The sequence below is a fragment of the Limanda limanda genome, chromosome 16 (genome assembly GCF_963576545.1).
Source record: "Limanda limanda chromosome 16, fLimLim1.1, whole genome shotgun sequence".
In the NCBI taxonomy this organism is placed as follows: Eukaryota; Metazoa; Chordata; class Actinopteri; order Pleuronectiformes; family Pleuronectidae; genus Limanda; species Limanda limanda.
In genome coordinates, this window is record NC_083651.1 from 14,454,222 (window position 1) to 14,598,400 (window position 144,179).

Consider the following 144,179-nt stretch of genomic DNA (forward strand, 5'->3'; position numbering starts at 1 on the left):
CTGTCGTCTTGGAGTTTTAATTTTACCACTTTTACCAACCACATTATTAAATGTCACCCTCTGCCCATCCACTGCAGCCACACAAGCAGTGATAAAGATAAAAAGAGAGAGTGGGGCTACGTATTCTCCACACAGGCTTGAGTGGAGAATACGTAATTTACCCTCGACAGCCGACATTTAACGGAGCAAACAGCGGAGAACTTCTTCAACATGGATGGCATTAAATTAATAATTGAAGTGGAGAAGTGCAGTGAAAAAAAAGATTAATGATGGGACAATGTTGGTTAATGTTGGAGCAAGCGCTGCACGGCGCTTCAGCGTGGCTTCCGCGTCCGGAAAGCGACGTCATGACGTAGTCAGCGTCACTGCGCACTCGTGTTTTGAGACGCCAGCCCAGCGCTCTCAGGTAGAGTGGGCTTGTCTGGACATGTTGGGGTGTAGTTGATCAGATGCACGTCCTTCTATCGCAAGTTCCGCCGCCTGATATCGCCCGACGGCAAGTTTTGTCGACTGATGTCCTCCGACCGCATGTCCTACGGCTGCGTGTCCTCCTCACTTTCTTCCAGCACTAACTAGGTAAGACTCCCGCCGCTATTTTACTGGTTATTCTGCGACCCGTTGTCTTTCGAATGCAATGATTCACAACGTTTACAAAACTACATGTGTAAGCTATCCATAAAATCTACCTGTTAGCTACCCGTGAAAGCCACGTGTTTGCTAACTTTCAGCTACATGTGAAAGCCACGTGTTTGCTTACTTTAAGTTATCTGTAGACCAACCCCACCCAAACCACCGTGCTACGTTTATAAACTACCAACGTGTTAAGTTGAGTTATCAATAAAATAATGGTACATTTTGATGATCTTCTCCTTGTGTATACTGGGGTATGTGTCGTCTGTTGGTGTCTTTTCTGTTTGAATCTTAGCATAACGGTGAATTTAACAATTAAGCTTTCATACAGAGCTCGTTCACGTGTTATTTATTTCAAAATAACTACTTATTACATACATTTCCCACAAATATGGGGAAATGTAACTCAAATAGCCCTACATAGTTCTGTGTTTAATTTATTTCAAAGTACACCTACACTTGCCTCTGTATTTTTCTTCTCTTCATAAGAGTTTGGTGTTTTTTCCTTTGTAACAGGTAAAAATAGCTATAAAAGTCAACAGTTCTTTATTGTTCTATAATTTCATAAATGCAACTTTATAAGCTTTCTTATCAAATATGTTTCTCAGCTCCAGACAAATTTTATTTGGGCGAAGAGTGGGCAAAATGGTTCTTTTGATGTAAAGGTTGCCTACCTCTGCCTCAGCCAAATTGAGTTTGTTCATTTGGGTGGTGTTAAACTCATAAACTAAATGTGTTTTCCTTGTTTCACAGGATTTGGATGCAGTGTAAGGAGTGCAAGTTCTCGCACCCTAATCAGGATATTCTCCTCAAGCATTACCGACTTTGCCACTACCGGGGACGCTTCTGGCCACTGCCGTGCCTGTACACTGACTGCTGCTGCACTTTCAAAACAAGCGGTGGGTTAAAATGCCACCTTTCAAGAGTACACACAAAGCAGAAAAACTGAAGTAGAAGTCACCTTTTTTTGTCAATTGTGTGACTTTAAAGACATCTGTGCCCCAAAGAAATACATAGCCCATCTAAGGACTCATTTGAGGCAGCATGTGACTGTTTATTGTTTACTGTTTACTGTTGGTAAGATTTTTTTTTTATATAATGTGTAATGTCCTAAATGCTCTACCAATTCCACCATTCTGCTCAGCTTCCGGATGTAGCAAACCTTTTTAGTTTATAACTGTACAATGTGGGCACCTTCTGTAATTGGAGTCTGTATTAACACTAATACTGTTATTTCTCCTCTCTTAGATATATGCTGAGTTTTTTTGAATCACTCAAGTGGATCTAAAGAAGACATTCTTCACATCTTTGGATGCACACGCCTCAAACCTGATAAAGCTTTACAGAACACGTAGCGGGACACTAGGAAAGGACTTAAAGGCCCTATTTGACAACCTTGATGAACAGGTAATGCAAGTAGGAGATAAATCAAGGTTTTCTGAGAGTGCATTTTCACATTGCAAACAGACATTAACATAAATTGTGAATAGGTGTGGTGTGATTTTATTTTCAGGCCATGGTATATTTTTTTTAACTTTATTTGTGTCTTTCAGACAACCAATGTGCTTGCACAAAGGAAGGCCACAGCTCTCCGAGGTCTACCTCTCTATTTGAGGGAGAATCCAGGCAACGTCCTGAAGACATGTCTGGTAAGAATACTTCGGTTTATACCATTGAAGTTTTTTTCTTCCATTTTTTTAATAGCTGGGCCAATATAAATATACAAGGGGCCAGTACATCTCTGATTAGGGAGCAAACGCATTCATTTGATAGGAATATGCAATAAAACCACTTATTTATATTCCCTTTAATGTAATAGAAGTAGTTATCCCTAATTAAGGCTGAAATCTTTAACAATAAAAGTAAAAACACATTATCAAGAGGTAATCTATGAGGGTTGACCTAAAAAAAACCTTAAATCAGTAAATTTTGCTGCAAGTTTTAGTGTTTGGATTGTGGCCGATTTTATATGCACTGTCAGGGTGAGATATTGTCCATCCTTTTTGGATTGTTAACACTTATGGAATCAAAGGATTATCCCACACCTTTTAAACTGCACACCAGCTGAATTTTAAGAGCACCTTTAGAAAAAAAATGCCAGATTTCGCACAAATTATCCCTTCACATGGATTAATTGATGACATCTGGGTGGTCAAAATTTATCTGGTGGCCTTACAAATTGTATTTTTTAATGCATCTTAAATTTGTCGTTAGGAAATTTCTTCATATTTTGAACAGTGGTCACTTGCACTCAAAGTTTAACTCATAAAGGTGCATGTCACTTTACTCATGGGCAGGGGTATATAATTTATTTATAAATGTGGTGATGAAAACATTAAAAATTTAAGTAATGTCTGTTTGTTTTCTCTATGATACAGACTCGGAGGAAACGTCCGTTGCAGGTGTTCAACTTGGCATAGTCACCATTGTTGAAGATGATGTTGGGAGAGCTCACTCAATGCCCAGAACAATCAACATTGCCCTTGTCATCGAGGAAAAGGTTGTTGTGGAGGACATCTCTGACATCAGTACAGCCATTGTACTTCTCTTTGGATGCACCTACAACCTCAACCTGGACTACCCCAAAGGGTTGAGGTACACTTTTGAGGCCCTTCAAAAGATTTTTATGAACCTTGGCACAGAGTGTTCTTCCCGTGTTCAGGCTCTGAAAAACAACTTGTTAAAGTAGCCCGATACCATGACACATAGACATGTGTTCAATGCACATATTTGCACACATTGACATGTCACTTTATTCCTCAAAATATGTTTTTAAGTTCAGTAGTAGCTACACAAATCCCATGTTCCCATTTGAAGTTAGTGTTTACTAACTGCTGGATTTGTTTGTCTCTGAAACTAAACACGTTTGTGTCTTGTTACACGTTTTTATGGATGCACTTTCTATAGACATGTCACTTTATTCCTCAAAATATGTTTTCAAGTTCAGTAGTAGCTACACAAGTTTGTGTAGTGTTGCTACGAATCCCATGTTCCCATTGGAAGTTAGTGTTTACTAAGTGCTGGATTTGGTTATCTCTGCAACTGAACACGTTTGTGTCTTGTTACATGTTTTTTATGGATGCACTTTCTTCACTGCTGGGTTTGGCCAGTGGTTTCCTCAAGTATCTGACTAACACATGTTTTGTGATTCATAGTGTCAATCATACTGTTTTCTATATTATAGCTAAAGTATTGAGAGCTGGTTCTGCACTTTGTTATGTGTTTACATATTCTATCTTTGAAAATAATTGTATAATGTTACCAAGTTCACTTAAGCATCCCTGCTGCTGCAATTTCAATGTTGCCTTTTTTGTAGTTATTGGATGTATATAATGTTAACCCCTGTGTTCTTAATAAACAGATTCTTTATAGAATTTTGGTGTTATTATTGAATTTCCACAACAGTATGAATAGAGTAAACTTGAGTTAGCTCAACTGATGGGCAGCAAAGTTGAGTTAACTAAGCATTTCAAGTTTAAGTTTAAGTTCTCTCGACTGAAACTATCCAGTTCTGTTGATGTATGTTTTCAAATCATTAGCATGCATATAATCTAGTATTCCTAACTTGTAGATTTGAGGAGCTCTGAATGGAGATGTTAAGTTAGTCTAACAGAACATCACCATTCAGAGCTACTCTATATAACATTTTGAGTGAACTTAATTATTTAAGTTGACACAACTCACAAGCCCTTAAGTTAGGTCAACTCAAAAAAGCGTTGCAGCTGGTTGCTTTACTTTTTTAAGTTGAGTCAACTTTTCTTTTTTTACAGTGTATTCACTTTGTAAGAGCCCTTTAAACTTTCATCTATGTTTCATTTAAATGCATTATTGATTTAACCCACAACCTCAAAGTTCTTGTAAAACCTTCCAACAACCTCAGACATTTGGTCAGACATGCACTCCTGAGCCGTATTTCTTTCGTCTTTTTATGTTGGACTTCATAATTCAGCGAGTGAACTGTTTTAACAACTTGAGCTAGTTGTGAAAAGACACTTGACTTGATTTGTTAGAGCCTGTGTGTTTACTCTAGGAGTTGGACTATGCAGCGAGTGAGGATCAAACCCAACACTTGGTGGTCCTCTAATTCCCTGAGCAATTTAAAAGAGCACACCTGAGCTTCGTTTCTTGGAGACTTTGACTCTTATCTCTGGTCACAAAAAGTTCAGTGAGCGTCACAGTGATTGACCCTTTGACCTCAAAACGTCCAAACGGCCCCTGACCCAATTCTTTTGTGTATGGCCTTTGGAAGTCAAAGATTATAATTGAATAAGTTACCAGAGATTCCGATTTCGGATTTTCAAAAATAGAAACAACACTATGAGCCATTGGGTCATTGTCAAGTGTCAACCATACGTGACATCACTCATTGGTTTGTGAGCTGCCGCTTTGAATTCTTTATTGTCTCTTTAACTCTAGGTGGGACCATAATTTATACCATAAAACACATAGGGAAAATGTTTACTGACATTATAGATCAAGTGAGAATTTGGCTCATTTTCTCATAGGCTTCTATAGAAACTGACATTTTTGCAGCCAGTGGAGTCACCCTCTTCCGGAGTAGAGAATATTAAGGAGGTTTCTGGCTTGACTTCCCAGGATCCATTTCCATTTTTATTTACAGTCTTTCATCTTCCTTTTATGAGCTAGAGCATTTGAGTCTTCACTTCGGTTGTTGGACTTCATAGTTAATCGAGGCACATAAATATAAAATCTCACAAGTTACAAGATTTCCCCTGATATAATAATCTATTTGAGCAAGGACTGGTGCACTCTCTCCTTAGAACTTTTGACTATTTCCTTTAGGTGATGATGTCCAAAAGGGGGGGAAATGGGACCACCTTTGTGACTGAGTGGGAAGGCTATTTGTTATGGTTTGAAGTCTAAGATTCAAAGTCTATGATTTAAACAAAATAGTGAGCATAACCAGTGAGATCAGAGAGCAAGATGGCTGGTCTACAGCTACCGGTTGGGGGTTTGATCTTTGTGTGAAGCATTCCATTTTGAAGAGTCCAACATCAACAGGGAATGAATCAAAATCTCAAACAAAAATGGTGCTTGAATGTCTTCGTTCAAACAGTTGAGGAGGTAAAAGGACTACTCTTGAATTCTAAGCTCTTGGGGTTCATCATCACACTCTGCAGTGAATTTTAAAGTCCAGCACCAAAAGGCAAACATTCAAAGGCTCTAGAAAAAAGGCTCTGTTGTCTGACCCCGAGTCAATTGAGGACTGCTTGGAAGGTTTGAGGTTATGAATTCAGTCCTTGTGAAGGTCAGTATATTACGAAGTCCAAGAATGCTTAGAAGCTCCTAGTGTGAAGAGGACTTTGTGTCTTGGTGAGTTTGTATGTGACCTTTATTTGCAGGTGGGGCAGTGTCTGGTTTGAATCCTGCCCATTGTTGGAAAAACTCATCCCACTGCAGATGGTGAAAAAACATGTGTGGCTAAAATCTTGCCACAATCAGGTTCAAGTTACTTTATTTTTTCCCCTTGATTTGGTTTGCAGTTTGAGAAAAGAAACATCCGTTAGACAGACATGTTACAGACAGCACAGACAGGAGATGATCAAATGTAATAAAACATACAAATTAGCATTATACATTTCAAAATGAAATGAGAGTGAATCTGCTCCTGGATCTTATGAGGACTTAAAATACAAAAATAAATAGCAAAAAACACTGGACGTAACAGCCAGCAGTAGACTAAATATGGCATGAGAAAGCTCTATTTGTTTGTCTGTGTGATTGCTGCTGGAACAAAACAACCCTCTCCTTCACCTCCGGACTGTAAACAGCCATCCAGAGGGAAGGTTTTTAAAGAGGAGAGTTTGTGTGTTTAGTAATAATTTGGTATAATTTTATTTAATGTGGCAATGTGTCACTGCACACTTTTACCGATGCGGGTTTGGGCCTGCGTGGGCCCTGTAGTGTGTCTGCACTGCACACTGATGAGTGTGTGACGACTGGGAGATCCAATGTTGGAAAGTACACAAGCACACGCACACACAGAGACAGGTTTGATTATAATTGCAGGAGCCTGTCCAAAGTAAACAAAGTACTTAATAGCGAGAGGCTTTGAATCTAATGGTGTTGTACAGTTTTGGGCCGACACGAGTGCCAAGAGCAGTGTGGAGAAACATCATGTATCTGTGAAAAATAAAGATGCTCTTTCAGATTCCAGATTTGGTGTGGTTGAACTTTACCTCACCTCCAGAGGCGCGGCAGGGACACGGCAGAAAAAACACAGCGAGGGCCATGCAGGGGAAATTCCTGCCAGGGATCCATGAATGTCTTAATTCAAAAGGAATGCACAAGTCAAATTTACACGACTGTCCTGACAGCTACAGATACGGAGCGGGATAAACCAAAGTCACCAAGAGCACCATTGTGGTTGTTACTGCTTGTTCTCGTCTTCATCACATTGTTACATAATAGCTTACATTTGTAAAGGTATTTTGTTTGTTTATAGCGTCCAGGTCTTCTAGAAAACATTGCAGAGTGTGTGTGGTCTCCTAACAAGACTTTCATTATGTTAATAATTGTGGAAGCAGAAAAACAAAATGAAAATAATAAAACTGTTAACATTAGAATTCCTTTTAAGAGAAAAAATACGTTTTTTTGTGTTTTTTCAACAAAAGGGGTATTTTTTTAGATGACATAATGAATTTCATGAGGAATGTTTCAGTATTTCAAGTTTATAGAAGGTTAAATGTGATTTACTACTGCATTATGTATTGCAATTTTAGCACTTTACTATTTTTGTCTTATAAATGATCAAATTAAAACATAGACATTTGGGACATGATGCATGTTCATTTTTTCAGTGTTAGATGATTTCAAACTTGTTATACCACGCTCATATTGTATGGTGTAAGGGAAAATTCAACTGACCAGGTGTCTCACTGCTGTGGCCTTGGCAAACAGGAAGTTTGCCACAGCGGACGGACACAGCAGATAGACACAGAGGAGGATTTCATATCTTTTTTCATATTACGTTTTATGAAGCACCTCTTTGTATTAGTTCTGGCATGTATTCTTTTTTTTCATATTGTCTTGTGAAACGCCTCTTTTTATAAGTCCTTGCTTTTTTTAACTTGCGGCCAGTTGTTTAATTTTGAGCACCCGTGTTTGTTGTATAAATTGTGCAGAGCTTTTTATTATAAAGACTCAAAAGCAACTCCAGTCTGAGAATTTCATTATTTCAAATCTCAAGATGAATTTCCATCACAATGGTTATTATGGATGCGATAGCAGGATCTAGCAGCCGGTTAGCTTAGCGTTGTACAAAGTCTGGGAAACATTTAGCATGGGTCAAAACCAGCCAAAAATTTTAAATAAAAATGTTTATGATATGGGAAATTAGGGTTGGGCAATAAGGCCAAAAATTAGAAAATGAGAAAAAAAGTTAATAAAATATGTGTCACATTAAAGACTCTGAGGTATTTTACCGATGTGTTATATCTCCTACTTTTACCTACTTGCACAATGCATAAACAAATCGATCAGAATTGGAGTTTTTTTTAAAGTGCTATTGACGAAAATTAAACTGTGATAATTTATTTGTTAATTATTGAAATAATCAATTATTGATATTGTTATTGACATTTATTTCATCTCCCACTCCTAAAATAAGATTTAAATAATCCAAGTTAGAAGAAAGATAGAAAGTACTCAAGCTGTTGTTTCCTCCACATTATATTAAAAGTTAAGCTTCAAGTTTCAAGGTTATTCATGTAATTGAATAAGTTATAAACACAGGACGGTTGTTTTACTCGTTGGGAAAGCCACCCTAATGAAGCTCTAACAGCTTCTACTCGCCCATGCCCGACCTTACATAACCCAATCAGGGAACACCCTGTCAAAGCCTGAAAAACAACATTGATTTGTTACTTTGCTAAGCTTCATGGCTGGGTGGATCCTCGCCAAACCTGCCAGCATCTCTTGGATAGTTTCTGCATTAGTAAGAAAAAAGATATGTCAAGGCTTGCGTGGATATTTTATTTTTTTTAATAGTAGAACTCCCTAATCGTGCCTCCATTCCTGTTGATGGAGAGCAGCTCGTGAAATCTGCTGGCCGAGCGCCCGGTGATCCTTGCACCTCAGCTACGGGCCATGCATTTCTCTTTCTCTCGCTCTCTCCCTCTTTCTCAATGCCAGTTGACGACTCCTGTGGAAGACGATGTTACACATGAACATCCCTCTGTGGAGTTCACTTCACTCAGACTTCAGGAAACCAAAATTTTTGCTCCATTAATCGCTGAAATCTCTTAAACTCCTTTACTTGCATTTCATGGACAGCCGTGACTTAAACGCAGTTATTGTATTATGGCTAAATGCATGTGCGCTAACCCAAAGCATAGTGGCTTGTGTAGGAGATTTCACCCCCCCGATGAGCAGACCAGTATAGCTGAGTCCATTATTCTCTGCTGTACTGTACATGCTGGCTATCTGCCCGACCCCTCTGGTAAGCCACTCGAAGAGGCCAGCGCCAGCCAAAGCCTGGAGCATTCCCATACCAAACAAAAACACATCAGTAAAGTCAATATTATCCTTCTATGCTGCCAACCAGCAGCAGGAAAGGCTGAATAAAAGAAGAGCAAATACCTCTAAGGATATCTAAAGGCTAAACGATATCACTCCGATGGTCGAGACGTTAATGAGGTGCTCTCAAAGGTCTCCGTCTCGAGGGGGCCGTAACCCATCACACTCCTGCACTCACTTCCGGCCATTCTCTGTGTGAGGTTAATTGGACAGAGGGACAACACTATGTCAGGATGTGTATGGAAGTCTATGGAATAGCTCACACGGGTCTCTTTTATAACGGAATGAGCAATTTCCCCTGGCAACCACACACACGTTTCAGTGCCAAGAATGAAGAGGGTGTAGAGTTGAACAGGAATCCATGGTGTGATGTTCTTACAGAGACGGCCTCCATAAATTTTCTGTTTATTGCATTTCAGAGGTGCTATTATTTCATGTCCCTTTGTCTTTTTTTAAGATAAAAAGCAAGGTGTTGCACAATAGCTCAGTATGTCATGTCACATGGCTGTGAATTATTACTATTATTATATAAATATTAATTTCACCCTGTGGTTATTAAAGTATGTCAGTGAGAGCTCCTGAAACCACAAAGGTTACTTTGATAAACAACGGGGAACCAGGAGAGAAAGCCACAACTCTCTTATTTTGAAAACCTGACATTTATTATTGATGGATGGTTGCATCTGAAATAGCCTGAAACATTATCTGAGTCATGACATTATCTGAGTCATGTGCTCGACTAATAAAAATACTAAAACAAACAAACAAATTTCAAAAGAGGAACTTAAAGTTTCAGCTGAAGAGCTAATTATTTTTTGGGTTCACCTTTAAATGGGGGAAGTAATACTCTTTGCGTACGTAAAAGTACAAATAAATAGTCAAAAATGTATTAAAGTTAAAGTATCACATTAACCTTTCACCTTGAGTAAAAGTAAGGACTTGCTTTTCAATATGCTCAAAGTATTAAAAAGTTAAAATTTTATGAAGAAGTTAAAAAGTACCTCCCGAGTGTAGTCTATTCCCACAATGCAACAGTCTACATCATCATTATGGCTGTGTTTCTTCACCAATGATTGTTTTACTGCAGGAGGCGGAGTCTAATGTCACCTGCCCGCTCTGATTGGCTCAGTGGATCAATTCCCTCTTGTTATTGATTAGTTTTACAAATATATTAAAAAAACATTGTGAACATGTAACTATGCTTCGTAAACATGTAGTGTATAGATAGATATTTGCTGACAAATGTAGTGGCGTACAAGTGAAAAGTATCAAACTAAATGTAACTGAGTGAAAAACAGTTAAAGTTGAGTAACAAAGTAAATTTACTTCTATCCTAAGTATTTTCTAACAAACTTTCTAAAGTTTCATGGCTTGTGGGTCAAGTCCACTGACAGCTTTAAGATTCTGAGCAACATGCCAACTCTCTAACAATTTATTTTATCTCCCGAGGATTGAAAACTTATTTTAAAAATACTCTTCAACTTTAGCAGAATTGTTTCCTCTGCCAGTTAAACGGATTTTAAGTTTGAGCTGATAACGTCTCACAGTGTCAATGTTGGACTTTGTAGTTCATGTGACTCCATCTGTGTTACTTTTCTTGCAGTGTTGAAATCCCCGAATGACTTTTAATGTGAGGACGAGGATTTTGAGAAAATATTATTGATGCTGCTCGGCTCTTTAGCGCTCTCCGCAGTGGGTCCAACAGCTGTTGGAGACACCAGATGGGGTAAAGGTTCATGCTCCTACTGGGATCATGTGATACAGCAGTTTTGTTCTCACTCTTTTCTTGCAACTGGTTTATTTTCTCAAAAAAGAGAGATGGACTCTCTGTGCCAAAGAGCTTGTCCACATGTGTGTGTCTTCATTGCAGAGAAATTCTCTGTAAAGTTCAATCTGCACATAAGAAAAATAACCTCTTACTTTTAGATTTGTTGCCAGATAAGATAAAACAGGCATCAAATGCATGTTTTTAAAAGTTGTCAGGGCAACCTTTTTATCCTTTGCTCTCTTTTAAGTAAAGGATAAAAAGTTACAGGATATAGTGGAATAATTGTTTGACATCATTATTTCATTATTTATTTGAACATAACATGGAGTTCAGCACAAAGGAATTGATGCCAAATAGAGGATTATACCAGCTTGAATAAGAATGAATAAATATAATACATAATATATAAATAAATCTCAGACTGTCTTAGCTCAAAAGGCTGTTTTATTAGAAATGGATTTCCTGTTATCATAAAAATAACTCTGCTTTCTGCGAGCACACGTTGTGAGAACATATTAAACCCGGTTTCTTTCAGCATCCACAATCTTCACATATTAAAGATTAAATCCGTCGGGAGGTAAGCTTGCCTCAGGTAAACTGACTCAGTGGGCTACACGTCTGAAATAAATAAAAATTCTGAATAAATCTGTGTGGCTTTTTTAATCACTTCATCCGGTCATTTAGAAATGGAAGCAGCACCCCTGTGGTCCAATTTGTGGTCTTTTGAAGTGACACTTTGTCCATCGTAAACCACTAATTTATGTCTTTTGGAAGGGTCCACTTCTCCCCAGAGGGCACAGGCTATTACTGTTAAATGCCAGCCACTATAGTGCTCTGAAGTGTGTTGTGGTCAGAGCAGTTAGGTTGAGGTCAAGTCAAAGAATACGAGCCACAGGACAAATCGATTTAACGCTGTTTAAATAACGGACGTAAAGCTGATGGCACTTGCAGATTTGTCAGCGGGAATATGTCGACTGATTTCCGTCAGTATTTCTATGTGCTTTTAATGATCTGACACAAGATATCCAAATACACACTCAAATAAATCTGCAGCTGCAGCCACACGTGAAGCAGCACAAACAAAGACTTCAGCTTTAGTTTTCCAGGGTCCAAAGTTTCAGTTTTACGTGGTTAATCATTGAAGGCGATGGGTCTTGGAAACCTTACAATAAATAAACACAAATAATTAAAGTAAAACCAAGTGTTAGAATAGGATTAGGAGACACAAACACCAATCAATACAATCTATAAAATCAAGGATATAAACATGGTTAAGAGGCATAGAAAGCTGATATTTCAACAAATGTGAACACAAGAGACTAGAAGGAAAAACAAATGTTAAATCCGATCAGTGAGGGATGAACACGATGTTATGTGGTAGCGTGATACAAACAGATGTGTTTGGAGTTGTGATGTGAACAGTTTAATAAGGTCCAGCTGCATATTGACAAGCATAACAGTTACAGACAGAAAGCTCAGAAAACCGGCCTTTCAAGCTAAAAGTTTATTCTGAACTGATCTAATGTTTGAATTTCTATCATTTTTCTCCTTGTCTCACTTTCTCTACCTCCCTCTGCTCCATCCACCTATAACATCACAGTTTACAGGATGTAAAGGATGTAAAGATCTGCCGTACTTGTTTAATCCTCCATCTATACACACATCCCACCGTCAGATACTCACCTGTTTCCCCGTCGAGCATCTTAAAGGTACACAAACATTCTTTTCTTGACCCAGCCAAAACAGAAAAGGTAGCATGCGTCCCACCCTTTCCTCCCCACGTATGGACCCCGACCACGGTGACATAAAGCCCAGGAAGGGAGAGGCTGCAAGGACACGTTCCGGACTCTCCTTCCGACCATCAAAGCACGCCTGGTTTATCGCTATCTATTTGCTCAGGAGGCCGGAGTCAGCTGCAGCCAGGAAGCAGGCGGAAGGTTTCAATCAAGATAATACATGAAAAGTTTGGAGTCGAACCAAATTCTTAATAATCAACAACTGCACAGGAAGAAAGAAAAAAAAGGGAAAAGAGCAGCAGCACGTCTTCTCAGTTCCTGTTTTCTGTTGCAGAGGTTAAAGGTCAGATGAGCCCAACCTACCCAAGGTTACAGCTCATATACTTCTGAATACAAATGCACACATCTTGAAGATCACTTAGCACACACAGGAATTCCTTCTCATGTAATCAACACAGCATTTCCTCTGCAGATTAGCAATTCTAAAATGGAATGTAGTTGTTTTTTTGGTACGTATACGTTCTTAATTGAAGCAGACCTTGGAATGTTTTTTACTAGATAATTATGTAATACTTGGCGAATGATACACTTCAAAAAACTGTTAGACAAGTTCAAATATGTTGAAAACTCACTGCTGTGTAGCAGTTCATTATGAAATGTTTAAATCTAAACCTCCAGGGACACGAGTGAAAGCGTTGGTGAAGTCACTGCCAACTCAGTGAAAACAAAAAGGCCTGAATGCCTGTGGCAACACCGAGGTGAGGAAACAAATATTAGTTTAATGCAGAGCTATGAAACTTCGACTGAGCAACAGCCAGTAAGTGGTTTTCGTGCAGAGAAAAAAAAAAAACAAAGGTTCAAGCTGTTGACTCGAGCGCTAAATGTGTCGTCCCACTCACTGAACTGAAACACACGTGAACGATTGATGCTGCCCATGATCCCCTGAACAAGAAGAGCTGTGCTGTCACAAATACACCAAACTGTATAGTTAGAATATTTGTAAAATGTCCTTGTGAATTTTGGAGATAAGTACAGTTTTAAAGGGACTCCTCATTTTACTTTTTTTAAGTTTGCTATAGCTCAGCATTACTCTTAAACTTGTGGTAATTTAAGCTGTGGGTATAAGTCAGTTAAACCCTTCTCACAGGAGATCATATCCATAGACTGTATATGAAGATGGGCGTCACGACAACTCACCAAAAGTGAAGCATCTCGATTGCCCCCTGGTGGCTGGCTGCAGTTTAAAATACATTGCTCAGCTGTCAATCTATTTGACAGCTGAGACTGAGTGGAGTGTGTGTTATGATGAGACCTCCATTTCCCGATCCCTATTGTGAAGACTCCAAATGCACAAGATGGCGGTGTTTAATCGTATCTGATCAAAGAGCAAAAGGAGGTATTCAAGGTGAGGAGTGGGAATGAAAGCAGCACTTTAAACTTAAGGTTTAAATAAAACTTACATGGTGTTGCTTTAAAAGAAGAACACTCACACAAGGACATCAAACAACTTTAGCAGTTCAGCAACTTGAAACTCCAAACATATGTAGTCATACCCTGTATGTGTATGAAAAATGAACACACTGATTCAGTCGACTGGGAATGGAATTGATTAAGCTTCAGCATCAGCTCCCGAGCGTCCCGAAGAGCAGATGAAAAGACGCTTTTTAATTGTCTCCACAGATGAATGAGATGCAGGAACGCATGCAACAAGAAATCTTTTATCCACAAGCTCGTTAGGATCACACTGCAAACACTGTATTTCACAAGCCGTGAAGAAGTAGACACACATACGCACGCGACACACACTTGTCTTTCTATAGTTGTGAGGACACTCATTTATATAATGCACTCCCTAGCCCCTTACCCTAACTTAAACAACCTTGACCATCCCAGCTACACCTAACAATGTAGTATCATGAAACACTTAACCCTCAAACAACCATTCAAAATTGTGAGGACCAGTCAAAATGTCATCACAAACACACACAAACTATGGAAAGACAAGCACACACACCCACACACTTTTGTATCTTGATCAACCAAATAATTTCTTTAACTTCTGCCATTAAATCCATGAAGGGTTTTCACCCTGTGCCATTCAAATTAAAAGTGTTGAGACTTAAAATTAAATTAATGCACAGGATCTATAAAGAACAGATGCATACAACTCAGAATAATGGAGAATTTGACAGTGCGTGAGAACTGTGTTATATGTATTTAAAGAATATTTAAGTTCTTGTTTACATTTCATATTATAGTGCTTTCGGAAAACCCCTCTCATTCTGTTTCTATACGAGTCAGTGTCATCAGGAAACTATGTGATTATATTTGACAGCCCAGCTCTGCTATAGGCCTATTCTGGAGTGTGTTTAAATTGAGAATATGCCAACAATGAGCTATAGAGAGCAGCTTGATAGCATCTTAAAAATGATTGCAAGTCACATTCCGAAGTCGGTCCCCCTTCACCGTATCCCAAAAAAGGTGTCTTTAATGGGGACCTCCAGTAAACAGGAGCCTGGGCTCGACTGAAATAATGGGAGCAGCACTTAAGTTGTTTACAGTAAAGGTGACGAATGCGTCCTGTTGGCGTCTGCAGGAAAAAGAATGAGGCCTATTAAAGACTAAACACAAACACGTCAATCAGGTCGGGCAGTGCATCGGTCCAGTGGACGTGGACTCTCGGCCCACATGTAAATTTCTAAATATAGTCCCAGTAAGTGACTCATTATTGAACGAGCTGCAGGGATCTTCTTATCAACCCACAGGAATCAGAGAGACGCTTTGTACAGAGAGGGAGCCTGCGGAGCTTGTACAGTACGGACGGATGAATCAAACTCGGTCCCTCGCAGCTATGGCTCCGCTCCACAAAACCACTGTCAAAGCCTGAAGCCTGATTTTTTACTACCTTCCCCAGAGACTCATGAGGCCCCACTTCTCTGCAACGCCAACTTACTTTGCTTCAACCCCACTCGAAGATTGCATACATCATATCTGCTTGTGCACCGTGCCACCAGCGTTTACATCATTGCCTCAGTAATGGAGGACGTGGGCAAAAACTCATAAATGACAGATTCTGTTTAGCCACTCTGGAGATATGAGTGAGGGTCTTTGTGGGAGCCGGGGTTCAGCAGACCGGGCGCTGCAGACAGGCGGTTTAAAAACCTCGGCCTTCAGCTCCTGATAAATCACTGAAACTTACTCACACACTTGTATAAAACAACAACATCTCAGTGGACTTGCCAAGGTGCTGACGAACAAATCAGAGGAGGGAGAATTGCAAACATGTCGTAAAGGCAACTGAAACATTATCTCTCTGAGGAGTAATGATGACACCAAACTGTGGGAGCTAAAATATCGTAACGAATAAATCCTGCAGACATACAGAGACATCTGGGACTGATTAAAACTTAAGCATATTTCATTTTGTCTATCCACACAATCTTGATTCAATTAACAGTAAAAATTAAATCATAAATCACAGTCATATACGATTTAAAAACACATGTTTGTTAATAACTATTTTACGTTTTGTTTGGTCTGTTTTGACATTGGTTTGTTGTTAGGTTGCTGTCAGGTAACACATGGTAAGTGTGCAACAAATTATTTTTTCCACATTTCTGTTTCTTTCTTTAGAGGAATATATGAATCATAGGTCTCTGGCGAACAGTAATAACCCTGCGGCCTGACCTGCTCTCCATCCAGATCCAGCAAACGGCTGTTATCAATAAACCCTTTTTTATCTAAACTTCTAATTATAACAGTCTGCATGTGTCCTCGCACACCATCTGTGAAAAAAACATTTTTCTAGGAGGCCATTGAACTATCAAACATCTATTTTCAAATAAATACGTCAAAGAACGAAAGCGACAGATGGAGAGAAGGGACGGATGAGAATGGGTCTGTGAAACTCAATCAATGCGCAAAACACAGTGAAGATAATGTCTTCTCCATAGTGACCTACATCACTAGAGGTTTGTCCTGCTAAACACAATATGCTAATTACAAAACTACGTCCTATGTAATCCAACAAACGGTCATATTAATACTAGATCTAACCCAGGTGACATTTTAAGGGCTGTGATCACAGATTTATAATTTCACAGAAAATGTCTTAGCCTACAGTTCTGCAGAGAAATATTATTATTCAAAAGAGGTGACAGCATTATTCACAGTTTTTACCCCACATGCTTTCAAAGGACCTTATTGCTCAATCTACTATACTAAACAGACTGTATGACCTATGTGCGCCATCTGGTGTTGAAATGTAAGAATTGTCTCAGTTTGAAGAAGGAAGCGTGTGAAACTGTGAAGTTACCCACTGATACCTGGTGCTTTTTAAAAATGACCCTCAAAGTAAAACTTCTTGAGCCTACAGGAAAAATGATGTTGAAGAGTGTGACAACAGAACATTAAGACAAAGAAAGTGTAAATTGTATATTTGAACATTTTGTAATTCATATTAGCAATGTTATTATTACAAATATTAAATTAGATAACTTTTTGGACATAAATGGTGGGAGATTAAATGGTCAAAGTAAAACAGGAATAAATGGCATGATCATTTAATTGTTTCATCATACAATTGCATACTTGCAATATAAATGCATTGAAATATAAAAAAAAATCACAAGTAGAATAAAATATTATATAAACAAAGTAAACAGAACATGTAAACATTAATACTTATTATTAATGCACATTAACAATTCTATCCCATAAACTGTAGATGAACTGTCACAGCCTTTTTCAAACATTTATCGATATATTTCAGCTTCAAATTTAGCTCACATGAAACAATCCTTCTCTGGGTAGAGTAGGAGAACATTTGTATTTTGAACGACTTTTCTTTTAGATGACGCTATGTGGCTACCTGTGGGTTTTACTTTGAAGGTCACCAGCGGAAGTGGTGCTTCGTGACATGGCTAACTGTAGCTAGCCTCTTCGCTCACACACACACACACACACACAGACAGACAGACAGCATGGCGTACAGTGCGAAGATCGGTCCGTCCATCCTGAGCAGCGACCTGTCCTGTCTGGGCAGCGAGTGCGTGCGGATGATGGAGTGCGGAGCGGACTACCTGCACCTGGACGTCATGGACGGGTCAGTGCTACAGGAGCTAGCATGCTAACGACTAGCGGGCTAAGTTCAGCACTCCAGGGAGAGAGAGAGAGCTAAAGTTGGCTAAACTAAGCTAGCATGTGAGAGGTTAATCTGGGGGAGCTCGTGTTTATAAGCAGATGTCTGTGGTTGAAGTGTTTGCCAGTGAGTCTTTACAAACATGTCAAACACGAGAGGCTCACTGAGCTCTTCCTCCTGCCGCCAGGCTCCCTCCTCTTCCTCACTCCTCTTCCTCGGCACGAAGTCCACGCGTCACGTGTGGAAGCCCACCACTTTGTCATTAAAGATCAAACACGATGAGTCACTGTAATGAGAAGGTTTCTCAAAATAATGACTCAGTTATTTAAATAACTTGGCATTTCAGAATAATGACTCAGTGACGAAATACAACTTGATAGTTCAAAGTAACAACTCAGTTACTCAAAATAATGACTTACTAACTAAATAAATAATGATTGACTAACTCAAATAACTTAGGCTACTATCTCAAAATAATAACTTAGTGTCTCAAAATGATGATTTAATATGTTAGAATAATGACTTACTAACTCAGTCTCAAAATAATGAATAGCTTCAAATAACTAGTATCTCACTTTGATATCATAAAATCATGATTTAGTAATAATTTAGTATCTCCAAATACTAAGATACAAATGTTTGACTTAGTGTCATAAAATGAAAAGTAACCAACTCAAAATACTGGCTACATTTCTGAAAACAGTGACTAAATATCTCAAAATAACTGAATATCTCGAAATAATGAAGTAATGACTTAGTGTCTAAAAATACTGACGTAGCATCTAAAAAAAATACTAAATCAACTCAAAGTAATGACTTACGATCTCATATTTTTGATTAACTCTCTCATAACTATGAGTTGCTCTCTCATAACAACTTTCTGTCTTGACTTTTTAATTTAAAAATTCAGACTTAGCCTTCGTCTTCTCTCTCTTTCACTGGCAGAGATGAGCTTCCGTCACTTTGCAACTGTTGAGCAAGTTGTGCAAATGTCCCAACACCTGCGTTGTGTTAAATTTCTGGTTCTGTTTCCCTTTCAAGGCATTTTGTCCCTAATATCACATTTGGTCATCCCATGGTGGAGAGCCTGAGGAAGTCAAGCGTTCAGGAAGCCTTCTTTGGTGAGAGCAAGAAACCAAACACCCTCACGTATAATTCACTTTACAATGTAACCCAGTTATCCCGTTTGGATGGAATGATGAATGCCTCTGCTGTGTGTTGGCAACGTGCAGTAACTGTGACCGTGTTGATGTTGCAGACATGCACATGATGGTGTCCCGGCCGGAGCAGTGGGTGAAGCCCATGGCTGCAGCAGGAGCCAACCAGTACACTTTCCACTTAGAGGCCACGAGCAACGCTGGAAACCTCATCAAGGAGATAAGAGAGAGCGGCATGAAGGTGAGAAGCGATTCTGCTCCCCCGACAGCTGAGTGTGTCATGTTAAAGGTCACTCAGTAAGAGAGTTGAGAATGGTTTAATCCGGGACAGTAAAAGTTTTCATATCGGCAAACATAAACACTGATACCAATCTGTCTGTGAAAGGCTCACATCAGCAAATCGATCTTTCTGCCTCAAATTGTTATCAGGACGACTCTTATTGATGTGTGATTGTTATTCCAGGTGGGTGTGGCCATAAAACCTGGTACAGCGGTGGAAGAACTGGCTCCCTGGGCAAACCAAATCGACATGGCTCTGGTCATGACTGTTGAACCTGGCTTTGGAGGACAGAAGTTCATGGAGGACATGATGCCCAAGGTAATGACACAAGCTAAACTTCAAATCGAACAAAACAGTAAATCAGCTCCCCTTGGATAACAGCATTATCAAACATTGAACCAGCTGCTCATTTGCATCATTTAAATCATCTATATGGTCAATATTTAGCTTTTCACAGAAGAATACCATAACATTACATGTGTCAGCTAAAGGATGTATCCCATATGCTGTCCATTGCTAAAAAAAGACCACAGTTTGCACAGTTACCTGGCAACAAATGAAGCAAAAGATAAGCAAGTTGAACTTTAGGACAAAAATCAAATTATAGATCTTCTCTTCAGTGCATTGAAAACCGGTTCTGTTAGAGGACGATAAAGAGTTAAGACCTGGTCTGTGATATATAATCAAGATTATAAAAAAGTGCTAAGCAGAGTCAAAATAACCATGGAACAGATCAGACAAGTTGCATAAACAATCATATATCTGCATCAGAAGTATTATTATGTGTCTGTTTCTTACACGTCTACTAAAACTCTAAAGTTAAAGACTGAAGTTTCGAAAGAGTCGTGTAAAGTGTCACAATGATGTGAGACTCGATGTCCACAAACATTTCTTCTAAACCACACATAAACAGTTATTTTACGTAAGAACCACATAAATATTGCGTATCCTAACTGTAACTGTCCACATCAGATCACGGGACTTTGTCTGACTAGTGTTCCCGTCTGGGTGGAGGAGGATGTTTGAACTTTAACCTGCAGCCCTGTGTCTCTCTGCAATCCTTCTCATATCTGAAATAGTGTAGTAGAAATGATACTCAGCAGATTTTAATCTCTTAATGTCTTGTGACCAGGTGAGCTGGCTGCGGAGTCAGTTCCCTTCGTTGGACATTGAAGTCGATGGAGGAGTCGGCCCTGACACCATTCACAAGTGTGCAGAGGTAATGAATACAACCAGTACAGCCTGTTAATTCAACCACCCAAAACCAACTCTCAATAAACTTCTCCTTTACCGAGTGTATTCTCATGTTTTCTCCAGGCAGGGGCCAACATGATTGTGTCGGGCAGCGCTGTGATTGGCAACGATGACCCGCGCTCTGTCATCGCTCTCCTTCGCACGGTGGTGGCCGAGGCGATTCAGAAACGCTCGTTGGACCGCTGAGACGTGTCCCTGTGTCCTCTGGAGACCCCCATGGTGACACTCCACCCAATCCAAGCCACTCACCACAACCAGCCAGAGGAACAGACTCATTACGGACATTTCTGGGGGGGCAGAGGTCAGGGTAGGGGGGGGGGTTCACAGTCAGGGCAAAGGGGATTCTCTGTGGAGGCGTGAGCTGATGGTGAAACCTAAATCACTGTGGTGGGAGTGAAGCTGCTTCGTGCCTCCACAAAACTAAATCCTGTCCTGACACGGCCTCTGAGCGGTTTAGTCAAAGTGTCTCTCGTCTTTGCCAGACTGGAGCTGAGGTTACGCTGATTTCACTTCTGTCAACATTCCTGAATATAAGTCTTAAGTGTAAATTATGGAAATAACATAACCCAAGGACATTATCTTCTGTTTTACATCTGAAATCATGTTTCATATAACTGCTGTGCTCTTTTGCTGTCTCGTTGAAATGGACCAGTCTCTGCTGTGCTACTGAGCAAAGATATTCTACTCTACTGAAATCCATGAGATTTGGTTTTGCAGATTAAAAAGACTCAAGTCATGTGTGGATTATTTGCAGTTTGAATAAATATGAGTGAATTACACCCAGACATCTTTTCCCTTGAGGTTGCTTAATGGCAGCGCGTCAGTGGTACAAGCTGCTGCCGGTTCCGACTGGATGAGAAAAGACGATTATCCACTGATATTTATTAATCTTGATAATATAATCCAGGGTAAAGATGCGTGTTTGAAAAGAAGGTGGACGCTATTTAATAAGTGACAAAAATCTAATTTCTTTCTCACATTTACCCGGCCATTAAATTTGTCGTGTAACTACAAGGAGGAAAGATTAAAAAATCAAAACCTTAAAGATGATTAATATGTTATCTGCACGTACGCTCCCAAAACAGCTTTGTCCATTCTTGTTGGCAGGCGTTCAACAAGCTGCTGGAAACATTTGAAATCGGCTCCATGTTGACATGATTGCGTCACGTCATTTCTGCAGATTTGTCAAAATGCACACTCATGCTGTGAATCTCCTGTTCCACCATGTGCCAATGTCTTTTCTTTGGCGGCTGGGGAGGCTTCTGAAATTGACTGTACTCACTCTCATGAGCATGAAATCCGCCTGAGACGACCACTGCTTCGTGACACGGAGCATTATCGTGAGGAAGCAGCCATTAGAAGATGGTAAACTGAGTCCTGTGAAGGGAATAACATGGTCAGCGGCTATACTCAGAGAGGCTTTCAAACCATGATTGATGGGTAGTGAGGAGCCCAAAGTAAACACTCTGCACTATTACACCATCAGCAGCAGGCTGGACTGTTGACATGAGGCAAGTTGGGTCCATGGGTTCATGCTCTCAACTCTCCAGTTTCATCAGACCAGGCTTTTTTTTTTTCATCAAATGTCAGAGTCCCTCTGAAGCCTCGGATTTCTGAGACGAGTGGAAGCTGACGTGGTTTTCTGTTGTTGCAGCTAACCCGTTTAGTAACTAGAATAGAAATCAGCGAGTAGTGTCCTTATGAGACCAAATTTACATTCACTAGATCCTGATTTATATTTGTATCTGAACCTCATTGCCCAAACACATAGCATCCTTGGCGAAGGTTGTTCTATTGTTACCAGTTACTTTGCAGATTAAGGTTTTATTAAGAGAGCATATGATCTTTTAATATGTGACGCATAGTTGTAGATTAAACTACAGCTGAAAATAAGTTTAAATTGCATCCATCTCAATTCAATATAAACAATTCAGTATGTGACTACGATTTTGAATGTTGTGCTCTTACTATCGACTGAATATTTTTCTACATTTTGATCTGGCTGCTTCCTGCTTCTCGTTTCCCTCTTCTGTACACTAGATGGCGAATTTGTTCAAAAACCCCCGCAGTAGGAGGATTCCTTGAGTAAGAAGTCATGTAATGCAATTGTAAGCATATATAATTAATCTGTAAGCATGAACAAATATTCTACACAGCTCTGGAATTGAGAAACACAGTGGTTTAATGTATAATGCATTTAGCCTCCACGGCATGAACAGTTCCACTAACAGTGCAACAGAGAGTTGGCTGCAGGACGAGTGGGACTGGAGAGTATCGTTCTCTGCTGATAAAAAACGATTTTGCTGAAGTAATGCAAACTTAAGTGACCTGCTAGTATATGTGCATGATTACACCACTTTTGTTTCCCCTTTTTCTCTAGAGCTTTTTCCACCCAGACAATTTTTTATCAAAACTTACAGTGTATAAAGTTGTGTTGATATTAGGTAAGTAGATCAGTAGCTGCGGTGGTGCCACTGAGGATTTTGGAACAGAGAGAAGTGCAGGTTAAGTGCATTTTGAGGAATCTGTGCTTAATCCTGCACTGGCTGAGGCATTCTGGGATGTGGAGCCCTCTTCCCGAGGAGGACACCCAGATAGACTAAAAGACACGACTACAGTGTCTCTCATCTCTTTGTCTGCTGACAGATCCCCCTCGTGTCAATGCGAATCACCCATGACATACTTCAAACTGCAAGCAGCTCGCTCTCAATAATGCAGCACATGTCTTGGAGGCAAATTCACAGAGCGTTGCAATATTGATGACAAAAAATCTGTATTTTCATTTCCATGTGACATATAATGGCAGATAATGCCATCATTTGCTGCTCTTTCGGATCATTCGAAGTGCGATAGAGTGTGTGCATGGGGCAACAAAGTTTGTGTGTGTGTGATACGTTGTATTTGTGCATCACAGGGAAATCTCCTGTGACCGATCTGGGCTCTAATAGAGGATGACAGGCATTTTGTCTGCCCGTGTGAGTGGCGCCGAGCACAGACAGGGGACACAAGGCAGCGACTCCACATGCACCGAGCTCCTTAAAGTCATGTTGCAGTCGCAGTATCAGGTAATCGACAGCTGCGTGGCTCTCCGGATCATCTCACACGGTTTACACTCCATTTGTTGCATGTAGAGACTGATGGGAGCCGCAGTATTCGTGACAATGAAACAATTGGAGAACGGATGGTGCTTATTTATACACACACACACACATACGTACATACCTCATATGCTGGCTCCTAACTTATACATCAAAGGCACTCATGAGAGACTTTGATGCCATGACAACCACATCTGCTGGTACTGTCATCTGTGGTTAAAAGCAGAAATAGATGGGGGTGGGGGGGTGGCAGTGACGAATGGTCAGAGATCCATCAGCAATCATGTGTTTGAATCACCGGCATCTTTCACAACCTGTCTCCCGGTGTGTACACAGAAAACAACACACACACACACACACACACACACACACACACACACACACACACACACACACACACACATAGCGAGAGAGAGAGAGAGGATATTGAAAGTCCAGAAAATATTTGACACCAAAATTGAGTCCGACAGCCATCGTGTTGAGCTTTAAAGCGATGCCTTGAGGGAATGTCTGGGTGCCTGGCAGAGGTGAGTGCAGACATGAGCAGAGTATACCACAGAGCACGGATCACCAGACAGCCGGGTCCTCCAGAGGCTGTCTTCCCAGGCCGCAGAAACACACACCACCAGCACTGGGAGCAACTACACCCAGTTTGAATAGGTGTTAAAGAAAAAAGAAAAAAAACACATACAAATTTTACACCAGGGTCTCAGAAAGGAATATGATACCAGTACCCACAACCATATTCATGATCATGAGAGATGAATCACTGGATAAGGAACCGTGCCGTCAAATATTCATTGGGCTCATCCAACGACACTGTTTGAAGTAGTTGTCTCAGGGGTACCTGGTTTTTTACATTTTCGTTTTTTTTTTTTCTTCTTCTTCTCTCTCTCTCTCTCTCCTCCTCTTGCACTTTCTGTTGCCATTTAGTTTGTTCCATCTATTCCCTGCTGCATTGTCTTTTGCTTTCATGATTCACCCTTCCCCATCTCTGGAATCATTATATAGTGGAATTATATCTTTCCGCCTCTCTCCCCTCATCTTCGGCACTAAAAGCACATTAGTGAACTCGCTTTGCCGGCTCCTGCTCATTCATAATTACCCGGCATCCCACAGGAGGACAACATGCACATCGCTGATTAGCTCGCTGTTGTTGCCACTTTTACTTATGCATAGAGGCCTCGTCTGATTGAGTCTGTATAGTCTTATTAACAATTAAAAAACAACTTGTTTGGAATAATATTACAAAAGATCTCCTTGCTCTTCCCTGCAGCAAGTTGGTTGATTGCGCGGTGTATAGATTGTATGTGAATTCTGCATATGCATCCACAAGGCCCAGAGAGGATGAATCATTAACGACTTCAACGTTGCCTCATTAAAAGGCCAACGTTCATGGCTTTAAATTAAACTATTGGATTAAAATAGCAAGTTTCAGTGGTTGAGTAACAATTGTACTATCCTTGGTAAACATCAGCAAATTAAAGCAACACTATGTCAATTTTACTAAGCAATAGCGCCCTCTCCATGTCAGAGCAATCAAAGCTGGGGTAAGCGATTGTTGATATTTGAAGTCAAGTCCAACCTCCCCATCACTGGAACTTCAGAAGCTCCACCCCCCACATGCATGCTCTTCATCAAGAAGTTGGAATTAGTCACAACAAACATTAGCAAATGGGGAAACACGATACTGAGTGAATGTGAGCTAAAGAAAATAAACGTTAATCCACCTGTTAAGTAGAAACAGAGCAACCTCTTTAACCTCTTTCAACTCTCAGAGAGAAGGCTATGTATCTAAATCATAATTATTTCCAATGCACATAAAGAACGTACAGCTCGCAGGCCATGAGGAGATATAAGCAGAATTTGACAAAAAGTATATTGGATTAAAATCGTTTAATCTTTAAGTTGTTTTCAAGAAGGGGAAAAAAACAAAGCCTATCAATGTGTTGAGTGGAGCTGAGACTGTATAGTCACTTTACCAAAACACAAATGATCAGGGGATATTACCCATGATCCTTGGCTTCCTGAGCCAGAAGAGCTGCCACTGTTACAAATACACCTAAATCAGTTTTTTAAAGCCGATCCACAGCTTGGCATTACTCTTGATTTACTGAAGGCCAGTCAGTTGCGTAGCACTCACAGGAGGTGGCACTCAAAAATGTTCATAGACCTTCAGGGTGAGGAGTTGGCATTGCAGCAGCACCAAAGACAGTGAACCATGAAACTTATATAGAAGCTGCTATTTTAAAGTGTTGCCTTAACATCATAATCCTGAGCATGATATCTCACTGGCTTTAGCTCAAAAACCCAAATGTGTCTGAAAAACCTTACAAAGCTGCTAATATGCCTGCAGACTACTCTTGTTAGAAAATGCCTCAGGACTCGTATTTTCCCTCCCGTTCACGCTTGTCCACAGAAAAAAAATCTTAAACCTTCACAGCCTTGGATTGTGAAAAGTCCTGCATGCTTTGACACATCTGGAGATAAGCTGCGGTAGGAGAGTTCAAGCAAAATGCCCTCGGCTGAAATTTCCTGAAGACTGAACCATGCAAGGTCGATCCACCTATCAGGTATTAAATGTTTATAAAACAAACAATACCACAAAAGCCTGGAACGAGCAATTAGCTTCTCATCTGAATCTGCCGGGACCCCTGGAGACCGGAGAGACTAAATGCAGAAGTCCCAGTGGGGGGGGCGTTGCCGTAGTAGCAACCTTAGAACTAGTTTACTCTGCCTGAGACGGAGCCGGTGGAAGTACACAAACGATTTTAGTGCCGATCAATTATGGATGAGAAGAGAATATTTTCCAATGTGTGTTTGTAAAGTTGTGCATGTTTTCAATCCATAATGAATGCTGTGGGACCATCAGTGTTTTGGTTGTTTGGATTTCCGTATGTGTCTTGTGTGTATTTTGAGCTGCATGTGATTCGTGTGAGTTTTTCTGTGGCTGCAGTGATAATCATCCACAAACTCATTTTATTTCCAGAAAACAGCTCAAACTATCAGGCCCTTAAAACGACTATCGATTCTTCTTTTTTTCCCTCCTGCAGAATTCACCGCGTCGTCCTGGAGCTGCTGATACATCAACAGCAATTTGTAGAGCAATTTTCCGCTGTACAGGTGGAACATCTGTTCTCCTCCCACCTTTTATCGCTCACCCCTGCGTTTGAACCTTTGAGAGGGGAGAAAGCAGCGCAGCCCTTACAAATGCCAACGTTACAATTTGTGAATGACAGGATTATTTCTTTGTCACTGACTCACTAAGTGGTGTAAGTGTGAGCGTAAAGGTGAGTGCAGCGAGCGGCACACGAGCCTCAGCAGTCCACTCGCACCTCAAGCTGTTCAATCGTCTCCTCCCTCGTGTCGACACCTCGAAGAACAGAACATGTGCAGTGTATTTTTAGTGTTTTCCTGAGCCTTGTGTGTTAACATGATTTTTTTCTATGCAAGCCAATAATCCTTTTTGCAATTTGCACTTGTGTGCTATTGATCCGTATCGATCGTGATTTTTCTCTCTCCGTCCTTGTAACGATTCATCTGAGCTCACCCCAGTGAAATGAAATTAAAATAGACGCATGTTTATCTTTTCCTCCTCTTCCCTGCTCCCTTTCTCACTGGTATTAACTCACAATCTTATTTGCCCGACACGTCACTGTGCAAGTGCCGCCTGCCCATGTGTGTCCCTCCGGTGTCTGCACCCTCAGCGAGGACTATATGGATTTGTGAGTATTACTTAGTTTTATGCAAAACAGATCTTTCCTCACAGGATGTGCACTTGACAAAATGGCAACAGAATGAAAATCAGCCAGAAAGTAGGACAGGGAGACAGTGCTCAAAGCAGGAGGATTTGGTGTTTCTGCATCCTGCTAAGTTGAGATGGAGCCGCTGACAATAACATCAGCAGCATCAGTGTTGCCTTTACTATCAGTGCCAGCAGCATCAATAGATGTCTGACCAAAATCTTGTGCATCACAGAATCCTGAAAAAATTCAAGTTAACACGCCGAGCAAAAGTCAAACTATGATTTTCTCTTACAGCGAGTGCAGTTTTCCATTCACATCACAGTTGATTCATGGAACCGGCGCCAACGTTTGTTCTTGGCTTCGTCGGGTCTTGTGTGAATCAATACGAGTTAATATGGATTCATGGGAGAAGGAGTTGGGGAGAAGTTTATGAATGACACGGACTTGTGAAGGATTTCAGCTTCTAATGGGAGGTATGTGTGGGAGAGCGAGCGAGTCCGTCTGCATTGGTTATGAGTTATGAATGGTGAGGTGTGATTTGCTGAGGCTGTCGAAAGAAAAAGTGCCTCGTTAACTTCGAAGCACCATTTATCCTCTTATCGTGCTGACACATTCCTTCTCTCTCCTCCACTCGAGTAAAGACACATACACACGCGGCGAGTGAAAGGAACACGCAGAGTAAATAAAGCCTCGCGTTGTCGAGGGGCTCAGAGGTTAAAATCCCACGCCGACTCGACAAGACCCTGCTGGCTGCAGGGCGTTAACCTTGAGTTTACGATGAAAGCAGAGCCAGATGATTGGGAAGGGAGCTGGTGGTGTGTTAGTGCATCTGTTGTGAGAAAAACTGGATCAATATGTTGTTTTGACAACTCATCTACAAACACTGCACAGTGCATATACGATTGAAACGAAAAACAGGAAGATGCACCGAATGTATTTTATTGCAATAAACTGACAATAGCAAAGTGCCTTTTTAATGTTCACGATGGCAACTATTAAGAAAAAAAGAAAAGAAACAAACCATGGTCATATAAAAATACATCACTGAAAATAAAGCATCACTGGCCGAACTGAAAACATCACCACAAACTATTTTACACCTAAATCTGGAGCCAGCACACAGCCGAAACATGCAGCCCTCGAAATGCAGCTACAACACTGTCAGAATGTCGGGGGGAATCTTGGGAGGCAGCGATGGATGCTTTTATTAATATTATTATCATTATAACAACAAAAAATACACTATTCAGAGCTCGTGTGCAGCTCTGGCGATGGCGGCAGCGCTGTGACAACAACCGTGCCCTATACTTCCTGGCTCAGGTCTACAGAGATGAAATGAATTGAATTTTAAAATGAATTCCGTCTGGGATTAATGTAATTTATACAGTGACTCAACCTCCAGGACTGTTCCATATTTATAAAAAAGAAACAATCCAGCAAACCAGCTCCTGATTTGCTTATAAAAAACTAAAACCGGCTTCATGTGACGCAAGTCTATCAGATATGCAACCGTTACGTCAAAGTTCCAACAGTTGCATCAATTCTTCCTGGTGAAGCCTGGGAATGCACAGAATGACTTTCCTGCGGTTCATTTATTATATATACATATGCATAAACATATACATATATATACTTCTGACTTGTAATAGCATTGCATCAAACAGCAACAGGAGGCCGTACCATTCACACTCTGAATATTGTGATTTAACGAGGTGACATTTGCAGTATATACACACAAACAGAAAATCAGGCTGATGATTAGATCACTTGATGCAGAAAACAAACTTGAATATTTACAGATGTAACTTTCTCATGCATAAACACGTCATTGTCCAGATTTCTACCAATGTGCATTTGAAATAGCACACACCCTCGATATGCTGTACAGTGGATCGTGTTGTTTTGCATCACCCGTCCTTTTCTTTCTTTCGTTTTACTTTTAAAGATGAAATGTCACCTCATCAACTACATGTTCGTTGTGGACTACTCATCTATTTTGCCTTTATAAGTTGATTTTGTCCTGACCCTAAAACCTAACTGACCAAATTCTTGGCTAAATTATTCGTGGCTAATGTCTCGTTCAAGCGAACAAAACTGAAAACACGTGTTTAATAATGAGTGGACAGGCAGTGACGGGCCTTTTTCTCTGACATTAATCAAATTGAGTTGCAGCTGCACAAACATGACATGTCTGACTCCCTTGACTCTACAGCACCAGCTCTTCTCCACTCAGCAGCGGCTTGAGATGCTAACAAGAAAAACAGCAAAGCAAGTTGATATCTTAGTATTCGTAAGCTTGTGTCAGTATCGGCTACTTTTTGGGAGGGGGATTATTAATGACATAAATCTGTTTAATGAAGTTCTGCCTAAAAGCAAATCGTTTAAAAGAAAGAAATATGAGCAGTAATATCAAACACAATCTCCAGATAGAGAACTTTATATGTTGGATGGGCATCGTTGGCAGTCGAATATAGTAAATAATGATATAATGATGAGAGGGCTGGGCTTTGTGATGGCTCAGGAAGTCGGGGTCGAGGAGGTGGGGGGGGGATTGGGCACTGCTCTGTCACACAAAACACAATGCTCAAAGAGTTCAAAGTTTACAAAACATCAAAATTCCTTCTGCAATACTCATGCAATATACATGTCGACACACTGGAGACAACGATGTCAAGTTTTTCGAGAGTTTTTTCAGTTCAGGTCCAGTCTGGCAGTGAGAGGGTTGTGGCCCGGGTCGGGCAGGAGGAGTTCTCGTGTCTCCCCCGGCTGTCAAGTTCCAGCTGAAAAAAGTGATTTTCAACCCTTCTGCCTTTTTGTCAGGGGGAACTGAAGAGATACACCCTCAGCCAGAATCCACAAGAAGAAGACCATGTCGCAGCAGTTCATTGTCGGCTTTGATCAGACATCCTACCAAGGTGTTACATCACATTTCACTAGATGAACGCAACGCGAGCGAAGAAGCATTAAGTGGATCAATTTCTGTGACTTGTCTGTTGGACTACTGTACATGTAAAAGACACAGTAAATTCCATTATAGATATAGATATACAGTGTTGTGACACTGACCAAACTTGACAATCTGGTGTGAAATGCTACAGACTGCAATGCGCAGGACGCATCTAGCATTTCTACATCTACCACGTTGCCAACACACAGGCTATTGACACAATCTGCTTTGGTGCAGTTGCCTGGCAACGCAAGCAGCACAGGTTTTAGAGAATTTCAAAGCACAAAAAACAAAAAGGAAAAAATCTTACAAAGCTATGCAAAGTAGTATAAAACAATAAATAGAAAAATCTTTAAAATAAACACAAAACTAGGTTTGCTTGTAATGTGCAGAATACATTTTAGAGTGTTTGACTACACATCTACACATTAGTAATCTGATGGGTGGTTCGTAAAAGACCAAGTCTAGTTGTTTAACTTAATATGCATTATTTGAGCTTGTGGTATCTTTTAAAGACAGGACAACAGAGTGGTCATATTGGGCAACTTAAAGAAATGTGCAAGAATTCAATTTTAGTCATCGACCCCCGCTGTGCAATTTAAGAAGGACAATTCAACTGATTTAACACGGGTGTAGAAATTGCCCTTTTGCCCACGAGGCCCCATAAACCCACAGCGGGAGGTAAGCAGTCATGTTCACGATCTGCCTCGGAACCAATCAGCTTCCTCCCGTCTCTTTAAAACTTCAAATACTGGCTGCAGAGGACAGCATTGGAAATAAGGAGGACTTGGCACTGAACAAAACAAAATCCCATGTGTCGAAGTACATAGATCCTCAGCAGGAGAGAGCTGTTCATTTATTCTCCATCCTATCTGACCTCCCTAGCGTTCCCTCGCTGTCTCTTTTGGGAGAGGAGGAGGAGGAGGATGGAGGAGAAGAGCGGAGCAGTCTCTCGCTAAGGCCAGCGTGTCTGGCAGTGTTTAAGTGGCGCACCAGGACCTGTGTCTGTCTGCCAAGGCAAATTCATTGTGGAGGCAGGTGGGCCCACACACATACACACATCCTCACTTAGGACACAGACTTGTGTGTCCTTGCCTTTGTCTCTATGCAGGCTGGAAACCAAGTCATCGGCTACGTAGTCAGTGGGCGCAGAGCATCACTATGGCAACCAACATAGTGGGCCAGGCTGTGGCTGCTCTTGGATCAGTGTGTAGATGTTTTTCTTTTTTTTTTTTGGCATCCGCTCAGAGCCAGAGTCCATTATAGAGTTCCCTCTCTTAAATCGTCTTCCTGGACTGGCCAGTGATCTCATGTGCGCAGTTTTTCTTCTCTTCTTGAAAAATAGACACATATTCAGAATAATAAAAAACTCAAAATGCAGCTATGAGATTAGGTTTCGCAGAAAACAAAACAACAGAGAGAGAGAGGCTTGTGAATTTCCCTCATCCTTCAGTTTGCACTCACACACTTAATTGTGCTAACATGGCACACGCATTCTCGTCCATACACACACACACACACACACACACGCACACACACAAACACACACACACACGGTTGTTAACATAAAACAGGCAGCAATCAGGGTAAGAATCTTAAAACTGATCAACTGACTAATTCAACACAGCAGTGAACGACAGTAAGTTCTGAAAGTGGAGTCCAAATCTGCTCCCTGGCATCGTGTTGTCTGGATCCGCAACGAGAGCGGAACAGGAAGGGGGGGGCGGGGACCCTCGCTTAGTCAACCGAGCCGGGGTGCAGGCTGAGCGCAGGCGGGTCCAAACAGGTGGGCGAGTAACTCAGGTGAGGTTCTTTAATCCACAGGAGGGGGGCGCCGTTTTTGCCCTCCTGGCTCTTGCTGCTGCCTCGGCCCTTGTAGCGCACCAGCAGCAGGGCGATGAGGAGGATTCCGAAGATTGGGAAGGGGTAGAAGAAGACGAAGTAGAAGAGGGACTCGTTTGCGCACACCACCGAGTGCATGGTGGACACTGTTGAGAAAGAACAACAAATCAAAGTTTTTATTGATGCACCAAAAAAACAACAACCAGACAATGGACACACAATCACGACAGAATTAAGCAACAACAGATGTTGGTAACAAAACACGCAGAGTTTCTTTTTGTGGTCAAGCTAGCCGTCGCTTAAAATGTAAAGTTTGTCTTTTTGACGTGTGCTTGGAGAAGCCAAATAAAGGAAAGTACAGGACTGCCCCTGTACGACCACACCTCAAATAGACCACCACCACAAACGACAGCTCACTGGATTGCATCCGTTCTCACTCACTTCCGGTGCGGTTGTGCTTTCGTTACGTTTGCAGTCGGGCTGTGGCATTTGCATTCATGTTTACATAAATGTGCCTGTGTGAGACGTCTCTGCCCCAGTTCAAGAAAACCTTCTTCGTCCTGAGAAAAATGGTCACTGAAAAATTAATTGGCTGAACTTACTCTGGATTTTATAACTCTTCAAGCTTGTATAATGCAATTTGTAACAGCTACGAATGATCTTCATCGAGCCGTTGACACTGGTGAATAAATCAATTGGAATTCCTCGGATCCCGGCGCTGCTTTTGACGCCATTAATTACTTTTCTTTAATGCTAAACCGTGGGTGGCCATCGCTGGCTTTGCTTTTAACTGCGCTTGTTCCTTTCTTCAAAATAAATGTTGTGACTGGGGAAGCCTGATCATCCGAAGCAGGGGTGACACACAGACTATCTGAGAGCTCTGTAATTGGACTATTAATATTCTCTTGTTACATGCACGGTAAAGAGGACATATTAGGACTGGGCAGTATGACAGAATACAGCGCTAGACTGAACAGCAGCGGAAAAATGAAACCCATCCTGCAATCGGAGGAACATCTAAAGTCTTTAATCACCAGAATAGTGTAAGAAGACAGGCATTGACTTAAGTATTGCATTAATCTACATTCAAAACAGTTGTTTAAATAATGCCTCACCTTGTTGCAGCACATTGACAATGGTGTACCCAGAGTTGTTGGTGGCCAGGCGGTACCAGGCGTTGCGGGGGTTGAGCAGCCACTCCTCCACGTGGCAGTAGTATCGCCCTGCGTCCGTCGGTCGTGCCCCTTGAATGGTCAGGCTGTACTGGTCGGACGCCATCCTCTCAAACTGCAGGCGGGAGGTAGGCCCCGCCTCCTCTCTGGGGCTGCAGTTTCCGTTTCCAAAAACGGCATCGTGGCCGATCGAGAACACGCACTCCCGGTCGCCTTCGTCCTCGCCCGGCTGGCCGTCCTCCTCCTCGTCCACGTCCACGTCCTGGGCGTGCTCCACGTACCAGGACACGGAGAAGCGGGAGTCTCGAGACGACTGGGAGGGAATGCTGCAGCCCAATCGGATGGAATCGGACTCTTCCACTGTCACGTTGGACTCCAGCTCCTCGACCTGCAGTCGAACTTCTGCAGATGTCCGTGAAGATAAAAGAGGAAAACGTAGCATTGAGACATACAGTATTAGTTAGAGCCTGGCAACAAAGTACAAAAAACGACAATCTTTTAAAGTGAGCCGATCGTGACAGACGATGATTCTACTAAAAGTACGACAAGAAACCCAAAATTATATCAGACAAAATAATTGAATTCATATGCCTTGATCTCCAGACTCATGTTCCACTTGAATCCACGCTCCACTCTGCCAGGGCGTTAATATTTCACGGGTGTGTCCCCGCCGAAGTTACACCAAGCAGTGCTTACACATGTCGACAGCTACATGGAGGGACAACATCAGAGCTTAAACTCTTAATGCAGCATCTGTAACGTGACCCAATTCTCCCTCAGGGATCAATAAAGTATTAATGATTCGGGATTCGATTTTCTGTAGAGAATCTGGGGTCAGTATTGGCCGACCCTGCTTCTAGTGATTCGTGATCAGGTTCAAGAAAAACCCTAATAGGAGCAGGTGTCAGCTTGTGAAATCGTGTCGGGTATTTAACTCAGACAAGGCATTTAGTTGAGAAAATAATCAAATATTAGCTGCAGCCTAAATGAATTTCAAATACCACCACACAAATCTGATCCGGATTATTCACAAAACTTTACAACAGACAAAAAAAAAGTGAATCCCACAATGCTGCCCAAAGCAATCACCAGAATTTGAGCTTTTCAGCAAGGTTCGATCCTACCCCAAGGCTACAGTGTCTGTCTGCAGGTATGCGACAGCCCTTCAGGGGTGACCCAGTTCCACTACAGTAACAAAAAAAAATGGCAGCAAAGACCTGGCTTGCTTGGCGTTCTCTTGCACACAGTTTGGAACAGTCGACTTTAAAGCAAAGAGAAGCGGCCGTGACAGCAGGAGAGCAGAAGAAAAGGCCGGAGCTGGCACACGTCTCCACTGATCTTTCCTCTCGACAGGCAGATTTCTGGACCACTTCCTCTGCGAAATGCATTTTTTTGCACCTTAATGAATATCCATGTAGTTTATACCGCTATTCTACTTTTCTTAAGGACATATCATTCACAAGTTCAAATCTATATGGTTGTGAATGATATACTGTAGCTCTCTGATTGCTGAATAGGAACGCAAGCTGCTGGTAAACTTCCACAAACAACCACAAGTTCCCTTTTTGAATCAAAGTTGAAACTAACCAATAGAACGACAGGAAAGTCTGTATTTATCTTTGTATTTCTGTATTTGTATGTGCACCATACCTTCACTATCTACATTAAATAAAGGCTTCTTTCTCGCTTTTCTGGCTCGGGACCAGACGTTTGGATCCTTGCGTTCTATTTGGCCAGACGCCACGACGAGGATTTCATTCTGCATTAATAAACAGGACACCTGGCAGAAGAACACTGCTCCGGAGATGTTTGAAAAAGGTCACCTTCAGATTGTGTGTGGAACAGAGCCATGCAAAAGAAAACAGGGGCTCGTCACGGTTGGAGTGGGTTGGATAATTATTTGTTTGTTGCAAATTCAGTGGCGGAGAGAAGAAGATATGAGGCTGAGTGTACTTGAGATGGCTGTCAGGGTCTGGATAGCAATAGGTACATGATGGCTTTGAGCACTTGGGAAGTTTTTGAGTACTGGACACGAGAATTAGGTCGTCGGTCTGAGCCAGGCTGCGCCCTCTGGCACGGCACATGACAGCTGGCTTTTTTTTTTTTATGCAACCTGAGCTCTGCCCAGGGCACGTGTAGGGTCATCAGAGCGAGACGGCCTCGAGACGGTGCTGGAGGCAAAAGGTTCGATGAAAACGAATAAACAAGTGAGCGTTTTGTTAAAAGAGAGTTTGACCATCACAGGAGTTACCTTTCCATTGGATCCTGAGCTATGTTTACTGGGAAAGTTCACAACTTTCAACGGGTCTTTAACGAAGCTCCAAATTAAATTTGCAGAAATTGCTTTATGTGTTGCCAGGAAATGTATAGCAATGACTTGGAAGTCTGATTCCCCGACTCTCATAGACAGATGGTCTGTGGAAATGAACAGTTGTATTCCTCTTGAAAAGATTACATATAGTCTCAGAAAGACATATAAGTTATTTTTGAAAATCTGCCAGCCTTATTTGGAGTACATGGATACACCACCAACGGTACCATAGAACTGTAACTATTTGGAGCTCTGAATTACATTATGTACTGTGTCATTGCTATTTTTCTCTGTGATGTGTCATCCTATGCACCAACTTTCTTTTTTTTTTTCTCATTGGGTGAATTATTTACTTTGTTTATTTAATGAGTTTTATTTCATCTATGTGTGTATTTTTTTTTATTTTGTTATGTGATTTTCTGTAAAGTTCAATGTAGAGTGCTCTGTATGCTCTGCAGGTTCTCTTGCATTGTGAAAATATTTGGAAAAATAAAATATTTAAAAAAAAAAAAAAGGACTTTGACCGCATGCTCACCTGGCTGTCTGACCAGAACCTGCGTGAGTCCCGAGGCCTCCCGGGAGAGTCGATACCAGGCTCCATCTGGGTCACTCAGCCACTCCTCCACCAGGCAGTAGTAGGTCCCGGAGTCGCTGCTCTCGGCCCGGTTCAGCGTCAGCACGTAGGAGCGCGGCGACAGCCTCTCGGCCTGCACGCGGCGCCGCAGCCTCTCCTCGTCTGCGTAGGCGCCGTACTCGAACGCCCCCGAGCGCTCGATCCTCAGCAGGAGCTCGTCGGCCTCCGACCCCGTCGCCCGCCTCACGTACCACAGCACCGCATGCTGGGAGTCATGGCTGGTCTGGGAGGCGATGGTGCAATTGATCCGGACGCGGCTGTCCTCAGGGTGCACCTGAGACTGATTGGTCTTTTGCACTCGCAGCTTACTCTCTGCAAAGAATTAGGGGAGAAGGGAAGGAAAGAGAAAGAGCAGACAGTCAATCCTTTGGGTGCAGGAAACTGTGAGCGTCAGTGACAGGTACACAATGTAATTTCTGTTTTGCGACAGACGACCTGTTGCTGGGTTTATTTTTTGTTGGCAGCAGGCAAAAGATAGTGGTGAGTGGGTGGGTGCAGCAGGTGACAGGGAGAAAGAAAGGAATATGAGAGAAAGGAGGTGGAAATGTCAGGCAAAGCAAAGCTGAGGGGATTGCAGGTTTGCTGGTATTAGGGTAGAAATGTAAGATAAAGTGCAGAGGAGACGAGGGGGAAGGAGAAGGAGTGTGTTATTAGGGGGGATACAAGACAAAAAGAAGGGAATGGGTTTGTCAGTGTGAGAAGGAGGGAGACAGAAAAAGGAATGCATTTGTCAGGGGAGGACAGGGAGAGAGCAGATAGGAGAGGGAGGAGACGGCGGAGAGGTGTGACTGAGATGTCAGGAAGGAACTGAGGCGGCACTGAGGGCTGTGACAGGATTGGTTACAGTGACATTGGTTGTGGGTAGGATTAGCTGCAGGAACATCAGGTGTGACCGCGACCAGAGCCCTGCTGTCAAATGCTTGGGGGGGGGTAAGGATTATTACAGGAGAGAGCATGTAGAAAACACGCATACACACAGACACACACACACAGACGCATACACACCCAAGTGTAAAAACTTGTACACCCTTGTATTCTCAGGCAAAACAAAACAAAACTGATATATAAGACATAATAAACCAGGACTGTGACGTCACCTTGAGATCTTGAAATAATATATTTACACTGGAAATTTATCTCAAACAATCATAATCACTGCACTGAAACAAATACCGTTCATCTCTGATAAAGGTCACATAGTTTCATGTGCATATTCATTTCCAATGTGCATTTTCTAGCCTGTTTCACAGTGTTTTCTCAGATTCGCCGCAGATCATCTCTATCACCGGCTCCCAACACCGACACCATGACTATCTGATTAGTAACACTTTCTAGTGTTGGCACACAGACAGTAATCCGAGAGTTGTTTGCTGGCTGAGCGGGATTTGGGAAACGGATTCCCTCGACGGATCTCAGAGGCAGATATGCAAGTGCAGAGAATGGCATCTCTCCACCGGGAGTGGAAAGTACAAGAAAAGGGGCCGTCCAACTTGCAACTGTCAAAATAAATTATGGATTTCCAGGATTTAATTAACAGCACTCGCAACAGGATATTTACCAATGCACACACATTCTCTGTCTGCACAGGTTGGGTTATCTCACATGGAGGCGATGGTGAGATGGCTGAGAGGAGCCGGACAGAATTGGCAGGTTAATAAGAGGTCATTTCGGTTTAAAGGGGATAGCATCTCCCCTCACCCCCGAAACTCGCCTACTGATTATAGTTGCATGAAGACAAGTAGTCACTCAGAGAGTTCAATCCTCCACCAAGGCCACTCAACAGTCCCTTTATGAAACCACATTTAAAGTCACTACATATAGATTATTATTTGGCTCTGCATCAAATTACAGACACAATCTGTCCAATAAACATGTCTTTCATCAATAACCATGAATTATTCATCATAATGTAAAAGAAAATGTCAGAAAGACAGTTCCTGGACCTTCGCCCCGATCCACACCAACAGGAATATACATTTGTGATAATGTTGTTTTGCTGTTTACTGACACAAATCTGACCTCATATAAACACTAAATCTCTCTCATCTTCCATCTCACCCTCCTATCTCGAGCTGAGCTGTGCTATGACTGACTGCCTGACTGCCTAGGGTCACAGCCATCTGCCCAGAAAATCTCACCCCTATATCCACAGATTGGCTGAGGGTGCTCAAATAATCACTTTTGAAGATGGCATTAAACTGTAGCTACAGTATGTAAATAATTGGATGCATTCAAAGGCGATGCCACATGGCATTGCTGGACCACCCTGTCTTTCAACTGCAGTTCAAGCTGGCATCTCAAATTAGTCATCATCGTTGCCTCACTACCCACTGGAGACTTGGTAGGAAGCCTGACAATCCCCCCCATCCGGAATTACTGCCGAGCTCTGCAGAATCCTGGCAATCTTTTTTTTCAGGAGAATTACCTCCGAACCTCCTGAAGTGGAACCATGCAGGATTGCATTGGCACAGGACAAAGCAATTCTCTGCCGCTCCCATTTGAAGTTTGAATCTGCAGCCAGCAGGAGGGGGAAAAACTGAGGGCTGAAAGCCTGTTGCAATACATGAGTGTTTACAGAAATACTTTTCTTTTTTTTTCCAAAGCTAAAATAGGCTAATTATTCAAGCCTTATTAGGTAGCATCATGAGCTATTACGAGCTATTTTGACTGAGTGCTCGCTGAAGGAGAGAGGAGGGGGACAAATACATGGAGGGAGCAATGAGCGGAGATATAGAAGAGAAATGAAAAGGGAAATATTGTCTTTTTTTGTCTTCAAACAAAATTTAAGTCATGACTCCCTCAAGAATCCAAAAATGTCTCACAGCGACTTCACAGACGAGCCTGTCACATCCTCTGACACCTGTCCGTTCCCACAGAGAGCAGCAAGAAGTAAACAGGCTAAAAATTCCATTTGACGTTGTTTCTGTATATGTGGTTCTTATAAGGGGCGATTAATTATGTCGTGGGAGGAGACCCAGCATAAGGAGCTGGGATCAATCATAGAACAACAACAAGGCTGCTCATCATGTTACGTGCGATCCCTTAACACCGAGCGCAGTTCCGTGCTCTTGTGTGCGAAGGCTGTCAACGTCTATTTTTAGTTGTGATCACATTTTCCTTGCTACTGTATTTCTTTAATGAGCCTCAGGGGTGCGTCAACAGCCAAATCCATTATCTGAAACACATGTTCCCACAGCTCTGCATTAAGGCACGTGCCGGTCACACCTGGTGTCAGCCCGATGAAAAGGGCATAATTCTCCTTTAGCCCCGGGGTGGTGAGCAATCCCGCCTCCGGACCAATAAAGTACACAAGACGGTTTGATCTGACCCATGAGATGATGCATAAATGCAAAAAAAAAATCCCATGACAACAATTATTTTTTTCTGCGATGAAATAAAAGAAAAGAAAACTATCACTTCCCTCAGGGTGGTTCTGCCTGGATATATATATACTTTTCAGTGTGGAGCTTGTCAAGCATGTTTTGGACTTTTGGTATACGTGCATTAATTTCATAAACCCTTAGATCTGTGATGGGTGACTAGATGTCGGTAGAGTGTGCATGTCAAGCTGACCTTGATTCAGCTTCAGCCGTACTGAGGTCAGGTATCTTGCACGGATCACTCTGTTCATGCGCAGTATGGAAACTGTGATTGCACGTGAGAACATTTTTCTGATGTGGGTTTGCTTGATTATGGGTAAAAGTCTGCAAGCCAGTGTTATCAACTCTGCCAAGGAGGTTCATTTTTGTCTGCGTTTGTTAGTTTATTTGTAAATGGGATTACGCAAAAACACGTAACTCTGTATCTGGATCAGTGGGTGGGGTCCAGGGATCCCATTTGATGCTGATCCAAATAACAATCTGGATCTATTGAATTTAAATGTGGTTTCATAGTTTGTCTGTCTTTTAGTAAGATTTTGCAAAAACCACAGAACCGATTTTCTAGAAACTTAGTGGAAGGATTGGTCAACATCTCAGTCGACATTTAGGCTAAAACGTGGTGTAAATTACGCCGTTTGAGTCTAATTTGAATGTCCGGGTTTACGAACACTTGGCTGACACCACAGGAGCAGTATGGAGGCTTTTATCTTTTCTTTTCTGTTGGTTTTTCACGTTGGAAGACCTGATCGACCAGTTAATTCAATTGTATTGGATTTGGCTGCAACACTGTTTACCCCTGAAACACCGAAAGGGTTTTGTGGACTCAAACAATTCACCCACCACTCCATCGGAATAGTGGTGAGTAGATCATGAGTGAATTTCCATTTTTCGGTAAACTATCCCTTTGGACACCTTAAAAGGACCTCACTGGCCTCATCTAGCAGTAATCAGTATCCTCCTCTTGCTGACAACACCACCCACGATTCAATAAAATGTAATTACAAATGCCGGATTCTCACTCTGCAGTGTGTGTAAATAATGTTTTACAGGGCAAAGATCCGAGCTTGTATCCCGACCTCACAACTATATCTCAGCTCCGGTGGAGATACTCGAGCTTCAGCAGTTAGTGGGGCATGTCGGCTATACTGTCATCACAGAGCAGTGAAACGTGCATAGAAACTGCACAGCACACACACTAATTGGCTCATTGAACCCTCGCCTCGCCCGTTTCCCATGTGTGCAGTTTGTCTGTTTAATAGCTGCAGGGGCATTGCAGAGTTGAGACAAAGCTGTCTCCATCCCTTTTATTTATCAGTGGAGGTAAGTACACAGATGCTGCAAAACTGCTCTGCTTTCATGTGGAAGAACGATAGCAAAGTGGACCCCAAACCCCAAAAGCTGCTCCGCACAACTGTTGTTTATGAAGCCGAGCAGATGAAAACAAGTTTGAGTCCGGGGGGGGAACGAGAAGTGTACAGCTAAGGATGCCACTGTGGCACGTCAGCACACGCTAACCAACGGCTTGTAGAAAAGAAAAGAAAAAAAATCCGGTTAACTTCAAAAGAGCTTGGAAACTTCCTGGTCGATTGTTCAGAGGCGAGAGTACAGCCCGAGATTGTAAATGAAAGACTGTGAGCCTTTATTCTTCGGCTACAAAGGAAATTCAATTCATTTTCCATCTCTGTTTTATGCTGCCGCCGCTCCAGGTGAAGTCTTTTTTCCTCTTTCTCTTTTACACGAGAGAAGATCTAAACGCTGGGGTTGAAATGTCGGCTTCAGCCCCTCTGATTCCTCTTTCATCACGGTTGTTGTTTTGACCTCTCCTCGCTTCGTTCCTCCCCTCCGTGTTCCTGTGATCTGGGCCTGATCACATTCTGCCTAATCACCTGACGCCGGCATGAATATTCAGCGGCCTCGACTGTGGCGTGATGAATATTAATGAGGCATAAATGAAGTGCGAACACCAGAAGTGCTCGTGGGGTCTCTGCCTGACATTTTTCTGCTCTTTTTAGATATAGTCTAATCTACGCCTAATGACCGCAGAGCTGACAGCCCATCCACTGGGCCACGGAGGTAATGCTTCCACTTAACTGAGGGAGGGCCGGGTGGACAAAAGCCGGGGAGGACGAGACAAGAGGAGAAAAAGCAGGGATGAATAAAAAGCGAGGTGGCAGACACAGACAGAGGGATGAGGTTTGTAAAGATGGGATGAGAGGCGAGCGTTAAGGGATATATCACAAAACTGTACAGATAGTCAGAGGCACCCACTAACAAAGAGCGGAGGAGTGAGAGCGAGTTGAGAGAGGGAGTGAGGGAGCCCGGAGAAGATGAGAGAGATGTAAAAGACAGAAAGTGAGAACATGCTCCTGGGGGGGATTTGGGAAAGCAGCAGGCGGTCGCGCCAGCTCCAGCTCCACTCCAGAGGACTTACAGTCTTAATGGCTGCCTGCTCCGCCTTTAGCGTTAGCATTAGCACGGCCCTGGGCTGATCCGCAGCCGGGACCCCCGAGCATGTCGGGACCGAGGGCTTTCGAGACGCCCTGATCCCCTGCAGAACAACTCACGTGGGCCGGTCCTTGTCGAGCTCTGCAGCGCCACAGGCTCCACCACATAAAACACAAGACATGACACACGCGACCCGTCTGGACCACCGCCCCATGGGGCATAGATCCGAGCCGGCTGCTTGTCTGGAGCGATGAGGGATGGAGTTTTCCTGACTGAAGATCTACTCCTCCACCAAACTGGGAGCCCGATGTCTATGCTAATGACGGCGATGTATCTGTGATCCCATTGTGTCAGAGGGATATTACCCCTCCTCATCCCTCCCCTTTCCAACTCCCCCTACAATATCATTAAGACTGGGCTAATTATGGGGATCTTGTGCACGTCAAAGGGCGGGTTGGAACACACACCCAGTTGGAGCCCTGGGCACACACACGGAATATTCTATGCTCCAGCAATATCAGGAGCAGATGCACTGACGGTGCACTTCCCTCTTCCTCCCTGCCCGTCTCATAGAGTGATGGCTGGTCACAGGATGGTCCGATAGGAAAACGGATGCACAAGAGGAGAGTGAGACGAGGGCTCAGGCCAGCAAGAAGCTGCATGGCAGAGGGGAGAGCATACAGATGTTTCAGATTAAGCAGCGTGCATGTGTATCGATGTCTGTGGGTTTTGGAAGGGGACTGCCAATGAGCATAAAACACATTATGCTCATTAAAGCAAAGGAAGCAGCGGCTATTCAGTTAGTGCCGGCTGCAGAATGGCTAATGTGAAATGTGTGTGTGTGTGTATTCAGGAGGCGGGCATTGCTGAGCCTCTCTTACTATTAGCCACTGATTTACATGGGGAGCAGCAGCACTGTGGCTAGCTCTGAGTTATGACTTCAATTACATCAGCAGCAGGACACACGAGCCGCGCATGTGCAAACACAACCACAAATGTGCGCACGCAAACGCACACACACACTGAAAGGTGCTTAAGAGAGATGAAGAGACACAACACGGAGAATCTCATTGTGTCTGCAGACCGGGCCGAGCGAGGGGAATAAGGCCGAGATTGGATTGGATTTGACAGAAAAAATGTGCCTGCGCTCTCATTGAAGGGGTTTGCTCTTGTGGGGAAGACGGCGGGAAGGAGCCTGACCTTGAATGTCTGAGGCAGACGTGATTAATCAAAAACCTTTTATGAAATTATTTTCTGTTTCAGCGCACCCCTCAAAGCCTCTTCATTTATCACCCATTATGACCCTGTGTGCTCATGTGTGTGCAACAGACAGACACACTGTGAGTGCACTCTGATTATTTGTGCATGCAACGTATAAACTGTCTGAGGCAGGTGATGAGTTGCAGACAATCTCTATGCAGAGTTCTACCTAAGGTGAGCAAAAACAAAACTATATACAGTGCTGCTGAAAACACAGGGCACACAATAGATTTACAACCTTGTCACCAACAATTATACTGTGATAAAGCTGCTATTGTGTGCGCCACACAAGCACAGTTGCCGTATCCTTATTATTCATGAAATGCTGACAATGGTGGAGAAGCTATTTGAAGAAAAATGTAAACATCACAGGGAGAATGATGATGAGGAGGAGGAGGAGGGAAGCAGGGAATTATAAAATATTGAAAAATCAAAAGCGTGAGAAAGGAGCTGGGGGCGTGCGTAGTGGGAAACATGCAGCTAAGTGAGAGTGAAGGGGAAAGAAGACATTAAAAGAGACATGTGGGGAGAGGGAAAAACAAAATGTGGAAAGACAGACATGGAGCGACGGGCCGATGGGCCCAGCCTTAATGAAGATAGACATCTCACATCAATGCCTGATAAGCAGGAGTCTCCAATCGCTGCGGCAATGCCAACGCCATCAATAACAGCTGTGTGTGGCAAGTACTTCACTGGCATGAAACAAGAGCACATGTGGCATCTGCCGGTGCCAGCCCATATTAAACGGGAAGACACCCTCAAGTACAATCGCAGAGCCAGAGCAAGGCAGGACGAGATAAAGTGGGAGACAGTGGGAGGTTTGTCTCCTCTAACTCAAAGCACAACCACAGCAGGGGAAAACAAGAGGAGGAGGATACGGATGAGCAACAAACTAAAAAACTAAAATATACCAAAGGAGATCCACTCCTGCGTCATGTTTGATCATTCGGGGGGGGGGGCAGCGAGGAAGCCGGGCGAGCGTAGGTGTGCGAGGAGAGATGAGGACAAACTCTAAGTGGGACAACCCCTCCATCATCACCATCTTAATTCCAGCTGAGCCAATAAGCAGACGGTCTTAATATCCCGCTCCTCATGCCAGATACACGCGCGCATGAGAGTGCACGTGCACACACTGATATGATGAGAAAAATGTATTGAACTCCCCAAACCATCATTAATCTAAACTCCAGTTCCATTAGGGAAGATTCAGCATAATTAGTTTTGTGTGTTTTCAGTGTGTGTGTGTGTGTGTGTATATCGGTGAGAAGAAGAGTGTACAGTGTGTGTGTGTGTGTGTGTGTAGTTTGAGATATGAGCAGATGATATTAGATTGTGTTATAGAGACTGAGGCTTCCCTGGCGATCTGCCATGCTGAACATGTGTTTGCCATTATTGCATTTCAGAAAGAGACAAAGAGAAAACTCAATCAGGTGAAATCTAATATTATACTCCCGCCGCATACTGTGTGTTTATGTTGTCTTTGTGTGAGTGTGTTTGTGGAGATCCTCTATACCGAGGGATGAGATTGTGCACCCTCAGTGTGTATCCATGTAGTGCGTGTTTAGACATGAGCCTGATGGTGTTTGTACTCCTGTTTGTGCAATGGGTCTCTGCAGGGAAGCTATAGTGGACACAGCTCGGTCACAGCTACTGCACAGGACAGGGAACATACAGTAAAATTAATATATGCGTGTGCATATACAGCAGTGAACTCATCTCATATGACCCGAGGGACTTGGACACAGGCAACGAGCCGCTAATGCAATCTGAAGCAGGAAGTAGGCCTGGGCTGGGCAGGGCAGCAGTCACTTTACTCCTTCTGACGAAACATCATCGGCTGTCTGCTTCTGTTCCATCCAGCTTTTCTCTGATTCCAACTTTTTCCTCTTCCGCCCCTTCTAAGAGGCACGGAGGTCGGATCAAGAGCACGGTTTCTAAAGCTAGTTCTCCACTTTTTCCACTTTTGAAGTTCTACAATAATTTAATGAGAAGTGTCATTCTGCATTTGCAAAGCCTCCTCACGCCGGGGCCGACCGTGTCTCTCTTCTGAATATAAGATGCTGGAGAACTGGAGCATCGGGAAGCTGCGAGAGACTGCTGTGTTGCCGGGCGTCGGAGGTGCGAGGCAGGCTTTCGTATATTATGCATAGTAAGCATATGAAGGCTCTCAGAGGCCCGGCGCAAGTAACACAGTTGCAGGGGCATTCATGCAAGAAGTTAAGACTCGCTCACACGTACAGTATGTATGTGCACCCATAATGCTGGTGAGGCAGTTCTATACGTAGTGAGCATGCAGGTACCCCTGGAAGCGTGATTTAACGTCTCTCAATTATGCATCTGGTCAGATGCTGTGTTTTCTCACACCTCATTACACACACTCCCCGTCATCCCACTTCTTTGAGAGAGGACGGGATAATGCCAGCCGCTCTTTTTTAGCGAGAGTGGTTAACATTTAAGAAAACAGAGGGGAGAAAAGCAGATGGGAAGGAGAGGTGCGAGGCAGAGGGAGAGAGAGAGAGAGACGTCCTAGATTCTGACAAATGAATCACCAGTCTAAATGAAGGTCTGACAAAAAAAAACACACACACACACACACACACACACACACACACACACACACACACACAGGAGGTGGAGGAGATGAGCATGGCATGACGAGGGATGAACCAGGCCTCAGCAGCCAGTGAGATAAAAATAATAAGTCATTCGCCCCCCCCCCCTGTGAGTAAGTGCCCTTACACGCAGGATGATAGAACCGCTCTGGTAACCGATTGGTCTTCAGTCCGCTGCTGATCACGTCGTCACGGTTACTGATGGAATTACCAAGGTGACTGATCACTTTGTCATGGAGACGCTGCCGGAGAAGCAAGTGGGAGGTGGGCCGTGTATCAATTCCCCCCACAACATGTCTCTGAGTGTTTCTGTGTTTCTTTGTGTGCTCAGATATTTTCTGGTGTAAAATAAACAAAGTGAAGTGCACTTGGGAGGAAGGTAAATGAGCATTCAGGATGATAAGTCGATCGCCAAATTACTTCTGAAGGGCCCGGGGCCACTGTGTGTTCTACGTGAATGGTTAGGGTCAGAGCAGAGTCAGTCAAGCAGGTAAGGCACCGTCTCTGCACTGTGGTTCACCTGTGTGTGTGTGTGTGTGTGTGTGTGTGTGTGAGAGAGAGTCTGTTTACATCAATTTGTATTTGTGTGTACCTGGATCAATAGCGGCGGGGAGAAGAGATACTGTCTGTACTCTACACGTGACTGTATTTAACTGGCTCACAAGTGTTATTGACCACCGCAGTCTCTGTCTAAACTAAATACAGCATCTGACTTTCCCTCAGCTGAACATGGAGGGGATCACAGGCAGTGGAAAAACACAACACTACACCTTTATTTAGAGATGTTCAATACCGCTTATCCTTTTGGGTTCCCTCTGATTCCAATACCTGGACTTTGCATAGCTTGCATAGCAGAATGCACGCATATCAGCTAGTCTGGTATGACCCTTAATAAAGCCAAGTGAAGAGTGGGCCAGATGGCCAATCAGAGCCGACTAATTCAGTGGAGAGACAGGAGCTAAAACCAAGCGTTTCCGACAGAGGTTCAAATCAATAAGTAATAAGCCAAATTAAAATTATGAACCTGAATATGAGCATAACAAAACAAAACAAAAATCTCCTTTAAAACCAAAATGTCATTGCAAAATCCAACAAATCATGGCACCGCTGGTACTTCAAGTACCACAATGCTTTGCTGGGCGGCTTTGAGAGCCAGACTAAAGCAGTGGGCTTTTATGAGCAGTGTTTGCTGCAGGCCCAGTCACCTGAATAAATAAAATATTGTACTATTGAGGCAACCACACCGAGGTAAATTGGGCCAGTGTGTGTTCGTATATGACTGTGTGTGTTTGTGTTTGTCAGCCACTAATTGGGCTGTGTCTGAATGAATTTTTCTTTTTCTATCTCTCCCTCTCTCCCTTTGTGTGTGTGTATGTGTGTTTGTGTGTGTCTGTGTAGCACAGAGGACCAATGGGGCGGTGTAGACAGTTTAATGCCTCCACTGAGGAAACAAGTTCAAGGACATATCGCTCACTCTCTTTATCGCACTTTCTCACTCTCGCCGTCTTCGTCCTTCGCTCCCCTCTCTCCTCTACCTCGATCAGTCAGTGTTCTCTTCCTGTGGGATATTTAGCAATCCTTTCACTGTTCTCCATTAGGACACTCCACCCGCCCTACACACACACACACAAACACACACACACACACACACACACACACACACACACACACACAGCACATAGCACCCATGTCCGCACACACTCCAATTAGTAGCTAAACCAGAGACTAAGAGCAATTAGGGCGAGCAGAAATCCTCTAAGCTCTGCTGAATTCACTCCGTGTGTCTGTGGAAGACTGTGTGTGTGTGTGTCGCTGTGTGTGTTTGTGTGTGTGTGTGTGTCTGAATTTGTGTTTATCCCTGTTTGTGTGCTGGTCTGTGTCAGCTCTAATTAAGTGTGTGTCTGCCTGGCTAGCAGCCATGCATCTTTACCTGGCTGCAGGACACTGATGCCAAGCAGGTTGGAGGTGCGGTTGGCCACTCTGCTCCAGCTGTTGTCGTAGTTTCTCCTCCAAAGGATGGCGCTGCACTGGTACTTGCCCGCCTCGCGGCGCCCTGCGCGGGTCACCGACAGGCGGAAGTTGGTATTGGAGTGGGAGCGGTCCACGGTAGTGCGGGTGCCCAGCCCCAGCAGCTGCTCCCCCCACTGCAGCGTGCCCTCGCGGGTGAAAGTCACCAGATCTTTGAACTCGCCCTGCTCCTCGTCTTCGGCCTCCGAGCCAGCGGGCATGAAGCGCCAGGTCACGGAGGTGGGGACGCGAGGGTTGTGGCGTGGCTTGACCAGGCACAGGAGGTCAAAGGAGTCGCCAAAGGTCACTGATGGTGTCCGTGACGAGGCGGACACGCTGAAGGAGGACTCTGGATGGGAGAAGGAGAGGGGAGAGGATTAGGATAACACAGGATGACAAACCCTGTGGAGAACAGCTGATTGCATAATAGCTGTACAACATGGCTTGAGAGAGTGATTGAATCTGTTCTCCAAAAAGCTTTAAGCCCAGTAAATGATGGAGGGGTTCATCTTCATTACAGTAAGCGAGGTCACCAACAGAGAAATACAGAGCTTAGCTTTTTCAAGTGCATTGACTTCTTTACTGGAAAAGCAGTTCTCAAACTCTTCTTCCATCATTACGGCCTGAGCGCCTAAAGTAAGCCATTTAGCTTATACGCGTGCATGTGTATGTATATATATACACACCACTTTGGGCTTGTGTGTAAGTATGAGGTTGTGCGCTTCACTGTGAGAGCGTGCTTCAAAATGAATGGTGATGCAACAAAGAAAACCTCAGGGGAGAGATTTCCTCTAAGCGCTGATGTTCGATCCACACCCAGCTCCTTGCCAAGTCTAAACTTTCCTCATTAAGCTAAAAACATTCACCCAGCTCCATAAATTATTTCCAAGATACACCTACAATGGAAAGCAAGGGAGACAGAAAGAGAGAGAGAGATATAGACTGGATAAAGAAAAAAATCCCTTTTATCCGTGGCCCTTTAATAAACCCTGGCCCGGTGGCACCTATTTTTGGGGCATTTCAATGGATGTGAATGATGGAGCCTGAATAGGAGAAAGACGCTCATACAAAGATAAAAACAAGCGAGTGGGAGGTGTAATGGATAGATGTTGATGAAGTGTGATTTTTGCCTGATAAGACAATTTATTTCCTTGAGACTTTGCAGATTTCTCCATTATGCTCTTGTCAACAGCGCCCATCGCTTTCCCTCGGCCCCTCGCCCTCTGTCTTCCTCTGACAGCCATCATCCCCCGGTGTCCTTCAGGGTGTGTAATCAATGGCTTTCTGTCCAGACTTGGCTACTGCTGGGACAGCTGCCTCGGGGACATAATTCTCTAATAGACAATAACTCCCCGCTCTCGCTCTATCTCTCATCTCCCTGCACCCCTCTTCCGTCCATCCATTTGCCTTACTGTCTGCCTGCCTCTGTGACAGTAAAGAGGATGTCATGCCGATCCATTTTCCCATGCAACTCTGTCTTTTTTTGTTTTTTTTCGTGAATAAACATGAATGTGTTTGTTTCCTGCACAATACAAAGTGTGTGGTGAGTGCAGGAGAATGTGTGTCTGCTGTACATTAGTGTCTGTGTACATGGAATGTTCCAACCGGCATCCTGAGGGCCCCTTAAGCCAATCAGCTGGAAAGAAGACTACAGAGCACCTTTGTCTTCACCGTGGCAACAAAAACACGAAGATTCCCAGAGGACACATCCCCCCCCAAGGTCGTGTAAACCTCCAGAGGGAATCCATAAAGGAAGATTATATGAACTACATTATGCTACAATGATCATGAATAATATCTTTAACTTCAGCCTGTTGCCAGGTTCACTCAGAGGACAGGTCAGCGTGAAGCCACATCCCAGATCAGAGTGAAACTGGAGCTCGAGTTTCGTTTCTGCTTTTTTATTTATTATGTGCAAAGTCTTAAGAAGAAAGACAAGATCTTGTAGAGGAGCTGAAACACAGGGAGACTGGAAATACCACCCTGTAGTCGTATGTCTCTGCCAACCAGGGCCGTTTCAGTTTTTTACAGACTCATCTGAGGTCACCAAGACCTTTCAAAACTTTCCCGACAATCAGACTGTTTTGTTTTGAGGTCACAGTGACCTTTCACCACCCAAATCTAATCAGGTAATCTGTGTCTAAACGAACATTTGTGCCAAATTAGAAAGGATTTCCTCAAGCTGTTCTTAAGATGAAGCGTCCAAAAGGCAAAAAGGACCACAGTGACCTTGACTTCGATACAATATCAAAATAGTTCATCCTTGAAGGTTTGTACCAAATTGTAAGAAATTGTATGGTGTTCTTGGGATATCGTGTTCACAGAAGGATGGACAGACAACCCAAGGACACAATCCCTCTGGCCACTGGCTGTTGCCAACACTGAGGCATAAATAAAGTTTACATAGTGCTCTATCTACATGGCAAGTTTAGGTCCAATTATTCTGCATTCGGAAGCTAAAGTGAGAAAAATGACTCCCAAAACAAATCATGATACAAAGAAAGTAAACCCCCCCCCCAACACTGACCTTCACACAACAGTGCACATTTGCAAAACCCTTGATCAATGTGTGGAGGAGAGAGAGAGATGAGACGTCGAGAGGTGCAACTGAGGAGAGACGAGCAGCTCTGGACTTCTATTCCCCCCCGATTTGCATAATTTGTCCCTTGTTCCTCGGAGTAATGCTCTGTTGTTGCCTGAACTTAACAAATGGCCACTTAAAAACTGACATCCCTTTGCTGCTGCACCGCAGTGTGTTGCGGCCGGGAGCTAATCCGTTGCTTTTGTGTGAGTGAGTGAGGGTGTGCGAGTGTGTGTCTGTGTGTTATTGAGTCCAGTGCTCCTGGTCTGCCAGCCCCTCAGTGCTCCGCTCCAGTGGTTTCCTCAGGCTGTACCGAGGACGTTCAGCTTAATTCAGCCCCGACTGAGGAGACCCACAGACTGTGAAACACATCGCCCTTCCCAGCATTTCCATTCTAATAATTCTGACTAATCCATATGGCTGGTGTGTGAGTGTGTGTCTATGATGGGTGTCACGGACGCACCACTCTTGACGTGTGGCAGGTGGAATGGGTGTGTGTGTTTGTGTGTGTGTGTGTGTGTGTGATAGGACTTTTTCTCCCCCGGCAGTGCACGAATAAACCATTGACTATTTCAATATGTGCACTGCATGTTCTGCCTGAGCCATTCATCAGTCATAAGAAAATTACAAACCATATGCCTGTCTCTCATTTGGTATGCATTTAAATACACAAGTCTTGGGTATCATTTGGGTTTTTCCTGATACTGATGATGAATCCATACATTTAAAACTCAACTACAGTAAATTTATTACTAAAAAGCAGTTTCAGTGTTTAATACAGTAAAATGCTACAAACTCTTCATCCCTTCCCTCCACATCGACGGGGTCAGGGACGCCCACTCTGCTCTCTGCTTTCAAATGTATCCCGTGTATCGCCAGGCGCTTCAATACGTTTGTTGTGTTCCTCCATTTAGACAGAATTGTTCTCAAACATTTGCTGCTCGTCCCAGTGTCGTAATCGTGTGAAATACAGAAACACTTTTTAGCTTTTAGGTATTTCTTTGTAATGCTTGACTGGAGTGTGAGGTAGTTATGAGCCGACTATAGGTGAACGTTAGGTGCTGCCAGGGACATGTGGAGAGTGTGTTGCTACCACGGTTAGGTGTATTTTTAACTAGATACGTGCTGTGAAGTTTATTTTAACAAAGAGCAGTGCAATGATTTCATTTCAGAGCTCAGACAGCTTTATGTGGCACCCTAGTACACTCTGAATTGTCTTCACTGTTTACGTGTTTTACTGACTTGGAGTTGATGAAACACACACAATATCGTGGCTCAGTGAGGCTGAATCACTTACCAACAGTCTTAACGGTGACCGTCTTGGTGGCGGACTTCTCTCCTATCTTCTCCCAGGTCAGCTCCGGTTCGGTGCCGGTCTGAAACCATTCGGTGGCAACACAGCGGTACTGGCCCTCATCCCCAGGTAAGGCGTTGTACAGAGACAGCAAGAACGTGTCTGCTTGCATCTTCTCCACACGTATCTCCCCATAGCTAGAGCGCTCCCTGTAGGCGGGGCTGTGCCACACGGTGCCGTCCCGGTCCACGGAGGCCAACTCCTCGGGCGGCACGGTTGCCTGCTTGTCTGTCCGATGCCAGACGACGGACAGAGGGCCTGTAGTGGACTGGACAGAGCAGGTTAATTGGACGGCGTCTCCCTCCAGGACCTCCGAGGAGTTGATGGACAGCGCGATGGTGATGTTGCTCTCTGAGAGGGAGGGGTAAAGAAAGAGAGAAAAACGGGTGAGCATGAGAAGAAGTCAGAAGAAATTCTTCAAAATTCTCCTCACGTGGAATCCAAAATCAATAAATAAAATAAAAATGACACACTCTGTGTTAAAACATTCAGAGAGTACAGGAGGCCAGAGGCGATACAACAAATTGTTGGGCATGTTGCAGCTAGTGTAACACAATACTGTGTTGTGCATGTGTGTGTGTGTGTGTGGGAGGACGACAGTGCAATGCAGTCTGTAACCGGCCCCGGGCGCATCAGAGCGACAGCCAGAGAAGAGGCCCGGGTGAATTTGCGCGTGTGGGTTGAGACTCTCCTTCTGAACCTTGTGTAGCTTGTTGACCAAGTCCACCCGGGCACAGGGAAGAAGAGCGAGATCACAAGGCTCAGCAGCACTTCAGAAGAAGAGGAGGATAAAAGTCTTTACTGGCTCCTTTTTCTGCTTTAGCTCTACTCTCATCACATCAGCGTGCATCAAACATCATGGAGCCGCCGTTGACCCAAAGCTCTCCTCGTCCTGTGGGACCGACGCTGCACGCCTCTTGGGGGGGGGGGGGGGGGAGCTTAAGATTTTTTTTTCCCTTCCTCCCCTAAGGCCAAGCTCTGCTGCCTGCCTGGCCTTCCTAATAAGCATAAGCTGTCTGCGAATATGGAATAAACTCCTTCATTCGAACAAACTAGGACAGACAAAAGTAAAACCCTTCATCCTTTTCTTGTTCCTCAGTATATCCCCGATATCTTACTCTTGACACTTCTATCCATAGGACAGGTTTTCCCTGTTGCATGAGAGCTCTCTCTCCTTCTGCAGAGTGAAACTCATCCATCAATGCTGATCTTGTCAGAAGCGTTTGGCCCTGTTTGATCTCTGCTGTCACCTCCGACTCAACTTTAACCCCTGTCGAACCCTATTACACCAGCACTCAGCCAACTCCCACAATCGGAGTTATGAAGCACATCTTGAAACCGTGTGTGTGTGTGTGTGTGCAGGTGAGAGAAAGCAGACATGGGAGGGCAGTTTGTGCATGAAATAAACGCTGCCTGACCGCTACTGCTGTGTTTCCTGGGAGTTTCTCCTCCAATAACCATGGCTATTATCCTGTGTAAACACTATAAACATCTTTTATGGGGCATTACGGTCTTTCGTTGGGGAAACAAAACCTCCCATACAGAGAGCTTCTCGGGAGAATGCCGCAGGCTTGGGGCCCATTGTTTTTGGGCTGATTTAGCAGGGGGTGCAGAGCAGTCAGGGTGAGGAAGCATTTGGCTGCTTGGGAGGAAATATCATCATGCTTTATTATACAGGTAGCTGCTGGCTCCATGCACTTCAGAGAGAAGTGAAGGTAGAAATAGAAAAGGGGGGTATGTCTCCAACTGATTGAAGGGTTTAAGAAACACCTCGCTGGTCAGACCTGGAATTAACATCCTGAGAGATCTCATCACAAGTGGACGGGGTTGTCTGTTCGCTTTTTGCATTAAAAGTTGTTGATCGGATCTCACTTCTTCTGCTCTATATGCAAATAAGCATTTAAGTAATTTGTGTCCACGAAGACCAAATGACAATGACGACAATCTGTGTGTGTCAGAGGACATTAATGGTTTGTCATATGTGGCCCAGAAAAAAGAATAGGGCCACATGTGTTCCAGACCATTTCAGAATGTGGTCTGAGGAGTGATAAGATCTTTGGATGCATTCATACGTGAATTTTGCGACCACTTGTCATCCGATCACTTAGGACGGATGTTAAAACCAGGTCTGAACGGGGTCTCGGTGACTAATGAGAGGACTGTTTGCACGGTTTGACTGTAATCACTGACACAAGCCCACCATGCCGCCCTGCTTAATCCAGCTGAAGGAGACTGCCTCGCGAGAACACATTAATTTAAGCCTGGGGAACCACTTAGAGGGCCCCGGAGAGCCTAGACCCTTTCTCTGCTTCTTTTCTCTTTCCACGGTTTCATTTCATGGCTGTTAGCTCAGCCTCCTCGAGTCTGGCCTCCTCTGCTCTCCATTACCCAACTATAGTGTTGCCACCTCCCTAAACACACACACACACACACACACACACACACACACACACACACACACACACACACACACACACACACACACACACACACACACACACACACACACACACACACACACACACACACACACACACACACACACACACACACACACACACACACACACACACACACACACACACACACACACACTCACAGCTAAACCAAGGAAATGGGAAGGACCGTAATGCTGCATTACCAATCCTTAGCAATCCACTCAAACAGAAAATACATCAGGAGTAAGAGCACCATTATCCTTTTCCCTCTTACTCACAGCTAACAATAGAGGCTGCACAGCTATCTGTTATAGGCCACCTTGTAGAGAGCGAGGGAAGAGAGGGGGAGGGAGGAAGAGAGAGAGAGAGAGAGAGAGGCTGGAGAAAAGCACAGTATGACAGTGTTCTCCACTGCCTTTATGGAGATAAAACTCTTTATGATGAAGAGCTCTTCAATCTTAGTCTAACTGACAACTAAGGACAGGACAAGTAAGCCATTGGCCTCATGAACAGATTATTACTCACTGAGCGGCAGGACTGTGATCTGGACGTTGCGAGACCTCTTGCTGCGGTCGATGAAGTCTCCCGTGGGCGTCTTCTCCCGCTCGGTCACGCGGCAGATGTATTTGCCGGCGTCGTCGGGCCGCAGGTGCTGCAGCTTGAGCAGGTGCACGTTGGGGCTCTCCTTGCGCACGGTGATGTGGCCGGCAGCCTCGCGGGCGACGTAATCTGGGCCCAGGACGGGCACGGCACTGGGGCCCACCACGGCCACCGGTGAGCTGCTGAAGACCCACGACACCGAGAAGAAGCGCTCGGGCACATTCTGGGCCTCAATCGTGCAGCGAAGCTCCAGCGGCTCACCGGCCGTGAAGGACCGCCGCTCCGTGTTCACCTGGATGCTGAAGTCCCGATCTTAGTAGAAGATGGAGGGGAAAACAGAGGGAACATCAAGGTTAGAGGAGGGGTGTTTCGCATAACAATCATATATGTGGTCAGGAGGCAGGAGAACTATATACACAATCTGGGATTCTGATCCTCACAGCTAAAAGAGACAGAGTGTGTGTGTGTGGGGGGGAGAGTTCCTGAGAGGTTTTCATGAATACTGGTAATATAAATGTTTGGTAGAAGAGAAAGGGTCATTTTCTCGAGTTAAAAGCCTAAAAAGAAGAGAGGAAGACAAGAAAATCCTGGTATGGGGGTTTGTCTTTGGTCGAGACAAACAGTGGAAAGACCAGTTGGTTTATAGCGGGTGGATGCAGTAACATAGGCTGAGGTCACACGAGGCATCACTCTGGTAAAACGGTAATCTTTCATGGGGCTCTACTCGCTATCCCGCCCCCTTGATTTCACCTCTGCAATAAAAAGCACATCTAATTAAAATTCTCGTCGGCAATCTGAAACAGAGTCAGGCAGCGCGTTGTCTCTCTCTCCTCCTGCGCCGGCCTACGACGGAGCAGGCAGAGCAAACGCTGCTGGTGCTCGCCCCTCCACACGGTTTTCTGTGTGTGTGCTGTTTCGTTTGCACTTGTGTGTGTGTTCAGTTTTATTTGCTGTATTAATTTCCAGATGATGAGCACAGTGTGTATCAGAGCCGGTTTGCCTCTCAGTGAGGTGGTAGCCCTGAGCTGTAATTACAAAGACTTTAAACTGACTTCCTCAGAAACACACTCTCGGAAAAAAAAGTTCAAAGTCTGCCGCCGGTACAGAGCTCGTTACGAAGGAGAACAATATCGTGGGTGGGGGGAGGGTGGGAGGGGGGTGATGGGGAGGGGGGGCTTTTTGGACACGTACAAACACACGGATGTGCGCACATGCTGAATATTGACATACAAACACAGTGTGTGTTTACTGGTGCAGAAACAATTAACATCTACCAATAAACGTGGAAATTAACTGTTTACACTTTTGATGACAAATATTTAGTTGTTCGTTATAAATTAATAACGCTTTTCTCTGTTATACATTATACATAATGAATGCATAATGTAAATAGGATATTAATTAAATTTTATCATTGCCTTAATGAAAGTGTATCTCAGAGCATTTTATGTTTCTATTTTTGACATTTTAAAAACAAAAAACTAAAATGGCGTGTAGCGTGTAAACCTCCGCCAACGGCCAACACTCTCCTCAAATTGAATCAAGCTAACACATATCAGTCCTCTCAATATTTTGTTTTAATCAAGAACCATGAATAACTTCCTGGAGAGATGAGAAAATGCCATTTCTAGCAATTTTCAAGACAGTGATAACAAAATGTCTTTGTTCAGGTCCAATGCCGAAATTTAATAGGCTCTCTCCAGATCCGTCCACCAAGTTCCACCTAAATTTCAAAGAAATCTGTGGAGTAGTTTTTGCGTGATCATGCTGACACACACATACATGGACAGCGAAACCTAACCCTCTCGTGATCGTGAATAACATCACTAGATTTATTATTTACGTCATGTTTTTCCGTATGAAAGATTTTTTTTACAGTTTTACAGATATCCTAGAGAATAATTCATGGATCTTGATGAAATAAAAATCAGGCATGTTTGAGGAACTGATATTTCTGAGTGTATGTGAAGATGAAATAATCATTACTTGCAACCCTGAAACACTGATTCATGCACATAATGGCCTATGTTTGAAGAGAACAGCCCACAGAGGGTAAAGCAAAGAAACACCTTCCTACAGCAAGGCAGCAGCAAAGCAACACACTGTATCATGACATTAAATGTTAAGGAAGGGGAGCAAAAAAGCATTGACTGCCTGGTCTCCTACTACATGGTCAAAAACTGGTCACTGCTTAAGTGTTCAGCATGGAGCTCTGTTGGGCCAGTGTTTTACAGGAAGAGTTCAAACGAGAGCTCTAGAGGGACTCGGGATAGCAGGCGGAGGGAGGGAGAAAGTGGCTGATGCAGAAAAACTGAGGGAGCACGGAAAAAAGAAAGACGCAGCAGTGAGACACGACTGCAGGAAATAAGAAGTGATGTGACAGTGGGGATGAACAAAGGAGGAGGTGAAAGAGAAGAGAGAGATAGTAAGAACGGAGTGTGAAAGGAACATTAGGATTCTGTCTGGCGCTGCTCTCTCTTGATGCCGGCTGTGGCTGATTACCTTGTGATGGGGCTGTCTTGAGATACACTCCATCTTTTATAATAGGAGTCTAATGGAGGAGATGCTCCCTCTCTAACTTTTCTCTGTCAGAAATGCAATTGGACGGGGGCACACATCAAACAGACAATTTGGGATCGGAGGTATGCCAGCTGTGCTCTCATCGTGTGCAGGCAGAACTCCAAGTAAAGTCACACATTTGAGTTTGAGGACCCGCATCCAGCGCCGCGCCCCTTAGCACAATTCTGCTGTATTCTTTTTGTCACGCAACAACACCTCCATCCATTATAGATTAGAGAGAAGACAAAGAGTGACGAAGGGTGCTGCTGGGGGAGCTCTTTGTGCCTTTTGTCTCCTCCCTATAGTAACAGGATCTCATCTGACAAACTTGCTTTTACATTCGAGGGTTACCATTCTCCCTCTTGTGCTCGCAGTGCTATCTGGGGCACCATCAAGTTGTATTGGTCCAGAGCGGATCTGATGCCTAATGGAGAAAGGCAAAACGATTCCACTTTGAAGTGATTTACTGACAGGAGACACACTCGCCACTGTGTGCGCTGCCTTGGTAATTGAGCTAATGTCAAAATGGTTTATCGCCCATCTCCGCGACCCCTTCTTGGAGCCACACAAAGACAATCTTTATGGGTGTGGATACAGCGGCGGTGGAAGTGATGGGGTCAAGTCGGGTGAGAGGTGACGAGGATGCGAGCAGTCGTAAAGTTGTCCTTTGCTTCCGGTCCATTAAGTCTAGATGTAGAGGGCTTATTAGATCATTATCATAGGAGGCATATTCCTCCATCAGGCACCTCAATGGACTCTTTGTCTCTGCCTTGTTCTTCCATCATGGAGCCCTTGTTACTTACTGAACCACATGTCATGGTGCCGCCCTTCCCTCCCCAGAACGTCTTCCTCGCTATCTTGGTAACTCCCTTCCATTAGACAATCTCCTCCTTCAGATATACTAGCACTGGTAATGCACTCACGCACTAACTAGACGAATGTCTATTGCTGGGGAGGGGCGATTGAAAAACCCATTTTTGGCTTCTGACCTCCGGGCCTCTGGTTGCCTAGAGAGATATTACATATGTGGAAGCCATAGGGCCCCCCGTGGCAAACACCCACGCATTTTGCAGCCAGTTAAATTAGTCTCGGATACATTTGTAATGTTGTCCATCAAACAGACACAAATACAAAAGTGGGGAGTCTGTGGAGGTTTCGTTAAGCCCTTTTTAGCGAGCTAATGAGCTTAGTGGGAGATACTGATCAGCAATCAGAGGAAGCCGGCCCACATGCATGCAAGTGTTCTTGTCAAAAGGATGGGGACCTAGAAGCCGACCAGACTTTCCTCTCATTCCATCGTCTTTCACACAGAATTGATTCCCTTTACTCACCCGTGGGTTGAATGCGGAGCTGAGTCTTGTCGCTCTGCTTGCGGGTCATGGCGAACCAGCTGCCGTCCGCATCCTGAATCCACTCTGCAGCCTGGCAGTAGAGAAGGCCCTGGTCCATGGGCTGCAGCTTGTGAATGGTCAGCCTGTAGGACGTGGCGCTGGTTTTATCCAGTCGGAGGTCCCCGGCTGCCATCCTCTGCCGGTACGGTCCACCAGAGCGGAGAACAAAGTCCCTGGACAACGTGACCAGCTCCTGAGGCGGGGCGGTTGCTTCCTCCGGAGAGCGCAGGTACCAACCCACCGACAAGTGAGTGTGCTGCTCCGTGGTCCGGGACACCTCGCAGGTCAGCTGTAGCGTGTCGCCCTCAACCTTGGACAGAGTCTGGACCGGTGCCGTTACTGTCAATGAGTCAGCAATGACTGCGGAAGAAAGAAAGGTGGAAGAGGGAAAATTAGCACAGAATATGTGGAGGCCGCTGGGGATGTAAGGGCAGATTAAGACCCCCACCATATACTTATTCATTTGGCAAATTTCCCCAGTTTGGGACTGATAGAGGATTATTGTCTCATCTTAAAATAATCCTGAGATACCATGTAATTCTGTTGTTAAAGATGGAAAACCACTGGTTTACACTATTATGGAAGTGCAAATAAACAGGCTGCTATGAAGTGGTTCAAAATCTAATTTACTCCCCATTGTGAGGAAAAGGTGTTAATGAAAGCAACCTTTTTGTTCTGAAGCGTCTCTCTCCAGTTCCCTTTTCATACATGATCACGGCGCTGACATGTGATTGTCGATCTCAATCTCACCCACCCCAGACCCCCCCCCCCGACTCACTATATCCTAAGTGCTTTTCCATAGCACACACACACACAAACACACACACCAGCTCAGCTTGCAGCCACGCACCCTCCCAATAAACTTTCATACAGTCCTTTGATCACACATACTAAATTTACAAACTGCAAGTTAAATTGCCGTAATAAATTCATCCCAGCTCCTCTATCTACAACACAACTGAGAACAGAGGACAGACTTCAAGCCAGATGGCTGCAAACAGAGGAGATGAGAGCGGGGGACAGTCAAGAGCAAGGAGGCAACATCAAGGCTTCAAGATGTGATCGTTTCAGGAAGCAGCCTGGAAACGCTCGGAACTCTGACAAAAATAAACAGGTATAGCTTTGTAAGAAAAGGAGCTTGTGTTGCCACAGAAGTATTTTTGGATGTGTACCAGGACACTGCTGTATATGTGTGAGAGACAGAGAGCGATAAAGAGAGAGAGAGAGAGAGAGAGAGAGAGAGAGAGAAAGAAAGAGAAAGAGAGAGAGAGAGAAAGAGAGAGAGAGAGAGAAAAGACTATCCATGGTCCTAAGAGTGCAAAATCATCTCACATTAATGACAACCAAATAGGAGAGGACTTAAAGTTAGAATAAAAAAAGGTAGTGCCAGTGTGCTGAGTGAAAGCTCTCACAACAGATCATCATCAATCTAATAATTCCAGAAATCTTTTTCTATCTGCAGTTCGCAGACCTTGCGAGGGTTCATCTTGTCTGCCTCACACTTCACATGCCTATTATTAGTACCAAGAGAGTGCAGACATGTTCAATATACTTTAAATCAATAAATGACCAGTCGCTCTGTCGCAGCGACGGGCGAAAGACCTTTTCAACGACAATGGCATCAGTGACTGATTTTCAAGTTCTGTGTCCTGTGTTCTTAGTCTAGCTTCAACAAGCTCAAAGGCGGAGGCTTCAGGGTTTCGCAGTTTGTGTTTACTTTCCACGACTCAATTACTGCAGGTCACTTTTTACAGTTTCAGAAGGAAAACTGCAACCCGCACCACCACAGGCCGAGCAAACAGCCCCACTCCAAACAGCTATGTTTACGAGGGCCACTGCACTACAATGCATGACCTGAGGCTGCAGACATGCTCAGATGTACATTGTGTGTTTTTGCACATGCACCTGATGCCTGAGAAGCATATACGGACCCATAAGTGTTGAGTGTTTAACAGACAGCCATCAACCATTTAAGCTCAAGTGTGAGCAATTCCAAAAGAATCTTTCTTGCGTTGCCTCGTGGTGACAGAAATTGGAAGCGGGTATATTCTTGTGGAGTGCTTTGTCAAGATGTTTGGCTAATCAGGCTCTGAAGGGGATTGTCATTGTGACGACTACAAATCATTTCAGGTCTGTGCTTCTCCTCAACTCACCTGCTTTGACTACAAACGTATTCAGGGAAAAGCTTTCCTCCCACATTGTTTGGGATTTATTCAAATACATACTACACACACACGCACCAACTTTAAACAAGGTGCTCCTCGCGTGTGCTCACGCATCTGTGTGTAGAAACACGAGATGAGGGACCAAGATGGGAAGAACAGAGAAACAGACGACACTGATGAAATAAACCGTGGTGGGTGTGGGTGAGTGAAATGAGGTGGTGGTGGGGGAGGCGGAAGGGGGTGGCGAACAAAGGCTCAGAAAAGATCAGAGAAAGAAAGATGGAGGGGGCGGAGAAAAAAAGACGCTTGACATCTGGTTACCGGAGTTTAACAAGACACTCAAAAGAAAGAACCGGGGCTAAAACAGTAGTGGCAGGAAAATAAAGTGAGTAATCAGGTGGGTCAGACACAATGACACTCAGATGAGATGCCGCTCCGCAGATATTTATACACGCCATGATAAGAATAAACAGCTCCTACGGCAGTTTTAAAATACTGATGAGGTCGGACCGAATATGTCATCTAATCCACTTCTACATTTTCTTCAGTGCTGGCAGCAGTCATTGACATCAATAAAAACACGTCTGCTGATTTATTTGGCTGTTTGACACATGAGGAAATTACACATTTGGGAATACCACTAGACCTTAATCTGTGCTTAGATTCAGATGAAAGGTTATGACAGTCTGTGTTTTCAAAGGGCTCGAACCACTGGGCAATCTTTTGTATCTTTTATGAATTGCCTCTGCTGTCTGTTGCTTTGGTCGTTTGAATGTCAGCAGGATTAGGCAAAAACTTCTAAATGGATTTTCCAGAAAACCTGTGACATGTTGGCATGGACCCAGACAAAGAAACGGACCCCTCAAAAATAGCATCAGTTACTTTAGAAATGTTTGGATTTTATCGCAGATTTTCGACTGAATAATTCATGAATCTTAATGAAGAAAGAAAAACAGGCATATTTAAGGGACTGATGGCTATGAGTTTGTGCAATTTGGTGCAGATCCAAATAAAAATCCAGATCAAGCCGATTTTATTTGTGGTTTCTTAAGGGCACTGTTGGGCCTTGGTTGAGGTGTGCCCTCCACTGAGTGCTAGTTTCCACTGGAATTATAGTGTGATAACATGATTCTCTTTTTTTTTTCTACAAACCTGTAAATAAAAGATTTAAAGTGAGAAAAAAATCGTTTTGTGTGACTTTGTCAATGTGTGACTTCAGAATATTTACTTGGCTATATTCTGAAATTCTGCACTCTTCATGTACTTTAACGGGAGAAAGACCGCTCGACAAAAACAGATTATTACAAGGTCACCTCATTGTAACTGTATGTTGAAAAGCGCTTTGCTGAAGACTCCTAAAATCTCTTTTATACCATCAGACGTTCTGTGTGGAAATGACATAATCAAATGAAAGATCGTGCTCCTTTAAAAAGCATCACTGACGTCTGATTCTGCTCTTCAAAGACACTGGTGTTGCCACATCCTTTCATTCTGACTCTCCATTCAACACCGACTGGACGGCTGCCTCACACAGACACACTGTTGCCACAACAACACACCTACGCTACAACCTGCCATTGCCATAGCAACGTTCCCACATGATGCTGCGGGCCTCTGAGAACACCCGGGAGCTACCATAACAACCCCCTCCTCCCCCTCTACAACAACCCAATTCTAAATCTTACTGCCGTCCGCTGTGGACTTCACCTCGGGAACACAGGGTGAAAACAGCAAACTGATTCTTCACGCCCCTTAGCCCACTTCATATGGAGATACTCAACACATAAAATCCTCTGGGCCAATCACATCCCTGCAGGCAGAGATCTGCTGAAAGACAGAACCAATCAGACACTCTCAGCATCTCTGAGGGTTAGGCTGAGGTTGTAAACACACCAAGATCGCCTAACAGCCCGGATGACCTCAATCTGGGGAGGATTAAGAACACCATGAGATGGCTTTCTCGGACATGCACACAAAATTGAGAGAGTGTGAGAGAGTACTCTCACTTGCATCATGTGAGGACATCACGTTGACTTGTTTAGCTTAAAGAACAAATGCTGAATCAAATGCAAGTATTGCAATGACCTTAAAAGACTAAGCTGACAGTAGTCTGTTTCTTTTGTAGACAACGAATCCCAAAATCAGATAAGGATCGACAACTCGAATGGCACTTAGTAGAAGGGCAAGGCCAAACAGTCCCCATTAATTAAATTATCCTGCACTAAATTCCACACACTCGTAGATATCAGTCCTCTAAACAAGCCTGCTACTATTCATCAAGATATATGAATTATTCCCAAAGACACCATGTTAAAGAAAGTGATGAAAAATAAAATCTTGGATCTGCACTCTGATCTAGATCCACCCTCAAATATATTGGGTTTCTTTTCTGTCCCATACCAGATCCCTCCACCAAATTGTGGTAATCCGTCCAGTAGTTTTTGCCGATCTTTTTTACAAACAAAACCGATCACCATACAAACTTGAATTGCATTCGATAGAGCACACTCCCCTGCCAAGGCCCAGGACTCCTTTAAAATCAATTCAAGATGTACCAAATTTCACACACTCATATCAGTCTACTAAATATTCTCTTTATAAAAAAAATCTAAATCCACAAATCTGCAGAAATGTCAAACAACGCACTTTTTTGCCCTTGATCCGCCCCCTGATCCGGATCCACACCTAAATTGAATCGGTCCTTTCATGACCCAGACTGAACCTTTCAAATAAGTGTTGTGGTAATCTGTAGGTTTTACGTTAACAGATAAGGGTAAAGACGTATCGTCCTTGGCAGCGGTAACGACTCCATGAACATTTTACTATTAAGCGAAGGCAAAAACCTGATCTACTTCAAGACGACAACTGATATTGAGAAACTATTACCAACATTCCACTGCATGTTTTTTTTCACCACGATGAACATTTCCACATAAGTTTATTTTAGGTGAGTTTATATTAGCCATTTTGTGTCCTCATTAACCAGCACTGCAAATGTCTAACAATCCCAATCTAATTTGATTGAATTTCTCCTACTAACATCGACAAGTGTCAAAATAAAAGTTCTGAAGACGATAGGAATGTGATACATATTCCAAATATTTAGTAATTTCACTACAAATAAACCTGCTTGTGTCTACAGCAATTAAATTAGTTAAGTTTGATTAGCATGAAATACATTTCTGAAGGACTTTATAAAGTATTGAATGTTATTTTCCTTATTTGTATCACTTCCCTATGTGTTGGTATCTCTCAATATTGGAATTTCAAACAGAAAGATCAGGTAATCTTTCATATCGTAAGATCTCGTGTGTAGATGTGAAGAAAAGAAACATGTCTCTGTTATTCTGCTTCTTTTGACTGACACAGAAGACGTCAATCCGTCATAAATCTTTAAAACTACTCTCTTCCTGCTCTACCTCATCTGCAATTTTCTCTTTCATCTCTCCTCCACTCGTGATCTTCCCCTCCACTTGCACAGTGCGGTGAAGTGAGCGACGGTTGTCATCCCTCAAGCCGGCCTTTTAAGTCCAGTCACACAGGGATAGAAGTGTGGGGGACACGAGGACACAAAAATGGATGGAAGAGAGATTTTCGCAAAGATGACACCGTGAGAGGAAAAGAAGATAATTCATGAAGTCTCATCCGTTACATTTTGCATGTGCCCAAAATTATAACATCTCTCTGCAGTGTTTGAGGTGGCTATTGAAGCTGCAGTCGCAGAGAACGACTCCTCACAGACATGGGAACTAAAAGGGAATCAAACAGCGGCGTTTGTGTGAGCGTTCAGTGTTTCTCATCTGAGTGATTATTTGAACACAGTTTTGAAAAAAGGTGGAAGCAAAACAGCACAGAGTGAAGACACAACCACCCAACACTTTGTGCACTCACTGTTGTGTGCTGATAGCTGTGGTCTGGTCTTGAGAAAAGATGATTACAGGCGGAACTAGAGAGATCTGCGGTGCACTCTGGATGTTACCACTGCTGCAAATGTTAATACTGGAATAAGCATGTGTTCGCACTGTGTCAGCAACACAAACAACACATGGACGCACCCCAACAGATGCTACTTAATTGTGTTTCTTTGCATGTATTTGTGTTTCTGTTTTTGCCTATTTTACTGTACAAGGCAAGTTTGGTAATTCCCCGTATGCTGCTTTCAAACCGAAAATGTTCCTGAGGGGCTGTATGTGAAAACGCAAATGTACAATTCAGTTTCTTCTCGTGTCTTCTAATACTTTTACTGCTAGCCCCCTATTGATGTCTGAAGTGAGCCCATGTGAGAATAGAGCAGGAGAATAAGAATATTCCAATGAGCGAGTGGTGGTGTTGATGATGCTTTAATGGCATTTCTAAAACTAGGATACAAATATCTCAGGATGAAAATGAGGTGCGAAACACGTAGAAGAAGATGTCAACTTGGAGTGTCGACCTCCGTGCCGACACTTTCCCGCAGTGGGATTTATACGTCATGTCCTGACTTCTGTGCACTTCACCGAGCTGCCACTCCTTGCCTGAAGCTTCCACACTGTTTCTCAATGCTGTTAATGTGTCTGACTCTGAAAACCTCCTGCTGCGTTCTTCATATGGGAATGGAAAGATCCGGTGTTGGTAGCTTAGCCTCAATTTGGAAAAAGTCACACTTTTGCCACTGGGTGCCATCCAAATAAAGAAGAAGATATCAAAAGGTGTGTAACCATAATAATATCCATTAGGAAGTTTTTCTATCACATACATTTGAATAATGATGAGGCAGTCAACAGAAACTCCAAATGGGCCTAATTTCTACACTACATAGCCTGTGGACATTTGAACAAAGTATCTGGACATTTGCATAGATGTGTTTTTGGAGCGGCATCATTAGTGAGAGGCAGGCACGGGCAGAAAACAACTAAAAATGACAGAGCTTATGAAGAGATAAACATGAAATGGTATTTCGGTGGCTAAAATAATGTGAATTGCAACAAAAGACGGGGGACATGTTCATTATCGCAAGAAGGAAACTTCCCTGTTAGTTCAGGGAGCACAATTAGCCATTAGCTTGAATGATCCAGTCGGGGGTCTGCATTTTACACTGAAGCTGCAGGAACAAACAGCAGTTTTAAGGTAAGACGGCTGTGACTGTGTCTATAAGGCTAAGTAATGATTATTCTGCAGTTCGGTTTGGGAATCTGTGACAGCTGATCGCAGAAAGACTGATGCTTTGGATGGAAGCTGTGTCATGTTGCTGTGTGTAGGTGCAGAGTCTCTACCTATGATCCTGTGTGGCTGATCAACATTTCTCTGCCTGTTTACACTTCAGTCGTCTCTGATATGACATGTTTGCATAAATTTACCTCGGCTGGCATGCACCCAGTTCCAGGTATATTATGAGGAAGGAGGAGAATTTCCAGACTTGTCAATGCACCGGTGCTCTTAACTTGTGAAGCAGGCAAGCAGCGTGACAACATGACTTTTTTTATGCCAAAGTTGTGCTTTTATGTTTAAACCGTGCTGTCAGTCGATGTTTTTGGACACGCACAGATGTCTCTCTTCCTCTGGAGCTATCTTTGAATAGTCTCAGGTAGCGTCACCGCGGAATATGTTGCCGTCAAGAGTTGACGTGTTTATCAAAAGTGGCGTGTGACTGAAGAAAGGTAAATAATGCAAGGATATGTGCCACATTGAAATTCAGCCCCAGCGTGCACTGCATCACAGATTGTAAATGGGAGACCCCCTCTATGATGCATGTGTTTTGTTGGTGTAATTGTTGATGACATGTGTCCATTCTAGGTTTCTTTGTATGCTTTGTTGTCCCCACAAGATTGTAAAAAAGACTACATTTAAACGTTGGATATGTCACTCTATTTATTTTGGAGACGATAAACAAGCCCATCACTTTCAAAATAAAAAACGTCTTTTCATGAGTCTCAAGGTAAAAAAAACAGTTTGGCTCAATCTGTGCCCAAATCTGTACCAAACAGTCTTCCACCTAAGTGGATGACTACCTACAGCGCTAACCTTTTGGAGTTGACTACAATGGTACAAATTTGAGACAACCTACCATGCTGGATTTGCCTCCTGCATGTAAGACCCTCCCAATCATGGTGAACAAGAAACCAGTCTATGTGGTGGTTGTACATGTTTAAATCTAAATCTCCTCCTCCATACCCTCTGCTCTTCTGGGAAGTTGTCCCACAAGATTACTAAAACTGGCTGCAGGGGTCCTCTCAAATTCAGCCACGAACGCACAAGTGAGGTTGGGCACCCATGTTTGGTGACACAACCAGTGAAACAGTTCATCCTACAAGTGAGGGGGTTGAGGTGAGGGCTCTCTCCGGCCCAGTTCTTCCAAACCAAAACAAGAAACTCTCTGTTAGAGGTTTTGCTTTCAGCTCAGCTGCATCGTATGTTGAGGCAAAACAGACCTTCATTGACTATTATTGCTAATTGACTAGATACAAGCACATGAAACTATATGGATAGTAGGTATGGATAGGATAGTCCACAGACTTTTGCCCTATTGTGTATGACATTCATAAGACTGCTGCCTCTAAACGCAGATGTTCAGCCAGTGCTGAAGTGGTTACAGCATTCCACCGTGTAACAGCCTTTAAGTGTCTGTGTTTCTATGTTTGTGTGTGTGTGTACTGCTGCAAAGCAAATGGCGATTTGGCAAAGCTACTAGGGTAATTATTGTTAATTACTCGGTGAAACTGAGAGGACTGCTGAGAGGAAAGCAGATTGAGTGGGCGATCCTTAGCTTTACTTCATGTGAGTCCAGCCTCATCACCCTGCAGACGTCACTCTCTGGCCCAGGAGGCCGGCAATGCATGCAGGCGTATCCTGGGTCAGGAAGTAATAGAGGGAGAAATAAACAGCAACTGTGTGCCTACACCTGTCCTTCTCATCCATTACCCGGCCCATTCACGTCCCCCGCTCTTTTGTTCCTCTCAGTGAGAGCTGTCGATGACTCAAAATGAGGGATGGAGTGGTTCAATTGGCAAACGGGCAGTGACGATGGTGAAGTGGGAGGAAGAGGAGAGAAGGTAAAGATGAAGACAAAAAGGAGAAGGAAGAGGATGAATAACAAAGAGGTATAGTGCTCTTTTGCTGGCTGCATCCCCCCCATACACACACACACAGTTTGTGATTCCTGAGCAGGAAGTGGAAAATCTACTTCAGATCATTATTTTCTTGTTGCCTATATATAGATGGTGTACTTGTCACTCACACTTCAATTCCCTTAATCCATGCACGCACAAACACTAATTTAGTGATCAACACACACACACACACACACACACACACACAGGTCTTCAAACGCAAGACCCTGAGCAACCAGTAGAGCCAACTGATGATCTGAGGGTCTGCACACTGTCCTCAGGAGCTTGTGCTGATAATATGGACAGGATGTGGAGTAATACCAGTAAAAAGGGGGCAGGGAAAGGATCCTACCCCAGAGCAAAAGCAACTGACTCGTGGGAGCCCTCTTTAAAAGGAGAAGAAAGGGGTGCGGGGGAAAAAAGCCAAAGGGGGTTGAAGTGTGAGATCTAGGTCCACAGCAGGGGGTGAATCAATAATACAACACACACATGATCAGATGAGCCCTGCACCTAATTTAGTCGAAGATGCAGAACAGCACTCACTTCATATGTGTGTTTCTGTGCGTTCACACATTTCTGTTTTGTAATACAGGCGTAAAAGATGTTGTGCATCGTATTGACCCGGGGAAACAATTGTGTATTTATTTAGTTGTCATGTCAGAATGCTGTTAGATCCTCTAAACTGTTGCAATTAACATGGCCTGTTATTTTTTTTCTTTAAATCTACAATGTACAATACCAAAGGGATTTTATGCTTCCGTTTACTCAAGTGTTATGTTGTTCAGAGCTGAAGGAAGCTGTGAACAATGTAGTTCAGGGTATATATATATATAAAATCAGAAGACAAACATGGGCAATAAAAGCAAAGCAAAAAATGTCTATTTATTACAACGAAAGAGTAAAGGCCGGCGCATGCTTCTGCAACGGCGTCTGCGGCTTTTCACGCAGTTGTGACGCAGGACTCGTTGTCATTCATGGTTTTCCAAGCGTTGCGCATGTTTCCATGCAATTCCCCGCCAGAACACAGGCGGAGTAATGTTTTTTGTCGAAGTCGGCTCTTCTTTGTGTGTGGCACGAAGAAGAGCGGTTTATTTACATCGCCACGGCGGCTCCTCAGAGCCTTATTCTGGTGGACAAATCCGCCGGTTAGTGACGGGTTATACTAGTGGACATAGTGTCGGATCTCTTCTGCCAAGTGCTCTTCTATTTGGTCCATATTCGTTCTTCTAAATCTTCCGTGGTTTCCGCCGGTTCCGGGCATGAAACCGGAAATGCGACTCTGGAAAGGATGTAGTTAGCAGACCAATCACAGCCTTGCCGGCTACGTGAGGCTTACGGAGCTTTGCCGTCTAGTGAGAAAAATTGGGCGACGCACGTAAGCCGAAAGAAGGGTTATGTAAGCACGTAAGGGGCCCGGAAGGGCTCTTGCGCTTCCGGGCCCGTGAAAACGCAGAAGCATGCGCCGGCCTTTAAGTAGAGAAAGATATGGAGAGAGAGAGCTGGGAAGACGTGTAACAAAGGACCGGGTCGGAACCAAACCTGAAGCTGCAGCAGGGGGACGCAAGCATGCAGGGTTCCCAACTACCAGGTTAGCTAGCAGTTTTTCGCGATTATTTATCTGTAATTTATTTTTAACGTTAAAAATAGATTCAAACTAGAATGACCCTCAGTAGAGCACATACCTCAACCAAGGCCCAACAGTCTCCTTAAATTCAATCAAGCTGTATCGAATAACACAAACTCATAGATTTCATAAACCCTAACTGCTGATTTTATTTAATTTAGATGCATAAATTCTTCCCTGGGAAATCAGTGAAAAATGTATTAACTAATTAAAGAAATGCCCAATTTCACGATGTTATAGAAAAAGTTTTTAAAAAATCCTGGATACGCCCCTTTATGCAGATCCACACTGTAATGTAATGGTTCCGTTTGCGTTCTGTAATTTTTGTAAATATCTCGCAAACAAACTAACTAAACCAAACAAAAGAGAGAGGGGTTAAAAAAGAATCTCCTTGGCAGAAGTAATAATTTAAGTGAGTTCTTACATAAAAGTAAATAAACCAATTCATCAGACACAAAAACTCAGATAATTACTCCACTTTTTAAAATTGTAGTCCATATGGCCACGGTGTAATGACAGGCTGTTGAGGATGCCTCGAAACAGGACTCTTTAATAAGGACACACAATGAGGAAAGTGACAGCAAATTCATTAGTCTTTATGTGGCTGTTTCTGTGGAGTCACACAAAATTATTTGTAAATAGCTAACGGATTGGAAAACTGTCAAACATTTACTCCGACACAGCTAAGGTCTTGGTCAAAGGCGTGAAGGATTTCTCACATTGCTGAAAACAATTTTGGCATAATGACTAAATACTTTCATCTCACAACATCACATCGATCACATCGCATAACAAGAGCAACAAAACTCAAGTATCTGAAAACTGCAGGACCTTGATCACATGAATTCATGGCTCATCAGCAGCCATAGATGTTTTTTTCCCAAGCACTTATCCTAAAAATGAGTCAGTCTCTTTTCTCAAAAAAATTGTTTCTCCCTGCAGATCAAAGCAGCCGTGCAGTCAAATTGTGTGTACTAGAGCGGAAGCAGTTTTGATTTCGGCCTCATGTTGCACGTCAACCCCATCCCTTCTTCCCCTTGATATTTTAAATATGGTAAACTACAGTTTTCTACATTTACTGCGAATCATAAACAGAATGATGAGCGGGAGAGAAAGGATGGTTTTCTTTCGAATCTATAGCTGTTTTTCAGACATTAACTTTCCAAACTGATATTTCTGTCCGCGTCTTCTATGTGCATGGCTCCACCAATAATTGGATTGATCAACTTTTTGCCTTCTTCACATGTTGGAAACGTTATCAACAAGTGCACTTGCTCACTGTGAATTTTCCTGCTGTATTCTCATGTGGGCTCACTTCTCGGAACACTTTAGTAGGGCACTGGCAGGAAAAGGTCTGGAAAATGTCCGAAGCATTTTCCTATAGAGCAAACATGTCAGGGATTTCAATGCATGTCTAAAAGTCTGCACAGAATAAAATGGCTCTTTGTACATTATGAGTGAATACACAATTGTTAATCCCTCAAGGATGTTTTCGTCAGCATTCGTTTGTTTGTTCGCAGAATTATGTAAAAACTCCTGAACCAATTTCCAGGAAACTGGATGAAGGATCAAGGGGAAGGACCCTGGAATATTTTTTTGGGGAGAATTCATGGATCATGATTTTAGAAAAAATCCGACAAGGGACCGAAAGCTATGAGTGACGGAAATTTGGTGCAGATCCAAAAAAAAATCCAGATTACATAAGGTTTCGTAAGGGGATTGTTGGGCCTTGGCGGCCATATGCGTTCTTCTAAGTGCCATTGTAGTTTATTATCTGGATCACAAAGTGAGAATTAACTCCATTCATAATACCCCATACTGAAAACAGCATGATTTTGAGATTCAAAACAATCTTTGCTTTGATATTTTGAAGCTTGTAAAACTGAAAAATTAAATGTTTTCTATAATTTGCTTTTTAAATGAGCCACTGAGAAGAGGAGAACATCTCCCATTATCCAGTCTGATCAAAGAGGCTTCCACTTGGCCCTATCCTAACACACCACCTCCAATCTTCTAAAAACACAAAGAGAGATTAAATAGAAATAAAGAGGGGGATGAAATAGAAAAAGGCTGAGAGGATATAAAAGATCTTTCAGATGCTGTTATGAGATTTCCAGTTTCGGAGGTCCCCCACTACTGGAAAACCACTCTCAGTGGGTGTGTGAGTGCAACTGTGCAGCTCGTGCTCCAACACTGGGGTCACAATAACTGAAAGGAAAAAGGCCTCTTCATTTAATAAAGAGGAAGCGATCTTTCATGTCTCCTTACACCACCACGCTTCTCCAGGCTCTGTCCTATTTTCTCTCCTCCCAGTTTTCTCCTCACTCCAGCCATATTCCGTCTACGGCAGCCCACTCCCCTCCGCCGCCATCACCGCCGCCATCCACGCCCCCTCTTGCCGGTGCCACAGTATCTGGCCAGTTTCCTTCTCGACAGGCAAGTTGCTCGTCAGCACCCAATTATCACTTATTCAGTTTTTCTCAGACTACTTTATCCTCCAGCTCGTTTTTTTTTTATTGAGTGCCGATTCGTCTGTAACCGGATTACACTGTACATGTCAGTCAGACAATGACCATGGTGATAGCTGAAGGTTTATGTCCTGGGGGGGGGGGGGGTCATAAACAGTGTTGGGAGTAACGGCGTTTAAGTATAACGGCGTTACTAACGTAGTTCTTTTTCAGTAACGGAGTAATCTAATTAATTACTTTTGTCATCGTTACAACGCCGTTATCGTTATTGATAATGTAAAGTGGCGCGTTACTACAATTTGGTTGAATGAAGCGGTCAGTCGGCGATCTCAACCGGCAGCGACTCCGCAGTCCCCGACGCTGTTTGCCGGCTTCCTCCGCACTTCCGCTTTCTCCTGTCCCTTGCGACTCCTTCTCCACCAATGAATAGGCTTGACGTCGCTCGCTACGTCATCATCCGGCGACGGCTGTCAAACAACACTCTGGTGGGGGGGGGGGTCTCTCGATCCGTTACAATATTACACCCCAGCTGCGTGGAGAGAGCTGTCTCACTGCACGCTCTGACTACAGCTCAAGACAGCGACAATGGCGACGAGCCAGGGAAATTCAAAAGTAGCGTTCAATAACTGGAAGTACCGGCACTACTTCTCACACTACTTAATGGCCAGATTTTCCTTTGTTTCTTTTTACCCAAGTTTACATTTGCACTTGAATTTTATTTTCAATATTTATTTTTATATGTTTTAATTCTATGCATCATATGGCAGGCTGCAATCTATTGAGTTCAAATAAATACCAAATGTTCTAAAATACTGTATATAGTGTTTTTATTCTTCAATCAGTTAATATAAACATCTTTGACGTTAAAGATGTTACAGAACGTAACAGCGTTATAAAACATGAAAAATAACGCCACAGTTACTTTGCTGAGTAACTAATTACTCTAACAATGTGGTAACTGAGTTACTAACTCAATTACTTTTTGGGAGAAGTAATTTGTAACTGTAACTAATTACTTTTTAGAAGTAACTTGACCAACACTGGTCATAAAACTGGTAAAGGGTGTAACATCTGGTCTGTGTGCCTGTGTGTGTGAGAGAGAGACAGAATCAGAGCTAGGCCCCTGTGGCTAATACAGCTCATTATGCCTAAAGGTAGCAGGAGAAGCACATCATAATCTGGCAGCCTCTCCCTCTTTCTCTCTCTCTCGCTCACACCCAAACACACATGCACAGTCAATCCTGTGGGAACAGCTGCTCCCCGACACACAGACACACACACAGTCTTCCACAGCCTGTTCAAGGAGGGCATTGTGCGTTTCTGCCACCTCTGTTCCACCTTTATCCCGGCAGCAGAGTATAAGACGGAGCGCCGGCATGGTGGGAGAAATCCTAATGTTGTTGTCTTACATGTCACGCCTCTGATGCTGGAACACTGGCATGCTTTCTAAAAACCACACACGGGGGCGGCGGCATGTAGCAGTTTGTTTGGTTCAGTGTAAACAACCAAAGGCGGCACAATGAGGGGGTCTTCCGAACGGCTTTATGTCGGGGTCTCTGTATAAAGGGGGGGGGGCTCCGGATAACGGAATGAAGTTGCCACCCCATGTTCACCCGGATATTTCCTCCACAGATGTGACTCGGCCATTCTGGGTCACTGCATTACAAACAGGCCTCAGGGGTGTGCTGCTTATTAAAATGATTTCTTAGACGATTGTACAGCAAGTTATTAACAGAACTTACTGGCACAGCATGTTTTTTTGTTTTTTTTGACTTGCTTTTGTCGAATTTGCAAAATGCATGAAGTTAGAAGGCCACTCATTCCATCATAGCATTTCAATTATGTGTACCCTACATTACATTTCTTGATTTCATGGGTTCCTTATTTTCCTAATAACTTCCTGAACAATACAAGCTGAACCTCCAATGAGAGCGGAGGAGGATTTAAGACGCAAAGAGAATGACTGAATAGTTTAGTCCATTTTATCTGTCATTAATTTACAAAATTCAAGTAAAAATAATTACATGCATCCATTTGGTTCATTTAACAGCGAGACAGTTGACCCACAGACATAGTGATGTATGATATTATCCAAAATTATAACTTTTTATGGCAAAGAAAGGATGGCTGGAAAATTACGAATTAAGTTCAATGATGAACATTAGTACTTTAGTGAGCATGTTCAGCTACTGCGATATATATATGTTCATAATGATAATAGATTATACTGTGAAAAGACAAATATAAATATTTTTAACATAAATTACCTAGTTAGCTTGAAACACTCTAAATGAATGCTAACTGTTAAATGCTGTCTACTGAATGTGTAAATAGGCAACTGTTTGCTAATGTGTTTACAACTCTCCCCGGGTAGACATAAAATAAAATATAATAAAATAAAATACTGGTTTTATTCTCTCTACAAAGTGAAGATTATAAATATTACAGCCTTTTTTCAGGAAATGTTCAAAGGAATAAATACCCACATCCACATGCCAGCACTTTCTTTAAGAGTTGCTTAAAAGACACTTAAAATAAAGCATAACCAATATAATATATGATAATGAATGGAAATGAAATTTATGGAAAAAGGCCTATATCTACAGAACTTTTACCTTCAATTTGCTCAAGTTTGTTTTAGTGAACTTGTGAACATTTCTCCATGTTTACTGGGCATGACAGCGCAAGCACAGAGGAAGACGTATAACAAAAGGAGAAAGTGGGAGAGGAAAAGAGAAGAGAGAGATGGGCATTAGTGGGCTTTGTTATTGTAGCAGAAGAATGGTGACGTTGAGTTAAAAGGGCTGAATGTTGCGATAAGAGAGGGATCCATGGTGAGAAGAAGCTTTCAGATATGAGACGCTGTTCACACAAAGACAGTAGAGGAGGATTTAACACTAACTAAGACGCAAACACACACAGGCACGCACACAGGCACACACACACACACACATATGACACTACCTCTCGCTGAGGCCCAGCCAGGAAATGAGCCTGAGTGAGTGTGTTGGGAAGATGGAGAGTAAGCGGCAGATTAAAAGGCAAGGCGTGAGAGGAGGGGCAGTCTGAGGAGAGGTGGGAGTATGAAAGACAAATCTTCCTAAGAGTGTTTGAGGAGAGCTGTGTGCAAAGCTATCGTTGACTGAAATCCTTTGGAGCATCAAAGATTTACTCATCATGCCTAAACACGTGAAATAGTCCTTCCCCCCCCCCCCCATTCAGCATCACGCTCCTCTCCCTGTCCCCACACTTCCCAGCTTCAGACCCACTTTCTCCATCGCTTTATCTGCCGTGCACTTCTTCCGCCCTTCCTTTCTGCCCGTGATTCCAAACACTGTAAATTACAGCAAACACTCAGGAGGAGAGAGACACACACGGATAGCGACTGTGTGTATCTGTTTGTCTTGTCCTTTAATGCTGTCCTGGAGGTTGTTCCCACATGTGCAGGGCCTTGCTCCGTCTGCCGACATCAGCAGAAACACACACACCCCCCAGAGTCATCGCCGCTTCTCCACACAAACACACAGATGCCACGCAATAACCCGTCTACCTGCAGGCACACATGAAGGCGCCCGGGCACTTGAACCACATCACGTGCAATCAATCGCATTCGTGCAACCCTCCCACTTGTGCACTACAAAAAGCAGTTATGAAGTATATTACCATTCCAAAATTACTGGAGGTGCAAGTATTAAAACTAATAAGCTCCATCCCTGCTCTGCACTTACAGTCAGTCTCTCCGCCTCTTTCCATCTCTGCTCACCCCTTACAGGAGCGCCGAAAATCTCCCTTCATCCCTCCCTCCCTCCCTCCGTCGCTCCAGCCCCAGATGGTGAAGCACTGTGACCAATTAAAGACTTCCCCGAGGATAGAGTCAGTTATAACCCCAGCCATCTGACCGTGTGTGAGTGTGAGAGTGTGTGTGTGTGTGCGTGTGTGTGTAAACGTTACAGAACATACTGTGTTTTTATCCGACTACAAAGCCTTCTTCCCTAAAAAGGTACGTTGGCACAGGAATCCAAAAATACTGTCCTACCTAAAGCCTTTTGAATCGCGCATAAACACACAATAACGAGATCGAGAGGATCGCTTACACTTTTACGGCGAGGGGGTGGGGCAAAGGGGGTGAGCGGAGCGGCGGGTGGCGGCTGGCCAGATGTGCACCGTATTAGCGAGGGGGCGCATGTTTCGTGTTGGCCCACGAGACACAGCAGAGGGACAGAGGGGGGGGGGGAAAGACAAGTGGAGTGCGGCGAGGGGAGGTGGGCAGTGCTCAGTCGCCAGGCACCCGTCCAGCAGGGCAGCAGATGAGGGAGCAACTGTCTGTCTGAGCTGCCAGCGCTGAGGGGAATCGGGCATATGCCAGCGCCAACCCCACCCCACCCCCCTAATACACGCAAATGCAAAAACCCATCTCGCTAACACATTCTGCACAAAAGGCGAAAAAAGGCACAGGTGGCAGCAGATGCCTGTTGTCTACCTCGCGGTCAATCGTGAGGAAGGGACCGGTCGTGGCTCTGTCAGTTTGTGTGTTCGCTCCCGGGCTTGTGTTAACATCCTATAGGGATTTAAATCTGGCTGCACACTGAGTCCATGGGGCTCTGTAACCACAGTGGAGACAGAAATGTAGTTCTCTGTAAGGTGGAGACTGATACTTAAGAGCTGCGTTTGGTTTGAGGATTCAGCTCCCGAGTCCTGCACTGGGCCGGGCAGGAGAAAGCTGACATTTAAATGATTGCGCAGTATTTTTAAACATCCAAATCAGCTTATATTCAGCCCAGTCAGGCGCAAGGATTTATTTTATTGTGAAAGCCTAGGACGCCACCTTTGACTCCTTCAATTCTGCTCAAATACCAGCTAAATTGATCAGATGAGGACAAAAATAGCCGGTGGTGGGTGTGTTCTCAGAGGCTTTGCTGCTTGTAGAGAATGACAAATGGTATGAGCTACTGAGAGCCACAATGAGCTGGGCAGGTCGTCGCTGAGGAAACACATTGACGGCTGCAGGAGCACAAGTCCCGTGACAATCGACGGACACTTTTCCCAGAACACACCTCAGCCACCATGACAACGGACGAGGAGGCGGTCATTGGATTTGAGTGACTGTGTTTGTAGCATGTGAGTTTGATCATGGGACACGTTAACAGGTCCAAATATGACTTTGAAATTAATGCTGGGATTGGTTTCTGGTACAGAGATTTGCAGGTGCATGTTTGCAACAATGGTAGCATACAGGATTTTTGTTCAGCTCGCCGTCAAGTGGAAATGTGTGTGTGTGTGTGTGTGTGTGTGTGTGTGTGTGTGTGTGTGTGTGTGTGTGTGTGTTTGTGTGTGTGTGTGTGTGTCTACACAAAGTCAAAAGTCCTTGCTAAAGCTTTTAGATATGTGTGAGAGTACCCAACTCTGCACTGCAGATACTAGATAGCGGCGTGTCCCTGAGACGGAGCTTGAGGGTCATCAGCTTGCTCGCCATCGTGCCGCTTCACCAAAATGAGCCTGAGGCCTCCGAGGCTTCTCCCACTTTTACTTTTCCACTTCTACTACAGCAACAACAGCCTGCAGCCGGCTCCACGGCCCACACTTAAATATCATTGCGTAAGATGTTTAAACTAATCCTCAGTTTCCCGTTGCCCAGAAAGAAAAAAATGAAGCATGTGATTAGGATGCTAACGAGGTGGGTGTGATGTTAATCTTTAAACTTGCATCAACAGGGATTATTCACAGGCCAAGGAAAGGACACGGAGGTGGGGACTTCTCCGATAGTTACTCCAGACTGGATGCTGTATGGAGGGAACAACTTACGGTTTTATCAGCATGGTTTTTCCCACTATTTCAATATGTCATCATGGCTTGTGGCTGAATCTAAATAGTTTCCTATCCTTGCCAGTGCAAAGAATAAGTTGATAATATTCCAGTTTACTGTGGCATTTTCCAGAGAACACTAAAGTGTCACAGAATTTCACAGTAAATATTTGTATTAAAGTTAAAATCATTGGCTGTTTTTTCCTTTTTCAATTTTGAGTATTCACAGTTTTAGGTTTTTTATAAAAAGGTCAGTGTTGTAACAAACATGTAAATAAAGTACTCAAATATTCAATACAGAAATAAGTCATGTGATGGTCTTATTATCTATTAAACCATAAACAAAAGCAGAGTTTTACTGTTTAAGTTGTTTGTGGTGGAGCACATTTCAACTTTTTGGTTATCAAAGTGCAAATAATGATTCTTTTCATAATGAATGAATGTGCTGCTGAATTCCTCCATTCATTGATATAATATTCAGTTTGTGAGAATAGCGAGAAATATCGTCACACAGACGACGAAGATGTAGCCAGGATCAGTGATGTGGAAAATACTTTCATTGGCATTTTTTATGGTCGAGATTTAAATATTCACGTCTTTTCGTTTTGGGATTAAAGTTATAAACGGGACACATACTGTGATCCGCACAGAGGGGTGGTGTTCCTCAAGATGGGCAACATGTTTGAAGTGTATCCTCCTTTGACTGCCAATCTGCAGCCAAGTTCATTTTTTCGGGAGAGATCGGCAGTCTCTCTTCTCTCTGCCTCCTTCTCTGCATGTGTTTGTGGAGTGAATCTAACAGACAGCTGAGGAGGAGAGATGCGCAATGAGCAAATGTGCACGGTATGATAACCATCAATTTTCATGACGTGATATCCCGTCTAAAGCGAAAACAGCTACAACCCTATCTGTGATTTGCGGTGGACAGTTATTTAACACGACTCCCTCTGTCTGATGTGACGCCTGCTCTTCATAGTGGTTCCCTCTCCCTTGCTGCTTTGTACAATCTGCATGCTGGCACAGCCAAATCGACTGCAGCGTGGCCAGCTGTGTTGCACAAACATGTACATCACTGCCTCCCACGAGTTGGTAGTGCAAGAAAAATCATTTGTCTGAGTGCAGTTGCTCTCTAATAATCCCGCTCGTCTACTTCTCCGTGCACAGGGTACATCACCGAAAAGAATTTCTGTCTCAGCATCTTAACTGTGTCTGCCAGTGATTGAATAGCCTGCCCGGGGACGCAAGAGCCCAAATCTGTGCACGTTCTCGTCCATACGAATGTGTGCAAATGGATTCCGATGCCTGTGTGTGCATACGTGTCCGTGTCAAAAAGGGTTATCGCTGGAACCAGGAAAAACCTCCTGCCCCTCCCGTGCTCAGATAAGCCTTCAAAGCAGCTGCCGACATCAAACAATGCAGCAGCAGCCGGCCCGAGTGTTTCCTGGACCACACTTACGACCGCACGAGTCCTGCAGGCAACAATGCTGCAAGTTCCACTCCCTGCTAACACACATTTTTTACGACGTGAACACAAACACTCATTAGCACATCCATTCACATCCATATTCATGCGGAATTCATATTCAAACTGGGGCTGTGCTCTGTTAATCTGCCGGAGAGGAGGCAGCCGGGCCCCTGAGGTTTAGCGCTTTGCTTAAGTTAATCAAATCAACAAGAGGAACACTAGCACATCTTTAGCCCATTATATAAACGTTAACAAACATATACTCTGAAAACACACACACACACACACACACACACACACACACACACACACACACACACAAGCATTTATTATCACGCTAAATCCTTTCTCATTAGCTCAGCTATAATGTGGGCGACGAGCTAAATGCAGAGGAGCCTCTCTGACATCATTTATGTTCATAAGGGTAACAGCCAAAATTTGCAAACCAGAGTATATGCATGAAAGTGTGTCTGTAGGCTACGGCTACGTTTAGGTTCATGTTTAATGGCAAAAGCTTCTTAATTGGCCCACCACACTCCTCAGCACAAATATGTAGCGCTGGAGGCATGTGGTGCTAAAACACAATCCAGCCTCCTCTCTATGTCTGCTGGCTTCATAGTATCATAGAGCTCACCTGGGACCTGATTTGGGCCGAGGCTACATCCATACTACTATGTTGTCCTTTTAAAACAGTGTTCAGTAAATACTGTAAAACCAATGATGAGAAAAAGAGCAATGTGTTTTTCAATGTGTTTGTTTAGTTGATTTGTACGTTTATTTGTGAGCAAAGATTACACAAAATCTTTGAAATGGAATGCCATGAAACTTGATGGAAGGATAAGACATCGGCCAAGAAGGAGTTCAAATTTAGCGCCAATCCAGAAAAATGGACAGATACAGGAATATTGATCACTTTTGTTAACAATGCGACATAAGACCATGTCATGGAAATTAGGCAAATTTCAGTGTGATGGGTGTGTACTACTGTGTACAATCTGATGCAGATCACAATAAAAATCTAGATTAAACTGATTTAAATACGTTTTTATGGGGTGGGGGGGCAGTCCGCCATGCACTGTCCTAAATAGGGCTAGAAACCTCCAACTACTACCAATGACATAAGTAGCTGAGATAGTACGGATTCAGTTATGCATCAACGGTTTTTTAATCAGTAATGTGCTCACAGAATTTGACATTTTTAAAAATTGAAGCGAAAAATCTAGAAGAACTCTGCAAATGTACTATCCAGATGTGTGGGAAGAGTTCAGTGTGGGCCTTAATGGAGATCTGCCCGCTAGTGATTAAATGAGTGAGTCAATCTAGGTTCTAAATGTCTATGTTTTCGCCCGTTCGGACTTATATGCTTCATCTGGAGTTTTCAAACTAAAAACGGGGTCGACTACGTGGTAGCGTGGATGTAGCTGGGTCCTATCTGAGCAGTCTAGGCTCCCACTGTCTCACCATGGGTCCTGAGTCTCTGTGTGTAAATGCCAGCGAATCCCAGCTATCTTCAAAATGAATGTTTTCAATAACAAAGGGCGTGAAATGCCTGGAAAATTCAACACAATAATAATTATAGTGGCACACCATCCTGCTGTCAGCAATGGCGTTCTCTCCCACACCATTTGTTTTATTCCTCTATTTGGAAGAAGAAGCTTTTGGATCGGGTCGAATTCTCCTCGGGTCTTTTTCACGGCAGAGTTTTTTGACATGACACGGGGTGAAAGCTCGGGTGTAAAATGAATGATGGCTCAATTCCAATTAGGTGTTTCAGTTTCAGGGTCCTGCTCTTTCGCACGCTGGCTCCCTGTCACGCTGACATGTTTTACTGGGATACTTGGACCTCACAGAATCATCGTTATTCAGTAACACCTGTGCTTCTCCTGCGATGACATGTCAAAATGTCTGCGGCGTCTCTGCGACTGGGCTTGAACCATTTATTAAAAGATGCATGTCCAATTTTTGACAGGTCCATTCGGAGCAGGACTCAAACTTCGGACCTGTGAAGACGTGTAGTATCGCTCTAGTCCTCTTTGACTTTGCTTCTGCCACTTTATCCAACATGCCCTCTGCCTAACTGTGTCTATTCAGTGTTTCTGACTCACAGCGAGTGACAGGCGGTTGACAAGACCTAAGAGCCACCTCAGACTATCAGGGTATCTCGTGTCACAGCAGCCAGATTTGATTTAGACCCTTTTTGCAACAAGCTTACACATCTCAAGACAAAGTTAAAATGCAGTTGCTCCTCCAAAATGCTCGACGTCTAATGTGATTGCAGTTACTCATTTGATTCTCTGCCCCAGCTGCGAGAGCAGCACTTTTCACGATGCCCTGGGATTTGTGTAACAATTTCAAACTTGGATTCAACTTCATTCTTTTCCACCCACTCTCTCGCTGTCCCCGAATCACGCTTCTGTTCCTAGCACTAAAAGTAAATTGGGGGCACTCTCAGAAATAATGCCGCAGTGTTTCTTTATTAGTTTATTTCACATTCAGTGCAGTAAGAGGGGGAAAAAATCTAATCAATGTCTATATGAACATCTTTCTCCTTTAAACGTACAATATGCAACTTTGGCAACTCTTGGGATTTCAATCAAAACAGAAGACCTTGTTTGATGACATCATGAGGCAGCTTGGGATCATGGGAGTTGTTGTTATCACTACCATTGGTGATGAAAGTCTACCTGACACGTCTAAAGTTCAGGGATGAGGTAATGTATTCAAGTTTTATTTGCGAATGTTATGTAGGTAATTGCAATAAAATAATCGTGATCCACTATGAGTGAGGAATACCAAATGGCCTACTGGCTAACTGACTTATAGCAGAGACTGACAAAGCCACAGGTAAAGAGGATATGACTCAATTGGATGACGAATAAAATTAAACATCTTATGACCCTGAATAAAATTTGTTCGAACATTGTTGGAAACATATTGGATAACATTAGTACACAAGCAAATAAAATAAGAGACGCTGTTCCAATCGTTTTTTAGACATTTTATGAATAATATATATTTTTTAAACCTGCTCTACGTCTGGTGGTATTTCTTGGAGATTAAAAAATAATCTTAAGTGCCCATAAACTTCTTGCACAGCACCGTCCTCGCGCTGCATCACAGATTGCCCTACAAGTACTGAGCTGTCAGTGGCTCTGTGTAGCCGCGTTGTTTTATTCACGGTGCCACAATGCTCTACTGTATTCAGCAGTTGTATTGTCTAGCGCAGTGATCCGCCGGGTTGTTAAAGCCCTCTTCAGCGATGTTCAGTAGAAAGCATGTGTTCCGTTGGGAGCACTACAGCACCGTACCTCTCAGGCTCAATTACGTGTGCGACATCTGTCCTGACTGACGGCTCACTTCAGCGGGTGGCTGTGACTCTGTTTGGTTCCTGTGTATTGTTGTATATATACTTATATATATGTGTGTTTGTGTGTGTATATGGTGAGTCTGAATGGCGGTAATATTATGGAGCGGGAAGCCCTGTCCGCTAAAGTGGATGAGATGTGCAAGAAAATAGCAAGCCAGACGCAGTGATAAAATCTCTTTCCATCTGGACTCCTGCCTGGTCCGCAGCTTAGAGCCAGGATGTGCATAAACACGACACACACACACACACACACACACACACACACACACACAGGCCAAACGCAGAGAAGGGAATGTAATTGTAAATGAAAGTGAGAGGTGATGGCGAGGCTAGAGAGGGGGGGGGGGGGGGGGGGGCGAAAAAAAAAGCCAGAAGTGTCAGTGCAAGGAGAGATGAGGGAGATGAAACGCCCCCGTCAGAAACAGGCCTCTGCTCCCAATCAATACCGAGAGACACAGAGATATAACTTCCCTTGTCTATTTATCGGCACGTCCTCCTGACTGCTCACCTTTCCCTCCAATACGTCTTACTCTAACTTTCTATGTCCGCACCATTCAACCATTTGTCTTCACTAAAAGAGATTCATATCTTCATATTTTTCCCCTTCCCATCTTAATTCCATCACTACTTCCCTCTACAATCTTATGCTGTGTGCTTCAATCACCCATGTGCCTCTCTCCCGTGATGGAGCTGGACGGACGGCCGTATTGATGTAACCATAAGCCCGCGTGACCAACGGCGACCGGGGGGGGCCGAGGCGTAGACCAGACTTAAATCGAATCTGGAGCTCCCGGATTGATGGGGGGGGGAGAAGATGGAACGCGGCCGAACGGGGAAGGAAAGGGGAGGTGGGGGTGTCTCCGTGTCTCCCAGTGTAAAAGACAGAATGTGAGACGACATCTCCCCGTTCAGTCGATCTCATTAAGGGAAGTAGAGGAGTGCAACTTGGCTGACTCCCTTGAGAAAGGAAAGAAAAATCAAGGGAGACATACAAATCAGATACGCACACACACACAAAACCACACACAACGCTGAGCTCAGCACAAGCATGATTCAGCCACTTTTACTCGGCATGTCTGTTTAACAGCGCACAGCCTCTGCTAACCACAGTGGAATCAACACCTCTGTTCTTTGCCTTCTCCACAAACGCTTAAAAGGTTGCACGTGTGCAGAAACACACAAAAGAAGAAGATAACTGCATTTTGACCTTGGGCGGGCATTGCTGTACAGATTACTCGCTTACTGTAGGGCCACTGTTTTAGCAGGTGAAAGGAATCCTTTTTCTCAGCTGAAAAAAAGAAGAAGTAGGCCATAACGGTAATGAAAATGAAAACTGTGACTAGAGAAATGTGGTATTTTACCGCAGCTTGTTCTGAAAATGATTCGCCCAAAAGCTCTCCCCCTGCCTAATTGAAATTCCTGCTTCTCATCTCCAGCCCCTTTCCCCTTCTTTCCTTTTCTTTCCCGGCTTCCTCGATTTGTGCTGGCTAATTGCGTTTAGAGCTGGTATGGCGGTTAGTGACTGCATTAACCCTAGGAGTCACATCAGGCAGAGACTATTTAAAGTGCATCCCTATAGCGCCGGTTGTATTGTGGGTAATGCCCCGGGGAGATGTAACCAATCACATTGGAGTGGAGTGGAAGACCTCATCATTTATTGGTCACACACTATTCAGCATCACCCCGCTACCCATTCCAAATAGCGTTGCTTCTGTCTCCATTCCTCTCTTTTCCAATTTCCTCATTGCTGCCTTTTTTTTGCGCCGTCCATCTCATTTTCTTTTCTTCCAAACCCGCTCACTGCCAAACTTGGATTTTTTTCCAATCACACATCTGAAGATGGACGTCTTCCTCCTTTCTGTTGTCCAGCGGCGGTGAACAACAGAGGAGGCTTTTGTTTGTTAATGCATCAAGGCTTTGGGTCTCCAGCTCCATTATTACAGGACTGAGGATGGATGTCGACTGCCAAACGTGGAGGCTTGAATCTGTATCTCCGCCAGCGCAGTGACTGCTATGGTGCCGTCTATGACAGTGAGGCTATACGGCAGCTTCATGAGCAGGAGCAGTGTGACACTCGTCTCCGCCAGGGCTTGTTGTTCTGCTGGCTGTTGGACTCTCTCGCACACAGGCTGGTGCGTAGGATAAGGACAACCACGACGGCCGTGTCAGGCTGTTGTCCGTTTCTCCTCCAATCTGATGTGTAGGAGGAAATCCTAGCACGCGCACATGCACAGGCAACAGACAAGAGCACAGAAACACACTCTCGCATGCAACGGACCAAGCTTAGTCAATCTCTCAAAGATTAGAGAGTGGGGGTGTGTACGAAGAAACTACACATGGCCTTTGACCTCAAAGAGCTCCAACGCACTCTTAATCACAGGCAGCGCAGCACAAACAGCTTCGGTGGTGAAGAAAAAAAGACAGCTCCTCCGAAAGAGAAATAGGAGTTTTAGAGAAATTCCAAGACAGAATTGACTTTTAAAACAGAAATGTTGTCTGTAACCAGCTCAAACCTCGATGCTTCAGAACTCCACTTTTTACTGATGCATTTGTCTGACATTTATTGGACCCATTTCTTGTCGATCCACATCTTTGAGCAAGTATAACTATGTTTACCTGAGCCACAGTTGCTCTGTAGCAATTGAAAATGTAAGAAATGGAAAAGGCATTTTAGAGAATCAATTTTAGTTTTTCTAAAATCGTGCTTTAATAGATGTTTGGCAACTTGGAGGCAACAAAACTTGGAATAAGACACTGACATCTCATCTCTTTACAAAGTTGAAATGGCTCACACATTAGTTTTTAAATATATAGAGGATATGGATTTAACTCTACTCTACTTATAACTTTGGTTTTGGTCTCCACCACCTTCTTTCAGGAAATACAAGGCATTTTAGAAGCTTCATATTTCAGCTTGTCCACCAGCTTGTTGGCAACTGTCTGTATGTTGTTTAGTGCTGCTGGAAGCGAACAGCATCTTTTTAAGTTGAAACAATGAAATTTCTATGGCGATTCATCTGTAGGTTTGAAGAAGCCATTGGAGTTTTAAGAATTTAGGCCAATAATTTCATTTCATGGAGATTTCTGATTGAACCATGAACATACCCAGCCATTCAAAATGTCAAACTCAATAACTCTTTCCTGCATTAGAGGGATCTGTGCCATGATGGCCAATTATTATTTTTCATATGGTAAATGTAAAGGACTGTATTTATGTAGCACTTTCGTTAGCTCCTTCCATCCTTCCTTATATACATACAGTGCTACTATTTCAACTTTTCAATCACATATGGTCGGCAGTCAGGGTTCAGTGACATTTAAGTGACATTTCCGCACGCTGACTACAGAAGCCAGGGATTGAGCCTCCGATCTTCTGATTAGCCGACCTGCTCTACCTCCTGAGTCACAGCCGCACATATGTGTGTAATACTCCCACACTGCCAGAGGCAATGTTGGCCCATTCCCATTTGATCAATCTGGTATCAGAGTGTATGCGAGGGAACCTTTCTGACTGCTCACTCACTTTACAAAGAAGGAGAAAAGTCTCAGTTAAGCATCTTCTTAAACAAGGAGTAGCAGGGTTCGTTTTAAAGTCAATCAACCACATTTACAGCCTGGGGTGCCTGATCCTGTGTGACAGACAATACAACAAATGAAAACACTGTGTCATCCTATCAGGGAGAGCAGGTGTCCAGGTGCACCACTGAGACGGTTTTCTTCCTCCAGCAGCAGGGATCCAGTTCCATGTTAAAACCCCTCACCTGCTCTTTGTACAGAGAGGTGACAGTGGATGAAATGCAGCCCTGGGACTAATCCCTAATGCAGCACTCAGGGTACAAATGACTGTGTGGCCTTCCACCCCTACAATTAACCCAACCACCCCACCGCCAGACACGCAGCTTCAAACAGAAACATCGCTCCTGTCTGCCCTTCTAGGTCAAATCCCTCCTCCTCATATTTCCTCTGTAATACTCTCTTGCTGTTGGTTGCCTTTTGCCATCACCCTTGAAACACATCTCTGCAAGGGCAGCATCTGCAAAGGCCTTTTTTTCACCACAAGAGAGCGTGAGCAAATTAAAAGAAAGAGGCCACGGCTGATGAATGGACACAGACAGATTACAGAGGGAGGAAAAACAGGAGGATGAGGAAGAGGGGGAGGTGTTTGCACACAGAGGTCCACGGAAGCGTGCAGCTGCCAGGGATCAGAGAGGGTATCAAAAAGAACAGCAGAGCGGAAGACGGGAGAGAACCTGCCGTGTACCCTTGACCCTGCAGAACTGGGTTAAGAGGTTACAGACACAGAAGGAGATTACAAAGTCCCTCAACACCTCTGCTTGCATACCATGGCAAGCTCCCACTCACACACAGATCTATAAATACTGTGAGCCATCAGCAGTGCAGATCAGCCCTGCCCTACATACTAGAAAATACAAATGCTGAGGTCCATAGAATAACACTTCTTTAACTAAATAACCAAGCCTATAGATGTGTTAAGCAAACAGTAGCTTTTGTTTCTGCAGTCTGACCAATAAAATAATATAAATATTCCTCAGTTCCACACACTGGTTGAACTGGGTCACACAAAAGTTCGACCCAAAGTTTCACCCAATAACCTTTTGGGTTCCAATCTGACCCTGAGAAAAAGGTCAGTCACGCCTGGACATGAAGGCATGAAGTTATGAAGTTATGAAGGGAATGGAATGCCCAACTCCAGCAGCTGTGAGCCTATTGGATGGATCTGTGTGTGTGTGCGTCTCAGGAAAGAGTGGGAGGAGGAGGCTTGTGTACCGTTCGTACCATCCACACATCACGCCAACACACCGGGTGTGTTATTGAAACGGCTCAGGTCAAGGAAAAGGTGTGGGAAGGAAGTATGTGAGCTGTGAGTGAGGGTTTGTGAGTGAGGCGGAGAGAGAGAAAGAGAGCAACAGAGTGAATGAGTGGAGAGAGAGAGAGGGCGGAGAGATTGTTTTTTCCCCCGGTCAGAACAGGTGGGACTCTGTTTGACTCTGGAGGGCAACACTTCCTCACGCACTCCTTCCATAGGATACACACATCACATCGAGGCTACTTCTTATTATACTTGATCAGTTTGGCTGCTCGGTTTTGAACAAAAATTTACTTGGACTTCCCAAACTAAAAACAACAACACATCAAATTCAAGATCAAAGCAGGTGGTTTGTCCTGCATTTTTGTGTATTTGTATACCTACATTTTATACATGCTTATGAAATTACCTCAAACTAACTGACGGAGCAAACCTGGATAATATTCTAGAATGGGATATCGGGTTGGGAGCCCTTGACAAACTGTAATGGAACAGCTTATCGACCCTGTGCACAAAACGTAATGGGTACTTATAAGCTTCCCTTTAAGGATATATGAGCACTTTATGTGTGTGTGAAACTGAGGGATCAGCAGAGACTCGCAGCTCAACTTTGCCATCGGACTGAAAACATGTTAATCCAGCCTTGAAAAATAATGCCACACAACTTAATCTCTGAAGAATAATCACAGTCACACTGCCACCACAGAGGGGCGCGCTACGTTAGCATTCCATTAGCACTTTGTGTTTTAAAAGATGATAAAGGAGTAAACTTTCATCACCGAAACGGGATTCCAATTCAATAGATAAAAATGTAAGAAATGTTTGAATAATTGTATCACATCATCTGCATAGTGAGGCACAAAATTTCATTTGTAGAGCACAGAATACAAAAAAGTGGAGGTATTTTAATTTAACCATGGCTCCAAAGCACCACTAGTCTTTAAAGATGTTTATAGGTAGGTGGAGAGGTCATTAGCTGGTTAGGAGATTAGTTACTGATTGGTTGATGAAACAAAGTGCAAGCTATGACTCAAGGTTTGATAAACTATAACCGTGGTTTATCTGTACTTGTTTGTGTTTATTTGTATGTTCTTAGAGACTCACCCGTGACGTTGGTGCGTGCACTGTACGATCCAAGGTACCTCCCGTCTGTGTTGGGTGTGTAACACTCAAACAGGCCCTGGTCCCCGGCCTGTATTTTGGTGATGTGCAGCACAGCCGAGTCGCGGCTCAGCCTCTCCACAAAGATCTCTTTGCTGTTCACCCTCTGGGCGTACACAGTGTAGGCATAGTTTGGCTGAGCTGTGCTCACGATGCGGATCTCCCGGTCCTGTGCCGCTGCCAGGTACATGGACCACTCAAAGTCCTGCTCCACCCCGTCTTTGTAGCCCGTCACGTTGCACCAGATGGTCACGTGGGAGCCCTCGGTTCGTACCAGCGGTCCGCTCTCCACCGTCACGACTCTCTGAGCCACGGCAACACCGGCTACAGACGAAGGAGGGGAGACAAAGGATGGTTTGGGGAGGGAGAGAGAGAGAGAAGAAAAAGATGAGTTGAAAACTGTAGTTTAAATATAAACCATTGGCAGAGTTTATACATCTGACATCTTCAGAGACAGCACGACGTTCACACACTGAGGTGGAGGTGTTCATATACACACACACATTCACACAAAGCACACATGGTTTTCGAACCCTAACAACCTGAAACATTCACACATTCACGACTCTTCTCAACAGCCACAATCCAATCACGCTCACTGCTGCGTCACATACTCGCATGTTAAACCCTCGCCACAGGGACGGCGCCGCAGCTGCACTACACTGAGGTGTGAGGAAGCCATCTGGGAGTTAGGACAGAGGTCAGTGTGAGCTGGTTAAACAGCCAAAAGTCAGCAGAGCATGTTAAGTGTGTCGAGCTGCACGGAGTACAGGTGTTTTTGAAATGGATAATAAATACTTTCTCGTCTGACGCGTCATTACTTTTTAGTGCTCATCTAAATTCCTCAGCCAGGATGTGCATTGACTACTCATTAGAGCTCAAATGATAAATTAGCCCGGCGGATATATTGGCCAATAATAATCACTGCTCATTGCTCTGGTGGCTCAAAGGTGACGGGAGATAACAGGACAGAGGAGCCAAACATCCACTAGGTATATTGTGGTCATTAAGAGGTGTTGTCATATCATCCAGAGAGTGTGACACTCATTTTTCACATTCATTTTCTCCTACTCAGTACATATCACAGTTCTTTACAGGTATCGTAGTGAAAAATGCTTGGAATTATGCTTATGTACAAGTGCAATTTTTTTAACTCTCAATATGTCACTAACCACTAGAGCCTAACTGATAGATTTTTCGGGGCTGATGCAGATACCCATTTTGGGGTGTAAACATTTTCAGATACATATATAAATGTGTATATACATATATACATACACACGTTTTTAAGAGATTTCTTCATTATTTATTCTGTAAAAAAAACAACCTGTGCATATCAATAAATATAAACATATACTGATATGATTGTGAACAGTTCATATCAGCCATAAGTCAGTCGGGCTCAACTTGCCACATAATGGAGATTAAGATATATAATGATACAAAGGACATGTTCAAATGGAAGCCTAGATCTGTACATTTAAATGAAATACCGGAAGGTATAATGTAATTACCTCAATTTAAAAAAACTGCTTCCTGAAAAGGCTTCATTATGTTCAAGGTCAGAATTATTAATTCAGTTTAAACATCTTCTGACTCAGTTCTATCAACACGTGTATATGAACGCTGGTGAATGACATTTATTGGACCTATTTCTTGTAGATCCACATCTTTGAGCAAGTATAACTATGTTTACCTGAACCACAGTTGCTCTGTAGCAATTGAAAATGTATGAAATGGAAAAGGCATTTTAGAGAATCAATTTTAGTTTTTCTAAAATCGTGCTTTAATAAATGTTTGGCAACTTGGAGACAACAAAACTTGGAATAAGACACGGACATCTCATCTCTTTACGAAGTTGAAATGGCTCACATATTAGTTTTTAAATATATAGAAGATATGGATTTAACTCTACTCTACTTATAACTTTGGTTTTGGTCTCCACCACCTCCTTCAGGAAATACAAGGCATTTAAGTAACTTCATATTTCAGCTTGTCCACCAGCTTGTTGGCCACTGTCTGTATGTTGTTTAGTGCTGCTGGAAGCGAACAGCATCTTTTTAAGTTGAAACAATGAAAGTTCACGTACAAGGCGATTCATCTGTAGGTTTGAAGAAGCCAAAAAAAAAAATTGTTTAAACACAACAAAACACAAGTTTAGTGAGCTCATGTGTTGACTACTGGGAGTAATTGACTTGTCACGAAGGCTGACTGTAACAAGTCTGTTTGTTGCTTCATAGTCTGTATTTATGACAAGCGACATACTGTATGTAAATCCTCCCTCAATCCCTTGCATGCATTCACACAGACACACACACACACATATCATTCACTATTCAGGGAACAACTACAAACATCCCTCTCATTGCAGCCGGAGACAACAGAGCACTTACACATAACCCCCCAAATCCAGACAGAGTGACAAGCACGCTGTTTCCTGTCTGCACAAGCAACTGGGGACTGCAGCTGGGTTTGTGTGTGTGTGTGTGTGTGTGTGTGTGTGTGTGTGTGTGTGTGTGTGTGTGTGAGAGTGTGTGTTAGTGTGTGAGAAAAAGAGGCTGTAAGAGCCTGTGTCTGTGGGCACAATGCTCTGCATTAATAATTCACCAGAACAGCTTTTTAACTTCAACATCCTCTTTTCTCTCATTGTAGCTTTCCCTCACACTTCCATTACACCGCCACCTTTCAATCACCTTTATTAGCTCCAGACCATTTACACTCCTGTACTGTAGGTGTGTGTGCACAAGCATGCACGAGCGTGTGTGTCTGTAGGACAATAAACGGTTATCTTGTTGTCACCTTTGCAGATTGCTGTCACTGGTTTGAGTTACTGCACACTGGTGTTTGCCAACATGAGAATCTGCCTGTGTCGATCACAAGTCTTGTGTTTCCTTCCTGAGCTCTGGAGCGTCAGGTCTTCTGTCTATCGCTTGCCTTTTGTAACTCATCCCACTGATGAGCTGATACAATCTTCACAAATCTCTGATTTACAGTCCCTCGCTTGAATGGGATTGAATTCAGTCACAGTGGCACAACATAAATGAACACTGATTAAACTATTCATTCCTTATGGCTTGATCTCTCCTAAAAGACCCCCACACAACTCATCAAGATGTAAATTCTCTCAAATGTACCCATGAATGCCTCTAATTCAAATATTTAACTCGGTAACTATGGAGCAAAGAGAAAGGAAAATAGTGTGAAGAAATAATGCAAATGTGCCTTTTAATAATGTACATGTAATTGTCATTTTCCAACATGCACATCACATGCATTTTTTATGCAGTTCTAGTGAATCATGCAACATATGTCCCAAGGCTTCCTTTACACAGATATAACTACTTTTTACCTATGATTAAAAAGTGTTAAGGCCATTTGTTGGGGTTTTCTGTTTGTATTTGGAAAAAGACATGAATAAAAAACACAAGAAACGCCACCAAGGCCCAAAGTCGCCTTCAATTCATTCCAATAAATATTTTGATACTTTTTTCCATCAAGAACCATGAATTGCTCCCTGAGTAATCAGGTATAATGTCAAACAAAATAAATGAATCTTGTAAAATTGATGAAAACATTTCCGGATACTCGCCCCGATCAGGATCCAAACCAAATAGTAATGGGTTCTTAACTAAAAAAAAACCCGCATATTTCCCCTTAGATTTCTGTTGGTGGAAATGGAAAGGTAGATTTGTTATTCTGTCGGGAGTGTTACGACCCTGAATAAACAATAGAAAAATCAATAATATCGTATCGTGATTCTAGGGGGATGAGAGACCCCAACCTTCTGCACGCAACCTCTGCAGGAGAAGTTAATGGATTTTTGAAAATAATTTCACCCTGTGCAATGATTTATAATTTAATATTATGAATTTTACAGGGTTCTGTTAAACCGTGATGAGGTTCCTGATATCGGCAGCTACTTTGCCGTCTCTTCCCGGCTGTGCCTCCATATCACTCTGCCTCATCCCCAGAGGTCACAACCTGTGAAACATCACACGGACGTTTAAAAAGTGAGTTAACATACAGATTGACAGAGAGTCAGCAGAGAGGCGTGCTGACTGAGTCTGACAGAGTGCGGTAAGAGATGCATTAGGTAAGAGGAGCAACCGTCTAATTCTGACTCAGACCCCTGGTTCCCTGCTTTTCCTCACTGTGATGTCAGAGTGCTAATCTGGCGGCGCCCAGTCTTCTTCTCCCCGTGTCTCATGTTGCAGCGACTCATCTAGAGCTGCTGGAAACACATTACTCACACACTCAAAAAAATATACATGAACCAAGACCCGTCCTGCTGTCATCCCTCTGAAACAAGTTGCCTCCTTACTTCCGATTAGTCTCAATGCCATCCACCCTGTCTCACCATCAATCCTTCCCTCCGTCCTAACCCTCCGGTCTCTCCCTCCCTCCCTCCCTCTCTCTCTGTATATTCCTGTCTGTTCTCCGGGCCTTGCGGTTCTCTGCGTCTTTTCAGGCAGGATTTAAGCAGCTCTGCGAAACTTCAAAGTGCCCATCGCTCTGCAGGCTGTTTAGAAAGGCTGACAATGACATACCAAACCCTGCAGACCTTCAACTGATTGCACCATCCCACCCCCCCTTACGCAATAATCCCACGCCCCGCAACCTCCCCCCCCGTTTCTTCACCTCTGGCTGCGCTGCCTCGATCACCCAGAGTTCCCAGATATGCTCAAGAAGGCCTCCGACTTTTCTATTATTAACACTCGTCTCCATCTCTGCATACCGTGGATGATTTGCTACCCTTCTCCTCCTCCTGCGCTCACTCTGTTTAGCTTTCCTTCCCATGTGTCTCATCGCTCGTCTTGGCGGCCGGACGCGTCCCTCAGCTTGTTGACTGGACACAGGAAACATGCGTCCGGTGTCAGATGATGGGGAACGATCACGGAGAAGCTCTCGAACTGACCTTGGTGTTCTTCAGCTGGAGCATACATAGCAATGGGAGTGTATGACCAAAAACAGATGCACAGAAAAAAGCTGCAAAGAGGATTATGCTAAGTGGAGGGGGGGTTAAACACTAATCCAATCATTTGTGGCCAGTGTCTTATTCTCAGAGGAAACAGCAGCAAGGCCACTAGCATCCATGCCTGCGAGTCACCATCACTCCGCTATGACACATGGTAATTACACACCTAGGCAGGTGTATAATAAAAAAGTCTGGAGCGTGACACAGAGGGCATCCAGCAGTGCTGAAATGTGCTAATGCTAGAATTCCAGCTGTCCATCATTTCCTCTTGCTTTGCTTTCATGTTTTAATAACATTCACACACAAACATTTGCCCTCGTATTTCTGGATATATATATTTGATGCTTCTAACACGCGACAGATGCAAAAAATGAAAAAAACAAGACGGAAAAAGAAAATCTCCCGGTGAAAAAGCGGTGTCACACGTAAAAGACACAGATGAAGATGTCAAGAGAGTTTGCTTCACCTCTCGCCTGAATAATTCGGTGGATTTGATTCTTTTGCGAACACTTCTGCACTGCGTTGCCAATGTGTGAAAAGCAAAGTGGGTAAACTCCAGACCCAATTCTCCGGTGTTGACCCGCAGGTCAAGTCTAAAAATGGTTTAAGTGAGCAGGGCTCAGCCAGGCGAGCCTCCCTCCACCCTCCCTCAGCGGGCTCCACAGACGTACCACTGAGAGCACCCCCACCACCTGCGCCTCTTTCTGCTTTGGGAGCAACAAGACCTCCGACTCAGACCTTATAGAGCAATCAGCGAGCACAGCAGAGATGATCACCTGAGCCTCTCTCCTTTCCAGCAATCCACTGACTAATCTATCTGGTAATTCCAGAAATATCTGTCTCTCGAGAAACGTTTATCTAACCGGGCTCACAGTTTGCATGTGTATTTTTAAGGGCCTAGGGGCGTGTAGTGTCCATTCGGAAAGATTGGACACCTGATACATTCAGTATTTTTTCAGTACTTTAACATTGAGCTGAAATGTGAAATTATTTATAGATTTTATTTTTGACGCTGTTGGCCTCAAGCTCTGCCATGAAACCTGCAATCGATTAATAACCTTCAACCTGACTTGAAAGAACGTAGCAGGAATATTATGAGGTACTGTCTATACGTGAGTTTACAGTAATAAACTGATGCTCACATGCATTCCTGCAGTGATTAAAATGCAGTGCTTGCCTCCCACATCTGTGTCTGACTACGATCCAGCTGAAGAATATATCTTTAATTCCCCTCATCTATGTGTTTACGATCCATTTCTCCTCTGGCTCCCGAAGTGCTCTTCTGATTGAATGAGTTGTTCGTCCAGCTGCTCTGCAATTCCTGTTTGGAAATGCCCCAGGGGCTGTTAAACGGTACAAATGTAAACATTTTGTCAAATTTGAATACACAGGCGTCCGGCATGCTGTACCAGTGGCAACAGCAAATCGGTAACCAACTGGGCCCTCAGCAATGGGAATGGCCCCAACCAGCCCAGCCACGGTCTTGTTAGCTCTTTATAATCCAAGACCTCCTCTGCCCGGCTGCTCGAAAGCTGCTTCATGGTCCGAATAGTCCACGAGGAAGAATAGGAACTGAATTTATAACAACAATAAAAATCTTGACTTGTTTTCCATGAACCAATCGGTATTCAGGAGCATAATGGTTGGTTGGTATTGTTATTAATTCTGAAACCCTAACTTGTTACTGGTTCTATCATTAATATTAAATAACAGAGAAATACTTAAAGATCTAAAACTAACTTTTTATAAAAAAAATAAGGGAAAAAACTAAAGATATTGGTAACTCTATATTGTTGATTCTGGCAAGTTTTTACTTTTTTGGAGAAATTCTCTTAAAAAGGCATGAATGGACAATAACCCCTCGACTCAAAACTTCTCTGCACACACTTTCAGGGGGAAGTTAAAGAGCAGTGGAACGGCAGCAGCTAAAGCCAGTGAGAGATGAATTAATTATGAGCCAGCTCGGACCCAGTCAATGTCCCATCTCCCCAAGGGAAGTTCAGACTCATTCCTACAGATCTGAAATCTTGTGAAGATTCTCAGACAGCGAGGTAGCGCTGAGGCGAGGAAAGGATTGCATGCATGGCGAGCGGAGAGGAAAAAGGGAGCGAAGAGGGAGAAGCTAGAGAGAAAACGACAGCTGCCTCCGGGGTGCCGAACACCACAAAAAAATGCTCAGAGTTAAGTGAATATATGTGCCACTCACTTGTGTGCAGCATATAAACGCAGTGTATTACGGAGAGAATTAAACGCTGGAGAGAAAGGAAGAACATTGTTTTCCTCTGCACACTTCTCAAAGCTGGTTTAACCATTCTCCAAAAAATCTCTCGCCGCCTTTCTCCCTTTAGGCCCCGAAAAGCATTTGACCCCGTTAACATCATTACCAGAGAGAGAGCAAGAGAGGGAGACAGAGAGATTCCAAGATGAGGGGAGAAAGGAGGGATAAAGATGAAAGCGATAGAAAGAGGAGACCCTAACATTTAACAGGATGTGGCCATGGTACCATTTGAACTCCTGAAATGAAATAAAACTTCAAGCTTTTAATTATATTTTGGCCTACAAATCAAAATTGCCCAAATTATTTATGGACACCGCTGTGCTTCATGTGAATTTGTGCATGAGCTGTTTTCAGGCAAAGTTTCACATATGAAGAACTCAGCAGGAGTTTTTCCAGCAGACTAACAACATCCCTTACAACAACAGGAAATCCTTCAGGCGAGGGGTGGCGTCAAGATAAAACAAGGAGGCTGGACATGACGTATAAATTCTGCTGCAGATATAATGCGTTTTTGTTTACATCGCAATGACACAGGCGTCAATTCAAAATCACCAAAAGCCCTCAAATCTCATCTTTGTCTGCATATTCTGACAGGCACCTTATTTTCAACCTAAAATATTCATGTTCTTTTTCTCTTTTTTAGTTTTGCGTCCGACGTTTGCATCAACACGCCCACCTACCGGAAATTTTACCAGGGGGCTGGCAAGAAAAACTCAAGAGAATGTCCCGAGTTCAGTTCATGTCTGAAAGCAACAAAATATCCTATTGTGAGAAACTGTAAAAATTCTCACACAGAGAATATTTGGATTCTGTCTTTTTACACTGCACCGAATCATCGTGTCACCTTGAAATACATGCCAACATACAAATGAGTGCAGCACTCTACGTGAGAATAATAATTATGATTTCCAGTGTTTACAGGAAAAAAGGCCGAGCTGCTGGAAGCCAGTCAACGGGGAAACAGGTGCGACACACAGTCTATGTTTTATAAAAGCATAAAAGAGAGACCAAGTGCTCTCCCTTCCATTAGACGGCCAGTTAGACAGGCTAGCAGGCTGCTCTAACAGCTGACACACACTTAGAGCAACTGACCATTACACCCACGCAGCTTTAATCAGAGGGAGGACAAGCCAGTACAGGAGTGTTCATAGAGTGGGAAGACGAAGCGGGCACGCTGTGTGTTATCATGCATGCTAATGGTGAAGAGGCAAAGATTACAAGATGTTACACAGAGGGAAAATTTCACTAAAGCCGTTTTCACACTGGTCCAAAAACCCACCATTATCTGGCTGTGGTCTGAAATGGGAATGCAGGCAATCATCAGTCACTCGACTCCGGTTATTAATCGACCACAACTTTTTCTTCTTCAATCTAGACACTGAACTGACAACGTTACAGCATCCATTGAACTTCCAGGCATTGGCGAGCAATCAGCCATGAAGGTTTATAGACTTAGCGTTTTTTTAATCATTTTACGCCACGCAACATCATTTTTGTTTCGACATATCTAAGATGCAACACTGGCAAGTCGGTGAGGTGAGAGAGCTTTGTGACATCGAACGTGACGTGAGGAAGGCGGTCGCACTTCTGAGTGTCTTAGAAAGCAGGAAACTCTGCCAGGAGGCAGAGAAAGAGAACAAACAGACACACACATGTATAGTGCATGATGATACTGCACAATCATCCCTCCTCTGAGGCTCACTCCAGCTTGTGCTAGAGAACAAAGAGTTCACAAGCAAATATCTTGCCTAGTTCTTCTTTTTGCCAGAACTGGGACAGAGCTGAAATAGTTTTTACATGTCGGGGGGGAAGGGATATAGCTTATTCACTTTCTTTCCAGGTGAACATAAGGCTAGAGCCACCTGATTAGTTTATAGCCCTTAGCAGTCTGGAAACTGTTAGAACAACTAGCCTGGCTGTAGCCGTTGGCAACAAGATCCAGCTACGAGCACCTCCGTCGCTCACTCATTAAAACATGATTTCTTGTTTGTCTAATCCGTACTTAAACTTAAATATAATTCTTTTTAGAGAGGGTTATGTGTTGGGGTCACAGCAGGACTTCAAGAAGTAACTGTTTTCAGTAGGAAAGAAAAAGATTTCAAACTGTTGAACATAACAGGGTCCGTCTGTTTCCAGTTTTGTGATCATGATAAGCTCGCTGTGGCCTCACAACCAGATTCAGATGATAAGAGAAGGATTTTTGCAAAGGCTTTAAAAACATAGGACATGACTCTTTCTGTTTTCAAGTCTCTCAGCAGTCAAATCAATTTTTGTGATTCAAATCCAGGTCCCAGTTCTAGGGGCTCGTGCTCCGTGCCACACCTGGGTCATGTTGTCCTCTGCTCCTTCCGTGCTAACTGGATCTAATTTATGGGCCCCCCGGGCTACAACAGTCATGACCCCACCTGTGCTGTTGCGCATAACAGCTGGTGAGACCAGGATGGGCGCAGTGGGGGGGTTTCCAAGGCTAATTCATTCTTCTGTGCCAGTGTGATACAGTACGCAGGAGGTGTCCGTGGCCTCCAAGCTATAAATGTTACTGTGTAAGTGTAGGGGCTGTGCATGCTGAGCACAAGTGCGATTGGTCTGCGTGGACCGATTCATATTTTCTCCATTCCATTTCCGGTGCATGTAGTATTTTTGTTAGTGTCAACAGCAAAGAGCAGATATTAATCTATCCTTCCCCGCTGAACAGCTGCCTCTTCACACTCCCTCCTACACCCTCAGCTGCTTCGCTTCCTCCTGCTGGACCGCGACGGGAAACAGCTTTTGAATTGTCATTGTTTGATCCTGGGTGATCGTTTCAAACGGGGAGATAATCAGCCCAACAGGGATTTATCCTCATCCTTTTAAATAACATTTTCTTCAAACATTTTTCGATCAAAATTCTCATTACCGATGTCAGAAATTGTTTTCCTCCTCCTCCTCCTCCTCCTCCTCCTCCTCCTCCTCCTCCTCCTCATCTGGCAAAGCTGGTTCTCAAATGCTACATGTTGCTTTACCACTCCTTCCCCTGGACTTGAGGGCGATCATGATCAGTTTTGAGATTTGTTAGAGAATCATTACTCGACCCTTGTTTTCCAGCCTGCAGCTCTAGTCAACAAAGTGAGCTTGTGCAGTATCTACACCATCATCACATATGGCAAAGCTGCAGCAACATATCGACGTATAAATCCTAAGTAAAGACTAAATATTGCAGCTGGGTAGCACTGTCATTCTTCCACACAGGCCATTCCACACACATTGTTTGACATAATACGTTCACTAAGCCCTTACCATCACAAGTAAAACCCAAACCCATACCCTGAAGGGTTGACCATACTTTCCCTGTGTCTCAAACGAAGGTCTGCATCGGCCTGGTGTTCCACGCATGTGTACCAGATCCCACATTCCATTCCATTCTGTTGCATCATGACCAAGCGTCGCTGCTATTTGTGTCTCCTTCAAAGATGGCTTGTACAAATGAGAGTCCCAGCAGATCTCCTCACACGGGCTTTCTTCAAAACTAGTGTGTACGTTCTTCATCATCTTCTCCTCCTCTTTATTGCAACCAAATCAAGAGCACGCCACAAGATGGACCGAGTCTATCAAGCAACATGATATATTGTACCTGGAGCATGCGCAGTTGATGTGTATAGTCATGGCAATCACATATTTTGAGCTGCACGTAGACATTTGCATAGGGGTCCATGTGAATAAAATTTACGTCACATGATACAAAAGACTATGATTCACCTTTACTCTGATAGGAACCCAATTCTAACATCAAAAGTAACTTAATCCTCAAACAAATCTTTGAAAAAACATTTTGGGGAAGGCGACGACATTTCGATCAGTCCTCACTTTCCCCTAAATGTCTCCATGCCGTAACGTCTATGCTCAACATCACCTCACAAAGAAAGAAGCACAAGTACACACACTACTCAAGCATTCAAAAATAGTGTGTATTGTTCTTAATGGGAAAACGAGAACTAAACCCAGTAGTTACACTGCGAGCAATCAATTAAGAGAAAGAAATCCATGAGCTGAATATAGGAAGTAATTACACTCTCCATCATTTTCCCCATGAATGCTGCTGTCAACGTGCTTTTAAACACAGCTTCATAGATCACTGGAATAAAAAAAGAAACCAATTTTCCACTGAACCACTCTACGCTCATCATCATCTGGACAATAGCACCATATCAAATATAATTATTTACAGTATACAGTATACATATATATATATATGCAAAATGGCTGCTGCCAAGAGTAAATTGATTTTCACCAAATCTATATTGGTAAACAATTACAGAGTGACAGATGGTTACAGTTAGTGTGTGTGTGTGATGGACACTAACAGGACTGTCTGTGCCAAACTGAAGTGCTTAGGTTTGTGATTAAACTTAACAATATTTTAATTAAAAATATGGACGCTATCTCATTGACTGTTTATTTCTGCTTATTATAAGAGTGGGTGAGAGGCAGAAAGGTAAGAATAATGAGGAACAAAGACAAAGTTAACAGAGTGCTTGTCCATGCATACACAATCACACACAAACACACACAAACGCACACACTTCAAGTACATTAAGCGCCTCCATCCACGCCCTTCGCCAGATCCATTAACTCTATATATGGACACCTGCTACCCCACTAACCTCATCTCCCCAACCCCCAACCCTAAGCTATCTGACCCCCTCCAGGCCTCCCCCCACTACCAGACACATCCCCCACTCACTCTCTCTCTCTGAATGACAAAGAGCTGGGGTCTCCAATCTCAACCAAACAAAACTTTCATCCAGACAAGACAGAAAAGAATTGAGATGCTCCATCCTCATCCTGTCATGAGCAACTTTTAATGGACACTTTGCTGAATTGTTGTGGTAGTTGTCGTTAAAAAGAAAAGAAAAAGGAAAGAGAGGCAATAAAAACATTCCACTATCTTCAGTCATTATCCATCTTGCGCTTGTGCACAATTAAGCCTGACAGCTGTATCTACTTTATGTACAGTGGCTAGTTTGTGTATGAATGGCAGCTTGCTCTCACTTCCCACGTTTTTGCGCGTTAAGCTGCAGATTGGAAAGAAAACTAATTAACGATTAATTATTGTACTTCAAATAGACCTTTTTCCTTCCATTGTCAGTCATTTTGTCTTTCAGGAAGCAAAATGCACAGACTTGTATATATTAATGCATTTATGTATAAGCAGCAAAGACACACACAACATGCACACATGCCTTTTCTGGTTTTAGGTTTAAAGTGGGAAACAATCACATTAACTAAAAATAATAGATGTATTTTTTAACATCAACACCATCACATATATGGATCATCAGCCGTGTGCAGGTGGGGAGCTTGTCGTCATAGTAACGGCACCCGGTGTGTATCCCACCAGCGTGGGATCTGCTCGGGGTGAGGATCGAGCAGGGACGGGGGAGAGTGTGGCTGCAGTGAAGGACAGCAGCTCTATGTGTGTGAGTGTATCTGTTGGGGGGGGGGGGGGGGAGTTAAGTGCAGTCCTCTCGTCAGGCATCATCATTCCCATCACACAACCGCAGGAGGTGCGAGGAACAGACAAGCTCCCCAGAGGGAAGGGGGCTGGGTTGGACTTTTAATTGGTCAAGGAAGGTGCTGCTCATAAAAAAGGTCCAAGGTAAATGTGGTCGTTAAAACGCAGATTCTTCCTCCAACGCTGTACGGGAGGAGAAAATATCTGGCTTGAATCCCTCGAGGGCAGTTTTTAATTAGTATTCTTTGAAAAGGTAGGTTGGGCCTGGTATTGTTTGGAAAAGGAGGGGGGGAGGGAGGTCAGGGGCTACTCACAAGAGGAGGAGGAGGAGGCAGCTGAAGTAACTTTTAAGAGCGAGAGTGACATGAGGCAGAGATCCATGCAAATCGCACCTTAAGAACACTTAACGGTTTACAAACTGAACACCTAAAGGTCAGTTGTCGCATTGTTATCACAAAACATGAGATAAGGGTGTCAGGCGTGAGGAGGGGATCAGGCGCTGCCATTGTGACGTGGGACAGTCCCGACGGTTAAACCCAGAGGTGCTGCTTCAGAGCCAAAAAAAATCAAACACAAAGCAGACGCTGCCTCTGCTCTGTCTCCGGCTACAGCCACTTCACTGATTCACTGTGGCAGGCAGGAAGTCTCCCTCAAGAACTTTGTTACACTTCACACAGTCACTCGTCTCCACACGCGAAGTGCAGAGAGGCTACAGCTCAGATCTGGGCCACGGGGGAGGATCGGAATTAAAACAAAAAAAAACTCACACAGACACTGCGGAGAAGACCGGCTGAGATAATCCCACAACTAACTTTTGATTTACTGCTCTAGTACCAATAAAGTTCAGTCAGGTTCGATCGCAAATTGGTCCCAGACTTTTCCTTGATCTCTTCAAGGCGCCGCTGGAGGAAAAGCACTTTATTCCTTTTAAGATGTTTTAACTGGGAGAGGACAGAGACCCCGTATAGAGTTAACATCCGCAGTTAACATCCTTCCTGAGTGATCCGATCACAAGTGATACAGGAGTGAAAGCACCTAAATTCATCCTGAGAAGAGTTTTGAGAGGTCGACAACATTCAGAGGTGGTCTGACTTGCATCGGTTCACAGTCTTTTCTATGTGTACATGCAAATCCCTCCTGGGCCACATGAAGGACTACCTAGTCAGCTAAATGTCCCAAATCCATGACAATGTAAATATACCTTTCATTTCTCAGTCTATATTTTGATTTGTTTGTTGCATCCACCACCGCTCACCAAATTTTAACTTAAATTGGTCAAATCTTTCTTCAAAGCTTCACAATCAATCATTCATTCAGTCCCTCCAGACTCCGCTCCGTCTCATTCTCACAAGCACAAACATTGTCATTAGACAAACCTGTAAACTCAGACTGGGTAAAACAACATGATGATGTTGTCTTCTTGAACACAAATGACGTACGTGACTTTTTGCATCTTGAGCAGGGAAGTAGGATCCACTCACAAATGGTCACAGGACAGACGTGCAACAGATGCTGCGAGTTACAGATCACATTAACAGAAAGAAGAGACGGCTTCTAACACAAAGATGTGAACACTCTTTGTGCTGACCACTGGTGATCGGATCTCTCAGGACAGATGTTAAGACCAGGTCTGAACAGGGCCTGAGAGTGAGGAGGGAGAATTGAAGGCAGTCGTAGTAAAACTGATGTGGTAGTTGGGTGTGACTTTCTGTAGCAGACTGTGAAGTCTGTATATGAGGGACTTACTTTGCCTGTTGGCATTACACACTGGTAACCAGCATTTGACTCATGCTCAAGCACATGACACACCAGTGTGAGCTCTATGACCCACTCCTCACCCAGTTCTATTGATCCATGACTAACAAGAGGTCTCAGTCCAGTAGAACACTGACCTACGTCTGGCTGCTTTGTCAATATGGATCCCAACTAGATTGGATATTTACTGGAAACTTACCACACGGCTAACAGTCACTTTGTCGGTTGAGTCGACAACTGTTATGATATAAAAAACAAATACAAAAAAAAGGCGTCTTGTCATCGGTATACACAATGACGTGGGTCTAATGCTTATCATACAAACAAGCCCGCGTACAAATTCAGATTACAGCAGGCACAGAAAATAACAAGGGGAGCAAACAGCAGCACAGTCAGACAGCTGCACAAGTCCATATTTCCCCCCAAACAGAAAGAAGCGGGTCCCCTGTTTCTGGTGACAATAACAGACACAAATAATGAGAAACAAAACCTGGGACAATGCCGTCGCGAACAGGGCAAACTTTTTTCAGCATCATGTACACGGAACAGCTACACAAACAGCGTGACAGGGAGTTATTGCATTTTGCTTCTCTGTCTAGACAGCACTCTCTCCTGTGTCAGCTGAGGCGGACAAACACATGGAAACCATTCCTACTGTGGTAACAGCTGAGTCAAGATGTGCAGCCAGAAGACGCACAGGGCTTGACCACACACACAAGAAAAAATTCCCTGTCGTTCTGAGGTGGGTCAGGGGGCTTTTCAGCTGTCATTCTTATTTGGGACAGGGGAGAGGCTGGGGGGTGTGCATCCGGGAGTGGCACTGCAAACTCTGAATTCTGACAAATGCCTCGGAGTTGACCTCAACATGCCCATGACCATTAAAGGCTGAAAAGACAACAGAAATAACTATGATCCGTGTATCTTACCTCTTTTAACATCGCCTTGATCTCTAATTTACCTCAATTTAGATAATAACCCCCTTCATATATCTATGTCATGAAACAGGGAACCATGCTACTTTGACTAGCCGCTAAGTGAGATTTATGTGAATTTGGAGCAGCGTGATGTAACACGATGACATCAGAATACCTCAGAAGTATCGGCCAGAAAACTGACAAAGTGTTTCAGGAGCTTTAGTGGCAGCATTTTCTGTCTTAATACTAGATGTCAAAGCCTTTCCGCAATTATCCAGATGAGTCCATTCCATACGCACGATTATTAATTTATTTCGCCATTAATTATATTGGAAGTTGTTTCACATAATTCAGAGTACGCATTTTAATTAGTTTGTCCAAAATGGAAAAAACAAGATGATTTACATCCAAACTACTTCAGAGCATTTGTGGCAATTGTCACAGCACCACACAAACAATCAAATCAGAGTGGCTATAAGTGCTGCCATTCCTACTTTGTGCAAATGTTTTGGGGAAAAAAATAAAAAACCTGGCACAGCAGTTATGCCTAAAATGGAAATGAGCTCTTAAGTACCTTTATGCCGTTTGATTGGGGCAATTATGCAGAGCTCGCTTTATAATCTGTTTGCCAATAAGCACAAAGTTTGACAGCGTTACAACAACTACTTAAAACTTCTTTCACTCAATAGTGTGCTGTAATGAACCGGGATAACAGGTTATTCTTTCGCCTTCCTGGCAAAGGAGTAGAATCAAAAAATCTCAATGACAGAAAGACAAGAGGAAGCATCCGAGCACACAAGAGTGAAAAGAATGGAGGTGGGTGAGGGAGGAAGTGAAAATGGTTACTGGTTTTCATGCACTTCTCTATGGAGTCCTGAGTTGTGTTTATTCCATCACAGTGAACATCGAGTCGGCAGCATAATTTAAAACTCCAGTTTTACTGAAGCTCTGCTGTTGCTCCTCGATTTTAAATAATAATACATCATTAAAAAGAATGCAGACATAAGGCAAGTCTGCAAGTATATTTTCATTTCCTAGACATGTAAATGAAACCAGAGGATGCTTGTAAAAATAAAGCGTGCACTTTTTTGAATTGCAACTGCAGGGCATGTAAGTTAGAGTGCTAATGGTTTGTAGCAAATTAGCAAAACAAGCTAATCACTGGTAGCATAGGACTGACTATAGGGACACAAAGAGGCAGCTGTGTTATGTGTGTTGGTTATGTGATGCATGTTTTGAACAAAAGGCCTCACCCACTGCCACACCCAAATATGATCCAACCCTTCTTCTTCTTCCTCTCCCCAACCACCAACCCTCTCATGGAGATTTGTGCAAATCCATCCATAATATATTCAGTAACTGTATCAACAGGGTGAAAACAGCACCTGCCTCATCGAGGGGGCAGCGCTAATCGAGGTATATTTAAACATCACGTTATGACAGACACATGAGTAACCTGCAAGTGGCTGAATGTGCATCTTGACAGACATAAGCTTTAAGATTTTTTTTCCCATGCATAATGCGAGAGCTGCTCTGAGACCAGCTGATAAACAGGCCCAGTGGCAGCTCATCACAACCTGGGCGACTGCAGGCTACTCTCATGTCAGGCCCGGTAAATGGAAACCACTCAGGCATTTCACAGTTAAACCAGCCAGCCTCACACGTATTACACTTTCAATTTAGTTATATAAACCCGGGATGTCGTGGGTACTTTGCGTTGGCTCCCTCCACGTCAAGCACACTCTCACACAAATGGCAGCAAAACCCAGAACGTGCACAAGGAGACTCTCACCCGAGACTTTCTCACTCAAGACTCTCACTCTCTGTGGGTGCACAAGACGGCATCCTGTTTGTAAACCTAATAAACATTCGTTCCTCCAGGCAACTCCTTTATATACCTTATATCATATGCCACACATAAGCATGCAAGCCGCTCACACCTGGTTGCAAACTCAGCACCATAAATCAAACACGATATAAGATTTGCCTAAGTGGCACCCCTGGGTTTAGCAGTGACGTCTGCAGTTGCCATGTGACACAGCTTTCATCCACCTCTTTATTATTTCAACAAGCAAATTAAGATAAGATACATTTATTTGTCCCAAACACATTCACAGACATGCACAAGCACACTCATGCAAGGAGGGAAATTTAACCTCTGCTTTTAACCCATCTGGTGCAGGACACACAGAGCAGTGTGAGTGCAAACGTGCGACTGCTGACACATAAGAGATGTGGCACAAATCTGACCCAGAAACATATCTCCCTTTACACAGACGTGTGTGTTTGTAGATACCTCTAGGAGAGTTTAAATGAGGCTCCAATACTGTACAACTGGAGCATGGCTCTATTCTCTTCCTTGAGATGGATCTCTGGTCTTTTTCCCCCTGAGGATGATGTGATGGTTTTAGATTCCGGGTTTTCTTGCAGATTTTCAAGTTTAAGAGGATGGCAGCATATCTCAAATGGCAGAATTGAAAGCCTCATGTCAACGATAATGCTGGAAACACATTACAAAGTTATTAAAAATATCGCGAGTCCACTTGTGATTCACGCCAAGCTCCACACTGAAAACCTGCTCTCTCCCAACACCTGAACTGTTCCTGACCGCCTCAAACTGCTTTTCATTTCACAATGTGATTCATTGTTATTACGTAATTTGAAAACCCCTCTGTTATTCAGCCCACACTGTAGATACCATCTGAATTGTGTGTGTGTAGTCTTCCCTACTGTACATGCAAACAATACCTCTATGTTCTTCATGGCAAAACTCATTTGTGGCCCCCCTACCCCCATCCCGGTGAAAGTGACTTCTGGAAAGGGAACGTGAATCAAGGCGCAGGCCCGTAATCCTCTTGGCCAAGTGGGGGGGGGGGGGGGGGGGGCCTCCAGTGGGCCGACTTCCACCCCCACCCCCGCCTCCCTCCACCGTCCCCCAGCAGCACCCACAGGCCTCCCAGTCCAGGCACAGAAAGGGCCATCTGGTGTTTGTTTGGGACAGTTCGCAGACAGGATGCACCTTATGCATCTATGTGTGTGTGTGTGTGTGTGTGTGTGTGTGTGTGTGTGTGTGTGTGTGTGTGTGTGTGTGTGTCAGCCATCACGCCCATGTGAAGGTCTGTACGTCACCGAGTGTCATCGTTGGAACACGTAGTGTGTGTTCTCCACCTGGAGGCATGACTAACTGAACCAACTGCACAACAAAGCAGGCACTGGGTGTCTTCACACACACTGGATGACTTCGTACCCCGGGGGTGTTGCTGGTGTGTGTGTGATCCAGGTGTGTCTATGATGCATGTGTTAGTGGATGTGTCTGTGTGTGTGTGTGATCTTGGTGTGTACTTATGCATGTGTGGGGGTTAATGACAGACAATATCAGGTTTGCCACAGGCAGCACTTCACAACGCAGGAGGTCAGACTGTGCAGGGTTAATCTGGACTAGAGTCCAAACGTGGCATTAACCTACTTCAACACACACACACACACACACACACACACACACACACACACACACACACACACACACACACACACACACACACACACACACACACACACACACACACACACACACACACACACACACACACACACACACACACACACACACACACACAGCTGTTCACAGGCATCTGTTATTATTGCAGCGATTATCGATGTAGCCTACATCCACCTGACTCATGATGACTGGTAGTTGATGACACGTGTGTGTGTGTGTGTGTGTGTGTGTGTGTGTGTGTGTGTGTGTGTGTGTGTGTGTGTGTGTGTGTGTGTGTGTGTGTGTGTGTGTCAGTACATTAATCTAACACAGTATGCATGTGACAGCAGCCTCTCTCTCCTCCAGGTGACTTACCGAGGAGCAGCAGCAGCAGCAGCGCACCGGTTGCCATTGTGTGGTGTTGCCCCGCAGATCCACTTCCAGCAGCTATTCCCTTTGGACGGAGAAGGCGGTGTCTGGCCGGGGGTTCGAACCGTGTGGTGCAACCCGCTGGTCCCCCTGGATCAGGGAAGATGGAGGAAGAAGGTCTGCGAGTCCCAGGCGAAACGAAAGCCTGTCCTGTGAGCCCCAGAGCCGGAGAGAGTCCGACTCACCTCTCCGTGTCCTCCTCCTGCTGAGAATACAAAAACCCCTCAGCTGGGCAGGAGCGTCCCCCTCTCTCTCTCTCTTTCTCTCTCTCCCTCTCTCACCTATCTCTCTCTTTCCCCGCTGACGACGTGTGGCGCCCGGGCGACCCAACCCACTCCTCCTTCACGCATCCACCGAGACTGCGGAGGCGATTCGGCACAAAAAAGAGACAAAAGTCAGAGAGTAACCTGCTGTGTGTGATCAGAGATGCTGTGGATCCAGCACTGAATGTGAAAGTCCCGGTTTGTGGTCCGACTGGGAACGAGCCCTCGCTTCCTCCTCAGATGATGCTGGGAGAGCAGATCGTCAGTCCGAGCAGACTCTCTCTCCGCGGAGAATCCCGGAGACGATCACCACCACCAGTCTCCTGCTCTCTCCCCGGTGGGCGGGCGCTCCAGATCAACACACAAGGCTTTGTCTGATTAATCAATGAACACGTTTCACTCCCCAGAAACACCGACTGCTCACTGAATTCCCTTGAGCCAATGTGTCCTCATTTAAAAGGACTAAAGACGAGAGCCCCTAAAAAACAAAAGCAGCTTTACTCATGCGTTTAAAACACTTGCTGTGTGATTGTGATCCGTCTGACGAGTGCTTTGAAATAACAGATCCCTTCCACCAGCCTCTCTCTCTCTCTCTACTTCCCGGTTTCCTGCCCTGGAGATCCACCTCCGTACGTCCGGTAGTTTGAAAAACTTATCGGCGTGCTGCTGCTGCACTTCTGCCCCCACCCACCCTCCTATCAGAGGAGACCACGCCCCGGCCGGCAGTGTGGGACACCATCCACTGGAGGACAAATCTGCATGTCTGGATTTAAATTTCTAGGCCATGTGCGTTGAATGGGTTAAGTCAAGTGGAGGGTAATCAAGGCTTTCAAGCTCACACCAGTTCGTGTGTTTTTTTTTTTGCAGGGGTGAAGTTGAGCAACCTTATGTGGCTGGCACAAAATCATATTAATATCTTGCAAGAGGGTAATTCTTTTTGAGAGGAAACAGAAACAAATCCTTTTTAAATATGAGTCTTTTTTTTATTAATGATGTTTACTTGTCACATGCTGATCACAAAAAAAGTCTCATTCTCATGCATAATTTACCCAGCAGTCACAGAATATTTCATATCACTCCCAGCTCCTCTTTCCACACACACACACACACACACACACACACACACACACACCTCTGGCAGGCAACATAATGAGGTGCCACTCTGTTGGGGAACTGTCACTGACATCGGAGACAATGCGTTAAAGTTCACTTCTCAGAGGTTGCAAGTTGCAAATTTCACCCCCCTTTGATTCCGATAAGAATCGCTTTGACACGTGCACGGGAGTTATTGATTCGCCAGACTCTCGTTGCATGATTAGGTGGCTCTCAAAATAGACATGGGGTGAATGGGAGTTTGCTTGGAGACGGAAAATAGCACAGTGAGATAATACTGCTTTGGTGTGAAGCTGTGAGAAAGGAGCACAGCGCTTGGGAGAGGACAGAAATGTGGAGGCTCCTACTTAAAGGAACCCGAAGCTCTCTCCTGTGTAATACATGAATAAATAAATGAGCAGGCCCTTTGCAATGTGCACACAAAAAGTAATTGCAATAGACCCATCTGCTATCCTTTTTTTTTTTAATCGACTGGGAATTTCAAGTTCCCAAGAACTCTCTGATTGCAACATGAATACTGTTTTTTATTTTTGGAAGCAGTAGAAATGATTTTGTTTTCTCCCCTTTGCTGTGTTCATAGATCTCAGAGAAGATGAAAACTTCCTGAACAACGCCGGCGATGAGTCTGGTTCCTGAGGCACGACGAGAGATGTTTACAGAATACTGTTCGTTTATCAATCACAACCTCAAATGTGAATAAGAGTTAAGCAAACACTTTAATGCGGAGATATATATATATATATATATATCGCCTCTGTTTGTCACTCCTTCTGTTTAAAACTGTGTCGTGGTATTTACCGAGGAGAAGAGACAGCTTTTAGCATGTTTTTGTAGGAAAAACAAAGGCTGAGCAGACGTTGCTGCCATTAAAAAAAAGTAAGCCACAATGGGATTTGACACTTGTGATGTATGTGGCCTATTGGCTCAGCTTCTCCAAGTCCAACGCTGCAGAATTAACACACAGTGGAACGGAGCTGGCTAGGTAGGCCATGTGCATTACACCTGGTCTACATATTGCTGCGCCTAAAATTAGCCCGGCTCTCCGCTGCGTGCCTCCTCGTTGCCTGGCCGAGTTCTTGCACGGTTCCCACTGGCAGGCGGCGAGAAGGCAGCAGGAACATTGTTAGAGCCGAGCATCACGTCAGCACTACAGATGAGATCACCTTTGACCCCGCGGGTCAATCTTGGCAACCGTCCTCGGGTACGTTTGCTCTGAGAAAGAGCAGAGGCGTCAGAGGAATGTCTGCAAGTGCAGTGGATGCTGGGGGATCACAACAGGTCTCCATGGAAACAGAGGAGTCTTCATTGAATGCACTTCATAACAGGGTCCATCTCCGAAATAAGACTTGATTGCCGGAGCCTTCTTAGAAGTGTCCTTCATAACTGTTGAGACTCGCACATGGCCGAGCATCTTTCTTTTTTTTTTAAGATGTTAATAATTCAGCGTCCCCACAGCGTTACGTGGTGAGCTGTTGTCAGCTGAGAGGATCTCCATGTGGAGAAAGAGAGGGATTTGAACAGTGGTTTCATCATACAAACATTTTCATTGTGTGATTCAAAAGTATGTGAATGATTTATTGGATTTCTTTTGTCCCTCTTTTCTCACATTAATATGTCGGGGGGGGAGGGGGGTGTTGATCCATTTAACATATAAACAGTTCCACATGGATGGATACATTAGCACAAATGTTCACAGGGAGACGCAAGTGTCACTTCAAATTACAGAAAGTTACATGTGAAAACATGCATTATGTACAACACAAACATGGAGTCACACATGCACTCGCTTTGTTGATAGATTCAGGCTGTAAAAGGAAGTCGCTCGAACTAGGAGCCCTGTCACATAAATGATGTCTCAAATGATAAATAACTCAACAAAAGCCCGTTGTGTTTGATGGAGTTGAAAAAGGCAAAGGGAAAGAAACTTTTTGAAACGATTTCTGGCCACATTTATTCTGAGAGACGCCTCTAAGAGGAGTGAGACATAACAGAGACAGAGAGCAAGGCGGAGAGGGACGGGGGAATAATCCAGATGGGTGAAGATGAAGGGAGGATAAACAGAGAGGGTGTGAGATTTCTTCCTCAAACAGAAGCTATGCTGCAATATGTGGCTTCTCTGAGAGGAACATTAGTACAAGTGGGGTTGTGTGGTGAGAAAGGAGCAGGGCATTTCTATCCGGGAGAGACACCATTGTGCAACGCCAAGAGTAGAAAATGGGCTCGTTAACTATCAAAACCAACATCAATGCATGTGTGAAATGCCCCCGATCATATATAGTCTTCGCTGGTGGGCCCTGAATGCATCGTGACAGGCACCAGCACAGTATATAATGGGCTTCTTTTTTTTTCCCGACAGTCAGCAGACTGACAGACAGCAGGCAGCCGACAACCCTCCAGCTGGGACCAACCAGATTCAAGAGTGCCACTCTTCCATATATAAGAGTCAATATGGGCTGAGTCAAAAGAACATAGATTCACAGCAGTACAGTCCTATTACTGACACCTCGCTTCACATGGACTCGGATGATTACACACGCCGCATTGTCATATAAGCTGTGATTACGCATACAGCTGAGGCTGGTGCATTCAGAAGAGTGATTTAACCTTTATGTTATGAAGCCAGCGTCACACAGTGCAGGTAGCTAGAAAAAAAAACAAGCTCCATACTCCAAACTTTATAATATCACACATCATACTGTGTAATTCCACAGCAACGTTCACCGGGCTTTACTTTACAATGCATTAAGCTGCCAGGAGCACAAGTCACTACATTTCCCAGGAGATCAATTATTCATCACAGGAGCTCTTAATGTGGAGTATTAATATGAGATGACTGTCAAGCCACCATATTTTTTTTTTCACTTCCTATCTGCCTGCGTCTCCTTCTCCATCCCGGAGCTCTGATGGCCCTTTTCACATCCCTCACTTTTTCCATTTCTGTCCAACGTGCTACTCAAGACTTCATATCGTTTTTTTTTTTCTCTTTTCATTCTTACTTGAAAACTCTGATTACCACAACTACTTGATAACACCTGCTGACACCCGTGCTTTTGTGTGTCTGGGTGCATGTTCATTTTTCTAAATCCATGCCTGTATTTTTTTCCCCATTGTTAAGAATTGTGAAGAATCTACTTTGCATCAGTTCACACGCACATTGAGTGTTGGACAAAGACTTTAAGTGGAACGCAGGAGTCTTTCCTCAGTTGCAGGTGGTTATCGCCACATTAATATATGTTTATCTCAATCCCCTTAACCTTCAAATTACAGCAGAGCCGACAATGAAATGAGGTAAAATCACCACATGTAATTTTCATAACCATTATCCGACAGGTGGTTGCGAGAAACATCCTGAATTTGTTTGAGTGTAAATGATTACCCCGGCTGTATGTGCCAATTAAAGGATTTTCAATGAGGAGAACAAATACTTGAACATCTGAGTAACAATAGATTCCTCCAGCCTGGGGAGGTTTCACTATATATCATTACAGTGTGTTACACCAGGTGTCCATGTACACACATTGTCAGCAGCAGAGCCACATGACTGCTCCCAACACAACGCGGTGGTCACAGTTATGACAATTCCTGGCAGCAGTGTGGATTTAGAAAAATCTCCGGTGTCTCGACAAAGTACAGCTGTGAAAACTTGTTCTTCCTTTTTCTCTTTTATAGGGATTTTTACTCAATATAATTTTTCCCCCTGAAAAGTTCATGTATTCATCTGGCATTCAATCCGTCTTTCTCTCTTTCTGTCTCATCTTGATTATGTGGGTGTTGCCCAACGTGCCTACACAGCTGATTGCCATCCATTATTCATTCGTAGTTAACTTGACACGCACGCGGGAACACGCACACGCTTTCATGCACGGACACGCAAGCGCTCACACACACACACACACACACACATTATATTCTCGACGAATGAAGCAAAGGCATCAAGATGAGCTCCTGTAAAAAATGTTCGACTTTATGCCCCCAAAACACCAACCACACAACACACACACACACACACACACACGCGCGCGCGCACACACACACACACACACACACACACACACACACACACACACGCAGAAACACACACATTTCATCATCTTCCCTGGCAGGTACAGGCTTGTCCTTTTTGCTGTTAGGTAACAACAACAAAGCAGATGCTATCTATCAACTCCAGGCTGTAAAACAACATTTGCCTTTTCATGGTCACACTTAAAAGGAGCCTCTGCTTTGTGGATGCAGAACAAGGTAACTGGCTCTGACCACACACCCATGTAAATCTGATATGAGTCATGGTTGGAAGAGGAAGTACGTGGGCTATTGGAGGTGCAGTTAATACACCAGCAGATTACTGAATCATGCCATTATCCAAGCTGGTATCACAAGACGGATCCAACACAGTACTGTATTCACCTACTTGTTTTCTTTCTATGTAAAAGTTTGTTTCATAGTTGAAAAGATGTTTTGAATAAACAGAGGAATATTGTGGTTTTTTTGCACATAACGAATTCATTGTACTGAGGTGACGTCGGGATATATCACAGGATGGTTGTGTGTGTAATTGCTCTTCCCTCGTCAGACCAACACAATTCAACCTCCCAACATGAATCATCCAACACGGGGTTCCTGATCTTGACCCGACCAGTGTCGAGCGCTGGGCTGACACTGCTCGGCTCTGTATGAGAGGCATTGAAGAATAATTACAGGATTACCGAACGTGTTTATTATGGGATTACCTGCACCTCGAGGGATGATTTTGGTGCGGCTGCTTTCTCAAATGTCATTATAGGTTGTTCGGCAAAAGAAAATTGCACAAGACAAATGAAAATGAAAAAGTAAATACAAGTGAAATCATCTCCTTTCTTCCTACAAGCTGCTCTTGTTGAATAACCACTGCAAAATTACAGCAATCAAGGCTAAATTAAATCTTACTACTCTGGTTTGCAAATATAGGTCCTGTGGACTTGGCGTTTGACTTTCCAGCCAAATAAAGAGATGGAGCCGATTCCCGGTGCTAATGTGATGAGATTGTCAAGATTGCTCTTGATCCCGGAGGTCGTCTGTGCAGCGCCTCATTATGATCCATACTTACCTTTTATTTCCAAGCCCCCTCTAGTGCCTGGAGTAATTACGGCAGGGGCAAGAGGAGGAAGTCAGATGACATTGATAGACAAAGTCTGTGTTAGGTTGGGAGAGGGGTTGTGATGGATGGATGAGTCAGCAAAACACGGAGGGGTTTGTCTCTGTATGACTTTGGCAAAGGACACAACCATCATTTCTCATTTGAAACCAACGATCGCTGTCTCTTCTGTGACTCTGTCTCTTCTTCACAATCTTAAATGGGTGTTGAGTGCTGTATCCGTGAGGATGAAGGTGCTTAGTTTGGACTCAACCTCCATCTTTACCCAAATCTACGAAAACTAGGACCGTTCCATAAGTTTCACCACATGTTTATGAATATAACCATGATGATTCACCCACAATCCCAAGAATGCTATTTCAGGAGATACACATGAGTAGTATCAATGCGACCTATAACGAGCTACTGTATGTTTTTTTTAAGTTGAAGGATAAGGTTAACAGACATTTCAACAAAACTAAGTTTCCTACATGTAATAATAAGAATAATGATAATAATAACAGTAATGATTTGCACGTATAGGACTTTGCAAAACAAAGTAACAAAAAACAGATGGACTCGATAAAATAAGGCAATTTTAATAGGAAGAATTCATAAGACAAAGCAAAACCACCCCAACAATGAATGCTAAATGACAATTAACAAATAAGAAGAGCTTGCAAAAAGAACATGAAGGCCTTCATCAAAGGATGTGTTTAGAGAAGTGATTCAGAAGATAACAAATGGACAAATGGCTTAATCTTTATACAAAGGTAAGATGTAAAATAGGCTAAATTGTGAGGTTTAATAAACCAACTGTTTCTCCCTTCTTCTAGTTGTTGTTCTAAGATGAATTAATCACCTTCAGAGTAATATTTAGCTTAATATTTAGTGAAATTGAGATGAGGATGGTATTCTTTTTATCAGCCAACAAACACTTTCTTAATGTGTTAAACAATTCCTTTTCGGTGACTGAGCCACAATTTAATAGAATGCCACAACATTTTTAAATATGCAAAGAAGACATCAAATGAGTTACACTACAACCAGGATGATGGGAACTAAACACCACGATGCGGGATGTGAGTTACACCTCACGGCTCCCAGCAATGAGTAATTGTTTCTGTAATTGGGCGTGACCTTCTGACCAAGAGTCCTCTTGCAATTTCCCAAACCTTTGAAAATCAGACGAGACAAAAAAATGACAAGGTCACAAGCTTATGAGCTTGTGTCTGAGAATCTTTGTGACATCATCTGTGATGGTGAAATCTGAGACGGGACAACTGAGAGGGCCACGGTCTCCGGGACACCAGTATCAAATCCTGTTAGAGGTCACATTGAGGTATTGATGACACTGACAATAATTCAAAGTATATTTGGCGTACAGGGCATGTAAGCTTGTTGGAGCCATGGCAACGTTAATGCTATTATCATTTACCTTTCACCTGTAATGAGAGTTGAGTGGGTGTAATGTCGTAAAAATAATATCCCTCGTCTGCTTGTTTTAGCTCGGCTTTAAACTGACAATAGAATATCCTCTTATTATGATTAAAATCAAGGTGATCTGTGCTTTGATTCTTAATGAAACCAGACGGGGGTTGAGAGTTACGGATAAAGATTTTCAGAGTTTTTTCGGTGTGTTTTTTTCCCCGGCAGAGGTAAAGCCCAGGGCTCCTTCAATGATCGGGTTCATCCGATCTCATCTCTGCCGTCTGCCGAGCAGAACAAACATGAGCCGCCTGCCTACCTCAGGCTGAGTCATGCACTTCGGTCTCTTAAACAAACACACTCGCAAATGCACAGTTTAGGACACACAAACACACACCTGCAAGAAAAACACTTTCTCGGATGTCAACATTCTTGTGAGAATTCCCGTGCATAATACTTGGCTAAAGTGCCCTTGGGCCTGTTTTGACCCTTTTTCCATCTCACCTGCATTCATCAGTCATATTCACATGTCCTTCAAAACTCTTCAACAGAGGTTCACTGCTGTATCTTTCCTCCCTGTGTCAAAACATCAACATGTAGCTGACATGTGTGGGCCTGCAGACAGTCGCACATGCACATACACGGGCTCGTGCAAAGCATGTGTTGACGGCGCAAAAATCCGATCTTGCCCAAGCAAACTTTGCCGCACCTCAGGTAAAAAAACCTCTAGAGCCCTTCAAACTGTGAGCTCTTGTGCAACAGGGAACTCTATGAATCATAACATGCAGCAGTTTGTGAGTTCTGACTGATTTTACAGCGTGAAGCCAGAAATAATTTGTGTGGGCCCACATCGATTTTCAGGCACAGCCTTTGCAAGTGAAAAGCCGGTGAAAAGAAATAATTAGACTTTGTGATGTTGTTTCTGCTGTCATGAAGGGTTTTATTGTTTGGGATCAGTGGGCTATTTGGAAGCAACAGCATCAAATGATACATACATAAGTTGTAGCATCAAATGAAACATTCCAGCGGACATGGGTTCAAGGAGTTTTAACGATACAGGAAGTTCAAGGAATTAATGAATCGGATTTGATGTGGACAGGTTAGAGTTGACGTGGCTGATCAGACATTGTGACTTCCACCAAGAGGGTCATGTTGGTTTTCTGTTTGTTTGCGTTTGTGTGTCAGCAAGTTCATACGAAAAACCACTGAAAAGATTTTCAGAAAAAGTGGTGGAAGGATGGGATGAGGCCTGGATAAAGCGTCAGATCAGGGTTGTTAACATTGTGAAATATAGCATTTTTCAACAATTTTGTTGATTGCTCAGAAAATAATCATGGCTCTTGATTGAAAAAGGCACATTTATTTATTTAGGTATTCATGAGTGCTTGCAATTTGGTGCAGATCCAAATAAAAAATGCGGATCTAGTGATTTTAAATGTGGTTTCACGAGGGGACTGTGACTCAGCTGAGTGCCTCTCTGGTATTTATTCATTAAATCAATTTACTATTTAAGTGTATGTCAGAGGATAATATTGTAGATTGGCATTTATACCTCTGACAATCTAGCTGACGTGTACTTTTCTATTCAATTCTCAACATTGCAAATATACTGTACAAAATTTGCGGGTAGGTGCAGGTTTTTTAAATGTGGGTTAGCCAGCCAAAAAAGGTGATTGACTCCTTTCCCATTGCCACTTGACAAGTTTCCGTATTTTGCCCAGTTGCGTTATTTTGTCGAAACTGCATCAAATACTGCGGCAACCTCTCACCTTGCTATCTCGCCAAATAGCGCATTCAGGTTTCCAACCAATGGAAGCCGGATCGAATCGGGAGTGAATGCCCATTATATCCATTCCCATCCCAGACAAAAGCCAGATGTTGGTTGGTGTTAGTGGGTTTCTTAACCAGTGGATAAGGGGATTCTGTTCAAAAACATTCTGTATAACTTGGGGAAATAGAAAAGGGACCTGCTGGTCCTTGCTGTACTTGCATGCATCGCTGTGAGCAGCACACATGCAGAGAAGATAACGCTGCAGCCGAGCTATATCTGAATCCAGGACTTACACTCTCAATCCCCCACAGGACCTCATATCTCGGCGCTCCTTGGACTACATTTTTCCACTGACTGCGTTTTGAGCGAGAGGGTGAGAAAATTAGTTTTTCCTCCTTCTGAACCAGGCAGGGCTGTAAGCAAAAAGGTTTTAATTGATTTTGAAGAGGCAGCTGTTGGGGATGCCGCTCGCCATTAAAACATGCTTGACACACAGAAATCAAAACAGCTTATTACCACATCAAAGTGGCGAACCAGCCTTTGCCATATGTGTAAATGGAGCTGCCTGTTGTGATGACACAGGGCAATTTAAAATAAATGTTAATATACGAACTTGCCTTCAGCTGTATCAGGTTCATCTTATTGCACATACTCAGGATGTGCATACCTCTGGGGGAGGGACTCTTATTAAACGTATATCTTATCCACAGAGGTAGAAGGGAAACATTTATTCACTGTAGCTCAGAACAAACCGAAGCCACCCCGCAAGATGTACGGCGGCATTTTCTCTGTACAGTTTTGGAGTTTGCTCGTCCTTGGAGGTGTTTACTCGAGTGATGTGCACAGGTTCAGTCATGTGTTCTCCGCAGCTCAGATATCAGACAGCCTCCAGCTCAGTGTGAGGCTCGGCTCCGGGATAAAGAAGCTGCATACCAACAGGAACGCCAATTACTGCACAATGCATCACAATGCCTAATGGACCTGCTGTGGCATAGAGATGCTGAGGATAAAAAAAACGTGTGCATTCTCTTACAGGAAAACCTGCCTCAGACACCGGCAGCTTGTTTTATTACTCCTACCTGTACAATCTGAATGACCTAATGCTTTCATCTCACCTTCAGTGCTAAACAGACTACACGGTTCATTGAAAGGACAACAACTGCTTTTAAGTGACCGTAAATCTAAACGCACAGGAGCTTCCTCGCCCGGTAGACTGTCGAGGAGAAGAACGAGGCTGAGCATGACAAACACGCTGTCGGGGGTACACACTTGAGGTTGGCCAGGGGGGAAGCCTTTCATGTTAGCGGCAGATTTAGTTGTAAAGAGATTATTTAATGCTAAGAATATACTTGCATTAGTAAAGCATAAAAAACCCAGCAGGTTCTCAAGTGAGTTGTGACCCGTAAATACATACATCCATATGCAGCTTGTGGTTTGAGGGCCGGAGGGAGCCAATCACAGCTGATGTTGGGCGAGAGGCGGGGAACACCCTTGATAGGTGGCCCAAATTTGGTCTTCAAGCAACCTAAACCCAATATGTGTTTTGAACTGTGGGAGGAAGCCGGAGTAAAAACACAGAAGCCCACGCCGACACGAGGAGAAGATGTCAACTCAACACGGAAAGACACCAAATCGGGGTTTGAACCTGGGAATCCTCAAGAAATGGTGTTGGTTCATATTGTTTTGCAAGCGTTTCTACTCTCTATGACCAGTCAAAGCACTCAAAGTACAGTTTTTGCCATTCACACCCATATATGCAGTGCATCTGTGTGCTTTGTACATGTTTAAAATAAAAATTATATATATAAGCAAATAAGATAGAGACACATTAAACAAGTTAACAGCAGGTGTTTGAAAAGGAGTAGGTAGAAGTAAAAAGGTATCAAGTCCAATTCCCTTCTTTCGTCAGGGGCCGTTTTGGGCTCAGTATCTTGCCCAAGGGCACTTTGGCATGGGAATTGGGGGAAACTGGGATTGAATCTCCTGCTTAGAGGAGAACCCGCTATACCTCCTGAGCCACAGACGCCCCTCGATGTAAATGTAAAAGATGTGAAAGATGATGAGTTTAGTAGGAAAATGTCTGAGCACGTTTCCCTTTGTGATCTGATGAATAAAACTCCAAAGGTGGGTAGACACTGAATTACAGCCTTGAATTGCTCCACATGGGTATAACTGTACAGCTCTGCAGACCACACCCTAATCAGTGATGTTTTCATTCGGCTGCTGAAAAGAACAGAAAGAGAAAATCACATGCTTTCACAACTCTGATTGCAGCGTAGCTCGAGGTGCAAAGTGATTCAAACTTTACCATCAATTTTCTGCCCTAGTTTAATCGGTGTCGATTTTTCCTTTGAAAGCATGAAAGCAAAATATAGGAAAAAGGTTTTATTTCCACACTTTCTGTGTTTGCTAGAAAGTGTTACAGCCACTCTGCCAGGACTGCATTTATAGCTCAAATGCTACAGCACCAAATACATCGTGCATATTGTGCTTGTGCCTGCAGGGGTCATTTTCTAATCCAAGGTTGTATGCTATAAATGAAATAAAATAATTAAAGAGCGTCTGTGATGCCTACGTCTGCACCATGTGTAATTAGGCAGATAGTGGCAGATGATGAATAAAAGAAAATGTGTTATAAAAGTATCATGGGATCTGTCTTTACTTCCATTATGACTTTGAGTCTAGCTGTGCTCTGGACTAGAAGTAAAAAAATATGATATACGTATGTGTGGAACGCAGACCAGACCATCTCTCTGCCTGTGTCACAGTGTGAGACCCTGATGATTTGTGACAGGCCTGCCTGCCTCAGTGTCACATCAACCAGCTTCTACGGAAAAGAGGGAGAAAGAGAGAAGCTGCAGAGTAGGAGAGAGGCGGAGTGAGTCTTTAAGCTCCATATCTCTCTGTATACTCACCTGATGTGACCGAAACAGATACAAGATTCACAGAAAACGCACTAAGAGGGATCATAAATTCAATACAATACAGATTAATGTCAGTTATAAGTGCTTCATTAACATTAAAGAAAGATTTACTGTTCAGATAATCAGATAATACTGTTCTCAAGGAGTCGGTTACCATGGTAGCCACGTTAGTATGTGTGATATGAAAGGGGGATGGTAATCAGATCCTCTATTTTGGTTGAAATGATGATGTACACATTCACCATCGATACCGTGTATGCTGCAGTGTGTATTTTATAGAGGAGAGATCGTAAATGACTACAACATGAATAGATTATTTCAACTTGCAGTGCAGTATAGAGTACATTTTGAATAATGTTCTAACTTAATATGTGTTCACTGTGTAAAAGATATGACACAATGAGTGGAAATGAGTGGAAATGTTTGGCTGTTTGTGGAAGTATTTAACTTTTATGACAAGGATGCCAATGTGCACGTGTGTGTCAGCTGGAAGTGCATGTTAATGTGTGTGTGTGTGTTGATGTAATATACAAACAGGAGTGTTGTAAATGTGCAATCTCCTCGGTCGAAGTCGACGGTGTTTGTCAGCTAATTAGCAACATGAATTAGTGCAACAGCAGTTTGGGGAGCGCCTCACATACAGAGAAAAGCTGATGGGAGCTGATGGGCGCAGCGGAGCGTTGTCACTGGTGAATGAAGACGAAAAAAGTGTGTGTATTTATGTGTGTGTGTGTGCGTGTGAGTGTGTAGTGGGGTGCACCTAAACCACTGCTAATGAAGACATCGGCTCTCTACTGCAAACAGGGGCTATCTTAGTCACGTCGGGAGAAACAGCCGTCAAATGTGACATTAAGGCTTGAATTAATTGCTCAGACGGTGCGGAAGAGCTGTCAGACGTACACATGCCGGAGAGCGGAGAATAACTTGTGCACAATTATCTCACTCCAGTGGGGACGCTGGTGTCCGGGTGACACTGCACAGCTGGCCACATGTGCAGAAGTAAAGTAAAGAAAACAGCAAATTTCAGCTGCGCTCTGTTTGTTTGATGGATGTGTCTGGATATGTGTAGCTGTGTGGTTTGGGTACGCAGACAAATACTGTAGTTCAACGTGGCAGCAACGGCAACTGAAATTCCTTTATTTTTCAGTTCACGTTCTTTTGAGCTATCGTTGACTATATGAAGGCTTAAGTATAGTGAGAAAAGATTACATCTATATTACATGTTCACCCAAAGAGTTTCATATATATAAATATATGAATACACTCATACATGAAGGAAAAAAATCAATACTCCAGTTGCTTGAAAGGGCAAAATAAAGCTTTCTGCAGGGTTGAGATCAAGATAGAGATATATGCGGTAATATCTAAAAATAAGAAGTGACAAAGACGATAATTAGATGCACGTAAAGCTCAGCAGATGAGCTGCGAACGAGGTGCAGACACTGCGAAGTCTGACGTTGTTACACACACAGTGTGTACCAACAAGCTGGCAGTGTGGTTAGAGTCAAACTCACCATGACATTTCTCCCTCGCTACCTTTCAGGATAACATTTTGGAGGCGGAACGCTGATGGGCAGCCGGCCGGGGCTGTGCGGGAATGGCCTCAAGTGCCAGCGGCCGATGTATTGGCTGATTAGAGGCTTGCACGGCCCCTATGGCTGATCCAGCTCCCTGATAGCTGCTGCCGAGCCACATTTGTTGTCCTGCTCTGAGATAGCAGTGAATGAATGTTTCAGGGAGCGGCTGATGTTTTTTTCGGTGCTCTCATCACTCAGCTAAGAGGCCTCTTCGCCTCGGCAGCTCTGTCACGACCAAAATCAGATAGAGTGGAGCCGTAGACAGACAGTGTAGAACCAGCTTTAACCGTTGTTTCTCTCCCTTGTCTCGCCCAGGTAAGTTCACAATGGCAACTTCTCACCGACTTCATGCTGCTTCTGTTACCTCGGTGATGCTTGATTCACATCGCCCTTGGCAGCACAGCATCTGCAAACCAAATAGATGCACGCTGACTCCGACTGAATTAGTCGCCGCGCGCCATAAGTTATTCACACTTGGGCACATGTTGCTGTCACTGGTATTTCTTTGATTTAAATGCCTGGTGATTTATTAAAGAGAATTTCTGAACGGCTCCAGTATGAATGATGACAGTTGTGATAAATACCAGAAGTAGCTGCTTAAGGCTCACTCCACAGGAAAGCAGCAGTCGGTACAAGCCCCCAAGGCCCCATAAGGAAGCACCAACAGTGTGTTTGTTATCATTTTATCAGCCCTGGTAACTACGATGCATTTAATGCCCACACGAAAAAAATCAATTTCTTGTTTGTCAGAGGGATGGAAATGTCTTGGCTTGTCTTGTTAGTGCAAACGGAGAAAACAAGAGAAGGACTGACAAAGAAGATGTCGGTTAAGATTCATTATTTTTATTCATATGTTTACCCGCCGCCATTCAAAAAGAGAATGGCAGCAAAAATGCCGGATTGATTTCTGTTTGACACATGAATCAGTGCATGCTCCGTGCTGCTGTTATAATGAAATCTAAACTTGTCATCATCATCCTGTCTGTTTTTCGTCAGTCACGCGGAGACACAGCAAACTGCAAACATGATTAAAGGCAGCAGCAACGGCAAGTGCCCACATACACACACACACACACACACACACACACACACACACATACACACACACACACACACACACACACACACACACACACACACACACACACACACACACACACACACACACACACACACAGGTGGAACGACAGGAACAGGGACATGAAAGTCTTTTACTGTTTGTAATGCTAAGTTACATTATCATAACAGGAGGCCCGCAGATGAAGCAGCTTTGGGGTGTTCATCCGCGCAGCTCCAGAATGTGAGAGTGCAGATGTGGAAGAAAGAAAGAAAGAAAGAAAGAAAGAAAGAAAGAAAAAAAGAAAAAACAGGAGCTCTGAGTTTGTTGAGAGCTCCCCTGACAGGAAGCAGAACCGGCTATTACTTCATATTGCACCATTTAAGCTGTTTTTTAATTTGGACTCTCCAGCTCCTTCCAGCAGCCAGCGCCGTCTCTGGGGAAAACCAACCAGGCCTCAACCAGGGAAGGCAGACAGCTCCAAACAGTTTAGAGAGCTGTGTACGGTTTGTGCGTTGAAGTGGGGCCTCGGAAAAAACAAAGTAAATTCTCTGTGTGTGTTTCAGACCGCAGCTGTCACTCTCACGCTCGCTTTGCTTTAGCATCTCTCCAACGCTGCTATTCTAGTTGGCAGCGTGCTGGGCGTGGCGTCACCATCGCACCCTTGCATCCCGCCCCCCTGAGATGTCAGGCTGTCTGTAGCCCACTCACCTGTGTCTCTCCTTCCACATTTGTTGGCCTTCTCTCCCTCTATGGTCTAGTCCAGGGGTCTTCAACGTTTTTCAGGCCAAGGACCCCCAAACTGGTGGATAGATGGAGCAGGGACCCCCTACTATATATATTGTATAAAGTTGTTTTTTATATTAAACTGGGCCTAGTGCCATGTATAAACATAGCTACGCTGTTATTCTGCAGTCAATTCTAAGCTATTCAAATATTACACAAGTTCATATATTCATGTTTTTAATTTAAACATGTGCAAGGTACAGGGTGGCCATGCCACTGCCATTTATAAACATATATCTTGCATACAACACTGAGCTACTAAGGTTATTCACAGATTTATGTTTTTATTTTAAACATACATGTAGAAGAGACAGTGAATCCTCAAGCCATCTGTGGATGGTACACATACTCCCACATCAGTGAGATGTCGGACCCTGATGGGTAGCACACAACTTATCTCATCTTGGACACATGGAGGTTGTCAGGCAGAGGGTCAAATCAGCCTCACAATATGTTGGATGCATGTTAATGTGTATTTGAAGACATTTAAAATGGTGGGAAAAAAATTGGTTCGAAAATAAATAAATTATCAAAAATTTTAAAAATTGTCAACCAAAGATTTTGCGACCCCCTGTTGAAGACCTCTGGTCTAGTCCATGCAAGACATGTTCAGACACCCACTTACTTGCCCAACTCTTAGGACCAAAGGATTTCATTTCAACAACTCCAAGAAGAAAAGGAGATTCTCAGCGTGGATGCTGCAATGTCAACCAACAGTGTGGAGCACTCTGACTCACCCGTCAGTGTGTTAACCTGGAGACTTTAGCATGTCCATGTGCTTGTGTAGGCAACTATAGCCCCCTCTAGTGCTGACAGATGATAGGACTGATGTTGAGAGACAGAGAGGAAAGAGGGGGGGAGAGGGGTAGAGAGAGAAAAAGCATGTAGCTTGTGGTTTGGGCAAGGAGCAGAAGGCGGGTCTGTCAGGCCCGTGTCCTCTCGCTGCCGAACAGGGACCATCAAAGCCAAGACATGGGGCCGCGAGGGAGATGAGGCTGTAGACAAAGAGACTCAGTGAGCTGAGGTGAGAGGAGGCGAAAAGGGCTTCAGAGAAGACTTTCAGATTTCAGGAGAGGTGTTACGTAATCCGCACAGATGGTTCTTTGAGTGTCTCTCGGCCCTTGTGTCAGCCCAACCTCTGACAGCAAGTATCATCCTCTTGTTCAGGAGGGTGTTAAGTGCCCAACTTTGATCACACGTGCTGTTTACTGTGTTTTTTTGTGGGTTTTTGTGTGCATGTGTGTGTTTGTAGTTTTTCCTCGTGAGCATCATTTTGAGCGTAGACCCTACGTACCTTATTTTGGACGGTCCTCACTTTTTCAAACGGGCTGATGACTTACTTTTGGGGTTAGGGTCAGGATTAGGGAGTATATAGTTATCTCGTGGACTCCCCCTGTCTCTTCCTTCAACTGGGCAGTTAAGATGGGGGGCCTTAGGCAATGCACTGGCTTATACACTTCAGTCAATACCTCTCCATTCCAATGTCATCTACAAACCAAATTATAGTTCAGATTTTCAGGTTCAGTCTCTCAGGTTGGAGGCCGAGGAAATTGTCCAAGTTTGTGGTTTTAGTTGTGTGGATATTTGCCCAATATCTGACTTTTATTTGTTTTTTTTGTAAAGGTTGTGATCTGGATTAACTGTCTTACCTGTAGGTTCCAGAGAAGGACAGTAAGATTTCAGCAGAGGTTAGGTTTGTGTAATGAGTCAATCAAGGCATTATGACCTTGAAAAGCTGTTTTAGTAGGTGGAGAGGGTGTGTGATGTGATGTGATGTGTGTTTGTGTGTGTGTGTGTGTGTGTGTGTGTGTGTGTGTGTGTGTGTGTGTGTGTGTGTATTTGCAGTAAGATTGATGCTTTGTGCCATTCTCACAGAAGACAGTTTCCCCTCCTAGGGCAGAGAGTCTAGGCTCATTTGTCGTGCAGCACTAATGGAGTATTTGGACATAAACACATAAAAAATTCATCTGGTTTTTGTGCTAACATTACAAATATTTTTTAGTAATTAATGTCTATTTTAGTTCATTTCAAACTACACAATAATTGGTACGTTTCATTCTGTACCATGGCTGTCAACCTCTTGGTGGCACTAGAGTAAAAGTGATGATTTCAGCAGCTTACACAAAAACTACCGGGCAGATTTACACAAAACTTGGTCGAAGGTTGGGACTTGGCCCAAGAAGAATTTGATCATTGCCTTTTTAACATTTTCACATTTTTCTAGAAATGACTGTGACTGAGAGCTTTGTAAACCTCAGATGAGTTAACCGTTCACCTCCATTGACATGAAGGTTAAAGTGTCTGTTGCTTTAATCACAAATAGGCTGTTGTGATATTACTCATGCATCATTCTGATACATTCATTCTGGTATAACCTTCATACCAGCATATGTTCTTGCCCATAAGACATCATTCGTCTCCCTGTAAGTCAATGAACTGTAGTTTAAGATGTTACAGTAATCTTATAGTTACAGAAATAGTTATAGAGTAAATCTACTAATGGCAAATGGAGGACAGAGCATCACGTCGATGCCAAATTAGATCTGCAGTGAGGTCATAGTGGTACAGATAATGCGTTTTTTGAAAGAGAACTGCACTTATAAATAATAATATGTACTACAAGCAACACTTTGATAAGAATGGATGATAAGTCTCTTTAGTGTGTGTTTAGTTCTGACTTTATTAGTCCAAAGGCCAAAGGAGTCGTAGCGTGGATTTTAGATTGTCCCCACTTCATCCCGTCTTTGCTGCAAAGACACAAGCATTGATTTGCCTCCCAAATTCGATGTTTCTTCGTTTGCTCTGACAGCCATTGCCATGGAAACACAAGGGAGTGGAATTACAGTAAAGTTAAGGGGAAGGCTTTAAGAGGGAGCTGGTCCAGCAGACTGTGAAGGGCTGGTATAATTCAAGACCAAAGACACAGTGCTACATCATCATCATCAGGCTGAGAGGAATTTTCCTCTGTGTACTCTTAGTTTCTCAAATCTTTCAGAAGAACCACGAGTTGGTTTTCACCATATGTTGTACACTCGTCGGACAAGAGTCCTTCGCTGTGTGGGAGCATTCCGGTGTCGAGACCTCTTTCCTCAAAAGTAAAAGCAAGAAATGGCTTCTATTCCTGCTTCTTACACAGATGGGACGTTAAACATTGATAGGGCTGATGTAGGGAGAAATGGAGAGACGGAGAGAGGAAGAGAGAGGGGGGGAGAGAGAGAGAGAGAGAGAGAGAGAGAGAGAGAGAGAGAGAGAGAGAGAGAGAGAGAGACTTTTCTCTTCTTAAGTCTTTATCTGATTACTCTGCAGTATCATATTATCTGAGCAGGAAGGTCTTCTTTTTTTTTAAATGCGGTGGCTGCAGCGTGAGAGAGATTCACAATGCATGCAAACATATGGGAGTGCAGTGTGGAGCTGTGACAAGTTCTGGATTTTCTACTCAATGGCACATGCAGACATTTAATATAGCTATAATTGGTTGGTGGTCTCAAGACTGTTCTTCGGTTTTTCAGCTTCTTGTTTGTTTTGTTGGATTTTAGATTCAGCCTTCAATAAAAGGGAGGAATGAGGTTATTGACTTGGTAACTCAGGAACATTCCTCTGGAGATAGCTGTGCATTTATTGTTGTTATTGGCGTATGATAGGGAAAAACAACATTTTAAATGTACAAACACCATAGATTAGATGTTTAATCTCATAATTGTTACATTTCAATGTCATATGTGTCTGACGACAGCCAAAAAACTAAAAAATGGACCTTGCATGCACAAAAAAACACATGAACAAATACACATTCAGTGATACAAACTCGCACACAGAAATTAAGTTTTGCCTCATTAGGACTGACCTTAGTGAGTGTTTATACAGGAAAATGTCCTAAAACGAGTAGTATATGCACACAGGGCTGTAGCTTGGGAGGTAGAGCGTGTTGTCCATCAACTAAGTCCGCGGTTTGATCCTATTCCTTGTGCCCGCAGGCAAGATACTGAACCCCTGAGGGTTGTTTTGGCATGTGATAAAGATACAGAAAGTGCTGCACACAGATGCACTGTACATATACAGACCATTTACCATTTACACACACACACACAAGCACTAATAGGCACAAAGCCTCCATGTCTTGTCTTTTGAGTCAAACTGCGTATCTAGAATCTAATGACGGAGGCAAGTACGTCAACAAACCTAGAGTTTGCTTCTTCTAGCAGATTTCTACTTCTGCTATCTGCACAGACACTGATAAAGACATGCACTTCAGCAGAACTGCCTGACCACACTGTCGCCCCACAGTCATGAGCTCAACCATTGCAGAACCACAGAGCACTTCCTGGTTGAATCATCACCGTCATTCTCACAGGGGAATATCTCAGATCTCACCACATTGCACACTCTGCTCCTCCCAGAGACACGCTATAGTCTTACACTTCTCATCATCAAAGCCCCGGTGACAATCCGCCCGGCATGAGAAGGTTGGTGCAAGAACACAAAGTTGATCTGCTGCCTCCCTCAACAGACCACTGCAAGCAAGATGTGATGCTGTTAAAGCAAATATGTTTGGGCTGTAAATAAAAAGTGCAACTTTAATATTGATGGTCTAATAAAAATCATAACTTCATTAAGGCAAAATTATTTCCCAACTATTTTTATGGAACAACATCAACAGGTTCTATTTGTGAATTTCAAATTAATAATAATATGTACAGTGCAACTTTTTAAGTTATAAAACATTATTGCATATACTATCCTTTAAAAAAATAAGAACGTATTTTTCCACTTCTTCTCCTGTCCCACGCTCTCCTCTCCACTTGCAGCCGATGAGACTCAATCCTCTGCATCGAGTTTGCTATTCAGCTGGTGCTCTTCTGCCCAAAGAGATTTGCCTGACTTCTTTCCTCCCGAGGCGTTGGTCCGGCATATCTTCAGCAACAGCAGGGAAATCACCAACAGTGAGCCTATGACAAGCACTACAAGAATCCCTATCCAGGTAGCTGACTTGCATTGTGGCTCGAACGCGCCTTCTCCTACAAAGAAATCAAAGAAATGTTTCACCTGCATGCGACCAAGCGTCCACGCAATTTCACATCGAGTCAAGTGGTGCTCACCTTCTGTCAAGACATTAACAGTCAAGTGTCCAGACGTTTCCACCGCGACCTTCCTCCATCCACGAGACAGAGAGGGCAGCCACTCCTCTACCTCGCAGAAATACAGGCCGCTGTTTTCAGGAGCTGGCTTCGAGACCGTAAGGCTGAACCGATTGGGTGCAGGGTGGCCAAATCTCAGCTGACGACCCCCAACCAACATGTCTTGTAGGGTAGCGTTTCGATAAGCTACGAATATGGGCCGTTTTTGAATTCCTGTTTCCTTCTGCCAAAACCATGTGACCTGGAACTCAGATTCATCGCTGGGCTGGTCAGTGACGTGGCAGGGGATGGTGAAGTCCCCGGAGCTGCTCACATTTAGCTCCTGCTCATCCTTTACCATGGACAGGTTTTTTTCTAAAAAGAAAAAAAGCACACAGTTTAAAAGACACATTTCGTTCAGCTCAAGTGAAACAAGATGATTGGTTTCAGTGGGACTTTAAGTTAAATTCCGAGGCACACAGCCAAAAGAGACTTAATGGGAAATAGACAAAGAGGAGTGAAGATGGTTTACAAAAAGCCGAAAGAGAAATCTCTATCTGTAATAGAAGACTTAGGGCAACCATCAACAACACCACTATGGCAAAACAAAAGCCAGCACCATTAGAGAATACTTACTTTGCAAAGAATATATGTGATTGTGCAGCACAAGCCAATTCAAATTGATATTAAAGACCATACACTCCTATAATATTGGGTATTATCATTGTTATTACTTGAAAGTGATAGTGTAGCACTGAAATTCTCTTACTTGCTATTTTATCAAGTACTTGATAAAAAAAATGATATTTCTCTAATCAATGTTTCGTTTTTATTGCGAAGATGCCGATGCTTGCAACTGTACCGGATTTAGTACAAATATCTTGACATCATTTCTCATCAACTCTTCCTTTAAACACCCATGCAAACACACAACCAAACACACACAGCTACCCATAGATTTCTCAATAAAAAGTCATCATACCAGCAACATTCACAGTCAGCGAGATAGGACCAGCGCTCTCTGAGGCCTTTTGCTGCCAGTGACCTTCACGATCCAGCTGGTATTGCTCCACCTGGCACTGGAACGTCCCACTATCCCCCTCATGGGCCGTCTGAATTCTGAGGTGGAAGCTGCTCTGTGTGGGTCGGACGAGACGAAGCCGCCCCTGCAGATCTCTGAGCGGCTCGTTCTCAGGATACCGCAGCAAACCCATGTGATCGAGCTCTACTAAGGAGACATTTGTCGTGGGGGAACTGTGTCCAGTGAAGAGCCAGGCAACTTTGTAGAAGACAGAAGGACTGAATGCACCGGAGAGGATGTTACACTTGAGTTTCACCTCGTCTCCCTCTCCTGCAATCAGCTGCTGCGGCCCAACCACTTCTAACCGAAGATCGTTGGCTGGAAAAACCAGAGAGAAGTCAATATTTTGTTAAGTTATTCCTTTTTATATGGTATGAATTAAATGTGGCTGATTATGTATATAGTTATAGAAAAATCTGGAGAAATTTACTGTGAGCTAATTCAAGATAAACAAACTTACCAGGCTCAATTAGATTCAGCTCAGTGATTTGGGACTTTGGCGGGAGCTGATACCAGTTACCACGAGCTTCTTGTAGCCACTCCGCCACCTGGCATATGTACGAGCCATGGTCCGAGATCTGAGCTTGCCGAATAGTCAACTCAAAACTTGGACCCTTGCTGCGCCTCATGCTGATTCGTTGTCTGTCGCTCGGCTCCACCTGGGTCCCAAATGTTATGAGGGCTTCCCGGTCCGAGCTTACGATGGTCTTATTTTCTCCCTGTTGCTGGTGCAGCCAGGTTACGGCATATTGAGAGGATGCAAAGGGCTCTGAGCTAACTGAGCACTTTATTTCTATGTCACTGTTGATATTTCTTGTCAAAGTGGGAGGGGAGGTCAGACTGAGTTTGCTCTCTAAAAGAGGGGAAAAAAAGGAGAAGTCATATAGGGTGAGAAACAATGACAGATAGAATACACAATGCAGCTTTCATCCAAAAGATGGCAAGAAGCCGTATGAATCTCAGAGCTACCTGGGTACTGCACCATCACAGCCACTTGGTTGGATGGACGCGGCTTCTTGGGAAAATTTTGGATGTAGGCAGATGCCTCACACTGGTACTTCCCTGCCTCTCTGGGGCTGGCACCATTGATAAGCAGATAATGAGTGACCTCCTTGGGTTTGTTCACTACTCTCAACTGGTAGACGTGCTGGTCTCCAGACCAGCTGATATCACCATTCCACTTCAGTGTAAGGATGTTTTGAATGGTCGCATCTTCGTGCTGCAGGATCCAACTCAGAGTTGTTGGCACATGTGGACCTTGGACCCGGCACATCAACTCCACATTTTCTCCAACAGTCACACTGGTTTTGCGACTGATCAGTTTCACAGATGACTCTGTATCGAGTGACAAACAAGAAATTGGTGAACCATCCATGATGAAACAAAGGACTGGAGAAAAACATTAATAGAGTAGTCCACCTCTTCTCTCACTTATATTTGTGTTCTTCTGCACAATTTCTCAAAATACCCTCCCTATTTAAAACAAGAAACGGTGTAGATGCATGTTTTAATCCAGATATATTAACAGAAATTGCTCATTCAAATATTTTGCCTTTGCAGTCTTAACACTTTTGAGGAAATAGGTTATTCCTCTTAAAATGCAACGACATGCAGTGTGAGGTACTTCAAAGTCTCCACTTTTAAACATTATCAACAGACACATATCAACAGGAGTTTAAAACCCTGGACGTAAATAGTAATAGTCACTGCACCCTCCAACACAAAGAATATTGAACTGTACAAAGACATCCTGTATATTTTCTTTCTTATAATTTTACTCATGTCCAGGCTTTTAGGTGCAATTTAATTTGTGCAAATAAAAGGTTTTCCTCTTGGAAGCAAGATCATGCAAATATCATGAAATATTAGATTTACCATTTATTCAGCAAATTTTAGTAGTGAGTTTCCCACAGATGTATCAGGTTACATGACAATGACACAAGATTTTTAACAATACTAATCAAACAACTCAACGATTGAAACCTGTTGTAATAATGTGCACGACATTGACAGACAGATACACATCTTACTTGTGGGACTAACTGTCACAGTGCTCGTTGCTGACTGGCTGTGGATCTTGCTGTTTGTTTTCCATTCAGACACAGAGCACTGGTAGATGCCTGAATCAGAGGGCGTGACCTCATCCAGCTCTAAAGTGAAGGTGTCGGCCGTTGGGCGTGTTGCCCTCACTCCGCGACTCGCTGACTCCCCCTCTATCTCCGTGACGCCCTCCTGACTTAGACTGATGATGTTTTCAAACTTGGACGTGGACTGACGTTCCCATGTCACAGAGAGTTGACCCTTAACCCCATCCACTTTACAGGTGAGGTTCAGCCTGTCACCTTCGTCAACACTCACGTAGGTTTGCATTTCAGCTGAGAGCCCACTTTCTGCCGGGAGACACGGGAACAGACAGATGCATGTGTTTGACAAGATGATAGAAAACACGATTTTCTTAATAGTAGTTAATAGCGTTAAGGTTATGGTCAGAATATATCATATAGGAAAAGAAATGTAAATGATTTAGTTCCTGTGTGTGTGGCTAATTTATTCTGAACATTTCTGCTGACTGACCTGATGCGGAGATGCTGACCAGCAGGGGGCTGGAAGTCTGGGCTTCTCCGGCTGTAAAGGCTCCATCCTGGCCTCTGTCCTGAGGCCATGCCCGACAGAAATATTCTCCGTGGTCCTCAGTTCTGACAGGCTGCAGTCTGAGACGGTACTCTTTGTCCCCGACCCGGGCGGCCCTCAGCTCGCCTCTTTTCTCTCTGCCACTATACTCGGGCCCCACAGACAGAATGCCTGTAGGTTCGATGCGCGCCAGCTCAACACTTCCCCGGAGCCAGCTTACAGAAAGAAACCTTTTCTCCAGATTGTCAGCGTCTACGTTGCAGGATAGCGATAGCTCCTGGCCCTCCTGCAGAGTTGTCTGCTGGATGGAGATTCTCACCACCAGAGACGATGTGTCTGGCACCACCTCTACTCGAGGCACAAAATAAACCTCAGACAAATATGGCAAACAGACTCACACATCCTGTGAAGAAGCCACAACGGAAAAGCTGAATATGTCGACATGTACTTTTCACAGATAATAGAATGATAGATGCTTCTTACCTCTGGCTTTGACATGTAGTGCAGTGCTCTCTGCATCCTTCTGTGTGATAGAGTACCAGGAGCGGTCAGGATCTTGGATCCACTCCTGAGCCTGACAGTAGATCTTGCCTTGGTCTGACACCTCAAGCTTTGCCATATGTAACCTATATGTGGCCTCTCCCATTTTATCTAACCTTATGAGTCCATCAAGATAACGCCCTTCAAATGTCGGGCCTGGAATCAGGGTGAAATCCCTGTCCAGAGAAATGATCGGCCGAGCGTCCTCCTCGCCGTCTTTTTGGAGAAGCCAGGCTAAAGACAGATGGGTGTGCTGGATGGTGTTGCTGGAGGCTTGGCACGTTAGAGTGAGAGCATCACCCTCATTATGGCTCAGTGATGTGGAGACAGGTGATGACACACTTAAGGAGTTGTCAATCACTACGGCACAATGTCAGACACAGAGACAAGGATATGGAAGTCACATTTTTGCCATATTACAACACAATGATGCAGATATGTTGAAAAACAGGTTGTGCAATAAAAATTGTAGAATGGCAATTACCTTTAACTAATGTGTTTGCATTGTAGGTTCCAGCGTAAGCAGATTCTGTGTTGACCACATTGCACTCAAAGTCGCCTTCATCAGCTTTCTGCAGGCTCTGGATCTCAAAGAGGACGGAGTTCGGAGACACATGTTTCAGAGTAATCTCCTTGCGTGCCACACGTTGGCTGTATGCGGCATACGCAAAGCTTTCATCAGAAGAACTGATGATGTTGATCTGGAATGTTGGATTTTTGGGCTTCGTGACACGGAACTCGAATTTCTTTGGAGTGCTGTCGTCTGCAAAGCCGCTGACATTGCAGGAGATGGAGAGTGAAGCGCCCAACACACGATACAGGGGCCCGGACTGTGATTCAGTGAGCACTTTGGCCTCTCCTGAGGAAAGAACATTGAAATCACATGAAAACAGCTAATTTAAAGGTCAGTCTTGCTTTGTAAGGGTGCTACTCTTCAAGAACTAATCTTGTGTGGACATGTGAGACAAAACTACAAGTTGTACAGCACATTACAAAAAAAAAATAAACCTTTTACAGTATGAGGTATTTATTCATTATGCAAGAAAAGCTCTGTTTGGGGGTATAGATTTTTATTTTATATAACTATATCATCTAACTATTGCAACCTTTTAAGTTCCATAAAAAATATTTTGCAAGTAATTCATTTTTTATTTAAAAGAGTAAGGGAGTGGCATATGTGAATCAATAACTTTAAAATGAATTACAACCATATAATGGTTAAGGTCATTTTTAAGAAATTTTAAATAAGCTGCCAAAAAATCATGAGAAATGTTGATGAATCTGATTCATTTTAAGCGTAGTTAAACAAAACCACGTATAAGTGGTTATTGACATTGCTGTTTATTTACTAGTCGCACATTCAACCAGGACTAAAGCAAAATAGGATGTACTCAAAAACGCCAACTCTTTATTTCAAAATGTCTATCATTTATAAAAATAAGCATGTATTTTCCTTATTAAATTGTTGTATATATTTCACCATATTTGCATTAAGTTTGAATGGCATCCAGCTTGAATGCCAATATGGATGAATATGAATTAAATACAGCTGCAGGAATTCAGCAAAGTACTCACCACTGTGCAGGAGTAAAGTCAGACAGACCAGCAGACCGACCCTGCAACACCTCATCCTGAAGCACAGTGTTCACACCAGTCGCTCTCTCTGCATGTGAACATCTGTCAGTGACTCAATACAGAGGTATAAATGTGGCTTGTGTTTCCATGGATACAATAAGAGGAAGTCTGAAATATTTCCGGTACAAGGGCAGAAGTTTACATTTGCAACACACGGTAGCATCTTGTGAAGCTATTTTCATTTTTGGTTATGAAACTTGTGGTGGAGTTTTGGATTTTTTAATAGTTTTGTTTCACCTGCTAAAAAAAAAAAATATAGGCTGACATCAGTGCACTACATACCATAATATGAAATAAAATAAAAATCACTTCCTTATCAAAGAAAGAGAAAGGGCACTATCTTTTTTTCATGCATAAGATATGTGCAGCTTCTGTTTTTATTCTCATATTTATTTACTTTATTTACCAACTCAGGCCTTCTGTAATCCAATCGGACAGTAACAGATTTGTTTGTAGATACGGATTCTGGAGACGAATTGTGTTGCTAGGAAACAGCTCTGGTCTAAGTTTAACCTATTTACCAAAACAGGTAAGTTTGGACCCGTTCAGAGGCTGTTTCACGTTGTGTTGTACATCGATGAGGCAATAGTGCCACCTGGTGGACAAGGCAAGACAAACAGTGCATTCCTGCTCAGCTGGGTTTTTTATTTTTCACTTTTTAGCTTGAGGCCTCAACTGTCATTATGACTGAGGGGGATTTTATGGATCCGGAAAATAAGACTCATTCAAACGTTTCCAATGAAATGAAATGAAAGAAAACAATTACCACTCCATGCGTATAACTTATAGAGATACATTCATTAGTTAAAGTAGCAACATGAAATGTGAACTATTTATGATGTAAAGCTTAAATTTAAATATGGAAGTACATACAAAGAAAGATACATACATGGTAACAGAGAGCTCTTTGTAGAGTTACTGAACTTCACTTTAGACAGCACACTTGCGCTGCAGTTATTGATGCAACACTGAAAAGCTTCAGATGGCATTTAATGATAGATTTGAAATCTTGCTCAAGCCTCCGAGATGGATAAGTGCAAGATACGTGTTTGTGGCTATAGCAATGTCTCTGCCTTACATGCTCTGCTGAGGAATTCTATGTATGAATTTATGATTCAAATGACTCGCTGAAAAATATGCCTTAGCTGAGACGACACTTGTCTGAGTGTGTTTTTAATCCCTGTGGACTTGTACAGCGTTGTAAAGTGTGAGGATTGTATTTCTTCTTTTTGTCTGTATTTTGTCATATATCTATTTTTATTATTTTTGGTACTGAATACTGCATCATAATGACATTTTCAAAAATAATAGTTTTTATGTACAAATGTATATATAAGTAAGAGAGTGTGAAGAGAATATATATAACACATAATATAAATAAATAAATACATAAATACATGGTATAATATTATTTATAGTGATATATATAATACAAAGCAATGTTAAGTATATATTAGATTGTTACTGTGGTAAATGGTCTATATACGACTTCTTAGTAGTAGCACAAGTTCCTCAGTGGAAATACTGAAGGAGGAGCAAAAGCTGCTATTGCACTTGCACCCACACTCATCCTGGTCCCCAGCTGCTTCTGAGCCAGACTGGTGGAGTGACGACACTAAAATAAGAAGTGAAACCTTGTTGACAACGATTCATATGAATACAGTAAGTATTTAAAACAGAGTCTAAAAGATATTTCTCTTTCAGCCAGGTCTAGACAAAGAGTGTTATTGACAGTTCTCGTTGTGCACTGAGGTGTGCTGGGTGAAAACCTAACATCTGTGGTCCTGAAAAAATGTAAAAAATTTCGTAACTTTAGGGGAACTTTCATACGCAACAACACGAGAAGAGGAAGTGTCTAGAAACAAGCATTGCTGCACATGTTCCTTGCAGAGCAGGAATAGGAAGTGTGATGAGGACAAGAAAAAAGAAATCCACATCTCAGAGTGACAGAAATGTTGTAAGCACAAACCACAGGGGGGGTTATTCTCTGTCCTCTCACTGTGGAAGAAGAAGCTAGACGCTGTTCTCATGAGTGTCTGAAGAGCTGCTGTGGAAAATGAGTGACTTGCTGGAGAGGACCACAGACTGTCCCCTGCCTCTTCTCGGAGACGACTCCAGGCCCGACGCGGAGAAGGAGAGCCTGACGGGAGCAGAGGAGCTGTGCTGGGAGGATGGAGGTCTACCTGTGGAGCTGCAGAAAGGGATGGAGACGATGCGGGTGAACAGTGAGCTCACTGATGTGATCCTGAGAGTCCAGGGGCACGACTTCGCCTGCCACAGAGCCATACTTGCTGCTGCCAGTCAGTACTTCAGGTAAAAAAAAAAACAAGCCGGCATTGGTCTTATTTATATCAGGATGGGTTTGTTGAGGTTTACCTCTTTTTTTTCTGTGTAGGGCAATGTTTTGCAGTGGGCTGAAGGAGAGTCATGAGGAGTACGTTCAAATACAGGGGCTGGACAGTGGGACAATGGGCTTTCTCCTGGAGTACACTTACACCAGCCGGGCCCTCCTCACACACTCCAATGTCCAGAGGATACTTGAGGCAGCCAGTCAGTTTCAGGTAAAGTGACAGTCACCTACAATGAAATTCAAGCTAGTTAATTAGTTCACATAGTTACTTATGTAAACCTTAAACACATTATCAGCATCAAATATACTTTCTTAGCATTGTAATTGGATTACTAGTAAAGAGAAAGTTGTTATAAACATCCGCCAAGGCCGCAAACAGTCACCTTATGAAACCACATTTAAATTCACTGGATCTGTTATAGACTCTTTACTACATTGTACACACTCATTTACATCAGTTTCCTACAAGTGCCTGTTTTTTTGTAATCAAGCTCAATGAATCATTCTCAGAGAAATCAACAAAAATGTTGAACAACGCCACATCACGCAATGCTACAGAAAGTGAAAGAACTCTGATGTTGATCTGCACTTTGAGTGTTGTGACCTGATCCTCATTTCTTTCATCAAGTTTCATGGTAACTTACAAACAGACAAACGCTGACGAAAATGAAACCTTGCCGGAGGTAATAATGTAAGAATAGTAATTTGCACTATATTCGTGAAAGGAATTGACTTTTGTTGTAATGATTGATGTAATGCAACTGACTCAACAAACTAACCACAAGCTTAAATAATCCAATCATATCCCTTAGAACATAAACAAGCCAGTAAAGACATTGTTTTTCTTTTAGCTTAATCAAGTTTAATCTCAAATGGTTTTATCAGCATAAGATGTGCAATTCTCATCGTAGTGTGATTTTGATCTTTGGGCACACATGGTGCAACAAAAGCATGACACAATCACCAATGTATTTGAATTGGCAGCAAAAAGAAACATGTGGGGAGACACATTCAGAAAGAAAGATTGTATGATGGTGATCACTTTAAGCAATGGGGGGGATGGTGCTACATTTCAGTTGCTCCTCTTTTCACTTCACTCAGAATTTCCTCAGACTCAGCGAAACATTTCACTGTGTCAGAGCTGTGTTGCACAAGAGAGAAGTGAAAGTTGCCCAGATGTTTACACCAAGGATCAGTTTTCCATACAGGCCTAATTTAACCGCACAGCTGTGCCAGAAAACAAGTGAGGCAGGTGTTGTCGTGCTTCTATTTTTGTGACGCGCAGATTTTTCTGTTTTAGATGTTTAAGATAAAAACTGATAGTGAGATCGATCCTTACTTCTTGGATTTTGGAGGTTTCAAGGTCCCAAGCTGGTTTAGGTTCGAGGTTAGAATTAAAATCAATTCTAGGTTAAAGATAACATTTTTGTTTACATGTAAAAGTTGTTCATCTTTTAAAGGCCCATGATATCTTTCAGTTTCCCGGTTTTATAGATGCATATCATGGTTTTATCTGCTAATTAACCTCCACATTGAGAAACCTTCTATGCGTACATCCGTTTTCAACTCTATTTATATATAAAATCTAACAGTGATTCCTGCCCCGGCCTTGTTTCTTTCAGTTCCTGCGTGTGGTGGACGCATGTGCCGGCTTTCTGAGCAAGTCTCTGCACCTGGACAACTGCATCGCCATCCTGAACCTGGCTGAACATCACGTCCTGTCAGTCCTGAAGTCCAGGGCTCAGGACTTCATCGCCTCTCGGTTCTCCCAGGTGGTGCAGCAACAGGATTTCCTGGAGCTGCCGGCAGGGTCTCTGGAGACCATCCTGCAGAGGGATGACCTGGACGTGAAGTGTGAGGAGTCTGTTTTTGAGGCTCTCATGGGCTGGGTGAGGGACCAGCATGATGAACGCTGTCCCTTACTGGCCCGGTTGTTGACACACGTGCGACTGCCGCTGCTGGATCCAGCATATTTTGTAGAGAAGGTGGAGTCGGATGAACTGATACGACGCTGCAGTGAGGCCTTTCCTTTGTTGCAAGAGGCTCGCATCTATCACCTCTCTGGCAGGGAGGCAAGTGTAGGACATTATTCATTTTACAAAATACTAGTCAGCGTCTACTGTATATCTAAAAAAGAGGCTTTAACATTGAAGTAACACTTTTCATGTCAGGGGGACAAACTGCCTACTATCTTCTCAAATGTTCCATGTATCAGTATTTTGAGAATGCAAATCCCTTTGTTTGTTTGCAGGTGGTCTCTGAACGAACCAAACCCCGAGAACGACACTTTCTATCCGAGGTATTCTTGATCATCGGCGGCTGCACCAAAGACGAACGCTTCATTTCCACCGTCACCTGTCTGGACCCCCTGAGACGCAGCAGGCTGGAGGTCGCCCGGCTGCCGATCACAGAGATGGAGAACGAGTCCCAGAACCGCAAATGGGTGGAGTTTGCTTGTATCACTTTCCGCAATGAGCTTTACATATCTGGTGAGAGAGAGTGTCATTTCAAAAACAAGCTTATTTCCTGTGAGATGTGTGACATCCACAGTGCAGATGAAAGTGAGATTGTTCAGGAACTGACACTGTGGTTACGTTGACTGTTGAGCAACAGCTACTCTGTGAAAGTTCATTGGATTTAAGATTTTTAATCAGAATGACAACCAACGTAGATCACGTAGCATTACATTGGTGTTTTGGGATACAAGCTACATTGTGTACTGTCTTTGCAGGAGGGAAAGAGACACAAAATGATGTTTGGAAATACAACGGCGCTCTGGACAAGTGGATCCAAATCGAGCCCCTGACAACTGGGCGCTGGAGACACAAAATGGCGGTTCACGGAGGGAAGGTGTACGCGCTGGGTGGATTCGACGGAGCTAAGAGACATACTAGCGTAGAGGCCTACGATCCCTTTCACAATCGCTGGACACAGGTACATAAGTTGGACATTATCGTTATGTGCTTTAGTTTAACAAAGATAATTCCCTCTGGAGTTGGTGGAGACATAAAAAGAGTCCAAAAGGGGGATTGAATATTGGTCTTATATCTTTCAAGCAGCCACAAACAAGACCTTATATGAATCCACAAGTTAAGGCCATGTGTGTCAGATCACTAAGAAGGCAGCAGTTTAAAAACACACTTACAACAACAACTATACAATGTGATTGATGTGAGTATTGTGTTTATAGCTTGGATAAGGTCAAAGATATTAAACAGTCTAATTGGACCATCGACCCACTGAGCCAAAATGTCGGTTTTACTAAAATTGGGAGAATGTCCAACTCAAGCATTGGATTAGAATTTTTTTTAGCTTTAATTTTTTATTTGTATGTTAGGTGTTTTAATTTAATGCTTTAAATCAATATACTTCACGTGTTAGCTCCTGTGTCTGTACGGCTACACGTCATCTCATACCCAGACGCCCATTTGGTTGTATTCACTGCAGGTGACGCCTCTTGCAGTTGGCGTGAGCTCCTTCGCTGCTGCAAGCTTTGACAGATGGATCTACGTGATCGGTGGCGGGCCCAACGGAAAGCTGGCGACCGACAAGGTTCAGTGCTGGGAGCCCGGGACAGAGTGCTGGGAGCTGCGGGCGCCCATTCCCACCGAAACCAAATGCACAAACGCTGTCACATTCAAGAACAGCATCTATGTAGTTGGTACGTTGTGGTTGAGTGTGAATAAGTGATGCGAGGCGTTTATGAATCAGTTGAAACCTTTTTATTTCATGCTACTTTTTATTTTTTTCCGCAGCAGACATGTTGTGACGGTGGGAAAGACCCGGGTGTTCCTCACATTAATGATGGTTCTATTTTATTGAATATTCCCAATTTAAAAACCTGTAGACACAGATTTAAAAGGTTTTAGGTGGAAGGGATGTGATCTAATCCTAGGGATGTTTTGGCTAATGCGTTTCATCTAAATTGTACAAATTGTTGTTTTCTTTACCGTAGAATCAGCCCGTTATATTTAAATACTTTATATTGACATCGGGGGTTGGTCCCTTCCATGGAGGCTGCCATGTTTTTTACAGTAGCCCAAACTTGAAAAACTAGACACCTTTTGAGTTTATATGACAACTGAAAGCTGCCAAAGGTTCTCTCCCTTCATTACATTTTTTTAATTGAAATACCTTTTCCCTTATATTCTTTTAGTACTTTTACTTGAGTGATATTTCCAGGGAAGGTGCTTTCAGTAATGAAGCACTTTTATATTGCAAAATTATTAGTTTAACTTCAGTAATAGATCCTCAGCTTAAGGTGGGTCCTTTAAATAAGGGAAATATCTGTGAGTAAAAGTCTGTGTTGGCATTCAATGATATTTTACACATGAAGAATTTCATTCCCATGAGTTGTTTAACTAAATATTAACCAAGTATGGACTTCAGTATAGTAACCATTCAATGCTGTCTGTGCTCCCAGGTGGGGCCATGCATGCCATGTACTGCTACTCCCCTCTGTCTGACTCATGGTCCCTCGTGACTCGTCTGGGGGAAAGGGCAAGCTGTGCCATCGCTGCCTGTAACAACAAACTGTTCATCACCGGAGGCCGGGACAACAAAAACCAAGTTATCTCCACTGTGATGTGCTGGGACGTTGGCCGACAGGTGCTGACAGAGGAGTGTGTTTTACCTATGGGAGTGTCGCACCACGGCAGTGTGACACTCATGAAGTCCTACACACACATACACAGAATAGCACCTGCTGCCGGGTGCCAGTGACACAGGATCCTGCCGACAGGGGCTGGCGGTTGCACAGAGTGGAAGTGAAATGATGCATGACAAGTAAAACAAATTAAAGTTTTTAAATGCATTGCTCCAGTTTTTTTTTGTGATTTGTGACATTCAAATGCTACAATGTTTTGACAAATGTAAGGAAACAAAACTTGCATAGTGCTTCTTTCTCTGCAAAAAACAGATGCAACGTTGTTAATTACTATATCCCAATTAAGCAATACTACACACAAATTAAAAGGTTTTAATTTTCACAGGAAATGAAGTCAAATTAGCAGTGAGCATGACCGACTGCACATTGAATTCCACCTTTTTTCAGAGCTTGTTTGTTCTACTTTTTGTGTGATGTGTATAATTTGCCCTATTTTATTGTGCATGACAAAATAAGCACTTTTAATAACCACTTATCAAGTGTTGCTGTGCACAAGATAATATACATGTTTAATAATAACATACATGTTTAATAATTTTATTTTGATTTTATTTTCATCATCACTAATGACCTATAATCTATAAGCACAAGCCAATATGTTACTAGATAATGTTAATACAATATCATAGGGATTAACTTTCAGAAATAAGACATCTAAAAAATACTTTTAAACTTTTTCTAGCGTGACTCTAAATTTCTAAAACATAAATAATGTCTTACTCACAATAAGCTGTGGGAAATGATTCAGATATATAAATGCAAATCAGATACTATATTCATTATTTAGTTTATTTGTTTGTTTATTCAGTTGAACTCTAACTGCACTTTGCTTATTTACTTGGAAACTTTTCCTTTTTTTCTCTTTCTGTCTGTATTGAATTTGTTCAGGTTTCTTTGCCTCTCAGCGACATTTCTCAATATATAACATAAACAAGTGCAGATCAATCAAACTTCATATAAGGACCAAAATGAACATATTGTTGAACATAACTCAAACTTTTGATTTAGTCAAACTAATATTCAGCTAAAATTTGTGAAAGAAACAAACACTGGGTTGGCACGTGTGTTTACAAACTCACCACACCACATCTGTCGTAGCGATACCAGCCAGGTCAAAGGTTAAACCACACAGTCGCGTTTCCGGTTGTAATTTCAAAGTAAAACACAGGCAGCTAATATTAAATAGAAAAAATATCGTTTGTAGAAAACTCGTTGATTTAAAACTAGGTGACTTTAATTAACTTATCACCTCAGTTATTTATACGTGAAAAACCTACTGCCTTTCAATGCAGGTCCTTAAAGAGACAGAGAGAAAACACTCAGTAGTGGAAAACGAACATATATAAAGGAGTCTTTTCTTAGTAAATAAATTAATAAGTACTCACATATGTTTGAGCATCTATATATATATATATATATATATGTATGTATTATACAAAATATGGTTAATTTACAGGCGTCTTAACTCAGTTCCAGCAGCTGCTATATTGAAATGTGGAAATGTATGTTGTTATTGTGAAGGTCCCCACACCGGAAGCTCAAGTTTACACCTGTAGAGAGAAGAAACTTTCACTTGAAAGTATTTATGAATCACACCTGTTGTTACCTGTGGTTGGAACGCGCACACTTTCGCTTTCTCGTCCAAACGTTTTCCACGGAAACTAAAATGACTTCTTGGACTTTTTATCTCGACACGTACGGATCTCTGTCCTAACGCCAGCAGCGATAGTGAATTTAAAACCACGTCTTTGAATCCGAGGCATTTCTGCGTCTCTGACATGGCTCTGAGTTACTTCCTGGCCTGTGGGATCCTTCTCTCCAGTCTCGGTGAGTTGTTGGTGATTGTGCTGGTTTTACTGGTTTTTACTTCTTTTAGTGTGGGCATGAGAAAACACCCTGCAGCCGGAGAACGTGCAGACTTCACTGGCAAAGTCTGTCTGGTCCAGTTAATGATTTAAATACAGTTGT

General features: G+C 43.4%; 5 protein-coding genes and 1 long non-coding RNA gene across 9 annotated transcripts in view; 4 read left to right on the top strand and 2 right to left on the bottom strand.

The window, feature by feature from the left end:
* The first annotated feature begins 405 nt into the window (after window positions 1-405).
* Window positions 406-4,004, top strand: LOC133021672 (uncharacterized). Its single transcript, XR_009682969.1, has 5 exons — window positions 406-576; window positions 1,384-1,529; window positions 1,879-2,037; window positions 2,184-2,279; window positions 3,009-4,004. It is a non-coding gene; the product is annotated as an uncharacterized LOC133021672 (long non-coding RNA).
* Window positions 4,005-17,609: 13,605 nt separating this feature from the next.
* On the top strand, window positions 17,610-21,239 carry LOC133021452 (ribulose-phosphate 3-epimerase-like). Its single transcript, XM_061088310.1, has 6 exons — window positions 17,610-17,776; window positions 18,854-18,933; window positions 19,071-19,210; window positions 19,433-19,567; window positions 20,382-20,468; window positions 20,567-21,239. Exons 1-6 carry the CDS (start codon window positions 17,655-17,657, stop codon window positions 20,687-20,689), a joined length of 687 nt encoding a protein of 228 aa, XP_060944293.1. The 5' UTR covers window positions 17,610-17,654; the 3' UTR covers window positions 20,690-21,239.
* A 7,031-nt stretch (window positions 21,240-28,270) lies between these two features.
* igsf3 (immunoglobulin superfamily, member 3) lies at window positions 28,271-109,051 on the bottom strand. 2 transcript variants are annotated; one of them, XM_061088445.1, is made up of 10 exons: window positions 108,447-109,051; window positions 108,112-108,370; window positions 88,789-89,169; window positions 58,821-59,240; window positions 54,856-55,242; window positions 51,836-52,243; window positions 47,881-48,306; window positions 36,155-36,565; window positions 33,252-33,710; window positions 28,271-32,282 (listed from the first exon to the last, which is right to left on the bottom strand). In XM_061088445.1, exons 2-10 carry the CDS (start codon window positions 108,146-108,148, stop codon window positions 32,032-32,034), a joined length of 3,180 nt encoding a protein of 1,059 aa, XP_060944428.1. In that variant the 5' UTR covers window positions 108,149-108,370; window positions 108,447-109,051; the 3' UTR covers window positions 28,271-32,031. The 2 variants fall into 2 exon arrangements, with proteins under 2 accessions (XP_060944428.1, XP_060944427.1); XM_061088444.1 differs by having other exon boundaries at window positions 108,112-109,051.
* Window positions 109,052-127,792: 18,741 nt separating this feature from the next.
* LOC133021609 (immunoglobulin superfamily member 3-like) lies at window positions 127,793-135,196 on the bottom strand. The gene is made up of 10 exons (XM_061088522.1): window positions 135,136-135,196; window positions 134,045-134,419; window positions 133,504-133,920; window positions 132,964-133,368; window positions 132,420-132,779; window positions 131,359-131,724; window positions 130,850-131,242; window positions 130,291-130,707; window positions 129,291-129,683; window positions 127,793-129,209 (listed from the first exon to the last, which is right to left on the bottom strand). Exons 1-10 carry the CDS (start codon window positions 135,188-135,190, stop codon window positions 129,010-129,012), a joined length of 3,381 nt encoding a protein of 1,126 aa, XP_060944505.1. The 5' UTR covers window positions 135,191-135,196; the 3' UTR covers window positions 127,793-129,009.
* A 1,595-nt stretch (window positions 135,197-136,791) lies between these two features.
* On the top strand, window positions 136,792-142,366 carry klhl6 (kelch-like family member 6). 3 transcript variants are annotated; one of them, XM_061088509.1, is made up of 8 exons: window positions 136,792-136,857; window positions 137,206-137,508; window positions 137,591-137,756; window positions 139,168-139,617; window positions 139,797-140,034; window positions 140,277-140,479; window positions 140,993-141,206; window positions 141,969-142,366. In XM_061088509.1, exons 2-8 carry the CDS (start codon window positions 137,252-137,254, stop codon window positions 142,265-142,267), a joined length of 1,827 nt encoding a protein of 608 aa, XP_060944492.1. In that variant the 5' UTR covers window positions 136,792-136,857; window positions 137,206-137,251; the 3' UTR covers window positions 142,268-142,366. The 3 variants fall into 3 exon arrangements, with proteins under 3 accessions (XP_060944492.1, XP_060944491.1, XP_060944490.1); XM_061088508.1 differs by having other exon boundaries at window positions 136,801-136,857; window positions 137,203-137,508; XM_061088507.1 differs by lacking the exon at window positions 136,792-136,857 and having other exon boundaries at window positions 136,875-137,508.
* Window positions 142,367-143,759: 1,393 nt separating this feature from the next.
* Window positions 143,760-144,179, top strand: part of LOC133021418 (neurofilament heavy polypeptide-like) — an 8,659-nt gene continuing 8,239 nt past the window's right edge. The window contains exon 1 of the mRNA XM_061088258.1: window positions 143,760-144,038. Coding sequence (XP_060944241.1) covers window positions 143,990-144,038 — 49 coding nt within the window. The 5' untranslated portion in view covers window positions 143,760-143,989. The remainder of the gene's footprint in view (window positions 144,039-144,179) is intronic.

What these genes read in the sequence shown, in the direction of transcription:
- LOC133021452 (XM_061088310.1), top strand. Translation starts at nt 17,655, where the DNA reads ATGGCGTACAGTGCGAAGATCGGTCCGTCCATCCTGAGCAGCGACCTG. An exon ending in CACCTGGACGTCATGGACGG is followed by an intron (nt 17,777 to 18,853) that starts GTCAGTGCTACA and finishes TTCCCTTTCAAG; the next exon opens with GCATTTTGTCCCTAATATCA. An exon ending in TAAGAGAGAGCGGCATGAAG is followed by an intron (nt 19,211 to 19,432) that starts GTGAGAAGCGAT and finishes TTGTTATTCCAG; the next exon opens with GTGGGTGTGGCCATAAAACC.
- igsf3 (XM_061088445.1), bottom strand. Translation starts at nt 108,148, where the DNA reads ATGGCAACCGGTGCGCTGCTGCTGCTGCTGCTCCTCG. An exon ending in GGTCACCGTTAAGACTGTTG is followed by an intron (nt 48,307 to 51,835) that starts GTAAGTGATTCA and finishes TCTCCCATCCAG; the next exon opens with AGTCCTCCTTCAGCGTGTCC. An exon ending in TGTCAATGTGCTGCAACAAG is followed by an intron (nt 32,283 to 33,251) that starts GTGAGGCATTAT and finishes CTTTCTCAACAG; the next exon opens with TGTCCACCATGCACTCGGTG.
- klhl6 (XM_061088509.1), top strand. Translation starts at nt 137,252, where the DNA reads ATGAGTGACTTGCTGGAGAGGACCACAGACTGTCCCCTGCCTCTTCTC. An exon ending in ATCACCTCTCTGGCAGGGAG is followed by an intron (nt 139,618 to 139,796) that starts GCAAGTGTAGGA and finishes GTTTGTTTGCAG; the next exon opens with GTGGTCTCTGAACGAACCAA. An exon ending in GAACAGCATCTATGTAGTTG is followed by an intron (nt 141,207 to 141,968) that starts GTACGTTGTGGT and finishes CTGTGCTCCCAG; the next exon opens with GTGGGGCCATGCATGCCATG.
- LOC133021609 (XM_061088522.1), bottom strand. Translation starts at nt 135,190, where the DNA reads ATGAGGTGTTGCAGGGTCGGTCTGCTGGTCTGTCTGACTTTACTCCTG. An exon ending in GACTTTACTCCTGCACAGTG is followed by an intron (nt 134,420 to 135,135) that starts GTGAGTACTTTG and finishes TTCTTTCCTCAG; the next exon opens with GAGAGGCCAAAGTGCTCACT. An exon ending in TGCAAACACATTAGTTAAAG is followed by an intron (nt 133,921 to 134,044) that starts GTAATTGCCATT and finishes ATTGTGCCGTAG; the next exon opens with TGATTGACAACTCCTTAAGT.